Source organism: Vigna radiata, chromosome 9, assembly GCF_000741045.1.
Source record: "Vigna radiata var. radiata cultivar VC1973A chromosome 9, Vradiata_ver6, whole genome shotgun sequence".
Taxonomy (NCBI): domain Eukaryota; kingdom Viridiplantae; phylum Streptophyta; class Magnoliopsida; order Fabales; family Fabaceae; genus Vigna; species Vigna radiata.
In genome coordinates, this window is record NC_028359.1 from 767,053 (window position 1) to 910,397 (window position 143,345).

Sequence of the window (143,345 nt, forward strand, 5' to 3'; positions counted from 1 at the left end):
TAATAAACGCCATAACATAAGCCCAAAACTGAGCCTAAAGCAGAAACGCAGCTCCTTTTGTTTTATGTGTCAACCTAGATAACTTTTTGGCAATTATACCAAATCGTTACAAGTAATACAGTGATGAGTAAAGTATCGTTCTCCCAAGGGACTTGTGCAATACTTGACAATTCTTCCTTTTATAACTCAATTAGACATCAAAATACACAAAACAATACAAGAAACACAGTTGGTGTGCCAGGAATTGGTCTTTGACTAACATTACAGTAACATCCTGGATAAAAAACGCTCTCTGTTCAAGCATTCACATAAGTGTATCTTGATTTAATTCCTTAAAGCAAGTTCTAAAATTATCTATTAAATTATTAATTCCTTAATTAATTCAACAGATAATTTTGCATTAAAATCAGATGTTTAGAATGATCAAAAGTACAGAAGCTATTTCTAGCATCGTTCCTTTTAGTTTCTTTTCTTATGTTTCTGGTTCTAAAAATACTTTCCAGTACAAAAGAACCTTTAAAAAGAATTATACTTCCGTATAATCTAAAGCAAGTCAAGAAAAGAACAACAGAGACATATATTGCACAGGAAATTTACATTAATGTATTGTCATACAACCAATTCCAATGAACTGAAAAACTAGCCTCTCTTAGACATCTAAAACGTAATTCCTTGCAGAAAGTGAAGTCTTGATGTCTTGAAGGGTCTCTTGACGATCTTCCCCAGTTCTCTAGAGCGTTTTTCTATTTTTTTCATGTCCGGCGATTGTTTCTGCCTCTCTGTCACGTCTCTTAAGAGCCACTTAACTTCCTTAATTCACTCAGCGCACAAGAGTGCGTGCGCTGTGCGAATTTATTTTAATTGCTGCATTGTTATTCGCTGAGCGCACAAGTATGTGTGCGCTAAGCGAGTTTCAAAATTTCCTTTTTTTCAACTTCTCTTATTCGCTCAGCACACAGGTCTTGGTGTGCTGTGCGAATCTATTTTTTCTGGCTCTGCGAATTTGGCTTGCGCTCTGCGAGAATTTGTTGACATATTCCCATTTATACATCTTTTCCTGAACAATAATTTACTTAACAATCTACTTCCTATTACAACATTTTACTAAGTAATAACATGAATAATTATAAAATTGAGATCATTTATGAGTGTAAAAATAACTCATTTTCACACTTATCAAACCTATATGTTTGATTGTTTCAAATCGTAATTTAATAATGGTATCTTAATACATATATATATATATTCCTTGTTGCATATAATGTTCAAATCATAGCAATAGAACAGAACAAGAAATGTTTTAATATTATCAACGAGGTTGTTCCATTATATAACACATCTATTATAAATGGCTTCAAACCTCCAATTTTGTAATGAAAACAGTGAAAAAATGGGTTCAGAACACACTCTAAAGCTTCCAGTAATCGATTTCACTGACCTGAAACTGGAAGCCAAAAGTCGTAATTGGGAGACGGTAAAATCACAAGTACACAAGGCACTAGTAGAGTATGGTTGTTTTGAAGCAATTTTTGATAGTGTTCCTTTAGACCTTAGAAAAGCCTTGTTTGGTTCAATTCAAGAACTCTTTGATCTTCCTCTAGAGACAAAGATGCTCAATGTGTCTAAGAAACCTTATCATGGTTATGTTGGGCAATATCCTATGGTTCCACTCTTTGAAAGTATGGGCATTGATGATGCAATTGTTCATGAGAAAGTAGAAAGCATGACCAACATCATGTGGCCTAATGGAAACCCAAGTTTTAGGCATGTACCAATCAAATTTCACAGCATGTTTTGGAACTTGCATTTCATTTTTAACTCTTTTTGTTTGTGTGTTTTGATTTGGCAGCAAAACTATACAATCCTTCTCTGGGCAGCTATCAGAGTTGGATCAGATTGTTAGGAAGATGGTTTTGGAGAGCTTGGGTCTTGAGAAGTACTTGGAGGAGCACATGAACTCAACCAATTATCTCCTCAGGGTTATGAAATACAAAGCCCCTCAAACCACTGACACAAAGCTAGGCCTCACCACACACTCAGATAAGAACACAGTTACCATTTTGTACCAAAATGGAGTGGAGGGTTTAGAGGTTTTGACCAAAGATGGAAAATGGATAAGCTACAAGCCTTCTCCTCACACTTTTGTTGTCATTATTGGTGACTCTCTCCATGTAAATTCTCTTCATCTCTTGCCATTTAAACAACATAAATCATGTTGCTATTTAAATTTTGGAAGTCTCACGATAAACTCTAACCATAACTCTGATACCATGTTAAAAATAGACTTTAAGCCTAACTAAATTTCATAAAACTAATTTGTAAGGTGAAGTTTACACTTATTTATATACTATGAATTGAACTTATCTTTAGTCGATATGGAACTTTCAACACCTATTTTAACGACATATTTTGTTTACCTGCTATCATATTATTATTGGTCAATAGATTACTATTGATGAATTTAGTTTAGAGTATATAAATAAATACAAATCTCAGTTTACTTCTTAACGATTATATTGAAATATTGTTTGCATGAATATTGCAGGCATGGTCAAATGGGAGGTTGCATTCACCCTTTCACAGAGTGATGATGAGTGGAAATGTGGCAAGATATTCTGCAGGGTTGTTCTCTATACCAAAAGGAGGGAGCATAATAAAAGCACCAGAGGAGCTGGTGGATGAGGAACACCCTCTGCTTTTTAAACCCTTTGATCATGTTGAGTTTCTCAAGTATTACTACACTGAACAAGGACAGAGAGACCAGTTTGCACTGCGCACTTACTGTGGTGTCTGACCACCCATTGTTTGTTTTCTACAACTATTGTGTCGTGTGTTATAATGTTTCCTATGCAATTTACCTTAATAAAACCTTTCTGTTATGTGTCTTTGTCTTCAATTGAAACTTCAAAGCCACAGCCTCACACTGGTTTGGTGATTTTAATCAACCTTTGATGGTTACACAAGATTCAAACATATTAGTAGTTATTGATTGACGTAGCATCATTTGCAAGATCAAAAGAAAAATTAAATAAATTGTTTTTATATATTTATTAAAAGATAAAATTTTCCCATTAAAAAAATGTCACTAAACAAAGTTACTCAATGATATATCCTCCTAATGTAATCATATAGATAAAAGGTTAACTACTATTTTTCTTATATTTTGTATTTTGTATTCTTCAACTATTTATTAAGTTTTCTTATTTATGTTTTTATCGATAAGGCAATTTGATTTATTTTCTTTTCATCATTGTTCTTTTTTATATTATTTTAAATATTATAATATTAATAATGATTATTTTTATTAATTCAATATTATACTTCAAGAAATTGGTAATGATATATTTCCTTTTTTTTTCTATTACATTTTTCAATAGTTTTATGTTTAGCAATTTATTTTAACCAATACATATATAACAAAATGACAACATCTACTATAAGTTTACATTGTTTTTACCAATTTTAAACTTGATTAAAATACTTTACTATATAATGTAAGATTAATATATATATATAATATCATATAAATGCATATCTTTTCCATTTTACATTTCCAACTTTTAGATAATTTACCTAGTGATTTAATAGGTTATCTTAACAGCTATACATCTACTTCCATCTAATTTTGTCAAGCGTAGTCTTATTAATGGAATAACCAAGCTATATCAATTTTAGCAACATGAAAAGTAATTTAAAACTATTTAATATTTCAATATATATAAGAAGTTGTAGATATTTTTTATATAAAGTTATTGATAATATATTATAAATAAGTGAGGTAGAGTAATATGAAAGAATAACTTTTGAACTAAAAAGCTAATGCTAACAAGTCAAAATGGAGCTATCTAGATACTATAATGGAATAACATATATGGTCTCTTAAAAAGATTCTATGATAGACTGATAGAATTGTAGATCATTGATGCATTAAAAAGAAGAAGAAGAAGAAGAAGAAGAAAAAGTGACATGATTAAATAATAGACCCACAGATTCGTCTCCATCATCTTGATAAGATCAATCATAAACAATATTCTATGTAGGCCTCAGATATGGAGTATTCATTATTTTAACTTGAAAAGACAGTGATCAAATGAAACATTTCATGCTTCTTATGATGTTTTAATTCTTTTGCCACCCAACAATAATAAATATATACTTCTGAAAATTATCATGTCTAGATTTTCTGCTCCTATATGGTGGGATCACGAAAGAAAAAGGATACACAGAGCCTCCTACTCCTTACAATGTGTTCAGATATGATGATTTCTTCCTTCTAACAATGCCACTTTGGACTTCATATCACACTGATGAAACATCTGCATGTCTTGTTAAAACACTTATTCCACAATATCATGATGCCAAATATTGGCTAACAGACAACCTTAAACGTGGTATTTGACAAAAAACAATATCACACTGATTTTGTTTGAAGTTTTTGCTGTACTTTGCTTTTTGGAACTTCAATCATTTTCATGATGGAATCTTTTAAACTACCTTAGGATTTACTAATCAATCATATATATCTATAATCATAGCACGCCACACTCAAAAACTGAATTCCTTCCTATGCTTCATGCATGGATACTCATATATTATATACAAAACAAACTCAGAAAGTTTGATGCTCTAAAACCTGCATTATTTTGCAGTCTAAAGTGAAATGTATCACTTGTATAATTCAGCATGCATCTCTTTATAACTATGATAATTAGCATTTGACATGGATATCATTTTAGTTAGACTTTTGATTATGAAAATTCATAATATTAATTTTTTTTATGGTGTAATATTACACTAGTTATTGTAATTATTCATCTGCATCTTATTTAGAAAAGTATTAGACTATATTATCATAATTATAGAATCTTAATTGTATATTACTGTTTGTATATCTATTTAAATTATGACATTCAGTACCATTTTCTATTTATTTTTATGTATAATTTGATTTTGAGTATTATCTATAAGTCCATGTGCATAAACGGACAATGGACCATCTTCGACTTTAGTTTTGTATGTCGCATGTAAAACACAGATGTTCAGACACTGGAAAAAATCAAGCTTTTATATATATATATATATATATATATATATATCTTCCTATTAATTATGTCAAATAATTGTGGACCATTTCTTTTAAATCAAGTAACTAATATAGTGCCAATCTAATCTGTTAAGTTCTTTTATTCCTTTTGTCTCTATCAGATGGAATGGTTCGCTGATATTTTGGTGAAACAGTTGACATCAATAATGTATTTTGTTATGAGAAAATTCTACAATGTTTAGAACTCATTATAGTATAACTAATTCATTTTTCACAGCATGATCAATATAGTTTTACGACATTTTCTTCAAGATTAATATATAAATTTTATTCCTCTTTAGATTCTTTACATAAATCCTAAAATATACAAAAAGTTATTTGTGAATTAATGGTTTCTAAGTTTAAAGAATTGGTATAACTAAGTAAATTGAGACTAAATTAAAAATTAAATTTGAAGGAGTTAAAGCACTTATAATCCTTAATTTTGGAGATTAATTCAATAGCTAATTCAGAAACTTATTCAATAATATGTAATTTGAAAAATAGCAATCTTTAGCATTTAAAATAATTTACAAATCAGTAATGTAATAACTAAATATTTGTTGTCTTTGTATTAGTTTCTATTTAATGATTTTCTTTTAGTAAAATAATATAAAATACAAACTCTATTTTTTTTCTGTAGGAACTGAATCCTAGATTTTAATCCTATATGGAAGATAATTGTAAAATATACAATAAAAACGAACCATGCACTAAGATCCACCATACATATACCAAGAACGGTGGAGGGCCTCCGTTATTGAATGTTTCATGATACATGAAATGTATAATTGAGTTTTGTCCATTGCTTTCGACTTTTATTACAAGAAAAAATTGAATTATATATCGTCAAAATGTATATATAAGATCCAAAATTCATATATAATACTTGATTATTTACATATTACATAGAGACAAATATCTGTATATAATATTATCGTAGTTAAGATATATCCGTATATAATGGTTTTAGAAAAGCTAAATAAATACTCTGCTGGTAGCAATTTTTCGAAATATACACAATAAAAACAGACCTCAACATTCACAATTCATGTAAACAGACCTGAACATTATATATTGCACATTGACATATAAAACCAATAAACTTTTCACATATACTCAATCCACAAAAGAAATATTGTACATGAACACATAAATATTATTTACATTAATATAAGTACAAAATTAAACATTAGGTAAGTTCATAAATTCTAAATAAATTCAACCGTAATGGAAATAAGTTCATATATAAAATTCTAAAATGTCAGAATTATGGGAGCGGTTGCACATTCATAGTTTTAAAGTTTTTGTTCGAAAATAACATCAATATGTTATCTAATTCGATTCATATTTAATTGGTGTTTTTTTTCTGTAAATATTTTTTTTCGATAAATCAAACAAAAATATTTAACTTTTTATTTGTATTTTATACGAAACATAAATTAACCTTTGGTATTCAACTTTCTTGTAAATTATACCCTAACCACCAAACCAGATTCCAGTCAAGCAAACTAGGGTTTTTTTGGATTTTTTATTTTATAATATTTTTTCTGATTGCCTTTTAATGGAAGGTACAAGATTTGACCAAGAAGGGTCAAAAAGTTCATGGCTATATGCTACGGGCTATGGGCTATGGGCTATGGGCTGAGGCTATGTATCTAGCCCACGTGAAAGTCGTTGTTCTGAACCTCCTTTACATCAAATAAACCGTTAATAGAGGACGAAATTCTAACAGCAGAGAGAGCCTTATTGAAATGCTTTGCTTTGATACCAAGGTACTCCTTCCAACTCACCGATCGATAAAGACAGGGCCTACCTGGGCCTACCAATTTTTCATTTGGACTAACCTCCACGTTTCTTGGGGGCCCATATAGATAAGCAACCGAGAACCTTTGCCAGCTCCGGTTCACCCGCACCCGGTGCAGTACACTCGGGTACAACCCGTTCGACAAAATGTGGAGCAGATCGCCAATGTTGACCACAAGCCCTCCGGAAAGCGGCGGAACCGCCACCCACCCTTCACCGTCCTTCAGAACCTGAAGCCCACTCACGTTGTTCTGGTGCAGAATCGTGAGCAGTGTGGAGTCCGTGTGGGCCGCCAGACCCATGGCCCGATCAGGATCCGGGCAACTCGGGTAAGAATTCCAATGTAAGGCCGCGCAAGCCCCGTTGAATTCACCTCTGGGCCCGGCCCATTTAACGTCCTCCTTTGAAATACCGAGTGAAGCTAACACAAGGCGCATTAGCTTCGCCGCTAATTCTTTCATGGCTGCTTCATAGTCCTTCACAATCTCACTGCAAATTATTCCAAAAAAGAAGGAAGCTTTAGAAAATGCTAAAGTTATTCATACGACCCATTTCCATAATACAATTCACAACATTATCCCTTTTACGTACGAGTATTTAGCATGGTCTTGGGGCCAGAGTTGGAGAAAAAGGTGGTGAGGGGAATCGAGAATGGTGAAGCACTCAGACCACATGAGTTTGGGGAAGAAGGAGGAGATGGGAGCGCGGCCGTAGCCGGAGACGGCGTCGGGGGAGCGAGCAGCTTTGAGCTTCTGGTGAAGAGGAAGAGAGAACAAGGCAAGGCAAGCTCTCTGAATGTCAGTGAAGAGGGTGAATGGGACTCCATGGTTGACGAGTTGGAAGACGCCCCATCTTCTGCATGCATGTCCTATGAGGTTGGGTGCATTAGGGTCCTTCAAATCGATGACGGGGACAGTGTTGTTATCAGAATTTGTATCAGCGTAAGCATGAGAATCTGGTTGTGTCCATGCGTAAGAATCTGGGAGTTTGTGTTGCAGAGAGTTGAAGTCAGAGTGCTTGTGGTGAAGGTAGACAGGATGAGCTCGAAAGGCTTCGGAGAGTGAAGGCATGTTTTGTGTTATGTTGTGTTGTGTTATGTGAAAGATATACAGAGAAAGTGTTGAGAAAGAATGAAGTTTGAAGTGGGTATATATAGAGAATGATGAAGAAGATGCCGACAGACAATGTTAATGTAAGATAACCAAATGAAAGGCAGACAGACATGCAGTGTAATTTTATTTTCGATTTTCATGTTCTTTTTTGTGCCACTCACTCACTCATGATGCCTCTGTATGTATCCTTCTTTTTCTCTTTTCCTTATGTCATATCTTTCAAATACATATTTTTTTTCAAAATATAAATCACCACCACAATCTTATATTTTGACAAAACTTTACATCGCCACTTTCATACTAATAAATTATCATCACTCTATTAAACATATAGTTTATGCTAATAAGCGTTAAGAGAGTTTTGCAGTGCGTGATTTTTGTGGATTAAACCAATTTATAATGAAAAACTTTGAAAGAACATACATTTTCACTTGAAAAATCATAACAAATATTTTAAAATATAAACACTAGAAAAAATCTTGATGTAAAAAATACTAGTAAATAATCCTATATTTTAAGTAATATAATAAGCTTTTTATTCTGAATTATATATATATATATATATATATATATATATATATATATATATATATATATATATTAGCTTATGTTAGACTTATAAATTAAACTTTTTTCACAAGTATAGAAAGTATAGAAATTAATTAGTTTTTTTTTTCATAATTCAAATGCATAATTGTATTGTATAACTAATTAATTAATCACTAACTCAAATGATCAATCAGTAAGCCGACAACGTATTGTAAGTTTGAATGATTAACTAAACAATTCAAACAATTATCTAACAGACCGAATGATTAACCAAATGATTCGGTCTGAACAAGATCAAAGTAGATTAGCTCCGACAAGTAAAGGTTTTTACACTAGTTATTTTGAAATTTATATTTCGCCTCTTTAATCACAGCATATTTTGACGAGATAAAAAATATATAATTTTAAGTTTCGAAATTCTTTACTTTATGCTTCAATTTTTTTTAATCAAGGTTTGTTCATATATATTTAAAAATAAATATTATTTCAATTTCTTCTACTATAGAACCATCGTGCTTTTCTTTTATCAACAAATAGAGTCATTATTACCTTTCACACTGAATAAAAGAGATTAAAAAAATATATATTTGTACTGAAAAAAAAAAGAATTATGAAACAAAAGAATGTCAAACAAAAGAATGAACCTCTAGTCGCTTTTGAAATTGGAATAAAAGGGATGCTCGTAATGATAATGTGGCGACACACTTCTTTTAGAGGAAGAAAAAGAGGGAGAGTGAAGGAATGACGACGAAAGTGGTTCATGTTTGGCGACAAGAAAAGGAGTGGAATGACTCCTGTAATAGACAAGCAAATGGAACCGAAGCATATACCAACATAGGTCAATCTCAATCAAAAGTCTACTACAAAATTTATAAATAAATATTTGAGATAAAAAGATAAATTACACATTAATTATAACATTCATTACTATCTGAGTATCTTTTACACATATCATCTTTAAATATGTAGAAAGACTTTTCATTAAATAGAACTAAGACCTTAACCCATAATCCAACCAATAATAGAAAAAAAGTACATGCAACCACAAAGTTAAGAGGGGACATGGGAAAACATGGACAAGAGAAAGAACAAAAGAAAAGGCAAGGGAAAGGTTAAACATATTACATAGTTGCTACCAATATGGCTGAAAGAGAAGGCAAAATTAATTAATTAATTATATTCTTTTATGTTATCACATTATATTTTATAAACTTCTTTTTTGTTCTTAATATGATTAGTTATGTATGCATGATTTTCCTTAGGCAAAGGATCTGAATAAAAGAACAGAGCCCTTCTTCTACATGTGCTCGGTCTTGAAATATAAAAAATTATTAATTAAAGAAACAAAATTCTTCCATTTGAACTTGGATTTATGTGATCCTTCCCCATCACCATAGGACAATACATATACAGGGCCATTTGAGGAGTCACCATCATCACTACACACTAATCCTCAATACGGAAAGAACAGTAATATACACTCAACTCATCAACACAAACCTAGTTTTTCTATGTCACATCATACCAACTTATCACAAATTAATCTAATTAATCCTGTGTAACAATATTTCAAATGTGTTGCTAATTTTAAATAAATCATCAACTTTCATTTTCAGTCTTAAAGAATCATCTTTAATAACCTTTATTTCAAAAAATGTTTAAATACTGCCTTAAGCAATCCAATTACATTTAAACAGTGTCTTAAATACTAACATAAACTAATCGCAGAATAACAAGTATATGGTATTAAAATGTTGTCAAAATATCATTATTCATATTTATATACAAAGGGATTCCACTTTTTTTTTAATTTAATTTATTTTCAAATATTTGGTTTGAGAAAGAGTTTGAAAAATAGAAATTGATTGAATGATGTGTTTGTTGAGTTGTATGTATAAGTGATAAGAGTGAAGTTTGATTTGGTATTATGTGGTTGGACTTTTGTTTTCTCTGTCCCATGTTCCTCTTTGGCCTATTGATATTTGACATCAGCAATGGTTTCATAACAGTACAACAATTTTCTCTGTTGTCCCCATATCTTATCACCACTAACTAACACCACTCTTCCTATTAAACCTATATATGCATGCAAATTCATGCGTAAATTTAAAATAATAAACAACATTTATATTTATTATTTTTAAATTTTCTATTACAAATAGTATTATTTTTTTATATGAATTTAAGTTTTACTAATTTTATATATCTTCAAAAAAAACTCATCAATAGTATTGGAATTCATAGGTTTCCTTATATTTTCTTTTATCTTAGTATATTTTTTATTGAGATGAATTTAAATAAATATAAAATGGGATATTATTGTGGATGAAAATGTTACCAAGTTGTTACTAATAATGGACAACGTTGTTGGTGGCACTTCTCCTGTAATTTGTAATTGGTCGTACATAACATGTAATAGTGTATTCACAGCATCACACATGATATTCATATAGTATTGTTCACTTTTTGTGTGCACAAGCACTTCACTGAGGGACCATATATTCAAATATTACTAAATAAAGTATTAAATATTGTGACAATTTTTTACCATTAAAATACGTTATAAATATAAAAGGAGGACTGAAAATATTTCTAATAATTGAAGGAAAATTTGTTGAAAATAAAAAGGTAATGCTTCTGTTCTTTTTAAAGTATAATTATTTATCTTTTTCTTAAATTTGTAAGAAAATCTTCTCTCCCTTTTCTTTATCAATTTATGTCAATTTATTAATATAAAAGTTAACAAATTACACATATACTTCATAAAATATAACGAGAGAGCTATGTAGGGGTCTATTTTGATCTAATGTGATATAAGAATTTAGTTATAAAAATCAAATGTAATACCTTCTTAAAGAAATACCAAACAAAATATATACGATTTAAGATATTATAAATTATAGTATAAAAAGTTTGATATACCAAAAGAGTTATTCAACAAATCTTTATATTCATGACTTAAATCATCAACATTACAAGATTAAAGGATCAAGATGAATTTAATTCAATTGAAAGCTACACCATATTGGTATGAAACGCACAAGAATTTCTCTCTTGTTATAACATATTATGTTTAACTTAAATTATATTAATAAAACATTTTAAGGAATGATTTTTAAATTTAACTTAATCTTAAAAAATTGATTTATAAATTAACATTTGTATTTATTTATATAATGTAAATTGATATCATTATCTCTAGTTGATATAGGATTTCTAACACATTATTTTTACGTCAAAAATACATACATTTTTAGAGTAAAACTAAACATTAATAAATAGTTTTAAATGAAATAATAAAGCTAATAAATAAAAATTTCATCAGGATAGATAACTTTCATAACATGTTTAGTTTTACAACAACAAAACTCATACATTTTTTTTTCATTAAATCATCAATTTAATGTTGGAACAATTTTCCAATAACTTATGGAAACAAGATGAACAAAAATGTAGACTTGATATAATCTTCTAGGCGTGAGTACACACTTTCCTAAAAGCAATATTTCGTCCCTTATAAGAGTGGAGGGGATCACGAAATCCGCTTTTGAGATACAAAGAAGAATAACAACGATGATACTCACTCTTAGTATTACTGTTTAAACAAGAATATGATTCTCAAGAATTGATTTGTGTATTAAGAGAATGACTGAATGAATTCCAGTAGAGCACATGATCCCTTTATATAGATGTTGATCAGGCATCAATTCAAGAGATACCAGATTCTGATTAGTTACATTTCTTCATGAAATATTGTAAGTTTTCATGAATAACAACTCTTCATGAATAATTGTAATTCTTCATGAATGGTAACTCTTTATGAATGCTTGTAACTTTTCATGAATGATAATTCCTCATTAATAATTGTAACTCTTCATGAATGGTAACTTTTCATGAATAATTGTAAGTTTTCAAGAATCTAAACATTGTCTCTAATACTCTTAAATTCCAACATTTAAATACATCATAGAGATTTTATTATTTTAAAATTAACAATAAATAAATGAGTTTGTTACCTTATTACCATTTATATGATATGATAGATTGTGAAGTGAAAAGTAAAAGTTGAAAAGAAGGATTGAAGTACAAAAATAAGAAAAAATGAGGGTTTGAGCCGTTTGTGAGAAAAGTGGTTTTTGATGATTTTTATGTTCTGAAAATATAAAAGTGAATAAATGAGTTTAGATTAATTAATTTATGGTATATTATGTAATGATAGTGAAGATACGTTAGAATGGTGCGCGTGCGTCAAAAAGAAAGTCGGCATGCCCTAGAGGTATAATTGAACACAAGAAATTTTTCATTATACAACGCGACAAAATATAATGCCTTTTCTTTTTTTTTTTTTTATTTAATTCTTCTTAGTTCAAAATAATATCTTATTTATATATTTACTCTTTTATCTAATATTTAATTATATAATTTTAAAAAAATTATAAATATAATTCTTATGTTCTTTAAAAAATATTAAATTTTATTGTGAACGGTTAATACAGTTAATTTTGTTTGTCGAATTAATTAATGTCGAATTTCCTTCACCTAAGAATGTCGGACATGACTTCGTGGCACATCAATCCAATGTGAGAGGAAGATTGAGTTTAATATGTATTTGAAATCTCAGAATTTACTAAATCAAACACTCACATCAATCCAATTTTGGACATTATTGAAAAATAAATTAAAATAACTCAGTAACCAAATTAACTGAAACTGGGGGCAAACATAACCAAAAACAACCGAATTAACTAACCCAATATCGAACTCAAACATTAGAAAAAGGAAAAAAGAAAATAAAAGATTTTCACAGCAAAAAAGCACTTATTTTGGATTGAAAGGTAAAAAGATGAGAAACTATAAGAGAAAAGAGAAAAAATATTTATTTATTTTAAGGTATTTTCGTTCATGATTTGGTAGATATCAATGTTTGTACTGCAAAATTATTTGAATAAAATATATTTAAATAAAATAAAAAATATGATGTTGTATTTCATTAAACTTGATCAATATGATAATTATTTAAGTGGTAATTGGTATCTACTAAGTATATGTTAGTCTTACTAATTTATGTTAGAATACGAATAAAGTTTCATATTAAATAAAACAAAAGATACACATATAAAATATTTTTCAAAGTAATATTAAAAAAAAATTCGTAATCCAAAATAAAAAATTTAACGAAGATCCTTGCATTAATACTTACATAATATTTTGTGAATTATCCTATGACTAATAAGATTTTGATGTTGATTTAAATGTTACCGTATATAACCAACATGCTTAATTACGTGTTTTACATAATATAGTTGAGTAATAATGAGTTTAATTATCATTAGAAATCTAAAGTGAAATTGAGTGTGTAATTGATATACCATCACTCATGTACGTCATCAATCAGTCCAATTAGTCTGACCGATCGTCCGAGCTAACCATCAAACCAATCATTATAGACGATCGTTTATGATTAGATTGCAAATGATAAACGACTCATTAAAGTTCCTAATGGAAAATTAAGGTATGATTGGACAATCATCAGACCCACAAAAGGTAAAAACCCATTACAACCAATATAAATAAAGGTCCCAGATATGATTTTGGGATCACGATAATACATGCACTCCTTGTTATACTAGCCGTTCGGTAATTTTACTGATTTGAGTGTCAGAGTGTCTTTGACAGGTACCCGCCCCCCAGCTTGGAGAAGGATGAGGGAGCACATCCGGTCTCCATCAGTTCGTGGTTTTCACAAGTCATCTGATCTTCATTCAATTCGTGATCTCCACAAGTCGTTCAGCCTCCGTTTAGTTCGTAGTCTTCATTAGACCGTCTAGTCTTCCACATCTTGAAACACATACAATCTTCAACATTCGTCCGACCTTAGAATACAACATGAAGTACTTAGGTCCGTCCAATCATCAAAGTTTGTCCAGTCTTCAAGAACTGTCTAGTCTTCGGCACAACATTATACTCAAAACAACATATTTCATCGACTTTATTTTTATTCAAATTGACGTGACATTTAGAATTTTCTTAAGGCACTTCCTACATTAAACACTATATAGAGTTTAATAAATAGATAATAATTTAATGAATTTAAAAAAGTTTGTGATATTATTTTAAAATATGATATCTGTAATTAAATATATAGCTTAGACGTGGGTGGCATTTCCGTTTGCAGTGTACAGAGAAAGCGCAATAAATAAAATTGTGAACCGTACTGTCTGACTGTAGTGAACTACCACCCCCACTTTCTTTAGCTTTTTCTTTATTTGCAATTGCAGCTAATCATTTTCATTAAGAATATTCAACATAAATATAAACTCCATTTTCATGTCACCTTCTTCTGTCGCATCTTTATCATCACAACTCTTTCTTCTCTCATTCAACTATGCTACTATTAAACATCATCACTAGTTCTTTTTCCTTTCAAAATCATCTTTATCTTTTCCTTTTTAAGTAAACAAAATATATCAAAATATACTGATAATTTTTAAAATTTTGAAAAAATTGACGCTTATAAATTTTTGTTTCAATTTCTTGAAAATCAAGACTAAAAAGATTTGTTAAAATTTCAAAATTTTATTTTCTTTTAACTATTTTATCTTAGAGAAGAGATACAGATTCTGGATGTTAAGAAAACTAAAATATAAAGACTTTTATGTTTTGAAGTTTTGAATAATTGAGATCTAAAACTCACAAAACTTCAAGTTTATTACTAAAGATAGAGTTTTAGATCTCGATTATTTTTAAAACTGAAATCTATTGACTTATATTCTTCGATTTTACTGATAATTAAGGTTTAAAATTCTGTATTGGGTTAATATTCACAAAAGTTGTAAAATGTTCTTCATTTCTTCTTTTTTGTGAAAGCACTACACTTTCTTTTTATGTTTCGGATTTATTTTTCTTCATCTTCTATTTCACGATTTATTCTTCTTCATCATCATTACCTCCATTTTCTTCTTCGTCATTTTTTCTTGTTCTTCATTTTCAAACATCTCTTCTTCTCCTTCACGAAATCATCATCAATCGTTGTCCAACTTCACACATGCACTTTTCACTACGACTCAAGGTTCAATTAGTAAGTGCTTGATTCAATTTTATTTTATTTTTTTGCATTTTTTGTGGAGTTCGTGTGTTCCTTAGGTTCTTTGTTAGTTTAGTAAAGTTCTGGTTTTTTATGTTGTTATTGTTCTTCAAGTACTATTGCATTGTGGTGATATTGATTAGCTTTCCAAAATGCATTTAGGATTGCTTCTCCATTATTGCTTCTACAGGCTCACATGTTCCTATTATTATCTTGAAAATTGAGTTTTAATATAAGCTTATAATTACTTTTGGTAATGAAATCTTTTTGTAAATTAATTTATGCTTAAATATATTGATTTATTTTGTTTTATTTGAAATTGTTGTTATATCGAGTTAACTTTAGTTTTCCGTTTGAAGTTCAATACGAAAATTGTTTACCATATCCAAGTTTTTTTTAAAGAAATTATAATTTCTAAAAAATATTATAAAAGAAAACCGTACTAATAATATATATCTATTTATATCTCCCCCAATGTTATGAATTTTCTTTGTTATATAAGTATATCTTAAAACATTCCATTTTTCATAATTTAATTATTAGACAATGCATGTTAAGAAAATCCACAAAAAAGTGATTGTCTGTTCTTATATTACAACTAGCTAGTTATAAAATGGTAATAATTACATTGAATCTAATACTTTACAACTTTGTATTTTCATATATACTAATTGAAATTATCGTTTTTTTAAAAAATTCAAAAATACTACACCAATCCAATCATTAAGTATTTAATAATAACTTGTGCAAAATACATAATACAAATGTACAATAATATTTAACACATGTGATTTTGGATATTTAGTAAATGTATATTTACACGTGATTTATTTAAAGCTTTACAATATTATTGTATCTGCTTATTTTGGGTATAATTTAAAATATGTGCTGGTTTTGTATGATTTTATATGGTTGTATTTGACTTATTCTAATTTTGTCCATAATTTGATACGTAGGTAGTAGAAACAAAAAAAAAAATATTTAAAAAAAAAACGTCTAGAATAGGTTTCGATTGTTAACAATCTGATACATAAAAGAGATATTAGGTTTCAGTTTAATATAATCAAAACTTAATACGTTTTTTATTTAAAAATATTTAATTTAAAGAATATTAGACTTCACTTATAATAAAATATGAAATCTAATCTTTTTTTTATTTGAATAAGTTATTTTATTTTGAAGATAATAGGTTTTAGTTATCTGAAAAACCGATACATTTTTAAAATTAAACCATTTTTACATAAAAATAAATAAATAAATAGGTTGAGTGGTAAGCACGTAAGAACAAATATTCATTAGTGCATGACAACATTATATAACTCATATTTGAGAAAAGTGAAAGATTAGAATGCATGAATTTGATAAGAAGAAGCAAGTGGCGTCGGCCCTCCCATTTCAAAGGAAAAAACATCTTACGATAATGCTTGCTAGATAATCCACTTCACCAACTTGTACACATTTTTTAGGTTTTCAACACAGACAACTTTTCTCTTCTTTCATTCAACTTCAAAAAATGGGAAACACCACACAATACTAAAACACCAATATGCATACAACTTAACCATACCAAATATTCTCATGTAGTTATAAGAGACTTAATTATATTATAATAAGAAAAATGTATCTTTAACAAATTTTTTTTGACAACTTTTTTACAACTGTTTTTGTTTTTGTAATAATTGTGATTGATCTGTTTTAAATATACAGATCAATAAAATAGTAACACACAATCTATTGTCAAAAAATTGTTCAAATATCATGATCCTTATAATAAATATATTATAATTAACTTTCATTATGTTATAGTAAATATATAAAAAAAAATTAAGAAATTACAAAGAAACTCAACTTACTTATTCCACCATTCATGGTAGATTAAATTAGAATACAAATTTTTTGAATTATTAACGAGTAGATAAAAAAGAAACTTAGATTAATTTATTTTTAATTTAACTTTATATATTAGGAAATAGACTTTAAATCTAACTCAATCTCACAAAATTAGTTTGTAATGTGAAACTTCCAACAATATTATATATGAGCGGAATTAAACACCTAAAAAATAATATCTTGAATAAACCATTCAACATATATAAAAATTATTTTGATTTATTTTAAAGTTTAATTTATTTAATGCCTTATATACTATGTAGTTTATTCTTAATACATAATAATTTACATCATTATTTTAATACATAGGATGATTATTTTTTTATGGAAAGATTTGGATCCGTGAAAATATTATTATATATTTGACTTAAATATCAAAAATCATTTCAACCACAAAATGAAAAAAAAAATATATTATCCTGCAATATACGTGAACTTTATTAATATTCCAAGTTATTGAAAATCACAAGTTACCATGTAATGACACTCGATTTTTACATACATATTGTTTTACGTAGATATGAAAAAAATAAAGATAGTACTTAGAATTACACATATATTACATTAAATATAGCATGTATATCCTTCAAAATAAAATACTAAAAACACATTTTTCTTTATTTTTTTAATAAAACATCTATAACACTTCTGGTTTTTAAAATACACTTTCTCTCTTAAATTTTCCATAAAAAACTTATCTTTTTTATGTTTAACTAGTGAAAATATATGTTGAGCATGTGTATTATTATTTTTATGATAATAAAATTATTATTATATTTATTATTATAATTATAAAATTAAATATAAATAGCTTTTATAATTTCACTGTAAATAATTTTTATTTATTTTGTAGATAGTTTTATAATTAAAAAATGGTTAAGTTTAATGAAATGATTACATTTAAAGAAATGGTTACTTAAAAGTTAAAATTAATACAATAATTATTTCAATTTAAAAAAATTATCTAAAGGGCAAAATTAAAAAATAATTGGGGACATAAGGTGAGCCTCTTTATACATAAATAAATTAATTTATACTCCTATTTTATTTATGAAACTTAAAAATTACAATTCTAAAATTTAAAAATCACACACACACACATATGTGTGTGTGTTTTATATATTTAAATCTGATTTTAATACAAATATATATTGAAAAAATTAAGTATAAATATATATATATATATATATATATATATATATATGAATATTATTTCATTAATAATAAGATACCTGAATGTCTATTTTAAAATTAGAAAAGCCTTGGTATGAAATCTTTTCATAATTAAATCATTCAACTTTATAAAAAATATATATATATTTTTAAATGTTAAAGTTTCAATTTTCATTTTTTTTAATTATAGTTTAGCCTGTGTGCCAGCTTTAAATAAGATAAATGAAGTTAGTAACATTGTTAGAACATGAGAAAAATTAATGCTGTTTTATTAAAAGCATAAAAGGTGAGTGATGTATAAAATCTACAGATATAAATGTTATTTTATTAAAAACATGAATGTATATATTAAAATCAAGAGAATTATAGATGTCCTTTAACACTGTTACTAATTTCTAATTAACTTTAACACAGTTACTAATTTCTAATTAAGTAACCAATTATAGAAATAAACAAAAGACTGTTTTATTTAGAAAAGGGTTTATTTTCTGTATTTCTGCAGTTTCGCCTTCCCTTTTAAATCCATGCTTCAAATATTAATGCTAATAACAACCAAGCTGGCACATGAAGCCCCTTTATGCAACGCAGCGTTTCACCTGACACTGCCAATTTCATTATTATAATTTATTAAAAAAATATAAATTACGGGTTAAATATGTTTTTAGTCCCTGTACGTTGGGGCGATTTAGTTTTAGTCCCTCTTTTAAGAATAAGGTACAATTTAGTCCTTCAACTTTAGAAAACTCTGATTTTAGTCACTTTTACCAAATTTTTTTAACTTTATTTATTGTTTCAGACACGTTTCGTTATAGCATTTGAATAAAGTTAAAAAAACTTGGTAAAAAGGATTAAAACCAGAGCTTTTTAAGGTTGAAGGACTAAATTGTATCTTGAAAGAGAGACTAAAACCAAAATCAGTGCAAGGTATAGGGACAAAAAAGATATTTAACCCATAAATTATTATTCTTTTCACAATAAAAGGAAATATATAATTAAAGTACCTGCCGTCGGAGAAGTCGGAGGAGAGCCACTGGTCCCTGATTTTTCCGGTGGTGGCTGAGTTTCGTTAGGTGATGAGTCAAACCCTAGATTAAATCCCCCACAATCCCCTCCCAAAGTGCCTGGATCATATATATTTAATTTAGTTTGATTAAAATATTTTTGGTTGATAAAAATTGTTTAGAATTAATACATCAGTCTAATTTTCATATTGAATAATTTATAAGAAAATAAAAAATAAATAAAAAAACATATTTTTAGTTCTTGAAAAAGCAATAGATAATAGATAGAAGAAGTAAGCAAAAGGAGATTATTAAGAAAAAAGCAATTTACATTTCTTAATGCAAATGAGCTTTGGATCGCCGAGTAGATTGGCAGAGCCTTCATTGCAATGACACCTAAAATCAGAGCCATTACTCTCACAAGTTCCATCTCCACACAAATTCAACAAACAAGCTGCATACAAAACAGTACATCAAACTCTGCATATTTTGTTCTGCAATTCAACACAAGTATTTATATGAGCTTACGATCCTTAAATGTTGTAGGTGGAGAAGATGGCAGTGAGGAAGAACCATTGCCACAGTTTAGATCAACAGTACCTGCATCTTTCATCTCAGCAAATATATATACCCTTTTCTTCCAATCATGCATAATTTACTTCCTATCATGTATCAACAAGGATAACAACAATGAAGATGATCATGATGATGCATGACTCACAATTGGGAAGAGCACATGGTGGTAATTGGAAAGAACCAATGTTAGGCTTCTTCCAACCAGATTCACAATCGCATGTGAAACCGAGTATATCAGTGGAAGAAAGTTGGCATGTTCCTCTCCCACAGTATACTACATCGCATACATTGAAAAAATCTACACAAACACATTAATCAAATGAACAAAAATATATTTAAGTCTAATTCAACTTCAGAAAATCGATTTATAACGTGAGATTCCCATTCACGTGTATATTATAAACTGACTTTATTTCTACTCGATGTAAGACTTTTAATTAAACGTTCGTAATCAAAATTAATAGAATAAATGGTAAAAATGGAAGAGATGAGAAGGATTTTAAATATATACTTAGTCCTAGGTTGGATATTAACGGTGTGGAAGTAGCAGAGACTTGACATGTGAAGAAGAGGGGATATAAAGAAACAAGGACCAAACTTGTCCAAGTGAATTTTCCCATTTCTTCTTCTTCTTCTTCAATTCCCAAGCTATTTAATGACCATGGTTATGGTAATTTAATGATATGGATTGGTGACCACCAGTATCCTATTTCAAAAGTTTTGAGTGTAAGTTTCTATAAGTACAAAATAGAGTCGACACAGATTCTATATTCAAAAAAAAGTTAAAAAAATTGAAATATTTATATTTTGGATTATGACTCTCTCTTCTTTAATTAATGGTGAAATATACATCTGTTGTAAGATATACCTTATTTCATTGTATTCTAAAAAATCTCTAATTATATTTCCATTTCACTTATTTTAAATTTTTTATTTGTTATTCCGTGAGTATATAAACTTGTAAGTTTTCCTCAATCTTTACTCTCATAAAAATAAGGGTGTTAAAAATTTCTATCACCAAAAAAAAAGGAGTATAATTCATCCTTGTATGCTTAAATTAAGAGACAGATTTTGCAAGTACTATTGTTTTTCGAATGATGAATCAAGAAGTTTTCACTTAATCAAGAAATAGAGTATAATTCATCCTTGTATACTATATAGAAATTTTCACTTAATTTTCAACTTGACCCTTTGTATAAGTACATGGCTTTCAGCTTCATGCCAAGAAATTAAGATTATCATAATTTTTTGAGTGAATAAGACAATGATACTTTCCTGTTACTTTGATTTTCTCACTGAAGAAGGAAGAACGTGATGAGATTGCCGTTTTCATGGCGACATAATCAAGAAATTCAATGCCTCGTCGCAAAGAAAAGACAAAGACGGTTGAAGGCATCTAAAATTCTTGACTTATATCAGGAATTTTCACGGAATGTTTGATACAGAGCGCACAACAACATCATTAGATGCAAAACTGATGTACATTCTAAACTGACAAAGTGATGTATATTAAAGCACAAGAACTGCTTTGGAATAATGTCAGACTAAATTACATTACATCAAAATTCAATGATCTCGCAGATACAAATTAACAATTGAAGATCCCTCCAATACCATAAAACTACAATGAATTTCGTCAGCAAACGAATCAAACATCATCAACAAACAACAGATACAAACCACCCACTAATAGGAAAAAAGAAAAACAACACTACCGTGGTTGATGTTTTTCCCAGTCTTTCATGCTGATCCAAACTCGGTAAACCACTTCTCGTGGCGTTCAATGTCGGCCTGAGAAACACTTCGTTGGACCTTTACCAAAGCTTCTTCAAAATCACACATGGCAACAGGGTCCTTTGAAATCTCATCCTTGGACATGTTCTTGATTTCATCACGAGTCTTTCCTGCTATCTTTCGCCTCATACCATTCAAGGAAGCATCACGACACACATTGGTCAAATCATCTCCACTGTAGCCCTCTGTCCTCCGAGCCACTTCATCTATATTCACATCAGTCGCCACCTGGTGAAAGTGAAATACGACTACCATCAGCATTAACAATAGTAATAATCCAATCATAATTCAATTGCAGCTCCACACAATAAAAATTATAAGGTTAAAATCCTATATGGCCAACACAGAAATTAGCATCACAACTTGCCTCAACAGTCTTCAAATTTATCCGGATCAGCTCTTTACGACTCTCGAAATTTGGAAGAGGAATATATATACGTTTTTCCAGCCTTCTCCTGTGGTGCATTAAAAGCATCAAATTGAATCAGAAAGCGTAAAGAAAATATCTTACCACACACATAACTAATCGTACATTTTTATAACTTACAGCTTAAAATTGTAAAGAAAATAATGCAGAAGAAAAAAATGCAAACCTTAATGCCTCATCTATATCCCATGGGAAGTTAGTTGCCGCCAAAACCATTACTATTTTACGGCTACCATCTTCATTTGTGGCACTATTGCTTACACCATCAACCTGAACAAGAAGTTCAGATTTCACTCTTCTAGACGATTCATGCTCCCCAGATGCCCTGATGAAGTAAATGTGAATTCAATCAGATCTCGATATAACCTCGATAATCAATCCAAAAGAGAGTGAAGCCAACACAGCCTACGAATGTGTACAAGCAATGTAAACAATGGATTGAATGAAACTTCATTTTGGGGAAGCATAAAAAGTTTGAAAGACTACTAATAAAATGGATGTCTTAAAGAACAAGAAAGCCTCACCCCCTTGCATTGCATAGAGAATCAATTTCATCAATAAATATTGTGCTTGGTGCATATGCTCTTGCAAGATCAAACAAACACCGCACCATGCGCTCACTCTCACCACGCCATTTAGAAGCCAAAGTTGCAGAAGATACGTTAAAGAAAGTGGTCCCACATTCAGTAGCAACCGCTTTAGCAAGAAGTGTCTTCCCGGTTCCTGGGGGTCCAAACATGAGAACGCCTTTCCATGGCCTCCTGATTCCCTGAAATAATGAGCACCAAACTTCAATATTCCCCAAAGCACTTAATTCACAGAGATTCAAATGTGCGGATATTATGAGATTTCTTATAGAATAAGCCTAATCAAACAAACAAATTTCTAATTAAAAATTCCAAGAGTCATATGCATGTAACCGGAGAAGCGTGAACTTATTTTCCAATAACAATTTCATAAACAAGGCTTAGTTGGAAATCAAGTTGTATGCAAAAGCAGGTTATCATAATGTCAAACAAATGTCTAAAATAACCACCGTGATAACAATTAGAGTATCATACAAATCACAATTCCAAATTATTAGTTTTAAAATAAACTATGATTATTAAATATAACTGGATTGTAGCATTAAGTAAGCCAGCTTTTTACGAGAATTCAGATAGAAATTTAATCAAAATTACCTGGAAATATTCAGGCATCCACAAGGGAAGCACAACAGCTTCTTCTAGAAGTCTTTTTGCTTCAGTAAGTCCTGCAACATCATCCCATCTAACTCCAGGAGAGGTTTCCAAAACATCCCTTTCAAGCATTGCAGCCAATTCAGGATCGGGACCTTCATATTGACCCTTCTTTGACTTACCATCTTCAGAATCACCATTTTGTCCATTCTATTAGCAAATTCAGGGACAAAACCACGTATCTAAGAAGTTAGACGTTTTTCAAACTGTCCAGACTTAGGGATGCAATATGCAAAGGCCAAATTGATAATCCGAGAAACCACACAACATGAAGAAGAAGAAAAACTTTGCCTTGGATCTAATACAAAATTAACACCTGGATACAAAACTCACTATTTTATATTTTTTTTAATTTATACTTCACTACTGAAAATAATATTGATTGTTCCAATGAGTAAAATAATTTTTATTATTAAGGTTGAGTTGCTTGGAGTTGCTTAGAGAAGCAACTAGAAAACTTATCAAGTAGCTTTAGAATGCCATGTGATGTGAGACCACTACAATGGAAGAACTGTTTTAAGTAACCCAAAAGAACCCCTAAGCATCTTCCACTGGAGATGCTCTAACTTTAGCCATGTTATTTCTTCCACTTATATAGCTTAGACTCGAGTCAATTTGGTAACAACATATCCAAAATCGACTTCGAGAACAAGTTTCCAAAACAGCATTACATGTTGAAACCAAATTTTTAATATGTGTAATCCAAACCAAAAAACACTTCACTAGAAACTCACATTTACTTACAACCAATTCCAGATTACAGAAAAATTAAATATAATCCAAACACAAAGTATGTCACTACATAATAAATTTAAACAAGAATCGATTTCACCAAAATCAAGTTCATTCAATGTCAAAGTTGCAACCACTCATCCAAAGACACCCTATCAATGCTAAGAACAACCTATTCAATAATTAAGGTGCCATAAGATTAAGCAAATAAACCAACAAAATATGGTTGAGTCCACCAACCAAATTGAAAAACTATCCTTAGAAACGACTTCTCCAACCAACAGCATACAGTGAATGCTATCCAACAAACTGCCTCATCAAAGTTGAAACTTACAGTAACAGCTGCAGTATCCGTCTTGGTATTGGTAGACTTTCCAGAAACATTGCCCTTCTTTCCAGCAGCGGGCGCTCGTGTCCCCGAGTTAACCCTACTAGTAGCACCACCTTTAGCACCACCACGCCCAGTTGCACCACTTCTAGCAGTAGAACCTCGCGCCCAGGCCCCATCTTGGGGAGATTTGCGGGTACCCACTTGACCGGCCCTGGCGGGTCTCCTACTGGTATCCCTACTGGGTGGGCGCCATACATCAGGATCATCAAAAGGAGCAGGACCGCTCGATGAAGTGGGGTACTCATCCAACGGCTGAAAAACAAAAGACGAGGACTTGGCAGAAATGGGAGGCGAAACGGCGCGTCTTCCAATTGGGTTTTCTTTGAAAGCCCTTCTCTCCGCATCCAACTGTTTCACAACTTCGGTTTCTTCCGAAAGCGCTTTCTTCACATTCATCCATTTTGCGCGAATCAAAGGGTCCTCGACGGTGCTCAGGTGTCTGAAAGAATCGTAAAAAGCAACGAATCAGTGAAAGTGACAGAAATTACAGGAAATTGAGAAGAGAGAGAAGAGTACTTGTTGATCTGAGCAAGGGCGCCGTCGAAGAAGATGATGGAAGTGTCGTAGAGCCCTTCCACAGCGTAGTCTCTGGCTAACTTGAGGTGCTCTTGCAACCCTCCCAAGGAACCTCCAACCATTATCTTCTTCTTCTTCTTCTTCTTCTTCTTCTTCTGATTCTGCTTCTGTTCCCTACAGTGACACTTCCTCCTTGGAACGAAACGAGATGGTGTTCTTAGATGGGCTTTGAAGTTTTGAATTTGAGTCCAGTGAGATGGGCCCACCAGCCCACAACCACTTTTCTTTTCCTAAATTATGAAGTGGCCCAGTTTCTCCTAACTATTCCTTTTTACTTATATTTCTTCTGTTAAAAATAAAATGTCAACATAACGTTATTATTTTTGCCTTTTTCATTTTGAAAATCTAACCTTTTATTCTCTTCCTCTCCCTTTTCATTTGAATTCTTTCACTGGAATTTGGGGGTAATCATGTCAACTCATTCCGTTCAAAATTCTTTAAAGTTTTGATTTATTTTTAATATATTTTTATATTTTAAATGGGTTAATTTTTATAATATAACCTATTGAAAATCTCACATTATATAGTAATTAAATAAATTTATAATATATAAATGGTTGATATGGCATTGTTTATGATAGAATAATTTGACTGAGTTGTATGAAAAGTAAACGTAGAATCAAAAGCTTTCGTTTTGATCTAAACATTTGAGTAGTATTATTTGAATATGAAAGCCATTAATGGGGTGGAGTAATACTGATACCAATCACATTCAAAAAATATAAAATAACAAGAAAATAGGTTTCAGTGAGGGAGGTTCAATCCATACAAGTTTTTTTTTTTTTAAATCATGTAGAATAAATAATTTATATTCATTTTTTTTATTTTGTTTTGTGAAACAATTGTTGAATAATAAGAAAATAAAGAATAATATGTTTTTGGTTAGAGTTCGAAATGTAGTGTCAGATTCCCAATCTTGAATGTGAACAGTCCCAATCTACTTGAAAGGGGCAGCTCATCCATTTATTTGAATTTAACTTCTCAGTGTGTGTTTTTTAAATAACTTCACCAGCTGGAAAAAAAAAAGTTACCATGAAAGTGAAATAATAAATAATTATTTCTCCTTTTTTATTGCATTAACTATATATATTATAGGATATATTGAATTGTTGCTAACGACAAACAAAAGTAGGAAAACCATGATGTTAAAAGATTTGGGTAGTTTATTCGCGGGTAAATTTTTCAAATTTAACCAAGTGGTTATTTTTTTTTTAATAGATTGAGTATGACGATAGTAGTTATCACTTAAACGCAAAAATACGAGTAATTTAATTCAAACAAATCATTCTCGTTGGATCTATCGATGAAGAGATTAATTGATAGTCACATACACTAATGAGATATGAACTCAACCAATCGACGTCATTCTTTATACAAAATTTTAAAACAGTGAGTTATTGGATTTTTCATCTTCATATAATATTCTACTTTCTAATTTTTATTTAATGTTAAACTCGCATTTGGATTCCCAACAATTCAAAGTTATAATTATTCACATAATATATACATAAAAGTTTGGATAATGATACTTAGACAACATTTTTTTGACAACATCATTTACGTGTCATTTTGTGATTGGTCCAAAATTACCTCACAATCAATAATAATGATATAAATATCACCGTAGACCAATCACAGAATAACACGTAGATGATATTCAAATATTGTCAAAAAAATATTGTCTAAATATCATTATTCTAAAAGTTTTCTTAAAGTGATAAAGTTTCATAAACCATACTTTTAACGAAAGAAATGGCAATGCAAACTGAATTTATAATTTGAATGATACAAAATCAAGTGCTTGTTATTTTAATGAAAAGTCATATATAGATTTATTAGAAACTTGATTATTAATGTCTTTTTTTTACTTTATCAAATTCGAAAGAAACATTATATATCTCTTTTTTTATATTATTGATATTGTCAACGAATGTTCATCAAAATAGTTATAATAATGTACACTTATATTCACACAAATAACTATTTCATAAAAGTAAAGTTTAATTAATAACAACAAAATTCTTATTGAATAAAGTTCTTATTAATTAAAGTACGCTGACTAATTTAAATAAATGTGCCTCTTCACTCATGGTAATTATATGTTATAAAATTTTTTAAAGGATAATGATATTTAGACAACATTTTTTTAACAACATTTGAACATTGATTATGTGTCAATCTGTAATTGGTAAAAAATTACTCCACAATAATGTTTATGATTATTATTATTGATTGTGGAGTAATTTTTGACCAATTACAGATTGACACATAATCAATGTTCAAATGTTGTTAAAAAAATGTTGTCTAAATATCATCATCCTTTTTTAAAATGATAAAGTTGAAATATGTATATTATCATGTTTAATATTTAAGATAAATCTTAATGATCCAATGATATATTTGAATGCGATTAATTAAATATATTGTGTCATTGACTATTAAATTCTATTTATTTTCATACTTAATGATCCAATAATAATAAGTTTAATATTTCATTCTAACGGTAAACATGATGACCAAATTATAATACGAGAAAACAGATATACTCATTTACTCATTAATGATTATGATAATTTAAACAAATAGTATCATATAATAATTTGAATAAATGTCAAATAATTATAAAAAAACAGGAAAAATAATTAAACATGTACCTTAAAAATAATAAGTTACAAAGGAGATAAAAAAAAGTTAATATAATTTTTTAGATTACCTAATAAATTAAATATGTTTTAATTAGAAAATTTCAATTAATTACCAATGATTTTTAAAATTAATTGTATAAGGAAATAATTTATTTTTATCTCGAATTCAAAAGAAAAATGGATGGAAGTGATTTTAGTATAGCAACATATATATTATTCTATTTATCCCAACATGAAAGTATTAATTGTTTTTACATGAATAATGATAAATAAGACGAAAATTTATCTCTCCACTTATTCTTTCCTTCTTTGTCCTTTTGGGTGTATTATTTATTGTTTTAATTTTATAGTACGAAAAAAATTCCAAATACAGTTCTAATAATTATTATTACGAAGTTTCCCTCTCCACCAATGCATTTAAAAGTACGAATCCATGCAACTGCGAAGTTTCAATTATGTTTGTTTTTTCTGCCATTAAAGCTCTGAGGCAATGATCATCGTGCATGTCTTCTTTATGGCTTTTTCTTTCCACATTTTTCTACTTTCATGGTTAATTTTTTTGTTGGTTAACTTCTTCTCTAAAGTTAAATCAATATAATACCAAATATTGGAAACCAAACACGTACTATAATTTTCATGTTCAACACTTTATTGACATGAGTTTAAAGGTTTTTATTTCATGAATCTATCGTTTAACATGTTATTTGATCAATCACATATATCTAATTTTGCATTCGAGATATATTTATTGGATAATGATACTTTGACACTCAGAATGTGACAAATTTTTTACACCGCCACGTGTCACATTCTGGGTGGTCCACATGTTTTAAAAAATAAAATGACAGAACATGGATTGAATGTGTAATGATAGACCTGATATCAATGTACAAATAAGTGGATAGTTTAGGCTAACTTTTAGCACGAGGAGGACATTTTTGAATCTGCGTTATTTTTACATTGATACTTTCTCGTGCTAAATATTAGCCTAAACTAGTAATTTATTTGTACATTGATACCAGGTCTGTCACTACATATTGAATCCATGTTTTATCATTTTATTTTTTAAAACATGTGGACCACCCAGAATGTGACACATGGCGGTGTAAAAAATTTGTCACATTTTGAGTGTCAAAGTATCATTATCCATATTTATTTCAGTATAAAATCTCACATATTAACTAAAAAAAATAAATTTTACAATATATAAATAAATACAAATATAAGTTTTGATTAAATTAAACTTAAAATTATTTTTATTTTTTAAAACATCGGCATTAATAAACTAAAGATTCTAATTTTATTCTAAAAAAAAAAAAAGCAAGCTACTTCACCACGTTTAGTAACTTTGAAGCCAAGATAAAAATTGTTTATGTATTAAAAATTGAAAGACTTCCCTCTTAAAAAAATTTTGTTATCATGGGCATGTTCGTGTATCCTAAAGAACCAATAAGGGTTACCTTTTGACAAGTCAACAAAGAAATTTAAATCTTGAATTTGTCTCCATTGGGAGGGTCCACTCGTTACTATCATGTGATGCATGGTTAACACTTACCAATAAAACTTACTTACAACTATTAATTAACACTAACATTAACCACTAATCTATCCACTCCAATTTTTAACACACAACTATACTATATTGTATATTAATCCTATACCCAAGTCAAAAATATTTAAAACAATAATCATATATATTAGTCCTTAATATTTTCTGTTCAGATTTAAAAATAAATAGTGAATCCAACGACAACTAAAGAAGTTTGAAAAATTATAAAAGTTGTGTAAAAAAAAGAGACAACCTCTTGAAACTGGTCTGAATACAAACTTTTAAAAGAGAGTTTGAACATTTAAAAATGAAAGAATTATCGAGTTTATAACTTAAATACAAAAGGTGAATGTTATTATTATAAAAATATATATTTAACTCCTTAACTTTTAGTTTTAAAATATTAATCCTTAACTTTAGTAGTATGTAAAGTTTAGTTTTTCTAAACTAAATTTTATTAAGTTTATTTAACATTGACACGTTTTCATTTCAATAATAATAATTAAAAACACATGTCAAAAATCAAATATATTTAATAAAACTTAATTAAAATGACAAAATTGACATAGTTTAAAAAAAAAAAAATTAGTCTAAAATTTTAAATAAAAACCAATTCTAATAAGAATTAAAAACATATTTAATTAATACATTTTAAATCTTCTTCGAGAATTTTTTTTTTTTTAACCAACAACCCATGATTAAAGGAATCATTTCCATTAAACCTAAGAAAAAAGCAAGAGGTTAACGAAGTTGGAAAAATGTGGATCCATGTTGACTTACTTACAGACATTGTTTATTTTTATTTGTGATGAAAGTCTTATATGTATGATTAAATATACGAATTTAAAAAATGTGACATTAATATTTGAGAAATACTAGATAACATACTTTAAATGTCGATCTGAAATGTAAGAGACGTTGAAACGGGTGAGTTGGGACATATGACTTATAAACTAAGGGTAGTTTCACTTAAATGTGGGACACAGAGGAGCCACATGCCCCTCACATATGCATATCTGTGTCCCAAAGCTGCTAAGTCACATGCTTATGATATTAAATTATCTTAATTTTATCCCTAACATATGGTTCGAAAATATTCAAAACATTCCAAAGTTTTTAATTAGCTTGTCTAGCTGTTACTCTCTTAACATGGTTCTCTTTTCTTTGTCAGAATCTCAGTCTGTTTATCACCAGAAATTTGAATTTGGATTCGCACAATTGGTACTTGAGCCACACCTTCCTGATTATCGGCATGTGTTTGGTATTGAGTCAAGCTTGTACCAGTTTGTTTTTAGTATCACTTCAAAAAATTTATTATTATTGAAGATATTTATGTGTATATAAACTCATAATCAATCCTTCTTTTATTTTATATGTGACTTTGTTTGCATCTCAACAGTCTTAAAGTTTTAGATGAAGAATAATGTCAATTTCTTATATGATATTATTGATATCTGTATCTCTTCGATGAACCTCCATTTCCATAGTCTCAACAATTTGAATTATATAATTATAATGCTGTTTTGTCGTCTTGTTTATTAATTTTCGTTTACTATTGAGTTTTTATTATCTAACATGTTTGAATGAAAGTAATAAAAATTAATGTCGTTTATATTAATGATAATGTTATTTTATAATAATTTCACAAAGTCATATTTTTCTAAAAAGTAGAGATAAATAAATAAAATAATATTACAAAATAACTCACATTACATTTAAAAAATAAATTAAACGAGACATACTCAAATTAAAAATTGTAAAAATTTTAAATACGAAAGCCCTACAAATTTTAATATACACTCATTTAAAAATACTTAAATTTATCAAGGATTCACACTTAATTAAGAAACTAATTTCTAACAAATTTGAGTGTTTTTTTTAATGTTTTTAGAGNTATATATATATATATATATATATATATATATATATATATATTGATAGTTTTATTTTTATTTGATTTTAAATTTATTACGTAATGTTGTTAGGATAAATTACTTTATATTCCGTTTTAAAATCGTTATGATTTTATCTTGAAAAAATCTCTAGAAGAAGAAAATAATATTTATACTACTTATACTTTTCATATATTTATAAAGTTCAATTCAATTTTAAATGGATGATTCCTGAAAAGTTCATTGAATTCGTTTTTAACGTGTTATACTTTTTTAAAATATTAATCTTCCTAAATATTTTTTAAAGGTAAACGAATATTTTTCTTTTTTCAAGTCATGTAAATCCGCTATTAAACAACTTTTTAGTGTTGAATTAAACTAATTTAAAGTTAGATGTATATTTCAGTATGAATTGTCGATCGGAAAATTAACGAGTGTTCATTACAATTCTGGTATTCTATTATTTATTTATTTTTTTTTACCGTAAATTTAAATCCAGATTATTAAAAATGACAATCAATATATTTCAAATCAAATATTAAAATATTTGCTCACATATCTACGCACCACCCTTACAATTTTAATATTCATTCCCATATCAATTAATGTATACATTTTTAGGTCCTATTTTCTATATTTTAATTAAATAAATCATGTTTTAATTGTAATGTGTTTTCTTTTTAGCATTTTACTGAAACATGGACGACTTTTTAATGTTAATATTAGCCACTAAAAAAATTCATTTAGATTCTATTCGAATAATGATATTATGATAAAAAACATTCATTTAGATTCTCTATTCGAATTCGAATAATGATATCATGATACATTTTTACATTCATTTGACACATAATATAAGAGTAAAATGATCGTAAAAATATAAGTTTTTATATTTTTTCAAGACAAGAAAGAAAGAAGTAAAGAAAGATATTAATATATTATCAAATGAATGTAAAAAAATTTAAGTGTGTCAAATAATCATTTTTCTATTTAAAATATATACAAACAAATAAAAAAACCATTAAAATCCAAAAATAAATAAAACAAGTGATGGCATTAAATAAATAATATATAAACAATATGAAACAAGTAAGACCTTCAAATATATTTTTCAATATTTGTGAAAACATTTACTCTTTTGAGCCATATAACCTACCTAAAATCACATTAACTATGGCTATATTAAAGTAAAAATAACACATACATATACACAAAAGGACCACTATAGCTATTCATTGGTGCAAATTAATGGTAGAAGAAGACAAGTGTCTCTAGTTGTATTGAAAGAGAATGGAGATAAAAGTAAGACCAACATTTATAATAAATATAACTTTGGATCAAAGAATGACCAATGACTAAGATTAAATAAATTACAAGAATAACTAAATCTGCACTGAAGATTAGATTATTAAAAGTAAAAGAATAATTTTGAAAATAAATAAATTAGAAAATACTGTGTTATTTAAATGTTTTTGTCATCTGAATATGTCAATGTATCAGTCTTTAATTTTTTAACTTCGAATATATTTATAGAAAGGGGTAAGAAGTAAAATGTGGTATAAGGAGAATATTATTTAATATTAGATATATCGGGAAAATAAAATAGTATTTATTTGTTAAAAGTCATTCCCAAGCTTTAAAATATCATTAAATCACTTTTAAAAATAGTTAATGACATTTAATAAATTAAATTTAATATCTGTGAACCATTACTCGTAAACTTGAAATGATATGAATTTTAATAAGTTGTTATAACTGTTAACTTTTGAATCAATAACTGCAACTTCTTAATTGTTGTTTCTTTTAAACTAAAAAACTAAAGCCATTAATATTATAGGTTCAAAGTTCACATATCACTAGAAAAGTGCCCTACAAAAATCCACATGCTATTGACAAAGTTGTCAATTACCAAACTACCCTTTCAACTAATTCAAACATCAGTGTCTGTCAACACCCAATTATGGAAAGGACATGAAAGTAATTTACAACACACACGACCAGATCTCAGAAGCTATGTTACCTTAATTAAATCTAAGATTATTATTATAAAGAGTAAATAAATAATTAAACTTGAATTTTTTTTTAAATATAAAATATAAAAATAGTATTTTTATATGTGAAATGCTTGTATATAATAAAAAGATGAAATTTTTAAAGAAATTGTTTAAGTAAAACTTCTGGGATAGCAGTTTAAATGTTTCTATTTCTATAAATAAAACAAAAAGAAAAAGAAAAAAAACATCACTCCCTTGTGATGAACTGGCTTTCACTTTTGAGTCAAAAGTCAACAATGAAATGGCACTGAGCCACATATATTATATTATTATTTCTTCAGAAACAATCTTTATCATCATTAATAAATTTTTAACCTTTCCCTTTTTTCCTGCATAGTTTCACCAAGATTTTAAACAACCACATCCCGCTCAGTCTCTTCCTTTGTCCGAAGCTCCTCCCAAGAAAGGCTTTGGAGCCCTTTCTCTTTCTCTCTCTGTCTGTGAGCTCCTCTCTCTCTCTATCTCTCTTCAATGGAGATGGTGGAGCTTGCAAGATAGACCAGGTCATTCCTCTTGCATTGCTTCTGGAACAGACCATCAATGTTTTTACTTTTTGTCTTGTCTTTTACAATGTCACGTCTTTGAAGATACCCGAGTCTGTTGTGGTGGTAATCTTGCTTTTGGGTTTCTGTTTATCCTTCTGTTGGGTTTGTAAGAGAATGAGTTAAAACAGAATGCAGTGATACAAAGATTGAGTTTTGATTGTTTTTTTTTTTCTTTTCTCTGGAGAATAGAGGGTACGTTTTGTATGATTTTCAAAAGGGGAAATCCCAAGTGAATTAAAAGGAAACAAGGAACATTTTTATTGAAGATTGGTTTGGTTCGTACTAAAACTTCTGAAGTTTTGGAATGTTGATTTACATGAACAAAGATATATTTTTTTTTTGGTAATATCCATTCGCAGAAAGAATATTTCTTTCCCTTTTCTACACCATTTTACTGACAAATTGTTGCTGGGTTTCTTTTTATTCCCTCCTGGCTGTTCAGAACTTTGATGTCCACTTTGCTTCAACTTGCATATCTTCCTTTCTTAAACAATTGTGTCTTTCAGCGGAGTGGATATGCAGTGAGCATTTTGATTTTTCAAAATTTCTTTGTTGACATGATCGTTCTGTTGGCCACTCTAAGAAACTTTAATTGAAGTTTCCCTGCACAAAGAGTTCATGAAAGAAGCCGAGTTAGCGTGATGAAAACATGAATTAGTCCCTGATCTCGTATCTTCACTATTTTCAGTAAAATCTTTTAACATTCTTTCCCCATTTAGAGAGTGAATTTTTTCGTCCCATCAAGACCTTATGCAAACCTGTTCTCCTGCAAAGGGCAAAATGTGATTTGTGGACTTCTTGTTTCCTTTGTTACTAAGCAGTTTTTATGCTAAATTCTCTTTAACTAGATTGAACTTTGAATGTCATTCAAATAGCTTGCTACTTACTCAAGTTGTGCCAATTGTATGCTTGATTTCCAATAACCAACAATATACTAATTTAATCACTCACTCTGCATTTACAAAATGGACTTGGTCCACCATGAAATTACTAAATTCTGAGGAGAGTGCTTGAAAGTTTGAAGCGAAGTTTGTTTTCTTGGTGTGAAGTTGCTGATCCAGTTCAAAATGTTTCGTCTGATGAGAAACAATAGACACTAGTAGTCTAGTATTTTTCGAGATGTTTTGCTTTCGTATGATTCGGTCTTTTTGTTGCAGGATTGAGACACCAAGATTATAGTTCTTCGTGCTGCTGTGAATCTTTGCAGAGATGAAGAAGGAAAGCAGTGTTACACTGAAAACTGGGGAGCTATCTGGTCGAGTGACAAGGGCTCGGGCAGCTGCTCATTGCTCATCAGGAAAGCTACCCCCTTTGAAAGAGAGATCACAGCAAAATCAGAAGCAGTTATCCAGAGTCAACTCAAAAAGAGCAGCTTCTGATAATACATGTGTTCCTCGTAAAAAAAGGACCGTTCTTCAGGATGTTACTAATGTTTGCTGTGAAAATGCGTACACGAGTTGTGTCAACTCAAATAAAATTCAGGTCTTTTCCATGACGAAGCCCCAACCTTTTAGAGCAAGAAAATACTTTATCTCTTGTTGTTCACTGTTTACTTTCTTTCTTGAAATTTGTTGCTGGATTAATGTAACATTCATGGAAAGTTAATCTCATGCCCTCACTTACATTGAGTTTTTGTGATTGATAGGCTAAGAAAAGAAAGCTGTCTAAGGCTGCTCAAGTTAATGTGTCCAAAGTGGTTCCTTCTGTTGCTGTAGACTCAATGCAATTTCAAGCTGACTCCAAAGCAAAAAGTTTACAGGAAACGGCATTGAAATCAGAAGATACTATGTGCTCAATTAATTTGGAACACAAAGAACTTCTGCGGCCAAGTTCCAATGAGTGTAACATGGATGTTCGATTGCCTGAAAGTCAGATGTCTGGAATATCTGGTCAACCTTTGATTTCTCAGAATAAAGGTTTTCCTAACTATGCATTGCTCAAATACTCATAGGACTCATACTTTGTTTGTACTTCAGTTTCTTAAGTCTGAGGTTGTTTATCTTGATGTTCAAGCAAATGTATCATGAAACAATAATGTCATAAAAAAATTATGTTTTGTTGATTAGTAAAATGAGACAGGAATTTGGTTAGTGAACCTGATTTCAAAATTGAATGTAACATTTTTATCTGTTCTGTTATACTCCTTTACTTAAAGTCAGTTCTTATAAGACTGCAAACTGTTGCTACATCGCTGGCCTGTAAAGTTTCGTAAGAATCCAACTCGATGGTGCAGAGAAATTTAAAGATTATCTGTTTCCTCTTAATATCATAATCAATCGTTGCATGGAAGCATTTAACTGACCATAATCTGTCATCATATGTTTTATAAGACTTTTCACTGGCTTTTTGAATTTGTTGAATACCTTAATAAAATAAACCACTATTGACATGTTTATACAATTATTTTGCAGACAAGAAAGGTAACCTTTCGACAGTTTTAACTGCGTTGAAGGATCAAGGCGTCACTGGCATAGACGATGATCTTGAAGATCCTCTATTGTGCAGCCTCTATGCTGCTGATATCTACGACACCATGCGTGTTGCTGAGGTTTGTGCCATAAATACAATGTCATTTGTATGCAGTAGTCATGTCTTGACCATATGATCTTACGTTGTCGTCAACTGTGGTAGTTATGAAAGCAAGCAAATGTCTACCTTTTTCTGCCAACTTTTCCATGTTGATGATTTAAGTATTGATTTCTTTCTGTACACTCTACATAGGTGGAAAAAAGTAGGAGCCTTTAGTATTAGAAAATCAGTGTTCCACTCATCGCATTAATGGTTGGCTGATAAGTAGAAATAGTCACCTCAACTGCTCTGACCCGGAGTATGTCTTCTAGATTTTGAATTTAAATCCATCTAACTCCATGACTAGGACACTGGATCTCTCTATGAAAACACAATTTAAGTTTACAGATCTAAGAATAATAGTGAAATTGGTTTCTTTTGCTTTCTGATTGAAGAGTTTTCATTTGTCATTATCAAATTAATACTAATGGCTATTACTGAGCAGCATCCAACTATTATCACAATGGATGCTGATAAGATGCTGAACTGGGTGGTTGGTTTTAGAATAACTTGATCTGAATAAGAAAAAGGCTGTTATAAATTTTGGAATATACATGTTAGGATTCCTAGTCTCTAATTGTCCTATCAAATGAATTGCAGACTTACCATTACACCATTACCTATCTGTGATCTGCCTCTATTGGATTATGTTTCCTGTCTTAATTTGTTTGTCTGATATTCTGCTTTCCAGCTTGCAAGAAGGCCTTATTCTAATTTTATGGAGATGGTGCAGCGAGACATCACTCAAAGCATGCGTGGAATACTGGTTGATTGGCTTGTAGAGGTTTGTTTCAATTACTTTTCTAATACAATCACCAAACGTTTAGTGGTATATGATATGGCACAAACAATTGAGTGTTACAGATAAGATAAAAATGGATTGGTAATATGGAAAAAAAAATGAGGATCTTTGGTTATAAATAAGAGTTACTGGCATTGAGTGAGGTTACAAATTCAAATGTGGTTGATGATGCCCAAAAATGCTGTAGTTGGACGTAGATGATAAGAAGTTTCACTAGGAAACCTTTTTGTGTTGTTCAGAGAACCAAATTCTATTCTGAACCACTGTTTCTTTTTTAAGGTTTCGGAGGAATACAAATTGGTTACAGACACTCTTTACCTCACTGTGTACCTCATAGATTGGTTCCTCTCCAAAAACTACATTGAAAGACAGAGACTTCAGCTACTTGGTATCACCTGCATGCTAATTGCCTCGTAAGTTCTCAAATTCTGAAACCGTGTCCTCTAAGTATTATTCTTGAACTGAGCATATGTAATTACTTTCATGATACAATGATGTTTGAACTGAAAAAAAATGATGTTTGAACTGGAATATTTAGTTTGATTGGTCTTGGTGTGTGCTTCCATATTCAATTGATGCTTATTGTCGAGAATAAAATGTGCCGTATCCTTGTTTCTATGTTAATGAATGGTCATTGTTTAAACCTTGATAATTCAGCTTAGGCTGAAAAGTGGAATGCAGAGATTAGAAAATTTGTGTCATTGTAAATTGTATTGCGTTTTGAAATGTTTATTTTGTATTATGCTTTCTGTGATTGAAGGAAGTACGAAGAAATTAACGCCCCGCGTATTGAAGATTTCTGCTTCATTACAGACAATACATACACCAAAGCTGAGGTATGTCACTTTTCTTCAATAAATGCTTTAAGCACAATAAATAACTGAAAACTGAAGACTACTTGCATGATGGACAAGAACATAGAACCTCAACCTCAAACATCATATTCTCTGACTTTTCAAACTCATTTGTAAAACTACGGATTCTGTATGTTGGCATAATGATCATGTAAAAGTAAGAAAACAATTTTTTGAACTCTTTGCAATTGTTGAATAATGTGAATGGACAGGTGCTGAAAATGGAGAGTCAAGTGTTGAAGTCGTCTGAATATCAACTGTTTGCTCCCACTATAAAAACATTTCTCAGGTACTTTCTGACATTTTTATCATCAAATCATTAATATATCCATATCAAAAAAATGAAAAGATCATATAAGAAAAATTCAGACCATTGTTGAGAGATCCTTAATGCAATTGCCCTTTTACATTCTTGGTTCTTAGGAGGTTTCTTCGGGCAGCACAAGCTTCATACAAGGTGAAAATATTGTTCTTGGGGCAATGCTGCCAAAATCATTTGGTTGAGTACTGCTAATCACTAACCACTTACCTACCTGCTGAAAAATTATGCAGGATCCAAGCCTTGAATTAGAGTACCTGGCCAATTACCTAGCTGAACTAACACTCATGGACTATGGTTTCTTGAATTTCCTTCCTTCTATCATTGCTGCATCAGCAGTGTTTCTTGCCCGGTGGACACTGGATCAGTCAAACCATCCATGGGTTAGTCCTTTCATTCATAGTTTCCCTTACATATGAAGCTAGCTAGCATGAATCACACTCATTCCTTTTTATTCATATTTACTGCAGAATCCAACTCTTCAACACTATGCCAGTTACAAAGCATCAGATTTGAAAACCACAGTTCTTGCATTGCAAGACCTGCAGCTGAATACTGATGGTTGCCCTCTAACTGCCATTCGCACAAAATATAGACAAGACAAGGTATAGATATTAAAAAACACTTATTTCCCAACATTTATACAAATATAAACTCTTCTGAGCAACACCCTTTTCACTGTTTTCTTGCTTGATGTTGATAATGGATTTGTTTGTACCAGTTCAAGTGTGTAGCAGCTCTGTCTTCACCAAAACTTCTTGAAACTTTGTTCTGAAGCCAATGCAGGGGACTCCTAACTGATATGCATTGTACACAGCAAAAATCTTTCCTAATGTAATCTTCCCTTCAACTACCATTCGTTTATCCCTGAGATATTATGTACATTACATGCTAAGCTGTCTGATATTATGTACACAACAAATATTTTATGTTTCTGTATGTACATTACTTATGAGCGGTCTAATGTAGAACTAGAACCCTTAGATGAGGCTTAATGACTTAGAAACTGTGAAATCATGTTGCAGTGATGAATCACCTTGGACTCACTCAGTCCTTTCACTGTGTATTTCGGATAACTATGAATATTAAATTCTTTCAATGATCGATTATTTGTATAATCGATTATGTTGAAAGTTCATTGGACAAGTTTCTTGAGAAGTTGCATTATTGAGAAGTTGCATTAAGATAACTATTTTTTGGAAGTAGAAAGTAATACACTTTTTTCACAAGAAAAAAATGTTCAAAAGATGATTGAAATTATAGTTTGTTTGTATTCATAAAAACTTGTCTTTTAAATATTTTTTTCAACAAATCAATGTGTTTTCGAAATTGCAAAAATCATTTTACAGCTGAATTCAATAAAAATATATATTTTTTTCAATCATTTTCTGGTTTAGCTTAATTTTTTTTGTTCACCAGTGGTGAAAAGTCATTTTAAAACCTTCTACTGAAAATTTTAAGTTGTATGATAAAATTCCATTTAACATATAGGGTTAAATATGTTTTTAGTCCCTATACTTTGGGACAATTTTGATTTTAGCCCCTCTTTCAATCTAAGGTACAATTTAGTCCTTCAACTTTAGAAAACTCTGGTTTTAGTCCTTTTTACCAAATTTTTTAAACTTTATTTGCTGTTTCAAACGCGTTTCTCAGTTAACGTTGAAGCAAAAATGTGTCAAACAGTGTAAACAATCCAAATGCTATAATGAAACGTGATTGAAACAGCAAATAAAGTTAAAAAAATTTGGTAAAAAGGACTAAAATCAGAGTTTTCTAAAGTTGAAGGACTAAATTGTACCTTAGTTTGAAAGAGGGACTAAAACCAAAATCGTTCCAAAGTATAGGGACTAAAGACATATTTAACCCTTTAACATGATTGACATTGGTTTCTTTTAATGTAATGTTGATTGTGTTAGCTTTATTTGTTCTAAAAATGGAAACCTTTAAATTTAGAGCATTTCTTCTTGCACCTACCTATACATATTTTCTCTGTATTTTCAGAGATTCCAAAAATATCTTTAAGATTATGTTTCTTTAACATATTTCAAAATTTGTTGAATTATTTTTAAAGTTTCAATAAATTTTAAAATTTGTTGAAAAAAAAATCTTTCAATAAATTTTAAAATATTAAAAAAAATATCTTTCAACAGATTTTAAAATGAATTAGAAGATATTTTTAAAAGTTTTAGTAAATTTTGAAATTCGTTGAAAACTTAAAAAATCTTTTATCGAATTTTAAAATATGTTGAAAGAAAAATCTTTCAGTGAATTTTGAAATATGTCGAAATACAAAAATGAGTGTAGAGTTTTTTGAGTTACAGATTATAGTTTTGAAATTTTAAAAAATCGTAGAGGTGCAGGAAAAAAAATGTAAGAGTGTAGAGAGAAACAACCTAAATTTTGCTATGGGCTGTATCATTCTATGCATAGCAGCTTGCTAAGAGATTATAGCAGGCGTTTTTTGTTTTCTGTTTGGAATTTGACAGTGATCATATTTCTTTCTACAACCCAATAATTTCTAACTGCACGAGAATAATTTTCAACAAAAGGACAATTTTGTCCTTTATAATGATTAAATACCACCTCTTCTTAAATGCACCCAACTTTTGTTACTTGCTCTAAGGAAGAAATAAACTTACAAAAATGTTTAGTAAACACCGTTTTGATTAAATAAGACATTGTTTTCATAATAAAATAATTTAGGTATAAAAATATACATCTTTAAGAAATTATATTTTAAACTAATAATAAAAAAAATATTTAAGATAAAATATATATTTTTGAAATTTAAATAATATAAAATAAAATAAAACAATTATTTGTTATATAAACTAATATATATATATATATATATATATATATATATATATATATATATATATACACACACACATATAGTAAGAAAGTAATATTTTTTATCTTTTAAATTATATTATAAAATAAGTGTAGTTGAAATCTAAATTCAAACTCATAAAACGTAGAGTTAGTTAATTAAAAATAACCTAATTTTAATTTAAGTTATATTTTCTTTTGACTCACTTGATTCTTAATATAAAATATCTCTCTCTTTTAATATTCTCCAATTTTGGAGGAAAGTAATTAAACTAATAGAATTATTAACCTTTTCAACCTCTGTAAAAACAAAATTAATAAGACTAACCTTTTTCATTAAATTCTCTTTTCTCTCCTCTTATCTTTTTATCAGACAGGCAAGAACCTTCTAAAGAAGTCTTTTGTTAATGAGATATTAATTAATGTGAAGTATTTATTCACGATGAATAATCTATATCAAATGCTTAATCACTTTAATTTAACAAAACTTTTTATTTTAAATAATTTTTCACAAAGTATTTATACATATTACTTATAGTTAATATTTGATTAGTGAGATGTAATGAAAATGTTTTATTATTTACAATAAGACTGAAACCTCTCACATGCTTGTGGTGTATTATAAATGATGTTGTCTCTTTATTGTCTACAAAAGACTGAAACAAGATTGTAATAGAGTCATCCTTGGTACTTTCTTTTTCCTTTTTTTCTTTCTTTTATTGATAGGAATAAACATTAGTTAAAATAAAACAGTTTTTAAAGTAATTTATAATTTTTTAGTTATTCAATGGATAATGATATTTAGATAACATTTTTTTGACAACATTTGAACATTGATTACGTGTCAATCTGTGATTGGTCAAAAATTACTCCACATTAGTGTTTATGATTATTATTATTAATTGTGGAGTAATTTTTGACCAATCACAGATTCACACATAATCAATGTTCAAATGTTGTCAAAAAAATATTGTCTAAATATCATTATCCTTATTCAATCCTAGTATTAAGACTTGTTAAGGAGAAAATAAATTTATTTGATAAAAAAAATTTAAAATTATTTTTATTACATCCCATCTTACATCACTTATCACTTAAAAGTTAAGACAAATATTATTTTTCTGACATTGGCTTTTTAAAAATAAAATGGTAAAAATTAAGATCAAATATTATTTTCCTTCTACCTTCATTTCTTAAAAATAAAATCGTAAAAATTAAGATTAAATATTTTTTTTTCTACCTTGGAAACTTCTTAAGAAAAATAAAATCGTTACAAATATCTTATTATTATGTTATTTGATCAACTTGAATTGGAAGATTAATAAATTTGAAAAGATTACTTTAATATATCTAAATAACAATTCTTTTAAGTGATTAATTCTTGACACTATTTTGATACTGTAACGTGTCAAAATGTGATTGGACGAGAAAAATCAAAGTTTTTTTTTTTAATTTAAAATCGTCCAACCACATTTTGACACGTGTACAGTGTCAAAATGGTATCAAAAAATTGGTGTTAAAATATCATTTTTCTTTTCAATCTTTTGTTCTATTGGGCAGTAAAAGGTATTATCTAGGATTTAGAAAATTTTGACCAAGGTCTACAATGACTTTAAATTTATTGATATTTTTTTTAATTAAGCATATCTCAATTATTTTAAGATCTGTATAAAAATTGTGAAAATAAAATAATTAATTTTTTATAAATGTTTTAAAAAATGTAATAAGCGAAAACTTTTAACTATTTATCAGCAAATGTTATCATCTTTTTCAGAAATGGTGATGACAGTTTGTAGTAATTAATTAGTGAAGTAATTAACAAATTGGAATCAGTAGCAAAAAGATATAATGATGATACAAATTGAAGAAACAAGAGAAATCATTAATCTAAAAAAAAAGATAAGTTTTCCCTATTGATTGTATGTCATCCATTAACACTTATAACATAAACAAAAGTCTGATTCATATATCAAACTAAAAAGATATGCTTTCTCAAATTAATATAAGAAAACCATAACATAAATTTGGATTCATATCATCATCAAAAGTGCATTAATTAGAACCCTAACTTGTCTTTCACTTTCCCACGCTTTCTATGAATCCCTTTAAGGATCCTTTTGGTTGCAAACCGAACCCCTTTGCATCTGCTCTCTTCATAATCCTCAACCTCTTGCAAGACTCCATGAACATTCTGTTCAAGTTTCATCATCAACACATTCATAAGTTTTCCATCACAAAACACATTACATATATAATTAGAATCATGTCATTGTTAATTAGAAGTTTTAAATAAACTAGAAATAAGATTACTTTAAAATATATTTCAGTGTAAATTTCATTCTATAAATTGATTTTACAGATTAAATTTCATATTCATAAATCATTATTGGAAATGTTGCAAACCAAGAACCCTTTTTTTTTCTACCCTTTATTTTGAGGGTAATGATACATAGACAACATTTTTTGACAATATTTGAACATCAATCATACATGTCATTGTGTGATTGGTCCAAATGACACAATGACACTACCATGAACCAATCACACAATGACACATATGATGATGTTCAAATGTTGTCGAAAAATATTGTCTAAGTATCTTTATCCTTATTTTGATGTATCCAATAACAATAATGGCTTTGCTCTTTTGAGGTAGGTCACATCTTTTCCCCTTCCTAATTTGATGCTCAACATTATAAGGAGGGATTCACGCATGTCGGCTATATGGGGTCCAACATATATCATCAATATCACAGCAAAATAAAATTGTCGATTTTTTCACTTTCCTACATTAACTTTTACGAAATGCTGGTCTCACCGAAAATTACAACTTGGTTTTCTGTATTGTTTAAATCTGTCTGTGGGACAACCTACACAGTAGTTTGAATTTATTTGTATTGTACACCAGTTATATTGCATATATATATATATATATATATATATATATATATATATATATATATATANATATATATATATATATATATATATATATATATATATATATATATATATATATATATATATATATATATATATATATATATATATATGGTAATTAGATCTCAGATTTATTCACAGTATATTGATAAACGAAATTTCCTATAGTTTTCAAAGATCGAATGATGGTTGGCTCAGAAAACACGGAAAAGCTGATCTATGACAGTAAGTATTTCTGGTTTTTCTTCAATAGTATGTTACACATTACATGTTGTTGAACCTTTTTTTTATGTACACAGGAACCATTTTTTCTCATAAAACATAATACATAGATGTTTTAGCACACAGAAAACCAAAACTACTAGTAAATCTTCCATAGTATAATTCTTGAAATCAGTTCTATAATCAACCTTTCTCACTTTAAATTGATGCTTTTGAGCGAAACATGAGTATGTGTTCTTTAACTTAACCTACGTTTGATTAAAAAGTTGTATTCAGTGAAATCATACATATATTTGTTAGATCTGATCTTACAATTTTTATTCAAAATCAACATATAAAAATGCAATCAACTTAAAACGAAAATTATTTTTCTCTGAAAAAAACATATAAAAATGATAAAATAGAAGATGGGTAAAGGCCAAAAGTACTTACTCCCATGGCACATCTCCAACAAGCATCCAGTCACCATCTTTGTCCTCATAAATGGGAACGTGTTCACCATTCTCAGAATTCTTCAATGCTTCCACTGTCAACAAATTCCAGCAAACTAATTGAGTGGTAATCATGATTAATTTATACATAGATTAAGTTTATTCTTCTTGATCAATTTTTGTTATTACATGAAAAGATCAGTTCAACTTTATGTATACACTAGCTGCACGCCATCACATAATAAGGCAGAATGTCTAATTATTATACACTGCTTGGTCTCCCACTTTGTCCTTCTGTCTCTTTGTTCCAAATTATTTTACTCCTGCCCATTCTTTCTAGGACAATTATTAAACTAAAAGATTCCTCATAATCCTTACGTTGTACACCATAATATTCACTGCTTAATTAACTTGTTTAATTTTCAAAATAAGGATAATCTAATATCAGATTGTCCTAATTATCATTAGATTCACCAAGATCATGCCATGTTCAAACATCAAGATCAACATACAAACTCTAAGGATATGTTATGTTGGGGACTTTTAAAAAGTTCATTAGTTTAATACTGAGCTTTTTTTTTTTTCATGTTTCAGCGTGGAAAAGTGGGATATAAAAAAAACTTGTTTCTTTGGAGATCTGAATTCATGTTCTCTTAAAAATTAGGACAGCAACATTTAAAGCAGTATAGAGTTAAGTTCAATGAAAACTAGGTTTTATGATGTTTTCCTACAGCATTTTACACAGTTTTATGCTTTTTGAAAAAGTTCAAAAGACTGGTGTGTTAATATTTCCGTTTTGGTCGTTATTCCTAAGGTTTGGAGGTTGATATATATAGGAAAAAATATGAAGAAAAGATTGAAATATGGTGTGCAAGAGAAACTGACCCATTCCATAGCAACCAAAGAGCTTCTCCAAAGCGAAGGCTAAATCGGAGTATCCTTTGTGCATACCCAGATCCATTTTACGCAAGAAAGGAGCACCATCCATGCTAACCTTAACGTACATTTTCGAAGCTTCGTTCACACTGTTCTTCTTCCTGTAGGAGCACACCGGAGGCCACCCCACCACTTGACTCTTGTTCTCCATTTTCCGGTCGCCACCGCCGCCGGAGGAGCTGTTTTCATCTCCAACATCATCAATCTCCGAGAACACCCTCTTATTCTTCTTTTCAGCGTTCTTGTTAGCCACATTCACCTGCTGAGCATCGGGTAGACCCAATCTCAGCTCCGTGATTTCAAGTCCAAGACCTTCTTTGGCCATATTAGAGTACAAAGTATAATAAGGTTGATTAGTTTCTCTTAGGGTGGGATGAGAATATTAGTGTATGATTTGATGCAGTGAAGGGTTTTTGGAATATGAGAGAAAAGGTTTAGTTAGAATGTGTATATATAGAAAGTGAATGAAAAAGGACGTATAGTGGGAGATAGCAATGACAGACAGGTCAAGTAAGGAGAAGTGGTCGGTCACATGAGAAACAATTGTGGGGACAAGGTTGTCCCCTCGCTAATGAGGGCAGCACCATAATTAGTTAGATATGGGACACATCCTACGACTCTTGCTGCTTTCTCATATCTGATCATGGCCGTTTGATTAGATGACTGCTGGGAACATGCCATGTGACCTGCTTCATTGAGCTGTACATGCAGCTAGCTATAGCTCTTTGCATTAAATTATATGTTCAGAGAGGATTCATTTCATCAAGAAACTATCTGCATGATTATGCAAATTTACCATCCCATGTTTGCTGATATACCTAGGTTTAAATTTTCTCTTGTGTGTCTTGTATGCAAGATTCCACATCCCAATGGAGACATATATATAATGCAAAATCAAAAGGGTGTATGAATTCAATCTTGAAATGAGCATGATTCATTCCATTTGCTCTGTCGGCAGGAATTACCAGTGCTATTATATGTATATGTATATGTATGAGCATCATGTGATATGTATATTGATGATGATGCAAAGAGAAAGGGAGTGAAATGGTGAAGAAGGTGGGACCCTCTATGTAGACAATGTTACTGAAAGAACAAAGTTGATAATGCATTTTAGAAGATAGAAGAGAGAAAGAGAGAAAAAGATCTGTGTAATGTATATTACTTATTGTCTGTGGAATGAGAAGGATCTGAGAAATGATATCAGTCAAAGTGTAGTTAGGAGCAGAAACACTTGGGACCTCTTCATCAAAGTTACAAACACCAGATTTACTATTTCATGTTGCCCTCAAATTCTAATATTGCAGTTATCTGTGTTCAAATTTCATGAAATCACATTATAACAATCGATCTTGATATTCTCACAACTATTTTTAATAATTTTTTGACAACAAAACATATATGTTATCATTTTATCGATATGTTTAAATTTATTTTTAAAAAAATATTTGAAATGAATCAATCACAAACTATCACATAAACTTTTTCAAAAAAATTGTTAAAATATAATTATTAAAAGAGCTTTTTCCTACAATAAAAACAATCCTACTTTTATATATTTTATAAATGAAGTCAATTTAGTTAGAGATATCAAATTTGATATGGTTTTATACAATGACTTATTATATTAATGCAAGAGTTCAGATAGTATGTGATAATTTTAGACTTGAAAATTTGTTTTGGCTATGATTAGTCTAATTTTTTATTGTTTCATTTTATATTTTGTATGGTTTACTTTTTTATAATTAGTTAAATTATAAACGATTATACTTAACACTATATTTATTGTTAATGTCAAATTAAGATTAATATATCGAGTTTTATTTTAAAATTTAGAATTTGTTACAACTGATAACCTTATTTTATCTACTTATTACATTTTTCTACTCTAAATTACAAATCACAAATTATTTTTCTTTTATTTTAGTTTATCATTGTGATCAATAATATTTTATTAGCTGACTATATAAAAGTGAATTTGATTTGATAATTTTAGTTTTTAAAGATAATGAACGGCACGAAAACAAAGCACTGGATTCAATCAAAGAAAAGGTAAAATCTAAAACTCAGAAGAAATAATCCCTATTGAGATGGCAACTATAACAAATATAATAAATAAATAAAAATTGAGAAGCTTATTTTGGAGTGAACATAATATAAAGAGCCAGAAAAAGAGGGAACTAAACCTAAAGAAAGAAAAACAAAGAAAATGGAAATAGAAAAATATGAAGAAAACATAAATAAAAAGAAAAATATGGGTGATAAAGTTTAACTCTTAAATCCTTGAATATATATATATATATATATATATATATATATATATATATATAATTGTAATATTATTTATAATATTGACTTATTTTGGTTATTAAAAGGAATGATATATTAGGGTCACTTGAATAAATGTCTTCCTTAAAAATGTTACCTAAAATATGGATGAAGTTTGCCTCATTAGGTAAGCATTTTACTTTATAGAGAATATATTTTGGGGTATTTTAATAAGATTATTAAAGATATGATGCATGATAAAATAAAATCTCTATATAATTAATTTATGCTATTTGAATCATGATCCATTAAATAGGTTGTAATGTATTTGTCAGCCATTTGGGAGCAGTGAGTATAAGAATTGGGATTCCATGTAGCTGAAGGAGTAGACAGAAAAGTATACAACAAGATAAGTATACATGTATGAAAACTTTAATCTCATAAATATCATATTTTCTTCAATTTTCAAACCTATAACCCTAATTATGGTTCAAACAAAAAACCAAAGATCTTTAATGATTATAAACTTTTCTATTGAGCCCTATTGAAGGATTATATATGTAGCAATTATGCATTCAATACCATTTATATATTAAAGGTTTGGGGTTTTTTTGTTTTTTTAGTTTTGAGAATGAAAATTATTTAAATATCTTTGATTTTAAAATTTAGAATCCATAATATATGAGAGTATTTTTGTCTACTATAACCCAGTATACATTGTTAACATATATCAACTTAAAAACAGAGATATGCACGTTAATAAACCCATATATATATTATAATAATTTTGGATTAGGTTATTTTAATAGATGAATAAGTGCTTGCTAACGGCTCCATTACCATGGAAGACAAATCTAACTTGGTTTTTGGAACGTAACAATCGATATATTCCTTGCATTGCAAATCCCTACTTAATCAATTAATTAGCCTTAATTTTTATTTCAAACATAATAATTTATGGATGATGTTACATGATTGATGTTTCCCCTAGTACAAGCAATAAATCAAGCATATAATAAATATAAATATGCCCACATGACATAATACCTCCATGAGGCAAGTGGATATAATATAGATCTTAATTAATTAATTACCGAATATGCTTAACTGAGCAAATGTGTAAAATATGCATACATGGAATATTTAGTGTTTCATGAATAGAGGATAAATATTAGTGTTTTTTTTTAAATGCATGTTTTTATACTTAATTAATCAGTTTAAAAGAAATGTAATTTTAAATTTTATCTATTTTTTTATCAATGCCACCTTTTTTGGGGAGCTCAACCACCTCTTCATGTTTTGGTTGAAGTGTTGATAACTTCAGTGTGTTAATAACCATAAAGGAAGACTCACTTTCCAAATAAAAAAATGCACATTCGCAACAAGTTTTACACACGATTAAGATATTTTAACAATTTCTTTTAATAATTTTTTGACAATAAGATAAGTGTTATCACTTTATTAGTATGTTTAAATTTACGTTTAAAAATATATTTGAAACGGAACAATCACATACTATCACTTATGCATTGTCAAAAAAATAGTTATTAAAAGAACTTTTTCCTTTATATATATATATATATATATATATTATATGTATATATATATTATATGTATATAGTTACCAGTCAACCTACATGATTTGCATAATCAAACAATGGGATTTGAGAAATTATAGCTTCTTCTTTAGTCAAGTTCACATGGCAATTTGAGTAAAACTAATTATAATAGTCATCGATTGCATGACATTAAACAAAAAGGTAATTGAAAAAAAAAATTAACAAGAAAGTGATATTGAAAATAAGTTTAATTAAGTTTGGGTATTTTTAAATAAGTTTTTTTTTATATGTTAGATACTCATTTTAAAATTTTTAATTTGAGTTTCTAATGTTTAAGTTTTCCATTAATTAGGTGGTAATTAATTTGTATCTTGTTTTATTACTTTATGTATTTTTTTTTTATGTATTAATGGAAAAATATGATTATATCATTATCTAACATTTTTCATAGAGAACAATATAAATCATAATCATTTTATATTAGCGACCTTATATTTCTTATATATGGAAATGTATTCAAAAAAATGACAGCATGAGATAAAATTCAAGTCATCCAGAAAAATTAAATGGCAAAGAGTCAATTAACAAATATATAAATGATGTTACACTTTTTTAATAATTAAAATTTTATATATAATTTTGTTTCAAACAATGCTTTTATTTATTTATCAATAAAGGTAAACCATTTTGTCTAAAGTTAAAACAAATAGCATATTATTAAAATCATGAAAAAAAAAACTAATTTGGATAAATGAGGGGTCGTAAAAAGATATAAAAATTAAAAATTAAGAGAAAAATACACTCTCATGGGTCTTGAAACCTTAGAATATACTATACTAATAATAATTGTATTATTAGTATATAATAATACAATTTGTTCAAAAGTTTGAATGTGAATCTTTAGTTAATTTTAGAAATGTTTTGATCTTGTTCAGTATTCATGGGACAAGTTGAAAAAAAAAATTATCTCACTTATACTTCATTGAAAAGCTCAATATAATTATTTATTTTACTTGCAGTTGACTCAACAATCAATTGGTCCAACTTGTGGATATAATATATATAAACTCAAACTTGATTAATATAGATAAATTATAAATTTGAATATGTGTAGATTAAAATTATATATACTGTACAATTCATATTTTAAAATAATATAATATAATATAATATCATGTAAAAAAATTATCTATTAAATAAAAAATTCTGGTCATCAATGTAATACTGTTCAAAGAGATAACGTTTGTTTTGAAACATAAAACTTAGTACATTCAGAAAATAGAAGATTAATTCTTTTTCTTCCTCCATTATGCTATAAATGTATTTATACATATATAATTTATCATTCTTAATATATGGGATTCATTATAAAAATTTAATATAAATTAATTGATTAAAATTTATATAAATTCTTATAAATGACATCAATTGTCTTGAAGAATAAATAAATTGAGTCACAGTCAAATCGTAATATTTAAAATGTTATGTTCTTTAATAGAAAAAGTTATGTTTTCACTAATAGCTATAGTTTTTACTCAGTGATAAGTGTTTGATGTAATTATTAATATAAGAATCAAGATCATAATTTTGAAATAATAATGAATTTATAGTTTATTTTTTATGAATTATTTAATTTTTATTTATTTACTAACGTAAACTCAGACTTGATATTTTATTAGATATTAAATATAAAATTAATTTATTTTTTGTGCAAGATTAAAAAATTTAGACACATCTTGTTTTCACCACTTTTATTGTTAATTTATATCTAAAACAAAAACCAATTTTGAACAGTAAATTGTTACATTTTCTTGTACTAAAACTTGATAGCAAAAACATGGGTCCACGGAAGTTGTTTGGTGAACATCAGAAGGTATATATATATATATATAGACGATAATATTTTGATAACCGATGTCTCAATAATTAAAACGAACTAATTACAAATTGTTAGTTATTAAAAAAGACTGTTAAAAAATATTTTTTTATATATAATACGGAAAAGAAAATTTAACAACTTTTATAACAACATGATCTGTTTCAAATATACGAATCAATAAAATAGTGACTCTCAAAAAATTGTTAAAATATGATGGTGCATATAACTTGCAACTAAACTATGTAAATCCCACAGTTGTAAAGTGTCTCTTCCCAACCGAGCATATGTTTCCCATACCTTCGACATTGCCATGAGATTCTCACCATAGCCCCCACACGTCATGCCACGTATGCCCTACCATATCACATTACTTCATCTTCTTCTTACACCTTCCTTCTTAATTAAAAAATAATTAACATTTAACTCAAATAAAATATCATATCTAAACCTAACAAATTTTGTAGATGCAGTAGTCTAAAACTTCTTTTAATCTAAAGTTTAAAGAAATCTGTATAATTTGTTTTTTTTTTCAACCTTAAAACGAGAGTGAAAATAATAATTTAACCACGGTATAAAGTGTTGAAAAATTCACATTTATTAAGAATAAAATTAATTTATATTATATAAATAAGTATAAATCTCAATTTACAAAAACAGTATTATAATATTAAATTAAATTTAAAATTTATTTTTTATCATAAAATACTCATAATTAAAGTAAAACACGAAAATAAAATGGAGATAGATAAGTAATTTTATTAAGAAAAGAAAAAAAGACGTCCAAACATAAAACAATAAAAACCCTCTTTTATAAATAAGAAAAACAACTTTAAGAAGAATTTCAAAGGATAAATTATCGTTTGTTGCAAAATTTTGTGAAAAGAAAAGTGCTGCTTTTAAGTTTAAAATCTATTTTAAATTATTGATGTTAACTTTCTTTTATTAACTTCTTATATTTATAATGAAGATGAAAAAAATATTAATGTTTTTTAATTTACACATGGGTTCATGCAAACAGAGAATTATTTTTAATACATCAATAATTTAATTTTCTTACACTAAACAGTTATGAACATCTATATGAGTTAAGCTAATATTAAGTCAGTTCAATTTAATTTTCTTTTTTAGTGAAGAAAAAATTTATAACCTGATTCCACGAATTAATAGATTAAGTAACTTGAAAATATTTTTTCTTTCAATTTATTTTATATATTTATTGTAGTTCAATCAAAAGATTGATTTCCTTTCATTTTTTTATAGCAATTTAATCAAAGTAATTATCTATTTCATAAAGCATTATTTTAAAGATAATATTTGATATTTAAAGTCTCAACCCATATAATATGACAAAAAAAATTAAACATTTAGATTATTCAAATATTATTTAACATATTTTTAAAAAATCAAATTAATAGTATCGAATAATTTTAATAAAAAAATTGAAAAATAGTAAAATATTAATAAATAGTTGTTGAAGGTGGGTTACGAATTAATCCACATTCATTTTGACTTTATTCTTTTAACCCATAGATCAATTTAAATAATATTTAAAAAAAGATGATTTTTGTTTTCAATGTTAAATCCTTTGTAAGCAGAATTGTAACCATTTTGACATTTTTTCTTCAATGATTCAGCTTATTAAATTATTTAACCGATATAATTCTTTTTTAATGAACAAAGTAATCGCCCACACTACACAACAAAATAAAGAAAAATCCTTCTTTACACACCAAAAGAAATTCTTTAAAAAATAGAGTTTTCTCCTTTTTAATTGTGTTTAAAAATTGACAGATTTCAAATTTAATTGAAAAAAGTGTAAATTGATGATATTGTCTTACATAAGGACTTTAGTCACGGATATGAAAATTAATTAAGGTGAGGGTGTTGATAGCACTCTTAAAAAATAGTACTTTTGACTTTCTTAATCAGTACTGTAATAATAACTGGTAGTATTCTCTCTCTTTTTCATAATGATAATTTTGCTTTTGTTAAAGTTTTTATGATTTTATGATTATAAATAAAAAGGCTTTAGTAAATTCAAAATTGATGAAAGAATTCTTTTTTTTAAGGTTAGAGGTATAGATGCATACGTGTAGCAACATATTGACTAGCAATGCATTTTTTTTTTCTTTTGTGATCTGCTTTGAAAAGAAACGTGCATGATTTTCAATTCATTGACACCAGATATTATAAGTTATTATATTTATAATTAGAATTTGTCTAATTTAAGTATCGTATTTATAAATTAATTATTTACTGTGTTTATTTTTAATAATGAGAGGAAATTTTAATTAATTTTAGGTGAAAGGATATTATCAATGAAAATATTATATTTTTGTCAAAAATCGAAAATTGATACATTGTTCAGTTAGAAACAACCAGTATAATATCATAGGTATGTAAAATTTAATGTGAACACTACAATTGATATATTCAAAGTTAGATTAATAGAATACACTCAAATATATATTATTGTTATGAAATCTTAATGAAGGGTTTTTTTTATAATTATTTGACATTTATATAATTGATATTTGATACCCTATTTTATGACAACAATAAATATATAGCATGTGAAGTATTAGCATTGCTTTTGCATGTCCTCAGTTACTAATGGACAATTGACATGAGATAATGAGTACAAAGTAGCATACAAAGTAAAGAGGTTCTTCGAATTCATCATGAGTTTGCATAATAAGATTCGATTATCGCAATAAAACATTAGATATGGTTCGAAAACCAAAACACAAAATGTTTCCTTCTCCATGGTCAAAACTTAATTCCTATATAGCAGTTTCTAGGAAATGCTGTTCACATACAACAGTTCTACCAACCGAAATTTTTTACTGAATTCATCATCCAAAATTACGTCATTTTGGCATCCAGTTGCAAAACTTTGACATAATTTAATGGTTATACATGAATAGACCAATTAAATAGGAAAGATACAACATGCTCTCCCTATATGTATGTTGGCTGGATGCAGGACCGAAACCTAAATCATTCTGTAGCTCTCCCAACGACCAAAATGAAAATCCAAGACGATGGTAAAGGCCTATGGAGCCCCGTGTACCACCTCTCAGAAGAAAAAAAAAAAGTGAACAAACTGAAAAAGGCAATCCTAAGGCATAATAATTGAGGTGAAATTATACACATTTGCAAACCAAATAAACATCACAGATGGGAGGGAGAAATGATGCAAAGAAAATACATGGAGTGTAGAGTTTGCCATAACCCGCACCAAAACTGTGACCTTTGTTGCTGCAAACTGCAACGCGGTCGTTTCTGGGAGTGTCAAATGTCGTTTGGTTCTAAGCATCCAAACTGGGTAACACGCATGTCTCTAAGCCTCATCTTATGGATGCATTCCACTTTATCAGATAGTAAGATCTTTAAATGCCTCTAGTTTCCCGTTTGATGTGATGTGGTTAACACTCTCATTTTCAGCGTTCTTACGTAACTGGTTGAAGGCCGAGTTGGGAGAGGCAGAGCTGTGCTTTCCCTCAAAGTACGTAGAATATGGAAAGTAATCCGCACATCGCACCTTCCATCCTGCAAGAGTACATACAGTTAATATCTCCATGCTTTATTGCAATGTTAAAAATATAAATAAGAAAATGGAATTAAATATAAACAGATAACAACATTAAATTTGAGTAGAAAAAGGATTGAAATGACTAAATGTTTTAGCAAACAATCCTCGTCTCCTTTTGCCCCTTTTTCCTTAAGAATAGAAAACCATGCCTGCTTCAAAGCAATTAGTGATTTTAATCTTCAGGAGGGAAAAATCCCAGTGCAGGAAAAGGAATTCGGAACAGATTATTTTTGTAGAAATAATAAATATAATCTGCAGCGAATATCACGTGCTAAAATTACCATACGCACTGCTCCTTATGTCCAAGCCAACCGACAGAAAAATTAGTCAGGCGATCTAAAAGTCTAAGTTATACTTACTCAATGCAGCATCCTGATCAGCAAGAACTGTTTCTAGAAGATTGTGAACTGCAATACAGTCTTTAAGTTTCCATTCCCTGATTGGTCCAAGTGCACCATTTCTAGCATAAGATATGTATTGAAAGATTCATTAGTTTGATACCATTACTAAGATTTGATAGCTAAAAACGAATCTAGAAAAGAAACAGAGATTAAGCTCATAAATCATATACGGAAAACAAGCATGAACAGTGACAAGTCAGAGGCCATAAATCATAGGACAAAATACATAGATAAGCCTATTCATGCGATATATTTTAAAAGAAAAACCAATGTCACTTTATTTTAAAATCCTCATTTTAAAAAGTTCCAGTATTGCTTTGTTCGTAATCTGCTACACTTTATCTTATGTATTTAACCTGGGCACCTCTTGACCTTTTTTCCATCTCTGGAATAAAGAAAAGGACTTGACTACCTTTCAAAAACTAAATTAGAAACAAGACACGGGACTGTCTTGTACAGAAATACCGTTTGGCATTTCTTAATGCATTCATCTTCATCCAAAAAAAGCAGGATGCTTGTACTTGTATGTTAACCACTCACAATCTCAACTCTACGTGTGGGTGGCTTGTCCCCAAACCTTAATATCCTTTCCCTCTTCTCACTATGCCATTGATTACTCTCAAAACCAATCAGCTTACGTCCTCTCAATTAATCAGGTCAGCAGGACCACAAGCAACCCCCCACCGCGAAAAACACTGGGGGTGAGATTATGAATTCCAATAAGCTTTCTCAAATCAAACTATGTGCGCTGCGTGATCTATATGATAAAGAAAATGATATCTAACCCAACACACGACAGCAAATGCATGTGTCAGAAACACATTAGTTTTGGCACAGCCTCATGGGGTCTCTCTTCTTAAAAGGAAATAATGTTTTAAACAAGTTTTATTAAAATTCTTAAAAAAATAAAGGCATAAATATGATTTTGGTTCTTGATAAATTTCCAAATTTTGTTTTTGGTCTCTAATAAAAAATATGAAATCTTTCGGCCCCTAATAAATCGTATATTTTGTTTTTCATCCTAAATTTGTTTAGATAACTTTGAACAGTAAAATAAAACGATTTAGACTTTTGACTATATTATGGACAAAAAAGTTGAAAAACATATTAGAAACCAGAACAAAATTTGAATTTAATAGGAAAATAACAACTATATTTTATTTATAAATAAAAGGAAAAAGGGAACTTTAAAAACTAGGTCGAGGAGGTTTTGGGGAAAAAAAGAAAGAAAATACTAACGCCACTCACAGTTTCCAAATCCATCTGTCTCTCTCCCAACCCACCATTTTTTAAAATGTTGTAAAGCGTTACCTGGGCACAGTGTTATTTGTTGTTTCTTCAATGAACTTAACAGCCTCGGATTTTCTGTTTGAATCCAAAATGTGCAAGATTTCTACAAAAGCTGCTCTATGCATCAAAGAATCTGCAAACAGAAAGAAATTAAGAAATCTTCATAAAGAAGCTATGAACTGCCGTGTTGATGATAAAGTTCACTATGACCTTTATGTTTGTCAAGGACAGAGTTGTTTGCCTCAAACAGGGATTTCTCATGCACCTGGCTGCAAAAAAGAAAACAGATAAAGTTATAATCAAATGCTAATCATAAATGAATAAGAGAATTGTAGATACGAGTCCCAAAGAAAACAAAAGGAGGAAAATTTTCAATTAAGAACCTAATATTTGGTCGCTCAGCCTCTAAGACACTCCAAATCAGTTTCTCACTGTCAGTCACAGGAGCATTCATGGATCCCACTTTATGGAAGAATTTAATCTGCAACATATGGACCAAATAAATCCAAGTAGAAAGAGGTTTATCCCCCTTTTGTGTGTTTGAAGGAGAAAATAACAAAGAGGAAAATGAGAAAAAAGAAACTGAAAAACAGACTAGGATTAGCCAGTACCAAATCCTATGGTACATTTTTTCTTTTTTCTTTCGGTTACGTAGGTGCCATATATGCGTTACATGCAATTCTTGATAAAGGCAAAAGGACTAAAGTAAAACAATTATAAAAACTGCTTTTTATTACTATTATTATTATTATTATTATTATTATTATTATTATTATTATTATTATTATTATGTTATTATTCCTGCTACAGTCACATAAAAACATGGGTTAATGTGCGATTATGAGATTAAATTGTATTATTATTTAGCTTAATATGAAAATATTACAATAGTAAATTTTCTAATTCCAGTGACATGGAACTAATGTATTCCTCAATAGAGACACCATACCAGGCAACGATGAGAATCAGGGTGTTCAGGGTCCAATCTCAGTAACTGCTTCACAGCCTACAATCCCAAGGAGAAAGAATTGTAATTACTTAAATATGAAGAAAGTGAAGCAAGATAAATTAAGTTGCTGGACTACTCCTACCTGAAAGGCAAGCAAAGTCTTTTGCTTCCTTGTATACAATTCAAAAGAGAGTAAGTGTGTCTCCAATGAATCAGGGGAATTCTTCTGCAGCAACTTCAAGTATTTAGTAGCTTCTGACAGTGGATCTTCAACCTATGTAGGGAAAAACACAAGAAAAGGGTGAATTTCTAAAATGAATATGTACAGAAACATTCTGACGTTGAAATCAGTATTTTTCATCCTGACACAATTATGCTTTATTTATACAAATTTTAAATGTTCTTTAAACACGTAATGGGCATACTTTTTTAACATCAGAAGTGTGTGCTGTAGCTTTAACTTGTCAAACTCCATATAATTTTTTATTCTTACAAGAAATTTTACTTGTAAAAAAATATAATAACCCTATATAACCATCCACGCTATGCAAGTATGTTTGCAACTCCATCCTGCTGAATCCTAATTAGCATAGTAGAAAAAAACTATTTGTATTATCTATTTCTAAAACCCTTTCATTTTGAATAACTCATGGTCTCCCACTACGCACATATTGTAACATACATTGATGATCAGACATTTACAGTTTTTCAACCAAGACCTAAAATGCAAAAATGCATGTTGACAATCAACCAATGAGTAACATATAGCAAGTCATCTACATTAAGTCATGGAGAAAAATTTTATTCTGAGCGCTAAATGAAATTTCAAAACTGTCAAATAACAATCTAAGATATAATTTTAATATACTCAACATTACTCAAAGATATACTCAAGATATAATTAGATATTTTCATGTATTCTAATAGACATTGAATGCATTAAATTTAAACCTTTAACAACTTCTCCCCGTTTGGATCAGGATCAACAGGTTTTACATGCCGCTTCCCAGACTTCGATATCCCACTTGCACTCAACTCTTCATTCTTTTCTTCTGCCTCCTAAAAACAAGTGTAAACAACAGGATAAGTGCCTTTCCCACAGGCAGTTTAACAGAAACTATAAAAATCGATTACAATACTTTTTTGGCTCTTGCTTCTGCCTTTCTCTGCTTTTGCCTCATTTTCTTCTTCTGAGAAGGAAGTAACTTCGCCATATCATCATCTTCCTCTGCTGTAGACTTTGGGGGAGAATCATGCAACTTAATATAGCATCTGAAATTCAGTGTTATGTTTATGAGATCATAAAAAAATAAGAACTCAGAAGTACATTGCTTTACTAGTATTACTTAAGCCGGAACAGATAACAGTCCTTAAATTACCACCAAAGTTGAAGAATGTAAAATGTGTGTGTGTGTGTGTGTGTGTGTGTGTATATATATATATATATATATATATATATCTTCTTGCTCTTGCATATAACTATAAAGAAACTTAAAAACAAGAACAAAAGTTTAGTTTCCCATATGCATATGCAGAGTACCTCAGCTTTTAAGTCCCATGATATGACAACCCCGTCAATCAAATTACCACTCAATACTAGTAGATATAACTCATTAATTTAGAACAATACCAACAAAAGACAGCAAGGTATTCACCTGATAGCCCCAGCGGCTGCTTTGTGAAAATATGAATGTGAGTGCAATTGGTCTTGAAATTTAAGCATTTCCACGTAAGATCGCAATGTCATTTTCCGCAAGCAGTAAGAATGAAAATCAAATTGGTCCTCCGTGATATCAGCATAATGCTTCTCCACGGCTAAAAATTTTTTGAGTGCCCGTCCAAGATCACCCTGGCGGAAATAGCTTTCGCCCGATGCAAGCTCATACCTTCCAAAGTTAGATGTGACACATTAAGTAATTTAAACTCGGTACTTTTTAGATAGTGCAGAATATTAAAACATCATGATATACCAACCACATGCACTGCATGTCATGAAGGTTATTGTGTTGATCCCCATCCTTTGTGAACAATACAGCAGTTTTTTCAGCCAAAGACACCTTTGTATCAAATGAACATAAATGAATAAAGATCAGAAAATGAAAATGGCAATGCCTGTGTACTTAAAATCCAAATATAACCAAAAAAAAGACAGACAAAAACCTGATCAGCCTGCAGCATCCGTTTAACACACTCACTATTAACATAACGATCAGCAAGATCCATACACCTAGCTTCATCTGCAAATGCAGCAGCAGCAACCAAATCACCAGCATGCTTCAGTATCCGACTCTGTTTTACAAGGAGAAACAACAATCTTTCAATTTGGGTATATATTGAATTATGTATCATAATTTGTATGAATCATACAATTTAGAGAAAATTAACTATATGTAATAATTGAAGTAAAACTATATTAGTTTTTACTCCACTATGAACATAGAAATAGATAAAACATCTTAACCATAAGTCTTATAAAACAATTATTAGTTATCCGTGTCTCTGTGCTATTGTAAAGCCTATGTTTTAGAGAATGGAAACAAGTCAATAAATTAACCAAATAGTGCATGCATTGAATGAGTGGGTGACAAATAAAACAGTGGAATAATCAAAGAGGATACGTTCATAAATGCTCCTTTAAATCCATTTCATCTAACAATTTAAGTATAATATGTTTTTAATTTTTTCACAAAAATTGGCAAAATTAAAGTTAAAAATTAAAAAAATAATAGCAATTTACTAAATCATGTGATTTATATTGATATAAAATTGCACAAATTCATTCAATTATCATAATACAAAAGTCATTTAAGATCCATCTTAACGTTCAAATCAAACAGGTAACGGAATTGTATTGAAGGATAGGATTTGAATAGTGAAAGGTTTACCATACTACAAAAGAACTAGAAAGAAATGAGAAGAGTTTATAACTCCAACACACCTTGACAGAATATAGATCAATGACTGTGGGTGTATGTTCTATAGCTTCATCAATTTTAGAAAGAGCAATTTCAAATTGACCCCGCCTGTCATAATGCTGCACTAGTACAAATTTTCTTAGTAAAAATGTGATAATTAATATAAAAATCAAATAACAGCCACCAACCTGAGCCAATAAAAACAAAGTCCACATAAGAGTTGAAGGGGGTTCTTTGTTCGTCCTGTAAAAGAGAAACATCAGTTAGCTATAAACACAAGAAACAAATGTTTCTAGGGTTTCATTTTGGTGATTTGCTTATGGTTGTTCCAAGGAAATTTTAAGTGAATGTTTTTGTCTTGAAGTTCTCTTCATGCAAAAGCTAACCAAGAAAAAGTTCTCTTCATGCACTGTATGAACATTTTACTCCATTCATGTGTTACACAAAAAAGTTAACAAATATTTTACCCTCCGGGATATTGGCCTGTCATCCTAATTGACTGCTCTAACTCAAGAATAAGTTGTTCCAAAATGTCTGCCTGTACAAAAAGGAAACATTCAAAACCCACAAAATCAACAATCTTCAACCACATAAATAAAAGGCACAAAAATAAGCATACGAAATCTCAAACGCCCAATAGTATGAATATATGTGACAAGACTAACCTTCCCAGGGTGATTGTACAAAGAGGATAGATCAGAGAACAGAGAGGGAACGCCCTAGAAACAACACCAAAAGAAATCCCAATCAACTTTTAGACAACTAAGCTAGACATAATACAATATGAAAAGGAATTTTGTAAACCTTGGTTAAGAGAGGCCTAATATAATTGTCTGCTGCTTCTCGAAATTTGTCACCTTGTAGAAAATCTAGCGGTATTCTCTGGCAAATAAAAAGATAAAAAGGAATGTTTTTCATTAAATAAACCACACTCCAATAATAACACTCATGTTGCTAAGAAATATACAAGTGGAGCACCAAAACAAGGATTCCTTGATCGGCATATATCTTCCTAAATTGTTATACAAGAGAAAAAAAGAACCAAACACTATGCTCACACACTTATTATTCTAATAGATAATAAATCCAAGTTTTCTCAATATATAACATAAAGCAAGAAAAATTGAAAATCCCATCTCAATAAATTAAATATCAATGAAGCAATATTTGAATGGCTAACCTATTTTCAGAGAAAGGATGCAATGAATACATACAACTCATTGTGATACAAACACACAGACATATATTTTACACGGATAACATGGCAGAAATATTAGTTAAGTGATAACTGTAATACATGAGGCAGATGTTAAATAACAGGTAAAAACAACTGCAATAACAATACAAAGCATTACCTTAACAGCAGAAGACCACTTGTATTGTTGTACAAGTGTTTTGTACAAGGAATCTAACTGGTCTATTTGATCAGGCGAGTACTGTCCATCTTCTAAATAAAGTCCAACACACTTTTGAAGTCCTTCATAGTATCTGAATAGTAACAGGAATCACGAACTAAAATTCAGTTTCAACAAGCATAATAGACAAATAAGCAATATAACATACACAAATACAGTAGTGTACACAACTGTAAATAACATATCAAACCGACCAGAACCAAATTTAAAAGAAAAAACAAAGTTAAACCAATTATGCAACTGAATCAAAATCATCCCTCATCCATTTAATGGAGTGTATTCAAAAACATTTTAATTTCTATTAAAATTAGGACACGACATGCACTGCTTATCATATAAAAAAGTACAGTGTAGACAACGTATCAAACTGAATAGAACCAAGTTCAAAAGAAAAAACAAATTTAAAACTATTCTGCAACTGAATTAGAATCATCCCCTTGGCCATTCATAATTTCTCTTAAAATTAGGACAAGACAACCACTGGTTATCCTAGTCTAATTTCACAGAAAACCCACCTTAAGACATCATGTAAACGACAGTTTCCAGTACCAATTTTTAAAAATCAACAAAAACTGTGCCGTAAGTTTTTTGATTAAAAACATTTGGAACTTTTATAACGTGAAAGACAAATTGCATCCCAACAACATAATATAATAATGGAAGAAATATATTTTTAAGAAAAAAGTATTTACAGCATATATGCAATAAAGATAAAAACCTGTGAAAAGTTAAATAAAATATTATACATCGTTTACATGCCTCGGGGTTAATGGTGGGGAAGTAAAAGTCAGTCGTACTAAAAGTATAACTGAGCCATCACAGAAAACATGCAGTACTCTCAGTCTCACCGTTCGAAACATAATGAATAATTAAAATGGAGATTCTGTGTATAGAACAATTCTATTGAGAACTAAGAAGGGTGCAAAAATACTATTACGGACATAAACACAAGAAAAACCTCAAAAGGACTAATCAACCGATACACTCAAACCTAAAGTATATGTGGCAACAAAGATCACCTATAATTATCAGGATTCATGGAAAGTAATGCCTGGTACAAAGCTTCGCCTTCTTGTAAGTGACCAAGTTTTACTAAAAGTGACACCTCCTGTTCTTTGTATGCAAGCTTATCAACCTAGGAAGGCATAATCAGAAGCAAGTTAGATGTCATATAGTAGTTACATTTATCAAATTACCCAGGTTAATTAAACTAAAACATACATACAATTTTAAATTCTTTTTTGTGCAACTCCTCAAGAGCTCTCTCGAGAAACCCACATTCCTCTAACAACGAGATCTGGACAAAATGATTTGGTGCACAGAAACACCACAGGGAAAAATAATATCAGTAGTCAAGCCATATAAAGATTCCTATTCTTGAACATTCAACAATAGGTTGACAGCAAAAATATTCATATTCAATACAATGTAATTTGACTAGAGTCATATCAAAATCTTTAATTTTAGTTTCAGCAAAAATAATTCATAAGACTTGTAAAGCCGTAGTGAATACCAGTCATCACTAACATATAAAAACACATCACATAAGGCCAAAACACACCAGCCCTACTAAGGGTCTGATGATTATCTAATTGACAGAAGCTTCAGTGTATAATGAACACCACCAAGGAAACAACCTTGGAATTTACAATGAGTATTATGATTTCTCCACCTGTTGTCAGGCTAAGCGAATGAAATAACTGGAAGACAACCATTTTCCAGTCATAATGCTTGGTATAAGTCACCAATACCAAGACTTACAACAATGACTACCATATCTGTTGGACTCGATTTTAAATAGGCCCTGTTTTGGACGAAGGGTTGACCAAATCAGGTGGCCAGTTCACTATATAGCCAATCTGGCAATACAATAAGACAAGGCAAAAATTCATAAATCCAGATCACTGAATTTGACAGAGAAAATTACATCAAGCACTAAATATCTAAATAGTCATTGTGCATAAAAAAGAAACAACTGAAAACCTTGTACAAAAGCATTTCCCCATGCTCACACCGTTCATTTTCTGGAGGATAATCCTCTTCCAAAGTCCCTTCATACGCTTCCAAAATTTCAACTGCTTTGGATGCACTGGCACACATTCAAAAAGGTCAGTGTTACAAACAACCATAAGAACAAAATTATGATATTTCGACAGCAACCGTTTACAAAAGTAAGGCTTGATCCTAATGTTCAGATTATAAAGATCAGAAACCAAAGGAAATGAAAGACCCTTGGGGTAAATATACCATGTAATTGGTCCCTAAAAAATCTGTTGAAATATAATGTTCCTTATTATTATTATTTATGTAGGGAAACCCAACTATTATGCAACAATAACTTAAGAGAAAATAAACTACTTCTAAGCTCTTCAAGTAAATCAAATATTCTCTAACAAAGTCTTCAAACCAAAGTCAACAACATTTTTTTTGCATGTTTCTACTATAATAAATTAGCCAACTCATTATTCATTGCCGTTACTTATAAAAAATGGCATCACAGGAAAAATGATCACCACATTTCAATGCCAGATTTAGAGAAATGCCAACAAATACAATTAGTGACAGATAAGAATGTCAAAACTAATACTTGAGAATAATAAAAGCTTCAATATTTACATATCCACTAAGCACCAAGTTGAGAACTCAATAATAAAATATTTGTGTATCTCTCTCTATGGATCCTGCTAATAATAAAATATTAGCAACTGACAACAAGCTAATTGCTCACACGGAACTAGTCCTAGTCTTTCAAGATCATCGTATGCTTGATATTGAGTTTCATATCCCCATCTTATGGCCTTAGAGCCATCCATAAAACCTAAATATAACTTAAAAGAAAAAAAAAACACATCAAGCCACAAGGAGCCAGATAACACAACTGCCAATTACAAATAACAGAAAGGAGGAAAAGGAAAGTAAAATACGGATAAAATTATAAAACACGTGCATTAATTATTTATATCAAAAACATAAGCCTGCAAAAGAAGCGCCTGGAAAATATAGATTTGAGGCCAATGACTATTATCACCATTTCGGAAAAAATAATTCAATACAAATCCAAATCATACTTAGAGTTCAAATGATGGGCTACGGAAAATCCAATCCAATTCATGCGATGATTTGGCTTCAAAGTCAAAAGTTGTTGTCTTGTCTCAACAAAGCCTGATAAATCTCGCATTTGTGCCTGTGAGAAGTGTAAAAAAACATCATAATGAAATCATAAAAAAAAGACACTGAAGATATATTCACATGCATATATTTAATGAAAAGTAATAGATACAGAGTAAAATAGTACAGCAGAGAAATATTTATCTCCAGTAGTTCATGCCAAGGGAATATGATATTGTACCAATCTTAAGCACACGCCACCATAAAGACTTATATCCAAGTTAAACTTATTGATATGTAGAAAAAAAAAAGGAAATGGATTTAAGATGCTACCTGTAGGAGTGATAGGTCACGAAGAATTTCAATATTGTCAGGATCTATTTTCAGTGCATTTCGATAGCACTTGATCGCTTCCCTGTATTCTCTGTCTGATCGATAAAGGAGACCATAAACATGCCAGCAAACATGACTTTTAAGGTCATTCTGTACCAAAATAAAATTTAAAGTTTGATCATCCGAGGAATAGCTATTGTATGATAGACAACTGGAGCAAAACCAAAGACAACAAACAAACCTTTAATCCTTGACGAACAAGTTCATATGCTTCAGACTTACGATCCATGCAATTTAGTGTCAAACCCTTCATCGATAAAGTTTCTATCATCAAGGAACAGGAACGGACACATAAATAAAATTATGACCAAAGAAGCAAAACATGCCACAAATAAGAAATAATAGATAGAAAAGGGGATGGAGATAAAATCGCATGACTTAAACAGTTAAGGGGGGAGATAAAATGAACCTTGGCAAAAAAAGTAAAGCTCGGAAAATAATCACCAAAAAAAGTGAAGTATACCTCCATGGTCTGGAAATTTTTTCAAAATGGTATCAGCAGCTTTGAGGCCCTTTTTATACTGTTTGGTTTCATACGATTTCTGCAGAAAAAAAAACAGTCACTCGTAACCTTCACATCAAATTTACCCACCACCTCAAAAACAATAATATTTCACTCGCATAAATATCCTAATGATAAGAAAAACCAAATTTTAATTGCAAGAGCTAGTGAACGACCAATGAACTTTTTTCCCGTAGAGTAAAACCAACTACAAAGAACAAGAACAAAGCCAAACATATTCAAAGCATGGGAATCCCCTTCAACTACTGGCGTCCTTTTTCAATTTAATTCCTTAAAGATGCAATAACTTTTTCCAAATTTTACTGTACTTATTATTCACCAGCATAGTTAAATGATTATTTAAGTAGCCTGCACACACACATTGATAAAAAAAAATGGTGATACATGGACGCAAATATTTTACAAACAATCTATCATTTTTCCTTATCAATCCCCCCCCCCCACCCCGCGCGTTCTTATCACACCTATAATCCCTACACTTCTATCTCTTTGTCTCCCTGAGTGTAGTATAGCATGCAGCGGACCATGCAACATTTTCTTCTATAAGAACAACCATATTCAGTCATTTTAATATCAGTTCGAACTTCTAACAACCCATGAGCGGGAGATAAAGAGAAAAAAAAAACTCAAACCCCGGAGTACCTAATTTCCAACTTGTCCCAATCCCACGAAAACCCGATACGCACCACTAAGAACTTACAGATTAAAACAACTACAAAAAACACACATAATTTAACTGAATATCCCAAATTCCCTTCATTAAACTTAAGTCCCCAGATTTGCAGCACCGAAAGAAACTACTTCGTACAGAAAACAAAGAGCACAGTGAAGCCAGGCAACAAGCTCAAAGTCCAAAGTACGAAATGAGCAATTCGAAAGACATAAGAAAACAGAAGAAGGAAATTCAGGCAAAGATCCCTAACTATCCTTCTATTCCTAGCGATTGTAAACGAGGGAATATAGCGTGAGAAGAGAATCTAGGGTTTTAAGATGGAGAAGAAACACAGTGAGTAAAGCTGCGGGGAGCTTCGATGAGCAAGCAGAAAAGCAAAATGGAAAGAGCGAGAATGGAGAGGGAATCGAAACTTACGACGATGAGCTTGAAGAGGTTGGCCTCCTTGTTCGGCAGAGAAGCGCCCATTGTTGCAGAGAGTGTTGCAGTGAGAGAGAAATTCGATGGAATTGGGAATAGAATGAAAATAAATGATAGGGTCACGAGAGAAGGAAGAGAGAGAGAGAGAGAGAGAAGGGTGGCGTTTTGTGAGCTGCAAAGCAAAGGAAAACGAGGCTAAGCAACCCTACTGTAAACACGAACGAAGCAACCAAAGTCTATGATGTGTGTGCGTATATATATGTCTCTCTCACTCTCTCGCCTTATACCATCAATTTACCATTTACTTTCTTCAATAAACCCACCGAATATCTTTTTTTATTTATTTTAGGATTTCTAATTCCTTACTTATAGAGAAAATTTAAAAATAAAAATAAAAAATTTTGTTCAATAATTAAGTCTCTCAATTATTGACATATTTTAAAAATAGCATCTGAATTATTTATCTCATTTAATACATTTTTAATATTAACTAATTATGTATTTCTACTTTAATATTAAAAAACTCGTTTCAAATATTAAATAAATCTAATAAATTTAATTTAAGAAATTAAATTCCTATAATTCTAAAAATATGAGATTGAATTAGTCGAAAATTTAAAAAAAAAATCAAATTTTTACTATAAATATTGAATTTATTTAAATTTCAAACATATTTTAAAAAAAAAACATGTAATACATTTTTAAATATTAACTAATTATATACTTCTTCTTTAATATTGAAAAACGTGTTTCAGACAATGAATAAATCTAATAAAATTTAATTTAAAAAATTAAATCCACGCAAATTTAAAAATATGAGATTAAAATAGTCAAAAATTTAAAAAAAAAAAACTAATTTTATTAAAAATTAAAACAAACACTAAAAATAAAGTTATGTTTTTAAACTTAAATATAAAATTAATAATAATTTTACTTTGATATATTTTACGTCAGATTTAAAAAATAAATGAATAAATAAAAGTGTGAGACATAATGGTTAAAAAGTAATTCTTATCAAGATTTATATGTAATTTAAAATTAGTTATTTCGAAAAATTAAAGTTTAAAACTAAAGTGAGTGATGGTATATTTAACTTTTTGGGTGTCCTTAGATAGGACGATGGGCTCAACACGGAGCTATAAGGAGGGACTTGTGACCCATGTGAGTGAACACGGATACCAATGGGTCAGGACCAACTAGGATAGTAATTATATGTTATAGGTCAGGTATCTCTTTCAGAAATATTTGTTAGTATCCGTCGATGTTTTTTAATTTTAAATAGTATTATTTAAATTATTTTTAAAAAAAATATATTTTATTGTTAAAATATTTTAAATAGAAATTTATCAATTAATATAAATAAAATCATTTTTCTAAATAATTAAAGAAATCACAATAAATGTGAGTTTAAATAAAATTCATCTCTTTACAAATAACTTTAATTATATGAATATAAGACAAGAATGTAAATATATATTAATGATAATTCAAATAAAAAATGATTCACGTGAAATAATCAATAATCTTAATTCAATCTACATAAAATATTAATATTATTTTTAATTTAAGACCTTGAGATAATAAATTTATACATTTTTATTATTATATGATATTCAACTTTTTCAATTTTATTTAATTTGAGACTTAGATTGATATTTCAATTTTAATAATTTTTTTTTTATGGTTTCCACATTATGGTGGTATTATAACTCTTGATTTGAAACTATGTTTACTTGATTAAATGTTGGAGGGATGCAATTATAAAAGAGTTCAAATGAATTCAGAAGAACAATACATGGAGGTTAATAAACCTTCCACCTGGGAAGTGGTGTATTGGTGTTAAATGGGTTTACAAGAAGAAGTTGAATTTATATGGCACCATTTCAAAATATAATGTGAGACTCATGGCTAGAGGTTTTTTTACAGAAGAAAGGAATTGATTATGATGAGGTCTTCGCCCCTGTGGAACGATTGGAAACTATTTGCCTAGTCGTTATTGTTGCGTGTGCTAGGAGATGGAAGATGTTTCATGTGGACGTGAAATCAGCGTTTCTGCACATAACATTGGAAGAAGAGGTATATGTTCATCAGCCTCCTGGTTTTAAAGAAAGGGATAAGGAGGACAATGTATATAAGCTACGAAAAGCTCTCTATGGACTATGACAAGCTCACAGAGCCTGGAATAAACAAATTGACTCATCCCTTCTCAATCACAGGTTTGAAAGGTGCAAGGTTGAACATGGAGTTTAAGTGAAAGCGAACTCGGATGGAAATGTTATAATCATCTTCCTCTTTGTGGATGACCTTTTGGTGACTGGTTCAAGCCTGAATAATATATAAGAGTTAAAGGAGTTGATGAAGAGTGAGTTTGAGATGACAGACGTGGGAGAGTTTAGTTATTTCTTAGGTATGGAATTCATCCATACTGATTTGGAAGTTGTCATGCACCAGCGAAAGTATACGAGAGAACTGCTTGAAAGATTCAACATGAATCATTGCAATTCTGTTAAAAGCCCATTGGAAGTAAATGTTAAACTGAAAATAGATGAAGCAAAAGCGGCAGTGAATGAGACCGTGTACAAATAGATGGTGGGTTCATTACATTCCTGTGTAACAGCAGACCAGAGCTGATGTTTTGTGTTGGCTTGGTAAGCAGTTTCATGAATCAACCCGGGAAGAGTCACGTGGTTGCTGCAAAACGAATATTGAAGTACGTTAAAGGTACAACAGATGTGAGAATTTTGTTTCCTTTTGGTACGAAGAAAGACGAATTAGAGTTGATGGGCTACTATGATTTTGATTACGGGGGAGATGCGATTGAACGGAAAAGCACTTATGGATATGTTTTCTTCTTAAACAGAGCACCTATTTCGTGGTGCTCGAAGAAGCAAACCATAGTAGCATTGCCTAAGTTGTGAGGCAGAGTATATAGAAGGTTGTTATGCTGCTTGTCAAGGCATCTGGCTCAAGGAGTTGCTAGCCGAATTGAAAGTAGTGAGTGAAAGCTCTGTGAAGCTGATGATGGATAATACATCTGCCATCAATAACCATACTCCTTGTATAAAACACTGCCTTTATTCATTCACGGTAATGCAAGTACTATTCACTCATTATGTTTCGCGTTATTCTCCCACTCTACCTTCTATTCTTTGTTCTATTATCTCGTTCACGGAGACACTGCCTTGGTCACATTTCGTTGGCTTCTCCAGAAGCTCGATGGAGGTGCTGCCAAGGTGAGGTGGTGATGATTTATGAAACTCATACAACCTGTGATATGAATTTGGCATTTGAACTATTTTTTAGGATGCATAATATATGATTTTTGTCATGTTGCTCGTTTAATTCCTTGGTTGATCGAACTAGGAGATCATTTGTAGAGAGTATTTCGATGTCAAAGTCAATAAAAATTTAACTATTCAAGTATTAATAATTTTTAAACAAATCACCTACTTAATTTAACAAACTTTTGATTAACAATATTCTAATTATTATTAAATTAGTAATAATCGCACTTTATTTTAAATTTTTAATTTAGAACTAATTTTTTATGAATTGACCGTTCAATTTTCTTTAGTTCTTAACAGGACCGACGCCATACGATACAGTTTTCGAAAATTGAATCCGTAATAATAGATTTGAATGTCTTTAATCTGTACATTACGACACCATAAGGTCAGTTTTAGAATTTCACATAACTAATTGGTTGCAGAACGAAACTCGAAGGGATGCAGAAAGCAATTCGCCATTTCAACTTGAACACAGCATTTTTTGAAAACATGGCTTTAGCTTGTTGGACCTCAATCGGGTCACTAGCCGTGGACTTCTCGGCCCAAAATTAGGGTCTGATGTCTTGAAACTATTTCAATTGATTTCAATATTTGATCATTTCATCACCTATTAAAATGTTTAGTTAGAAAATAATAGAAAGTGAGGTGATTTTTTAAATTATATACACGAACATTAAATGAAAATATAGTCCCAATAAAAAATAAAAATATGAGAAAATAAAAATAATTATTACATCAGAAGGACTGCACTTCCTTCTATTTTTCACCCATACCAAATGAAGGAAACTAAATCATTAGCCTCACCTTCTGGTTCCACCTTCCTTTATTAATAGTAATGAAAATATATTTCTCATGATGTAAGCCCATTTTTTAATTAATGTTGTTATAGAGGATATTTTTAATTAATATTGTTTGAATTATTTATTATAATTATTTTATTTTTTTATATATAATTTTCTTAATCACGTGGGATTAATTCTGGGTTAAATATATTTTTAGGCGATTTTGGTTTTAGTGCATTTTCAGTACAATTTAGTCTTTCAACTTTAGAAAACTCTGGTTTTAGTCATTTTTATCAAATTTTTTTAACTTTATTTGTTGTTTCAAGCACGTCTTGAATTGTTTACACTGTTTGACACATTTTTACCTCAATGTTAACTGAGAAACGCGTTTGAAACAACAAATAAAGTTAAAAAAAATTGGTAAAATGGATTGAAGGACTAAATTGTACCATAGTTTGAAAATGGACTAAAACCAAAATCGCCTCAAAGTATAGAGACTAAAAACATATTTAACCCGATTAATTTTTAATGAATGTCAATAAAAATAATTAGTTGAAGTAATTTTAAATTTGACACTTAACTTCTCGCACTCTACATAATACAACTGATTAAGAAAAATAACTAATATTAGGTTAGACAGTATATTTAGTCACAACCTAACAAAGATTCACATTAGTGTGTATTGGTTGTTAGATCGAAGTTCAAACGGATGCTGACAAAATTATAATTTCTTTGTTTAGATATTTTAAATAATAGTGGATATAATGTTTTTAATTCAATAATATTAATTTTTTAGTTTATGAGAAGGTGTTTCATATTAATGGTTAAATATCAACATCTCAAACTATATAAATACTTAAACGTTAGAATGAAATGTATTTTATATGAAAATCATGAGAATCCAGTATGAAACTAAATTCATATACAATATTTGGATCGAAATAAAGATTTGAGTGAGAGTGAGTAGATTAATTTAAAGAGATATAAAATAGAGATAAATAAACTCGTTTGGATTAAATAATTTCAAAGACTTGAAGGACAGTTTGAATATAATGTAATGAGTAGTAGATTTTAAAAAATGTTTTAATAAATAGAATTAAATAATAATTATTTGAATCTTAAAAACAAACATGGTATAAAATTATATATATATATATATATATATATATATATATATATATATATATATATATATATATATATATATATATATATATATATATATATATAAGGAAAAAAGTATTTTTTTATAAACTTAAAAAATATTATTATAATAATTAAAATAAGAATGAAATATATTTTAAAAATTAGAATTAATTCATCTCTGAAAATTTAATCTAATTTAATAATTTTAATCAATTTTATTAAATTTATTTAATGTTTAAAATTTGAATTTGAATTATTTTAAAAAATGTATTTAAAACGTTAAATAAATTTAATAAAATTTAATTAATAAAAACAAATTATGATATTCTAAAATTTAAAGATTAAATTAGATAAATTTTTAAGAGGAGACTAGTTTTAATTTTAACTAAAATAAAAAATTAAGAAATAAAAAACATATTGAATTTTTGAAACAATAATAATTTTTAATATGGTGATAGTGACATAATTTTTTGTATTTTATTTAATTTATTTAATCGATTCTAACTCCAATATAACAAATTCAGGATATTACCAAAATCAATTATAATTTTATTTATTTATTGAAGATCAAATCTAAAGCCTTCCATGCACGAAACTCGTAAATACCATCAAATTGAAATGAAGTAATTAATTTTTATATTTATTGGATATTCAAAATTACATCCTCACGTACTTTTACTCAGTATAATGGTACTAATATACTATAATTTTACATTCGATATAAAAATTATAAAAATATAAATTTTTGTATTTTAAAAAAATAATATGAAATGAATATAAAAATTTATTTGTGAGAAATAATTAATTTTCTTTCAGAATGGATAAATGATATGAAAAGATAAAGATACTTAGACAATATTTTTTTATAAGATTTAAACATCATCATACGTGTCATTGTGTAATTGGTTTATGATAATGTGATTGTGCCATTTAGACCAATTATACAATGATACGTATGATGATGTTCAAATGTTGTCAAAAAATATTGTCCGATGTGAAGTGACCGTAACCAAACAATACGCGAACTCCAAGAAAGAAACCGTACAATCCCTAAAACCAAATGGAGCCGTAATGGTGAACTTTTCCCAAAAAGGAAAATGTAAACTTTTGCAGTGTTCTTGACAGACTATTCTTCCAGCTGTATTTGACAGTGCAGCAGCGTTGGCATCTTTTTCCATTATTTTGTTTGGTATGTTGTAATACGATGATGTCTTATGTGTGTCCATTAATGCATTTTTTTTCTATAATTGAACTCATTCTGTTCAAACTAAAATAATTTCTGTCCACTTCTTCCATCATACCTATATTTTTTTTTTCATCACTTCTTTCATTTCACAACTATTTCTAAACTTCTTATTGAATCATGCAAACACTCAAAAATTTAAGAAAAAAAAAGGTAAAATTATAATACGTGTAAAGTTTTACTTTTTAATAAATATTTGAAATTTTTTCTAACATAGTGTATATATATTTTTAATTTCTTAATGTTGTAGTAAATATTTATTTGGATAATATGTTTTTTTTTGGATAGGTTATAATTTAGTTTTTGTACAACCGAATTTTAAGTTGAATTTTTGTGAATTTAAGTTTAAAATTTGGATTCCGAAAAATTTAAAGTTATTAAATGAGTTGAATAATTTATTTAGGGTTTCTAGAAGCAGAGGAATAAGAATATCTGAGTGGAGCATGATGTTGAGTTTTTTGAGTGGGTCTGCTTTCACGTGCTCTTCTCACTTCCCAATATCCTCTTTTCACGTTACAATACTGTTAATCTTTCATCACTCTTTCTCGTATCATTCTTACTCCTACACGACAATGCTTTATGTTGGACCATCTCCTACGCAATGAAGTGTTATATACATATATATATATATATATATATATATATATATATATNTATATATATATATATATATATATATATATATATATATATATATATATATATATATATATATATATATATATATATATATATATAAAAGTGGAGGTTTTTAAACTTAATTTAAGTTTACAAAATTGGTTTGTAAATTAGATTTACACTTAGACATATGCGTGATAGTAAAAATGAAATGGTTCATGACATTCTAACAATGGGTGAAATAAAAGTGTTCAAGAAACAAGAAATATTGTTAGGATAAACTTTAACCATAGCTCTGATATCATATTAAAAGTAGAGGTTTTTTAAACCTAACTCAATCCTACAAAACCGACCGACTTCTAAGATGAGATTTACACTTCACTTATATTATAATTTGATCTTATTTCTAGTCTACGTAAGATTGTGAACAAAATATATATATATATATATATATATATATATATATATATATATATATATATATATATATATATATATATGAGTTTTTTTTTCAACCCAATTAATCCATTTTGTCATACATGAGATTAGGTGAAAAATGACCAGAAAGAGTTTAAATTTGCTAGACTGGATTATTGATAAAATTAACTCATAAATGAATGTAAAATGCAAAATGTATACATTTAAATATAGTTTTATATAAAGTATATTTTGAAGTCTTTATGACTTGATTATATTAATCATAAATAAATTACATTAACTGTGTTATGTAGTTTTAATCATTGTCGTAAAGTAGGTTTTAAAGTATAACTAAATAAATAATATGCTTTCATTAATTTTATTGATTTATGTAAGTTATAATCAAATTTACTTTATTTAAAAAGGTGAAATATACATATTTTTAATTTTTATTTTATTTTTACCGAGATATATTGCAAAGATTAGTTATTTGTGAGATATAAAGTTGTTTATATAGGAAATCTAACATAATTTTTCTATATAAAACCTTAATATATCGTGGTTTCAATTTTTTATGTATCACTTAATTTTCTTATTTTTATTCAATTTCAACTTGAAATCTTATTAAACATACTAATATTAAATACGTACCATGCATTAGATTAGGAAAGTCTTTTACAAATAATTTTTTTTACAATCTGGCTAAAATGTTGTGTTCTGTATAATATTTATCTAATATGTATTATATTTCAGTTTTATAATTAAAATATATTTAGACAAAATAAAAAAAGGAAATTTAGATTGCTGTTCCTAATCAAGCCTATATTTTAGAAATAAATTTCTATTGATAAAATAACTAAAACATAAATTGATTAAAACTGAAAAAAATAAAAAAACAATAGGTTTTCATCAAACTTGAGAAAAACGAGAGAGATCAAAACCAATAAACCAATAATCAACACAACAACAATTTTGTGACGTCCCAAATACAATAAATTTAAAATCAAATTTGTAATTTTGTGAAGTTCCAATACGAGAAGATGAGAATGACTATCAAAATACAATCGTAACACCAAAACAAGAAGAAAAACATTATTAAGAGAAGAAAAAGAAAACAAGAATGAAATGAAGAAATAAACGAGAATAAAGAACGAAGATAAACAATAAAAAAAACAAAAATAAACCTCAATAAAATTATGTTAGAGAAAAACGCAAAATTGCAGTAACATAGAAAAATTATACAATAACACTATTTGATATTTTACAAGTCTATCTTTAATATGGATAAGCTTCAATTATAGGTTAAACTGAAACTTATACTTGAATGCATTTAGTTTTTAAAAAATTGAAACCTATATTTATGCAAGTTAGGCATAAAATTCAACTTAATATAGAATTGAAATATATACTTTGACACGTAAAATAAAGCAAAATATTTCAAAAACACAATTGTATTTCAAAATTATTTACAATTTTGGTTCTAAAATATATCATTGTATTTTGAAAGATTTTGTATATTTTGAAACCACAACCTATTAGACAAAGTTAAATCATCGTTTTCTGCTCACGATGTGAAAAAAACTAAGTCTAAAACCTTAAATATGTCGATGCTTTGTTCGGTGTATGATAACTGAAAACTATAAACCATATTTTTTTAAGTTATCTTTGGTAAACAAATCATTATTAAAAATACAATTTGTCTTTTTTCATAAACAGAAGAAGTTAAACTCCCATATTTCATGTTGGTTTGTCCTCGAAAAAGGTATTAAAAAATGTTACATATTAAAGTGCAAGTGGCACTATTATATTCTTTAATGTAAACTTTAATCAAAGTCTCATTTTTTGAAAGAAAATGAAAGGTAGAAAGTAGGAGAATGTATCTGATTGACCAATGGTTTAGCTTTAACGACAAATTCTAACAAGTCAAAACGCGATTATAGCAATGTCAACTTCACTTTATGTTTCTTATTCACATGGAAAAAGTCACACTTTGATTTTCATTTAAGTTAAATAATTCTTCACACTTCAAACAATTCAAACAAGACGTACCAATCAACTGATTTCAACTATATAAATCTAAATCCGTACGTAGGGTTTTATCATATAATAAAAAATTAATCAAACTTAATGATATGAGAAATGTTCTTTGTTCAAAAAGCTTGAACTCCATAAAGGGTTGTGTACAATTCTGAATTTATCAAGTCAATGAATAATATTTCGAAAGGAATGATGAAAGCATAAATTATACGTCATGCATGGTGCAAATTCATTGAAATCAATATTTTAGGAACCAAGAAAATGAATTTTCATGTCTATAGCACAAGGATTGAATTCTGACTCCACTTTAAATCAGAAGCTTCTATCGATGATAAAAAAAAAAATTCTTACGTAAAATATATTATATTAAATTAATTCAAGTGGTAAAAATTGTTATGTTCATGTTTAAAACATTATCATTTTAAATAAAGAACAATTATATTTTTTACTTTAATTTATTGTTTTAGGTGATTCTCTTTAGGATTTGGAGATATTAAATGAGTTATTTGGATAAATTTAGAGTATATATAGAATTATTAATTGAACACACTTATATATATTTATGCGACAAAGCACGTAAAATATTTTTGTACGAATTTTTCAATAAATGAATATATAATTCTACTGTTAAATTTTAGTTTAAATCAAACGTGCCATGATGATTATAAGGTTGTATGAAATATAAAAATTAGCATTTAAATTCACAACTAAGAGATAATATACAGTAAGAGAAAAATAAAGAGTGACAACTAAGAAATAATATAGAATGAAATAAAAATTACATGGTAAACTTTTTCTTTAATGTGTCGAATGCGACATAACAGTTGACATTTATTTTATTATTTTGGTGTATGTTCGAAGAACTTGATATAGAAAGTCAACTTTTTTTTTATTAGACAAGACTTCCACCGTTTTCTGAACTGTGCCTTATTGGGTGTTATTTGCTGTAATTTTGATGTATATTGACTTCAGTTTCTTAAGAATCTTAGCAGAAAATATATCTGATTAATTATAATTTAAAAAAAAAAATACTTCAATCCAATATATCCAAATTTTTTTATAAAATAATGACAATTTATAATCATATCAAAATTGAAACTCTCCATTCAACCAATAATATCAACATATCATGTTATTAGAATATATATAGATGTATATAAATTCATGTTAAATATCTTCTCGTGATACATGTTTATTATCATATGTACTTACTTTTTGAATTAAGTAAAAGATGAGATTGACTGTGTTACTTAAATGTAAAAGAAAATATACCGTGTCAAAATATAATTTTTATAAGAAATTAATAGTCATACTAAACAAATAATTTTTCTTTTATCTAATTTAAAATACATTCTATTATATATATAATTTTTTATAAATAATAAATATTCTAATAATATGATATGTAGCCTACCTATTTATAAATAAATATTAAAATATCTATTCCTACAAATATTCCTGTTCACTATAAATTTTATTTATAAATACTCATGCATAGATATTTTTCCATCTCTATTTATAACATATAATAGAGAAGGTAGAATATAAGATAGTTCTAATTTTGAAATTTTAGGACTACCAATTTATTTGTTCATTTAATAAATTATGAACTGAACCAGAAACATTTATTAAGGTTTAGATAAAATCGAAAAAAACATTCATTAATGTCTTGTTGAAAACACGATAAGATTGACGGACTCAGAACTTATGGTCCCAAAGCTCATTCGAACCGCAATAGGGTACTGGTGGGACCCATTCACCGTGCTGCTGTCACATCGTTGTTAAAATCTTTGCACTCCATGCCTAAACTTCAACACCTTGTGTCTTTCATGAATAAGAATAATATTTAGATAATTCTTTTTATAACATTTGAACATCGTTTATGTATTAATACATGATTAATTTAAAATTATTTTATAATTAATAAAAATAATTATAAATTTGAAATAATTTTGGACCAATCATCGATATATAAATAATGTTTAAATATTATAAAAAAATATTATTTAAATATTATTATTTTTTAAATAATAATAATATTTAAATATTATTTATGTGTCTATTATTAATCCAAAAGTTAGTAAAAGAATGATTTAAATACAATCTTCTTATTCAATTTTCTAAAATATTAAATATATCATGTAATAGTTTTTACAATAGCAATGAGAATATTAAATATATGAATCAGAAAATGGAAATATTAGGTTGAAGTCTATTATTTTGAAATGTATAGAATCCCATAATACAGTTGTCGTTGTTGTAGAGAGAGACGTGTTCTAGAAGATGAGAATGAGGGGTCCTTACTGGTTGAAAACATGTTTATGAAAAAAGACAGATTTTAAATTCTATTTCTAATTAGGCTTGGATCTTCTTTCTAGAATATTCTTTTGTGTCTCTGTTTTTTTTCCATTTTACATTAGTAATAAATAGTAATCAGGCAACAATCACTTTACTATTTATTATTATGTTTTTCACATGCATTATTATTACAATTTATAACCTGAAAATGAAAAATAAAATAATAAAGAAAAAAAATTAACATTGCTTCCTTTTCGTGTCATAAAACAGCATGTAAGAACAAGCCAAAGAGGATGAAAACATGTCTATGTAAAAAAAGAATTAAATTCAAATGTTTTTGTTTGTTTAAAAACCTTGAAATGTGGAAAACAAGAACACAGTCACTTTAAATTTGTTTTCAAATGTATTTTGTATTCTTCTGTGTAATATTTTGACTATTCTTCTCTCTTCATATATACTATATTGTATGAAATATACTATAAAATAAATAGATATACTTTTTAAAAATAATCTGTAATTAAATTATTTTATTTTTTAAGTAATTAAAAGAATTTTATTATGTATGATCATATAAACAAGATAATTCACTTTTTTTTGTTAAATTATTTCTGTATTATTTTTATATGATCTATGATTTAAAAGTAAGTATTTTATTATCTAACACCCAGAAACTGACAAGAGTGGAGATGGTCGTCGATGCAAAAGGTATGGAGTGCAAGAGGCACATACAAGAAGTGGTTCGTGGTAGACTTTCAGTGAAAAGGACACATGACGAATCGAACATATACCAAAATGAGAGGGACCTAAAGACTGTATAGGTCCGGGACTATACGGTTGAATGATAGCTTAAAGAAATTAATTTGACTACTCGTATCAACAAATACATTTGTTTTTCGGTAGCCTAACCCATAAAAATTTCATGTTTAAGCCTGCTTAACCTAGAGTAATTTAGGGATTAATAACTTTCTGAAAAGTTTTTCCAGAAAATGTGCGAGTTGAGGACAAAACACATTGAAATATTAATGTGGGGACTTAGAAAAAAAATAAAAAAAATAAAAAAAAAATATATATATATATATATGTATGTATAATTTTTAATTTAGTTCTTAATCATTAAATATTTTTTTATAAAATGTTTATTGAATTTATAATAAAACTATTATTAGTATAAGGTTTTATACACATTTCTTTATTTGTTATAATGATTAATTATTCCCTCTGTATTACCTAAAGGTTTATTTATACATATTTAATTTTTGTATTTGGTGGATTGATAAAGTTTTGTCTTTTTAATTTTACTTTTAATGTAGTCTTCGTATTTTTTAAAATAATATAATTTGATATTTTCATTAAACTACATTAATATCGTGATATTATGGTGTCAAACTATAAGACTTTTAATTTTTTAATTTAGAATAAAAACATAAATTGTAATGTGTTAAGTTAGTTGTGTTACGTAACTATAATAATAGTACGTGTTACTGTCATTGACACAGTGTTATTGACATATGACTGTTAAATTTAATTTCATATTAAAAATTCAATTTAGATATCATTATTATTTTAAATGAAGTGATTTAGTTCTTTTTCCATTTTAGATTAAATTGGTAATTAAGTTTAATTATAAATTTTATATACAAATTAAAATAGTTTTGTTGAATTATACATCACATAATTTTATCTAAATATTCAAATTATTTTATTTTTACAAATATAAATAAAAAATATAAAAATAGATGAAATGATTTAATATATGAATTATATTTTTCAATATATATATTTATATTGTAATTTTAAATTGAAAAGAGAATAAATTATGCATTTAAAAAAATTAAATTGAATTAAAATTCTAAATATAAAAACTAAATTGAAAAATACTTTCAAGTGATAATATTTTTTTTAAAATATAACACAGTCCTTATCTTTACAATTTTTTTTTAAACGGAAAAAATTATTATTATTATTTTTACGAATTTACTAGTAGTTTTGCTTATCTGAATTTCATTTCATGTATTAAGTGTGACACATGGATGTGTCTCACCGTTCAACCATTAGAAAGTGATACACTAAATTAAAATTCCTAGTTTTTTAATTAATAACTTTGACACGACGTGACAAACACAATTCATATTTTAATATATTTTAAAAGTATCTACATCGGTTGTAATTTTATATATTCATTGGAATTATTTACTTCTATGCAAAATTAAAATAAATGAAAACGAAACTATTAGAATCCATACTTATTTATGTTTTTAATTTTATAAACATATAAATTAGTATAAACGAAAAAGAAAATGATATTTTAACACAAATTTTTTGACATCATTTTAACAATGCACACGTATCAAAATATGGTTGGATGATTACAAATTAAAAAAAAAAACTTTGGTTTTTCTCTTTCAAATATGTCCTTCTTCATCTTTTTCAATTTTAAATTGTCCAACACATTTTGACAGGTGTGCAGTATCAAAATGATGTTAAAATTTGGTGTTAAAATATCATTTTCGAAAACGAAAAATAGTTAATGATTTTAAAAAGTAAATTATTTATTTTCTATATTTGAAACGGTATTTTGAAAACAATTCTCATAGAAGATGTGAATGATTAAATTGATAGATATACTTTAAAAAAAAAATCGAGATTCCTGTTAGTTTATTGCTTCAAACTAATTCACACCTTATTTAATAAACTTTACGTCAGAATATAATCTTCTCTTGATTTTTTTAAAAAATAATTATATTTCATTTTACACCTCATAATAATAAAGAAAAAGAAAGCATTAATAAAACAAAAGTTTCTAGATGCATTGCTATAAAGTCAACGAGGAAACATTGACAGAGAAACATTAATTATTGCATAGAGAAGAAAATGAGATAAAATATATAAATATTGTTTGTATGCAGGTTTCATGGGAAACGAACTTAATGGAAGTAGTATTTTAACAAACACATGTAAAATACATATATACTTCCTCAAATTTTCATTAGATTCTTTTAAATTTTCTAAATTAAAAAATATTTTGTTGTATGTATTGCGCATGGTTAAAAGTCATCAATAAAATAATTTATTTCAATTTTATATTATTTTCATAAAATATTCAACTGTATGATTAATTTTATTTTAATCGATTTGCTTAATAGTGTTTGTGGATGAGCCGCGTAGATTGATTAACGAAGTGTTTTCGAAATGAAATATTCTAAAATGAATTTCAAATTTAAAAATCAAAGTAAAACTTAAACAGATTTGAAAGACTAATTTTTTAAACTTGAATACTTATAATAAATTAAGTTTTCAAATATATAAATTGTATAATAATTGAAATATTTAAAATTAATAAATATTTTATAGTGAATTAGGGAGACAGTGTGCAAGAAGAAACTATAGCTAATTTATTTATATAACTTAGAATGTGGAGATAGATATTTGAAAAGATAAAGTAAAGAAGGTATGATATCATTTTAATAACTAACTAAAAAGCAACAGCTATTGAGCTAGCCAACGGCCATCATTCACCAAATTAAAAAAATAAATAAAAAAGCATAGGATAGACCGTTACTTAATTTTCGATTAAAATAAGAAAAAATAATAAAAAAAGAAAGTCATAATCAAATCCTTCTAGAACATCATCATCCTATTCACTCACATTATACCCAAAACTATGTGTGCACACTAATTTCTCCTCTTTATAAATCCCAAACCCTCAAACTTTCAAACCCACAACACAATCTAAATCCAAAGCAAAACAACACAAACTCATTTCTCTCTATCTCTCAAAATTCCGCATACCCTCTTTCTCTTTTCTTCGCAAGATCCTTTCTTTATGCGATTCCGGTGTATGGGTCTTCGTTAATTCACTGATACACTGCAAAAACCATTCTTTTCAATTTTACTGATTTCCGTTACCATGGAGTTGATTTCGGGTCTACCACAGGACGTAGCACGGGACTGTCTCATTCGGGTTTCGTACCAGCAGTTCCCCACGGTGGCGTCCGTGTGCAAGCTCTGGAAATCGGAGATTCTTTCGCCGGAGTACCACCGTCAACGGCGAAGCACGAAAAACGCGCAGAAGCTCATAGCGATGGTTCAGGCTCGAGACCAACCGGGAACTGGATCGATCAAACGAGTGACGAACCCGGTTTACCGTCTCAGCGTGTTCGAACCGGAAACGGGTCACTGGAACGAGCTGCTACCACCGCCCGAGTTTTATTCCGGGTTACCTATGTTCTGTCAGTTAGTTAGTGTCGGGTACGATCTTGTCTTGTTGGGCGGGTTGGACCCGAATTCGTGGAAAGCTTCGAATTCTGTGTTTGTGTACAATTTCTTGTCGGCGGAGTGGCGCCGCGCAGCGGACATGCCGGGTGGGCCCCGCACGTTTTTCGCTTGCGCGTCGGATTCTAAGGGGACGGTTTTCGTTGCCGGTGGACACGACAACGAGAAGAACGCGCTGCGTTCGGCGCTGGTCTATGAGGTTACCTCGGACCGGTGGGTTTCGCTTCCAGACATGGCGGCGGAGCGGGACGAGTGCAAGGGCGTTTTCCGTCGCGGGAAGTTCTTCGTCGTCGGGGGCTACCCGACGGAGAAGCAAGGAAGGTTCGAGAGGAGCGCGGAGGCGTTCGATCCTGCTACATGGCGGTGGGACGAAGTGAAAGAGGACTTCCTGGATTGCGCCACGTGTCCGAGGACGTTAGTGGACGGTGGTGATGACGAGGCGGTGTTTCTTTGCAGCGCCGGGGACTTGATCTCGCTTCGCGGCAACACGTGGCAGAAGATATCGACGGTGCCGGGGGAGATACGCAACGTAGCGTACATTGGGGCGTTGGATGGGACGCTGGTTTTGATCGGATCTAGCGGCTATGGTGAAGTCCACGTGGCTTTTGCTTTCGATCTTGAGAGTTGCAACTGGAGGAAGCTGGATTGCCCAGAAGGGTTCATGGGCCATATCCAAAACGGTTGCGTTTTGGAGATTTAGAATTTTCCCTTTTCTATTTTTCCATATAAAAGTTATACAAATTAAGAATTTACAACATAAACCAATACAGGGTTGGTTTTGTAAATAGCTTCATTAGACCTTAATTTAGACCTTAATTGATCTTTCACACTTAAAAAAATCCTTTTTGTTCACTCTATTAGGTGGTCGAAATATGCATGTAAAGTGTTTGTTTTAATGTCTGCACATAGAATTCATTTCTACTCTTTCCAATTTTCAATATAGCAAACATGAGAAGAATCGCATCGTGGTGAAATATAGATGAGTGATATTTTCAAAAGAGAATTAGTGTAACTGTCTGTGGGAGCATGCATGATTAAATTGAAAAGTAATGTATAAATTTGGAAAGTTTTGTGCATTTAATCTGTTTGCGATAAGGCCTCAATGAATTGCAAGGGACCCCACAGAGCAACAAGTTTCAAGTTTTGTTCTAGAAGCCCTCTTCCTTATTATTCCATTCTATGTGACACTTTCTTTATCCAAACCTGCACTTGTCAAATTCTAATCATTCTTTTTATCTACGTAGCGTATACGCATCTTTCTTAAAAGGTTTTGAGCTTATAGCTTAAATTAGATAAGCAAAAACATTTTATCATAAGTAATTAAATGGCAGAAACTAGAAAACATTAATGAATTTAACTGAAATGACAAAAATTGAAGAACCACCGGAAAGTGCATGCATGAATTTTAAATGAAAATAACGAATGTATGAGTAATAAGTTAATGAAACGTTAACAACAGTGCATTAATTTAAATGGATCAAAAAATTAGATTATGAGAAAAGCAAGTGAATACAGTCAAACAACTTTGAACGCAAAGTACTTGAATAAATGAAAAATTGGAAGCCAATGGTTGAAAAATAAATATTTTTACAATTCCTATTTATTGTTGAAGTTTTCCTATAATTTTAATTTTTACTAAAATTTTTATCAAACTCTTGGTAAACTAAATTCAATCAAATTCTCACCTTTCAACACATTCAACATATCAAATGACAGTTAAAAATAGATCAATTGAAAATCTTAATCCTACTACCTTTATAATTTATCCTGATTTTATATCAACTTCTTACAAACCTGAAGATAGAAGAAAATGGATGCTCTGCAACTGCAAGCCACTGAAGTCACTATTACTTTTTTTTACCATACATAGAATAGGAATTAGAAATGGAAACCTTTGTCTCAGAATAAGTTGGTAGCATCTTGAAACATTTTGAAAATAGTAACATAGGATAAGATATCTTTACATTCATTTCACACTTTATTAAAACAAAATCATTATAAAAGAATAAACTTTTATATTTAAAAGAAGGGTTAAATATGTTTTTAGTTCCTATATTTTAGGGTGATTTTAGTTTTAGTCCCTCTTTCAAACTAAAGTAGAATTTAGTCCTTCAACTTTAGAAAACTCTAGTTTTAGTTTTTTTTACCAAATTCTTTTAACTTTAGTTGGTGTTTCAAGCACGTTTCATTATAGCATTTCGATTATTTATACTGTTTGACACATTTTTGCTTCAATGTTAACTGAGAAACGTTTTTGAAACAACAAATAAAGTTAAAAAAATTTGGTAAAAAAGACTTGAAGGACTAAATTGTACCTTAGTTTAAAAGAGAGACTAAAACCAAAATCGCCCCAAAGTATAGAAACTAAAGAGATGTTTAACCCTTAAAAGAAAAAGATAATAATATGCTAATATAGATTTTTTGATATTATTTTGACAAAACACCCGTGTCATAAGATAATAATATGTTAATATAGATTTTTTGAAATTATTTTAACAAGAAATATGATTTTGAGTGACAACCATGTATGTGATTGAATCCAATGAAAGAAAGTAAGCAGTTATTTGGGTGTGATGCACATGTCAAGAATCTCTGCAAATTTCTCATACATGTTCTGTTTCAAGAACATCCTCTGCATCTTTTTTCTTCCTTCTATCCCCATTTTCTCTCTTACAAAGCTGTTTTCAAGTAAAAACCGGAGATGCTCTGCAAGAACATGGTTCCCTGTGCGACCAATAGGATGAAGGAGACCTGTCACATTATGTTCAACAATTTCTTGCGTTCCTCCAGCATCTGTTCCAAGCACCTACTCCATATTTTTAAGTGAAAACGATAAATCTCAACATTCATTTCTACTATTCAATAAACTTTCCACATAGATAGAGACATCAAACCTAGAGATCATCAAATATTTTTCATGTCGAGTTGGTCCATACGGTTAAGAATTCAAGTGTGAGTCAAAGTTTCATATTGGATAAAAATGAGAAAGTAGAGCAATATATAAAGTGAAAGATCCATTAACACACTGTTTTAAGGTTTTGAGTAAAGAGTGATGTCAATCTTTTATATAGCTGGTCTGATATCTCATTGGTGTTTCTATCCTAAAGATAAGGTATTAGAGTCAATGGTTTGTCTTGGTGACAATAGAACTCTTTCTAAAAGGTTGCTCTTTGACAGCAACAATGTAAGGATATCTAATTTTCCATTTCTAAACTCTATTAATGAGCAATGTTTCAAAGGATAACAAAACTACCATAGTATGTGATTACAAGACAAGGGAAAGCAAATTGGAAGCCATACCGGAAGACCAAATGCCATTGCTTCTATAGTCACCCTTCCAAATGTTTCTCCCAATCCCTTTTCAGCATTTTGAAAAAGAAAACAACTTAGTATGTTTTTCAAGCAATGTAATAAAAATAGATGCTATGCAGATAATATTTTATACAAATGAAACATGATTTACCTGAGAGTTTATGACATAAACATCTGCAGCAGAGTAAAGTGATGCAACACGTGTGGTGGCTGAGGTCCACAGAACTGACTTTGACAAGTTTGAATGGTGTGCTAAAAATCTTAGCAGACCCTTAACATAATCCACTTTGTTGCTCTTAGATCCCACAGAACCAATGAGAATTTTGAGAGATTGTGCCGTTGTTGCATTGTTGTTGGAAACTACTTGCTTGCTGTGAACACAAAAACATGCATCAATAGTGCAATCAATAAATATACTACATACAGCACCCTATAGTTTTGAGATTCATGTACCTTTTTATGAATGTGCTTGAGATATTGTTGAAGGCTACTACACTACTATTATCATGGTGTTGTCCATCATCAGATGACACTGGCATTTTCTTATTATCATGGTGCAATGGTTCATCTTCTACAATTGTTCTTGCTGATTCAAGAAGAAATAGCTGACCCTTCCCACGGTTGATGCTACTCAGAGTCATAACAAGCATATCATTATCACTCAATCCCATTTCTCTTCGAACTGAATCTCTCAACAACTTTCTTCTCTCATCCATTATTGCAGCACTGAAGGATGCAGTATTGTGTGTAGAGGGAATGCCTGCTACAAAAGCTAGTTCATCATTGACAGACAATGGAACAAGTGCTGGCTGTAATCTCAATTTTATGCTTTCTTCTTCACACCACTTTTGCCATTGCTTAGATTGTGCTTCAGAGAGAAAAATCAATATTTTCACTCTCTGCAACATATCCTTTGCACGATCAAAATACTCTCGTCTGTTTTCCATAATCCACCAAGCAACTTTACTTGCTCCAACGGGAAAATGTTCAATGTATTGTTCTGGAAACATGTAACGGTGTTCAAGTAAGAGAAGATGTATACAACAAGCACAGAGTAACAAACAATTGTTCATATTATTATGAACCACCTCATGATATTTAATTGAAGTTTTCAAAATAGGTATACTCAACCACTTTTCCTATCTCTCAATGTCAGAAGCCCTATGCCATTAGTTTTAGAATTAATATGAGGATTTTCAACCAAGGCTCTGATATTTTGGAAACTTTTATGCTGGTTCTGCATTATTTTCAGACACTGCATAAGGAAAAACTTAAGCAATGTGTTCATACCAATCCATGATGCACAGACAGCTGATCCAGCAATGACAAGATCTGCCTTGGCTGCAGTTTTGAAGCTGTGATATGCTTTGTCATCAAGCACCTTGATTTGTCTTCTAGCAAGTTCTTGCATCAAACCACCCTTCCTGCTAAGCACCACAGCATGAACAGAAGCCCCACAACTCAAGAGTTCAGTTGCCAACTCCATCATTGAAAGTGGAGCTCCAGTCATGGAAAGCTCATGAAATATCAGAACAAAGCTTCTTGACCAAACAAGGCGCTCAAAGTCCCCTTTCGTGTTACAGGTTTCATAACGCCCCTGAGGACTCCACTGCAGAATTCTATCCTCTAACGAACCAAATGGACCAACAAGGAATCCAGAGGTGGAATTCCTTGGGGGAATCTCTGGCTCCAGCTCCTCCAAACCACCACTCTCAAGTTTATGTTTTCGCCTCCTCTTACCTCTCAAAACATGCATTGGTCGCCTTCTTCTTTTCCTTGTGCTAGCTTTAACCTCAGGTAGAACACCATATTCTTTCTTGGCCAAAGCCACATCTATTGGTTTGTTCATACCTTGTTCGATGTTAACAGATAAGGAAATGTTTCTGGCAATCAAATCATGATGCTGATTCTGTTCAACATAGGAGTTTGTTGCAACACTTTGTCTGCTTTTAAAGCCTGAAAATTCATCCTCCTTTTCATCATGTGCCCACCTAGACTGTACAAAAAATCCAAGATAAGCCCAAAGGGTTATCAGAAGCAGCCATAACAGTATCCGGTTGCTGCCGTAGCACTGTGCAACACCCTTGCCTTCTCTTCTTGGTGTTAAGGTAGAATGTGGTCGCTGAAATGAAGGAGAATTTTGTGGAGTTGACCTTCCAGATGACGAAGATTTCAAACAGATACCTGATCTTGCTGAAGAGTTCTTCTGCTGTGTAAAATTTGCATGAACTTCTCCTTTGCTGTTGTTGCAGTCCTCCATTACCAGTATCGTTAACTATATCATTAAAGAAGCTTGAGACCCACTTGTAAATTCACTTCCTTTTCAGGATCAGTTCTTTCAGCATTGTTGCTTCTACCATATATAGGAAGTTCAAGTTTTTACAAAGAAAAAGTGAAAGGAAGAATGGTAAAGAAAAGGTGTGTTACAGTTCTTGATGCATTTTTCGTGTTCTTCAATGGTTTAAAGATGAGATGGTACTCCAAGATTTCTGCTTTCAGGGTCAACGACTATTCTTGAATTGCTCCTTCATCCGAAAACGAGAATTCAACAACTGAAGAAACAAAAAGCTGAAGAAAAGAGACAGGGGTATGAGTTTCACAGAGAACGAGTGCACGTGCGTTGCACATGTATGGGGTTGGTCAACCATAACAAACTCAATTCTCTTCCTGACTAAAGAATAAATAATCAATATATAACTTATAATTCTTTTTATATATCTCTAACTTTTATTTTATTTTATCTTTTCCTTATGAAGAATATTTAAAAAAACTTGTATTGTCTCATTGAGATTTAAGAATAATTTTTCATAAATCATTGAATTAATTATTACTGGGCTCGCAGGTCGCAACAACTTTCATGTGCAAGTTCGGAGGTCACATCAGAGAGAAAATGATGATGAAAGGTTCTCTCAATTTCTATTATAAAGTAATTTAATTATTATTCGGTGAATATTTTCATTGAATAATTAACAAAGAGTAAAACTGTTCCAACTGGTTTGAATAGAATTGTTTTAAAAATGATATATAAACAGCTAAATAGCGAATATTCACGCGCCTAGTTTGGCATAATAGTTGACCAACTTTATCTGTATCATACCTATAAATTCTTGTAATTATTGTAATGAAGCTAATTTTCTTTAGTTAATTTGGAAAAATAAGAATTTAATCAAACATTCGACAGACATTGTATCAGTTTTCATGTTACTGATTTGCTTGGTGTAAATGGGATATATTCTTTTTACTATTCTGTTAAGGAGAAAATAAAAACAAATTCCAAGACAATAATAGTATCAAAATTTGAAACTTTATGATATAATAGAAATATTGGAATTGGAGGAAAAGACTACATTTTATTTGTTCTTTAATAAATTAAAACCTTAAAAAGAAAACTGAATAATATAGTTACAACATTAAATTGAAAAATATTTACAACTTATTTAAAAGAAGAATAAAAGTTTCTTATCAAAAGTCATAGATACTGTAGGAAACAAGCAAAACTGCATATTGAAGTAACTAAAACATCAACCCTATGATAACAAACAATTGAATTTTGTTTAGAAAAGGAACAAAACATTAAAATGTGATGTCTGATAAGCTTATATAGATGATATAAGCAGATGGTGTCAAAACCAGATGAATACAAAAACCTTTACATGAGAAAATTTTCACCCACAATGTAATCAGCTGCTGCAAAATGATACCTATAGCCTTTCCTCTATTCTTATAGTTCTAGAGAAGCCTGCGTGTGTTTCACCAAGAAACCAAACTGCGAGAAGAACCTGGAAAGAACCCAGGAATTGTCAGTATTTTCTTGATCAAAAGGGTATAGAGATTTGACTCCTCAAATATGAGAGACTGACTCACTTTAGAAGGGTCAAATCCACCAACATCTAAACTAGTAATTATTAATCCATACCTTCCAATTTAACAAGTACTTCTGCGATGGGAACATCAAGAGCAGGTGTTATATAGCTGGAGTGTGGAGAATAGGGAAGGGGTAGAAAAATTAAACAGATAAGTATTCGAAAATACCAACAAAAAAGTTGAATGATGAAAATTCAACTTATGGTAGCTACAAGTTTACCTGAAAATTCTGAAACTTATGGTAGCCCAAAGTGCTCCAGATGAAAAGCTAGAGAACTAAGGGCCAGGAGGAGAAAGGCCTGTCAAATAACAAAATTACCAAAACTCAGAATTTGAAGCAATAATGGTAATAACAACAACGAAGATCTGTTTACTTCAAACCTTTATCTGTTTACTTCAAACAAAGTGCACCATATTCACTGACCAAAATTCATCTCTGAGTATCTGCATTAGATCATAACCAACATTCATTATTAAATATCTAGTACACAAACAGAATGAACATTTTCCAGCTTCCCTACAAAGCGACTACACAGCACTTAAAGTAAAAATCAAGTAAAAGAAGCGGTAGTTGTGCAATTCCATGCACATGTCCGCAATAATAATCATTAAAAATACTAAAGATGGTTTCACAATTCAACTTGCCTTCGGGGTTTATTCTGCCTCTGTCCAAACTCTTCACTTGCAAGCTCTACATAAAACGAATAAAAAATTATAATGTTAGTAACCAAGGGCAATTGATAGCGTATAAGAGGAAATGGAACATGAATATTTACCAGATTTCTGAGGTGGCTTCAATTCATTATTAGCTTTGTTAACACTATGGTCCTTGCTGCAGAGGTTTGATAACAAAAGAAAATAATAAATCAAGCCTCTGGCGATAGGATTTAGGAACATTGAAAAGGAAATGGTGGTAAGCACTAAGTGATATGAAAATATATCCCAATGCTACAAAACTTGGCCAACCTTGAGGTACCCATTGCAGAGGCCTGTCCAGATTGGTGACTGCTTGCACCATCAACAGCAAGGTATGGGTATGTAGCCCCTAAAGCTCCTGCAGTACCAGCCAAGACTGGTAGCCTAAACCAAAGGAGGATGGAAATATTATTATGGGTTCCAATAGAGAGGGAACAAAAAGGAATCAGAAAGTTTATCCATTTTAAGTAAAAAAGGAACTATTTAACATAAATGAGCGAGATGTTCTTGTGTGATCCTCTTCTAAAATATCTGCTATCATGATTTGTTGTCATTGGTATAGACTGTTCTTATAGCAATGTAGAGAGATTAAGACCATGACAAAAGGCACTAAAACATGTGAATTGCCAACTCCTAAAAACATTACTCAACACATTAAAATTGGAGATTTACCCATACCATGTCATTTCTGATTTTCCCAGTTGAGGCTGAGCAACATATCCAGGGAATGCCATGCCAACAGCAGGAACTCCTATACCCCCAGGATGCTGGCCCCCAAATTGCATGACTGCATTCCATCAAAATCTAGTGAAAATCAGAAAATCCATAACAAACAAATTAACAGAAAATGATAATTGATGAGTCTTGTTCAGAAAAGACTACAAGCAAACTAAAAGAAACATGGGTGTTAAGACCAGAGCCTTTGTGGTAATGTTTCCCTTTTAACAATAAATAGAAGAATTACTTGGTTTTCTACACAGCATAGCTCTATAACTTACAACTAATTACATTCCAACATCAGATGTTTTAATAACAAATAATAGGTAGATTGAATATAAAGTTTCCACAAGGTCAGTAATGTAGGTACAAACCTGGCAAGAAAGCAGGGAAGTTTGGATCTCCATGGCTAACACCCACATTTCCAGCGGTGCCTATTACTTGTGCCCCACCATAAACAAAAGCTCCCTGTCCTGCGCCATGGGAACCCCCCCTCCCCTTCCCAACCAAAGCCCCTTTGCCTTTACCAGATTCTGACCCTGAATCCAATTCTCCAGAATCATGTGAATTAATTGGCGTGGCTGTTTTGGAGGGTAATGACAATGGAGACCCACTGCCAGGTCTTTGGCCCAACCGTGGGGCAGTAGCTTCCACAGAAGTTGAATTCCTACCTGGAGTAGAACTTGTCTGAATAGCCTGGAATTCTGATGGAGAAACTTTATTATGTGAGGGAGAACGCTGAAAATTTGTCTGTACTGGGATTGATACTCCCCTCCCACTCCCAGAAGTCCTTGGGTGAGGAGATTGAGAAGCATTGACTACAGCAGAACCAGATCGTGCCATACGCACATTGTTCAAAGGCTTTCCAACAGATCGAGGGGTGGATTCATTTATATACAACTTTGACATGCTGACGGAATCAACAACATTCTTTCCCTGAATCAGAGCATTCTTTTGTTGAACTGGAAAACCCTCACCCACAGCAACATGACCAACATTCCTGCTACCGCCACCAGTTTGCACCTCCCTTTTTTGTGCCAAATTAATATCATTGCTGGAAGAGCCTGAGGGGTAATATGGTGGGGAAGCTGAATTCAAATTTGAAGCCAGCACTTGATTTTTAGAAGGCACAGGGTCAGATTCTGCATGGGAAGAAGGTGTTGAAGTCCTCTCCAAACTAACATTTGAATTTTTCTCACGAGATTTCCCAGATCTAGGAAAACAAAATAATTCGTATCAGAATGTCACTTGAGGCTATAGGTCTCCAGTTTCCAGCAAATTTTATAAAATGAAGCTTGTACTTACTGTTTATTTTGCACTTGGGCAGATGGACCATTGATTTTGTTGCTACGTTCATACTTTTGGGGGCCTCTCCCTCTCACAACACTCTTAGGCATCTGATTTTGATTGCTACTGCTATTATATCCTTTCTTACTTCCTCGTACGTACCCTCTATAATCAGTGCCTCGACCATTACCACGGACATGATAATTACCCTTAGAAGGTCTCCTCTAAATTTTAGACAGAAAGCATTAGAAAAGGAGCTCTAAAAAAATGACGATAGAACTAACAGATACGATTGACCATGAAGCAATTTAAAGATCATTACCTCCTCATAATGCTTTTCATGCAAAATTTGCTCAAATTTATCATGACCCCATTTCTTGTCATCTTTGGATTCCCACAGTCTCCTTCCTCCACCATGTATCCGTCTAAAGGGGAGATAAAAAAACAAGACATCAATTAAAATACAAGGACAATATTTACATTGCCATCCAATCATATCATAAATTGCCAAGACAGTAAAATTGTTGAATTTTCTAAGAACTATTTTAAAAATAACATCTTAGGTGATACCAATCTGGTTGAGACTAGAGAGTATTCACCATCAGTGTATCAAAATTAAACTCGAGAAAAGACAGTGCATTCTGACTAAGTCGAGAACATTTTCTTTAACATAGATCACAAGAAACAGTACTGCACAATGAAAAGAATTAGAAGTAAACATCACATACCTGTTGCGGGTACCAGCATTGTCCCCAAATCGGTCGTCGTGCATGTAAAAAGCTCCGGCTGTGGGAACCGCGAATGGATCAGACTCCTTTTTCTCCTCGGAATGATCCTCGGCAGAATCTTCCAAAGGGGGTCTGACATCATCATCAGATTCCTTAGCCACAATCACTGGACCCTCAACCTCAACCCCCACACTTGCACCCTTCTCCTCGTACACTTCTTCAACCTCCTCCTCCTCTTCTTCTCCTTCTTCTTGCAATTCATCTTCTTGCAATTCTTCTTCTCCTTCTTCAACATCATCACCATCATTAGCATAATCTTCAACACCTCCTTCATCATCTAAGTTATCAGAACGAACCTCTACTCTACCAACTTCCCTCTTATCAGTGACCTCTTCCCCTTCGGCTTCTTCGTCATCGCTGGCTTCGCGCCTCCGCATTGTTAACAGTCTCTTTGCATCTTCGGGATCACAATCATACTCAACATTGTTTTCTTCAACCACGGTAGCCATCAGCACGGAAAGAGCAACACCCGATAAACCCTGACCAAAACCTAGAAATTTCCGAACAGAAGTCTCCCACAAAGTGGAAACCTTACAAAAACACAAATTTCAACAAATACCAAACAGAGGTAAAATAAGTAATCAAATTCGGAATTTTCCCCTCAATATGGAAACCCTACATGAGAAGTTTCTTCAGTGAAATCGGAAAAGCCCAAAAGTTGAGAGATTATGAGAAGAGATAAACGGCAAAGGCAAGTGTGAATTTTGAATCTAAGAAAGTTAAAGCAGAAAAAAGAGTGAATTTTGACGGGTTGGGCTGCGTTGTGTTAAGAAAAGGTAGAAGGATTTGAGTGTGAGAAAAAAAGAATTGTAAAGAGAAGAGAGGAGTTAAGAACATAAAATAGGTGACACTGTTGGGAAGAATGAATTATCTGATAATTTTTTTCAGATTTGGAATCTCGTGAACTTCTAACACTGAGATCATCAAAATATAAAATAAGATCATCGTTGAAAAAATTGGAGTAATCCAAGTGCTGAACAATAAAGAAGAAAAGACCCATTACAATTCATCACTTGTTTTATGATTTAAAAAACATTATATTAGATAGGTTATTCCTACATGTTAATTTGATCGGATTTTATTTTTACTTGTAACTAAAAATATTGTATTTTTTTTTCTAATGATTTCAAGCTGCTTTAGTTAAATTTCAATTGTATTTTCGTCTTTATGTATGAAAGCAATAAGATCCTTTAAGTACGTGGGTTAAGATTCATGATCATATGTATGAAAAACGAACTTGTGAATGTATCATTGGACAATAATAATAAAATGGCACGTTATTAAAAAAATTGAACAAAGATAAAGAAAGAATTATTTATCCAGTTTGGTTATAATCTATTTTAGTTGCACTTGTCAAAGGTTCACTCTCTCGTCGGTTACCTTCATAAATATAAAAATAGGAAAATAAAAGAAGAGAAACCATTAAATAAAAGAAGAGAAACCATGATTACTACGACGAAGTAGTAACGACACAGTGAAGTACAAAGGAAAGCAGCTAATAAGATTTGGGTCCTCAATTTCTTTATTCGGTTCTTCTTTTGATTATGTATTTTGATTGTTTTTACTTTTAAATTAGTGTATTTAATTTATATATTATGGGTTAAATATCTAGTAGCACAAATTAATGTTTTGTACATGAAAAGTGATATCATTGATTGCATGTTTTATTTTTTATTTAAATAAGTTAATCTTAGAGTATTATTATAAAATAATATATCGTTAGGATTTCTATTTATTTTTTAATTAATAAAAAAAAGCGTTCTATTAGGTAAAGAAAGAAGCGAAAAAAATATGGATACTGGATAATTATAAACCTTAATCTTATCTATGGAATTATCTAATTTTTATACAAATACAAGATTTTACAAATTATTTAATTAAAAATATGACCCTTTAAAGTTATCCAATTTAAACAGCAAACTTCTGCAGAGAGTAAAAGATTAAGGTGAACGCGAATATTCTAATACAAAAATTAAAATAGAAAATAGACATCCGAAAGAGATATTCATAATTGTGTCTAACGCATTAGTAGACAAACTTGTGTAGTATAAGTTTGTACTGAATATTGAAGGTAGACCTCTAGCATGAGATAAAACAGTGTTATTGTTTCTTGAAAAGTTTAAGATGGAAAATAAAATATACCTAGCATTCGTTGTTATCTTGACCTCATCATCCCTTACACAACAAAAAGTTTACAGGAAAAGTTTAGCATGGATTATACCATGATTGCTCAAGCAACAAAATCCCAAGCCAAATTGCCGTACAAAATTATGGAAAAATTGGTGAAGTGTTCTGAGATTTGGTCACCGTCTACTGAAAATGGACATAATTTTATAATTTCCTCTCTATTTCCCAAAATATACAGCCTAATTGTAATAAAGTGTATGATACATTAAAAAGAACAAAAATAGAATTGCAGGTACTCAGGTGATAGTAATGATGGTAAATGCAGCTAGTTGTCAAAATGGGAGTTAGGAATGGAACTTGAGAAGCAATCACCCGAGATAAAGCTTCAATTTTCGCACAGCTCCAACCCAATGCTTTTAGACTGTCGGGTTCCATTATTTTTACCTTACTCTTCGTCCGCCTCATTACCGTTGATGAGGATTGCACCATCCGTAGAATCGGCATCCACTACAACTGCTTCCTCTTGGCTTCCTTCCTCTCCATTTTGTTCCTCATGCTCATCTGGATAGTGCTCTTCCCCGTTATGTTCAGTCAACTGGGACAAAAGAACATAAAAACAACATAAACACACTTTATACCACTGACAATCCAATTGGGGTTATAGGTTATCCTTTCTGTAGCAGCAAAAGGACACTATCACTTTAGGAGAAAATGTTGAGAACTTATGTACGGTGTTAGCTACACTATTTATTTTACCTCGTGGACGGAGTCCCCATTCTCAAGAGGTTGATCCCCTTCTTCTACCTGCATGTTTCTGAAAGCTTCCACAAGGGTGATATATGATTTATCAGCCTGGTTCACGTACTCTGATGCAGGAGGGTAAACACCTCTATAATAAAAGAAATAATTAGTACAAAACATCTGTTAGAAGTTTAGCACACCATACAGAGTAATACAAAAATGACCAAAGTTGTAAGATACTTGTAAAAAAAAGTACGCATTTCCCCACTGACCTTGTTTCTGCAGCTTTAGATTCAACAGCAAGCGCAACTTGCCAATCATCAAACAAATTAGGATACTCCTCAGGATCAGCCAATGATTCTGCGGCTTTTGAATTAACCTGTGCATGCACATTAACGAATAGATATAAGAATTTGTATTTCTAATACACATTAAACCTGCCAATATCCAGAACAGGGAAATGGACTGTGAACATTTCCTACCTAATATCACGAGAACAGCATAAATTTCAGACTGTTCAGTTATAACTAAATCTGATATATAACAAATTACCTTACTGAGATCTTTTCTCCAAATTGCCACTATCTCTGGGACCTTGCTCGGGAGATAGGATCGAGCCATTAAAGCAGCCTCTGGAATCCGATTGCTGTCAAAAGTATAACACAGCTACATCAAACTGCAGTCTAACTTAACCCTTTCTCTCTCAGTACAGTAATATCATAAACAAGAGATTACAACCACAAAATATTACCTTTCCACCAACAACTGAAGGCAGTCCTCAAGTTTACCCAACGTGAATAAGCAAAGGAATGCAACATTATTTTTCCCTTGCTCTTTAGCAAGAGTTGCAAGTTTTGATATTCCTTCAGCATCCCCTAAAGAAGAATATAGCAGTAATAATCCACTCAAATCCATAGCGAATTTTAAACACTCTTCAGCCATTTCTAACTGCAAGAACAAATAATACAGTGATCTGCATAAGACCAAGAACGATACCCAATACCAATCAACATCAAGTGTCCGGAATCATTACCAATTACAATAAGAATAAAATAAATAATCAACTTCCTAATCATGCATCAGAATCAGCACTGAGCTCTTGTACAATTGGAACTTTTGATGGAGATGGAATGGAGTGTTCATAATGGATTGCTTTTGGATTGAGCAATAAATTAATGATGCTTTACTTTGTGGAAATTTTAATGAAGAAATGGAAGACTGCACATTATTAATTGGGATCCTATTGTAATGTTTGATAATTTGATAATTTCCTTCTTTTATCCCATTGTAATGTTTTCCATCACTGAAGCATCATATCTAACAAATATTAGATGATGAAAAACTCATAAAACAGGCATTTCTGATTTCTATTCAACCACATATGAATAGTTTCACTATTTTGACTTAGTGGTTGCTGAATTTTCCCACAAGTGGACTATAAAAGCTTGGTTGATTCCTCTTACCACAGTCACTGTAAAATGCAAGAGGAAGATAACTCTTTAATCGGGGTGAGGAGGATAAGCAAAACCAGAGCCAGGTCTGATTTGTTTTCAATGGTTAGTGAAGATGAGACTTTAATTTTGACTAAAGAGGATGTGCAAGACTTGGAACCTTGTTAGACAAAGAACAGACGCAAGTCAAGCAACATGGTAAGAGACCCGAAAAGTAAACCTAGCCTTATCCCCTTTTGCTGAGATAGTGCTGTGTGTGAACCATTTGGGGTCAAATTGAAACACGACCACTTGCATTAAAAAATATTAATGAAGCGGCTTTGTTCAGCTCGATCTGAACAGCATCACAAACAAATCAATCAATACTTTTTTGCTAAGAAAACGGGTGCACACTCCCGCATATCCATCTAAGCACATAGTACAAGACTCTACAAGTATTGGTGTAATGTAAAATAACATACTATAACAACGCTGTTAATTCTGGAGAATTTGGACTTCATAGTTTGGCACTAATCAAATCTCCGAATCCTCTTAAGCATGGTCTTATTGAGAACTATATTTAGGAATATAATTCAGCCAAACGTTAAATAAATCATAGAAACTCATTTGATAGAGAAAAACACCTTTCCAGTAGACATAGCTAATTCTCCCAATTGCTTCCATTTAGACTCACTCTGCACTTCAGTGGCTATACCCTGCAAAAGAATAATGAAAATATAACCCCACAAGTTAGACTGATGCATATGAGAAATGTAAAAAACTCGAAACCCAAGTTTTCAATTTTCAGAAGTCAAATGATATATGCTCGTGGGAAAATATGTACTTGTGCATTTACCTTAGCAACCTCTAATCTTCCAAGCTGAATGGCTAGATCAAACCTGTAGTCAGGGTCAGTAGCTACTTCAAGAGCATCCTCTATCATTCCTCGTGATTCCAGGAAACGAGCCACACTAGTGAAGGAAACAAATAAACAATTGCAATTACGGTGGATGTCACATCTGAACATCAAACATTGAAACTGTAGTCCAAGTGAACACCATACACAGAAAATTATTCTAAGTCAAACACCAGGAAAAAAATGCAGCATATATTCATTTCTTAAAGAAAGCAACCAATGATAAATAACGAACAAGCACGGAGACTAGTGAGTCCAGAATATATCAAAGTAAGGTATCATCATTAACAAGCACACAAAAAACTTGAACACGAGAGTGTCAGATTATTGGAATTGTTAATTGTTTTTGGTAAGTATATTTCCATAATTTTATAACACAATGCAATACAAAAAGAAAAGCTTTTCACAAAACATATCAAACATAATTTCTAAATAATGAAAGTAAAAGTCATTTTGTAACGAAGTAACAAAAAATATCTACTACCTGTTATGATGTTCTTTAGGAATTGATGGTAGAATTTCATTGGCTCTTTCTAAGTCACCACGCATGACAAGTGTCTTGTACTCAATCAAGCTTAAAAGTAGCGTGTATCCCATAACACTGAGTAAAATAGACAAAAGAAGAAAAAATCAGGATTACCGCATTGAGTAGTTTTGAATGATGCATACCGTTGACTCACTTACTTGAACTCCTTGTCTATCAAATAGACCCTACTTTGGCTGGCAAGATATCCCAACAAGTACATAGGACGGTCCAAATGAAACATTGTAGTTACCTAAATTCATAATGAAATGCATCATCAGGAATTGTAGGATCCTTGTTGTTCAATAAATGCACATACGATAAAAGAGATTCATCAAGACAAAGCAAAAAATATTACAGCAAGTTCAAAAAATAAGTATGCATTTTTTAATCTAAAAGGGAAAAGAGATAATACCTCACCACCAACACAATAGTTAAGCCTCCAAGAAGAATTGTTGTAGATAAAGCAATCCCCAACCCAGATCCCTGTCCTGATGCGTTCACTCGTTTCATGTAGGAGCTCAAAGGCATCTTCAACACCTTGCTCATCTGCAGGGCTTCCACTATCTAAATATGATGCTACAACATCACGCTGCAACAATGGAAGTTAAAATGTTTATATAACACTTCACCAGTAAAGTGCCATTAGATATTTGTTTAACCAAATCATAAAGGTAAAAACAACGCCTTCTCATAGAAAGTCAATTGTAAAAAATGGATCAAGTTTGTAGAATCCTCACATTGTACTTCAAGATGTAGAATGATGTATCACTAGCAATTGTCACTAGATCACCACTGTCAGCCCAGTAGAGGTTCTGACACAAGAAAATTTAACAAAATTAACAAGACAGAGAAAGAAATAAAAGCAGAATGCTGATGCCACCTCATGGAAGCACTTACTTTAACATTAACATCAATACGACGAATCAACCTGCATTCAGCCCAATCGTAAAAGCAGATGAAATCATTTGAGCACATTGCCAATACAGTGCCACCAAATATTCTTTCAGCTGAAAAAGTTGGTCGGATACTCTTCTTTTCCTGAAATATACAAATTTTGTTCCCAATTAAAACTTTCTTAGACAACTAATTTCATTCGGAAGACATCCTAAATGATGGTAATTTTTTGTGTGAACCAAGTTAGGCGACAAAAATAGAAATCAATGATCTCTTATTACTAGCAGCAATGGAAAATGTTAGTCAGATGCAATGGTCAAGGAAAATTAACTGATACCATAGTTTTATTACATGGTCCCTTTTATAACAGTAAATCATTGGCAGGAACCAGTTTGGCCATCCTTTTAACAAAATTATTTAGTTTGGTGGTCATCACTTTTGTGTTTTCAGACAAAGAATAAAAAGAAAGAGTAACTAAAAGTGAAGCACAACCTGGAAATTTTTGCTGAATATTTTGACTTTCGATGTGCTTTCTCTTACAGCGTATTCCCCATCTGAAGACCAAGCAAACTCCAAGGCAGAACCAAATGATCTGTTTCTCCATGCCAAAGCAGTGTATATAATGTATTCCCCATCTCCACAAACAACAACAAACCTCCCATTTGGATTGTGCCTTAGACTCTGAAAATAAAAGTAAACTAAGTGTCAGACACCAATCAAGATGCATGAAAAATTAAATTTCTAGTCATAATTAAACCTAAGGGGCAGACTATTAGTTTGAAGCTCACTTTTTTGAAAAGGGATTGAATATAAGAAAATAATAGTCTGAGATACCAACTAGTTCTGTCATTAACATCTGAATTTGAATGCCTAACATTACACAGTAAAACCTATATTTATTTAAATAAATACTCATCTATACACAGATTACATAAAACAATGGCATATTTTATGCATACAAATACAATATAGAGGCAAAAAGAATCAATCAGAATTAAAGAAATGTCAGAAAAAAAGGCACGAATCACCATAATACAAAAGTCAGAACCAGAATTGAAATATCAAAATGTCAGAATTGCTAAATAATGTAATACGCTTGCTTCTTGTATCCTTTAAAAGTTGCTTAATATGAGCATAATCGATAAAAGTAGAGAAGTAATGCAAAAAAAAATGAGACTTAATATCAAAGAAAAGGGATGCTCACTCACTTGGGGATAGAGATCACAGGTGCCCAACTCCTTAACAGCCAATGGTAACCTTTCTCCATCAGCAATCTAAAATACATAGTACTTGTGTCACTAAAGCAAGTTTCAACTTTTTTCTCATGTATTATATGGACAAAAAAGGTTAAAAAGAGCCCATACCTCCACATCTGCTCCTATACTCCTTATATTGACGGTTTGAATTTCATTGTGCTTAGCCCAAATTATTTTTCCACTGTTATCCATGCTGGCTACAGGTTCTTCTCGACCAAGTTTGACCATAATAGTACCTTCATCATAGCCTATCACAACCCTTCAGAGAAAGATTTTTGTAATTTAGATAATGTCACGATCACGAGAAGAAAAAAGTAAGAAAAATGTTCTGCTTTCAGTTAAAGCAAACAAGATCCCATGACACAAGGAGAAAAAAACTTTGCTAATCAGTAATCTAATCAGGAGCGAGTATTTCATTACCAAGTCTCATATCCTACACCTCCACCCAACATGATTCAGAGGGACTGCAGATATGAGACTTGGTAATTACTTTCACAATTTAATCCAAAAAAACTCACCGACGTGAACCCTTCAGGTATCCAACAGCCCAAACTCTTTCAAGGCCATAGTTCAATGTGTTCTCCAGCCTGCAGGCAGATTATAGCACCATCTTACTTTAAAAATAACTGGAGTATATCCATAATCTCGATAAAAACTTCAAACTAATCTTGGTATAAAATCTTTAAACAGTGTAACATGGAGCAAGGCCACAATATCTAATATATAAGAATCTAGCACCACTATCCACTCTTCCTGACCAAATTTCAGCAATATCTAAATTCTCAACTGAACATCAATTTTAGGCATACATGTCAAAAAAATGGGTTAAGTAACAGGTGGAAAGCAATATCATATATTTTGAAAAAACAAGTCATGATTTCATTGTGATAAAAAATTTAAACTAAAATCAAATTATTCAAGTTCCTATGATAGAGTGACGATGACAAAAATGGCAAGAACAACACACCAAATTAAATAACAAAACATAAGACTCTCAACTCAGTAATATGTAAACAACATAAAATTACCTATAAGTTGTTGAATGCCAAATGCGCACTGTGCCATCCTCAGATCCAGTAATGATTATAGGTAGTTCAGGATGAAAACATACAGCAGATACATTGTGTGTGTGACCCTCTAGAGTCTGGACACAACTTTTGGTTTGATAATCCCATACCTGTTTTAAAGGTTTTATTGCCATGATAATTCCTATCCATATATACATATTGGAAAACAAATTAAACGGAAGATGACAAAGAAGAAACAGAAAATAGAAAACAAACCTTGGCAGTGTGATCATCAGAACCAGTAATTAGATAAGGTTTGTCACCACCAGTAAAGTAATCAACACAATTCACTCCCTTTTGATGGGCATCCAATGTAAAATTGGGGTCAGGGGAGCCAAGATTCCAAATCTGCAAGTGAAGATAGCAGTATTAATACATTAATTTTTAATATTTACCATAGGAGTATGGAAATAAAACAAAGAAAATGGACGAAACAACTAGCAAGAAAAACACGTGTTTACCTTTATGGTGCGATCAAGAGATGCACTGGCAAAGGTGTTTGTGTCTTTAGGATTAAATGTCACTTGCATGACATAATGAGAATGCCCCTCAAATATCTGGGTACAGATCCAGCCCTTTTCCCAATCCCAAAGCTTTATGAGCATATCATCAGATGATGACAACACATAAGGAAGGGTAGGATGAACTGCAACACATCTAATGTAATCTGTATGTGCCTCAAATACTTTAACTTTATCCATTGTGTTGTAATTATATACACGAATAAACATATCATCTGCCCCTGCCACAACCCACTGTCTGCGAGCAATAAACTTAGCTGACCTAACTGCAAAACCAAGCTGTATATGAGAGACCCACAAAATATATAGAGAATGAAATAAAATGAATCAAGAGGAAGATATACAAGCAAAATATATAGAGAATGAAATAAAATGAATCAAGAGGAAGATATACAAACAACGAAACAGACTGAAAAATGCACACACCTGGTAACTCAGTAACCTCAAAAGACTTGGCCATGGTCTGAAATAAAATGATAAAAAATTAAACTAATTGCACAGACAAATATCCAAAGAAATTACTGAGGAATATCCATTTGAATAAAGTCTGGCAAAAAATTCCAAATATATGAACAGGTGGTAGAGGTCGTCTTTTAATACCAACCTAAAATCTATAAATACAGTGCATATAGAATGTTCAGTCTTATGAAATTTTAAGTGATTGCAGAAAGGCCATGAAGTCATTATAGAACACGCAAGAAGGATATCTCTCATTCAATATCACCAGAACACAAACAAAATACACCATACAGAATGTACAAAACTAAGTACAGGAGCACTTTTCTTCTTGGTTTTTCCCCGTATTTGACAAAAAAAAAAAGGCTATAATTCTTCAAAAACATTGATGATATATTTTTTTGTGTAAAGAGGAGGAAAAAAAGCCATAGACAATGCTGATAATAAATCTACAAAAGCCCAAAATTGTCAGATAGCTTGACTATCAAGAGTGAAAGGACATAAAAAATATCCAAAAGGAAGGAAATACACCAAAAATAGACTTCCCATATATGGGATATCTAAACTATAATTTTCTGTAGAGTTGGAGTGGCTACTAGCATTTTATCAACATTTTTCTTATTACAAAAGATGACTGTGACCTCGTGCAGATAAGCAAACAATAGGCTAAAGTGGAAGCAACTCAACCTGGTTGGGGTTTGAAAGCTAAACTGCTAAAGTTTAATTTTTCTATGGTCGGTTTGGGTAAAACACCTTATTTAAACAATTTTCAATAAGCTCTTGTCGCACAAAAATTGTCATGAATTAGACCATACAATTATTTGAAACAAACAATCAAAAACTTCATTTAAGAAGCTTCGCCAAAAAGTAATGAAAATTATAGAAACCCAAAACTGTTCCAAGCGGCCCCATGCATGCTAGCTTAAGATATATAATCCTAATATTTCAGTAGAACACCAACATTTTCTGAACATCGCTGTCAACTAATATATAATCATAAAGTAGATTTTTAACAAAAGGAATAAATTATGCATATGCTTTCAATTTTGAAGAAGACATAATATATAGACCCTTTATTTGTGCATCAGCACATTACTATACATAAGCACCATGCAAAAGATGGTGTGTCCGACTCAGGTCCCAACATGCAAGAATTCAACATTACATTTTCAATTCGATATAAAAACCAAATAGAAAAATCTACAAACCTGAGATTGGTAGTTCCAGATACAGACAGTTCCAGAGTATAAACTTGCCAGAATCCTGTATTAATTAACATCACACATTCAGTGAAACATCCAAGTATCCACTATCCCCAACTCCTTGTAGAGATCATGCTTGAGAAAAACTAAATGATGGAGTCACATCCAGTAATTCGTGATGAGTAACATATTACAATGCTGTTACCAATTTAGCTACATATCCTAAAATAATTCCAGAGTAAAATCACAACAGCACAACCAAGGACAAGGCATTACCATGGTTCTGTAGGATGTAGATCCACAGACTTCACTCTCTCTGATCTTTGTGCAAGCTTTCGCTGTTCAAATATATCAAAAATACACAAGTTTAAGCAGTAGGAAAGTAATACACTGCGCTACCCCCGGTTGCAGAGAAGTCCAAATCACAGAAATACTATATACCAAACTTATCAGACATTCCTCCGAAAATAAACCTCAATAGGAAAGACAAAAAAGAAGAGTACCTTAATTTCGAGTCGGAGAGGCTGCAAAAGCAAGCAAAAAACAAAGAGACAAACAAAAAGTAGTCAATGCACAATTCCACAATAGATCCCGTGGTAACTGAAATCTGAAAATTAATTTAGGAGGCTAGCGTTTGAAGTCACGGATACACAATCAATTGAAATTCAAATAGGAGGGAGCGTAATAAGAAAACATCAAATCGAAGCGAGTCCGCTCCAGATCTAGGATTGCTGAGAACCGTGAAGTGTTAGGGATAAGAGAGGAAGCTCACCATTTTCGAAGATTGCAGAAACTAACAAGCTTTTATCGCGAGCACTCGTCGAAGATCCAGCCAGATTCGAAGAGACCACTAGATCGAGCTCGAAGATGGAAAGGGATAGAGAAAGCGGAGCGCCTCGAGTGGTTTGCTTCGCAGTGCAGAGTTTTGCAGTTATTACGATCGATGAGGAACAAAGGGGAACGGAACGCTGTTTTGCAGTTAAGGCAAGGATTTACGAGAATGCCACTGGGCTCTGTAGTGTCGAATGACAAATACGTCGTCGTTCTGTGTGCTGGTAGGGTGTAGATATCTACCTATATACTAAGATGGTTCTACCTATATACTAAGATGGTGCTGGTAGGGCGTAGATATCTACCTATATACTTCTGCAATAAAATTATGGGAAATTCTTGCAAATTAGTCCCTGTGATATTTTAGTCCTTGCAATTTATTTAATTCGTTTAAGGACAGTTTTGATATTGTAGGTTGTTTCCAAACAATAATTTCTGTCTCCGGAGTAAGTATTTGGAAAGTCAATTTGTAAATTTCAAAAGATTCAAACACGTTAAATTTGAATTTTATTTTTTAATTTTAGATATTTTATTGAAATAAAATAATTCAATTTTTTTCGTTTTATTTTTTTCCAGTAAAGGATTTTAATTATTAGCAATATAACATTTAGGTTAATATCATACAGCGTTTTATAATTTTAAAGTATTAGTTGATAATACTTTTCAATTGATGTCAACGTCGATTTTTTTTCTTATCACTGACAAGATTAAAATTATTTTCAACTGATGTAAATAATTATTTTAACTTGTGTCACTTTGATTAGATTTTTTAGCCAATTTGTTTTTCTTTTTAGCTAATGTCGATTGAAAAATTTCACAAATTGATTTTTAGCTAAAAATAATAAGTTGGTAGAAAGTTTTCTTAAATATATACAGGGAGAAAGGGCAAAATAATAATAAACCAAAATATTTCTCTCCATGTCTTCAACTAATTAGAAAAAACATGGTGAGCTGTAATGAGATAAAATTAATTTTGGCTCTAACTCAAATTGACCACAAGTAATAAAAAATCTTACATTAGATTAACAAAATTACACTTAATATCAATTTCACTTTGCATATTTAGAAATTTGTGTAAAAGGAATTGAAAGAGTAACATGCAATATGTGGCAAGAATGATGGCTGAAGGATAATCTACAATGTTATTCCAAAGAAAATTCTGCCCAAATTGACCACTCCCATCCATAATCCTCAAAGAAAAAATGCTCAAACAGTTAAAATGATGCTGAGTAACAAAACTTGGAAATCTTGAATCACGCCAAGAGTATATAGAGATTTAATACCCTTAATCGATACCGTCATATCAATCTCCCATTTCACAGTAATTTTGTCGACTAAACAGGTTCATGCGTATGCTTAAATTGCTATCTTACACAAGGACCAACTATCTAGAAGATAGTGTGCATTTGTAATAGAAATAGACTGAAGAGAATGTCAGAGGGAAGAGGAAAAGAGAGGGATTAAACCCCTGAGACTACATATAAAGTCAATACAAATACGTAGGAAATCTCATACATTTTTTTTTTCACAAAAATAATCACTAACAGACTACTTGTTCTTCAATGTTGTTCAAGAAAAAACTCTGATACAACAAAAAAGTGATATAGAAGGGTAAACTTCTTTACATATATTCCTTGTTAATCATATGGAATTTGGATATATGCTGCATCACAGATGAAAGGAATGTCAGCATACATACCAACAAGAGCACACCTTATGCACTCCAAAACAGTAAAGAGATAAGCAAATGATACGGCAGTCCAAAAATGCATTCCCATTTTGCCCCAGTAGAGTGATAGTGGCATCCAGCGGCTAACAGTTCCTATAACCTGCAGGGCAATCTCCAATAACATTCCCATCACGACATGAAATCTGAAGAAATGAGGCCATTCTTTTCTCCTCACAATTCCAAGATATGCAACAAAGAAGTATGCCATGAGAAACCAGCTAGGCAAGCTCCCAATTGCCATAAGAAAAGGGTACGTGTAGAATTCAAAGCATTCCAAGAATGGATGAAGATTATATGCTGTCTCAGCATACATCCATGTCTCATGGAGAGGCATAAGGTAAGGTAGGCATGCTAATGATCTCCACCACCATTGTGGTTTTTTGGTCATTGGAGGGTAACGGAAGCTAGTTGGGACATCCTTTGATGCTCTAGGGACCATATTGGACTTGGCTAATTTGGGTAACCCAGGGAAAGAGCGAAAGAGAAGATTTTGACCCTCACTTAAACGTAAGCTTGATGCAGCAAACACGTTTGAAAATGCCATTCCTACCACAGAGATTATATGAACATTTTAATTAGAAAATAGAATGATCAAACCTAACTAACAAATTTCTAAACATTACGTCCGTACCCCTAACAAAGGGTTACTTAAAAGTACAACATTTAATAATGATAATGATCCACGAAGGCCATATAGAAACCCTTTTTTCTACCAAATATATTATAAACTTACAGTCTCTGCATTGACATTACACAGATTTTACATTGTCATTTAATCTCAAACTGCTATGCAAGACAAGTTTCTTACCTTTCACTCTAACCACCTTGAAATAATCTCAAAAAGAGTTCCGAGTAAGAAAATTCTAAACATAATATTTACACCCTCAATCAGCTGTTATCTAAAAAAACCACATTCAATCATAATACACCATTGAAGCCCTTTTCCTACAGAACAGAATATACTTCTAGAGTAAATAGTGCACATACTAACTGCGTCAGGAGATTTTACGCCGTTATCCAATCACAAAATTTTATGTGTAGTAATTTCGCATTTAGCTAAATTATTGCAATAAATACCTTGAAAAGCATCCCTATGATGAATTTTGATTGGCTGACAGTGTAAAAGCCATTTATACTGTCCGTGCACAGATTTTAAGCTCATACTTTTAAATGTTTTGTCATTCACAGAGAAGGCGGGTCAAATAATATTCTCACAAGTCATAAGCTCAAAAATTCAAATCATAACCAATGGAAAAGTCAACGAGTTAACAGATAAGTACAGCATGCACGAACCTCTTGGAAACGAGGATTTACATTCTAAATTATGTCGCGAAAAGCTCCGGATGTTTGAGGCGGCAACCTTAGCAGACATTCGAGAAGCGCATCGAACCACGGAGCTGCCGGGTACGACATGATTGCGTGACCTAGAATTCACAGGGGCACACCCTTGGGATATAATGCAACCATTTTGTATCATGGTTGCTCAACTGATTGAAGAAGGAAAACCACGAAAAAATCAAATTACGATTAAATTAAAAATTTACAGCTGAAAAATGACTACCGAATCAGATAATACACAACTAATTAAAAAAAAAAAAAAACATAAACATTATAATCACATCACGTAACATTATAGAAAGCTAACCTGAGTCCCAGAATCAATTTCCAGCGACTCCTACTTAGCGACTCCAGTGTTGAGGGAATTTTCGAGGTTCGTGTGTTAGGTTTATCTGCTAGCGTCTCTGCACATCAATTTTCACAGAACAAAGAGATAAAGAAATTGTGTGCCTCGATTGGGCTGGAGAAAATTTCTAGAGTTCGAAATGCGCCAAGCCCAAGACCAAGACCAAGATAAATTATTTTCTTTTACCTAGATGGCTTTTTCTTTCTACACCCAACTATTACTAACTACACATCTCTATTAATTAAAAGACTGAAATACCCTTACTTTTGTACTTTCCCCCTGCTGTCATTACCGCTGCACTTCGTTCTTCGCTACAAAGAAAAAAGAAGAGAGAGATCTTGTTTTAAGACACATTTTGTGTGTTTAAGAAAACTTTTTCTAAAAAATTGGTTTAAGAAAATATCATTTATATTTTAAAACACGTATGAATTTTCTTTTGTTCCGAAAATATTATTCGAAAAAGGCAATTATATTAGAAATATTGGTTTAGGCTTAAAACCCTAATATCTAGGTTTATTGAATAATATAATAAAAATATTGTGATGATTCAAAGAAGATCAATGTCATATGTGGATTTATTGAATAATATAATAAAAATATTGAGATAATTTTCAGATGGTTAACCTAATTAATCATCGTTAATGCGAAAGTGATAAAGTAGAAGTGATTATGTATTAGAAGCATAAGGCATATATCCAAGAATAAACTTCTCCACTTTCCAATTTTCTCAAAGCTTCTCTATCCCTTCACCAAGTAAACACCCTAACCAGTTTCCTATATCATGATATTTTTTTAATTGGGTGCTCAGCATTAGTCTGACTTTAATTTATATATACAATACAAAAATCTTCAACAGGTATTCCTCAAACTGAAATAACTAGGGCTAAAATCCTTTGTTGTCTCAATAAATTTTAAAAGATATTTATTTTAAATTATAATTTTTTTAAAATATTAAAAATGTAGATGTAAAGTGATATTTTCAATTTTTACATTTTAATATTTACAATCATTTGAAAATTTGTATTTTACTTTGTTAGTTTATTTCTATATTTAAATAATTTTTTTTAAACTAACAAAAGAAAATATATTTTTTAAATTATTTGAAATATAAAAATTACAAGTGTCATTTTGATTTATATTTAATATTTTAAAAAACTATAAATTTAAAATAGGTATTTTTTAAATTTAAATTATTTCTCTTGAAGTGATTTGATGTTTAAACTCTGAAGAATTATTTTAATATATATAAGTTATAATTATGTTTAGTTACTATTTTGGTCTAAATACAAAACACTACGTGATTTGCAGAATAATGTCAAGGTTACGAGCCTTGATACAAAACACTACGTGACCTTGAAAATAATTAATATTTCAATAAATTTGATATTCGTATAATCATTATTAGATTGGCTTTATATGATTTTTTTGCATTAAACCGTATTTTATTTGGAAGATGAGATGTGGTTGATGGGAAGCCATAAAATTATTTATTTATTTTTATTAGTAAGAGGAGAACCTTTGAACATGGGTTGAACAGAAAGGTTGAGTGTTTCTGGTTCACCATGTTCTTCTTCCTTTCAATTTCCAACTTATCATCTCATGTATCAATAATGGAGATTTTACATGTTAGACTATTAAAAAATAAATGTATTTGTTGATATGAGTAGTAAAAATCATTTTTTATATATGCTTTTTATATTAATGATCACTCTCCATCCTCGTCAGTGCTTCCTACCCTCATCAGTGTTGAATATGACACAAAAAGCCAACAAACAACTTGGATAATGGAAGTCAGGAAGCTCATCCAGCCTTCACAACAACACTTATAAATCTTCCTTAACAAATTTTCCTTATATTCTACAATTTATTTTCTAAGAAGCAATCAAACATTGCTCCCTGTCGCCGCGTATATAACCTTGTCTCTTTTCTCAAAGATTTTAATTTCAGTCACCAAAACAAACAGAATCTGTTCCATTTCGCTCGATACTGTCCATCCAATGTCAAAATATCTACTTTGTTTGCTTATTTGTTTATTAATTAGACAACATGATTGAACTTCGATTTGACTTCTCGTTTAACGAACTTAGACAAGTGTTAATAAATCTTTTCCAAATATTTGTTCTACCAAAAGCAAATTATGCTGTGGGTTAGGAATTATTTTAGTAAAAGATAAATTATTTTTATTACAAATTTTACTTCAATTAAAAATTTTATATATAAAATAAGTGTAAATCTTTTATATATTGATTTTATAAGATTGAGACTAAAATTTACTACTTAATATAACATTATAATGTTTGAATTTATTTTAGTATTTTTTTTTTATTTGTTGCATCTACTGTTTTATTTATTGGATTACTGTAAATCCTAAATATGATATTTGTATTAGAATCTATTTTTGCAGAGTTTTATTATGTTTTATTTATTGGATTACTCTAAATCCTAAATATGATATCAAAGTTGTATTAGAATTTATTATTGCAAAGTTTTATTATATATTGTTTTACTTATTATTGGATTATTATTATTGGATTACTGTTGGATTAATATATTTAATCTCATACTTGTTATGCTCTGATGTAAAGAGGATGTTAAAGAGTATATATCGATTAAAAATCAGATAAATTTTTTAATATATATATATATATATATATATATATATATATATATAATTAAGCTATTAAATAGATTTGGTAAGATTAAGTTAAAATTAAAATTAATCTTTTAATATTTTTTGTTTTTTCTTTTGAAAGTCACTTGATTATGAGGAATGATTTTCGCAGAAAATGATTTCGAATTTAAGCATCTAATAATTTAGACTAGAAAAAAATGGTACCATCCAAATATAAAATTCAGCTCATTCATGGAATCAATTTAATGAATAATCTAAATAATTTTTTGCCTAATTATGGTGGAATGAAAATAATAACTTTTATTGTTACCTTTATTGGTAGTAACAAGTGGGGAATATAGGTGGGCCCTCACCCTCCCATTATTGCATATAATACCATTATTTTAATGCGAAATAACTTTATTTTTCTTTTCCATGTGAATTTATTTCTAAATGTTACTTTTTGTTTGTAATATAAGAAACCTTTCAATACAATACACCTACTAATAAAAATATTTAATTTAGTCAATTTTGTAAATATTATCAATGTATTATATATTTTTTTTATGGGTGATTTTTTTTCATATTAATACAACATAAATATTCATAATATTTAATAAAGAGAAACAAGAATTTTTTTTTAAAGCCATATAAAAATCGTAAAATACTTTTTAAATAAAAGAAACAAACAATTTATTCTAAAATGTATCGTATACCAAAAACAAAACGCAAATATAACATAATATAACTTAACACGTAAAATCAATTAATTACATTAAAATTTTTACTTATTTTTCAATGTTATTTTTAAAACATCTTTCTCTTAGAAAAAATTATGATGGCGTAATTAAATGTCAAACATTATAGTTAATGTCGGGTATTTTAAGAAAAATATCATTTGATGAATTAAAAGTAATTAAAATTTATTCCGTTTGAGGACAAATTTACTCATCTTTAATGAAGTAAAAATAGCTTTTATTTTTCTCCATTTTGGCATAATAACATGTTTCATCAATAATAATTTAAAATATTATTGTTTTGGGATTTGCATTTCCGATGATATTTGTGATAAAGAAAAAAAAAATGAATAAAAATTGAGACAAAATAGAAAAACAATACAAATAGTCCAAATTTGAAACGCGTTATAAGTGGATTTTGATAGGTTATTATGATAATGTGATAAGTAAATCTTAAGAAGTGATTATATGCGTAAATGATATGATTAGTTTTAATAATTATTCAGACAAATCTTTATATTGAAAATCTTCTATTAAACAAGTGTGTCTCTATGATGAAACAAGAAGTTCTTATAATTTGAATATATTCTAAACTTTAAATTCTAATTGAATATCTTAAAATGTATAATCTATATATGTTCAAAATGTTTATACTAAATTTGAAAATAAACTTAAGTCAAAAGCATTCAACGTGTGTCTCTTTATTGATAGTCTAAATATTATTAATAAATTTGTATATTTTATTAAATCAAATTTAAATCCATCGAAACTCACGTAATAAAATTAATTCAGTCCGAGAACATAATATAAAAAAAATACGTAATTTTTTTACATTCATTTTATATACTCTTTCTTACTTTTCTTTAAAAAAGTATTATAAAAATTTATTCTTTTAAAACCATTTTATCCTTGTTAAGTATGTCAAATAAATGTTAATGTATGTTATATTACTCTTACCGTAAAACCAGAAATGAGACAATTAATTATTATATTTAAACAATATATATATATATATATATATATGTTGGATGTGAATCTCAATAAAAAAAATAACAGAACCCTCTCTTGAATCTTAAATAACATCCGTAGAATTTGGAGAATTTGTTCTTGGTTTGAATATAGCCACATAATTGGATCCTAAAGTAACGTTGTGGCTACATTAGTGTGCAAGTTCTTTACATGCACTTTGTCTTATTATGAGAGCCAAAAGGAAACTGGTTTTGACGTTAGTTGCTTCTTCAGTGCATTCAAGGGTTCACCATTAATTAAAAACCTTATATGTGTGTCAAGTTTAAACCCTAATTACCAAAAAAAAAAAAATTAAAGTTCTTCATCTAGAAAAAAATATAACAGTATAAATATCAAAATGAGTTAAAATTCGTGAGTTAACTCTCAACTTATTACAGGTTTGAATCAGATTAAGTTAAAAATAAATAAATTTCGACACAGACAAAAAATTGAATACCATTCATTAAGAACTCGACTTATCCAAGTTAAAATTGTAGAAAGTAGGTTGACTTATCAATCCATCTATAAATTTTAAATATTAAATTATATTAAAAAAAACTAAAAATGATTTGTTATCTTTAAAGCGTTGTTCTTATGCGATGATTTGAGAAGATATAAATCAGCTGATTTGCTAGAATTCAATGTTGAACTCATCTCACTAATCTGCACTTCTATTCTCTCGTAAACAGTATTATCAGCTCAAACGAACATAGCGTAAATGTTTTTAGATTGTATTATGTTTTTTTGATTTTATATTGTATTTGAAATTTAATATTATTTTAAATTGTATTTTGATTAAACTTTATTTATATTTTAATTAGAAAAAATTTGTAATGTTTTTCGAGATTGAAGAAAAAAAATTATAATTAAGTGAAACAAGTTATTTAACTCAAAATCTCTTATTAAACTTTTTTTTTTTTGTTGATTTCTAATTTATCAAAAGATTAATTTGTTAAACATTATATTACCTAATTGTGCACGAACGGAAGGAAGAAAAGATAATTATTCGTTTCTTTATTTTTTTTTTCGTATTAGTTTTCTTAATTTTAATTTTGTCCTCGTATTTCTCTTTATTTATATTTTATTGTACTATAAAATTGTGTAAATAAAATTTAGGATGAATGAGTTCCGTGATAAATAGTGAATTAAAGAGTAATTTACACTAATACCTTTTCATTTTTTTTTTCAAATTATATTGAAGTTTTGATTTTTTTTTCTTCTTAAAATTAATGCATATCGAGGATTGAACAAGTAGTCAAAGAACGTGTTTGGTTATGTTTTTTCTTTTTATAGAAATAATTTTAAAATGATTTTTTAAAAACTGTTTCTTAAGTTGGGAGAGATAACGGAATAGTTGCTTATAAAAGAAAAAAAAAAGATTAAGGCATAGTTAACTTGAAACTAAAATGATTAGAAAACAAAAACAGCATATTTTTTGTTTCCCTGTTTTCTATATTTAAACAAAGTAAAACTAAAATATTATTGTTTTAGTTATAGAAATTATTTCCTTTAAAATCTTTTTAAACTTGGAAAGTGGGAAGAAAAATGAATATTTAAACTGTATACTTGACATTGACTTGTAACGAAATTCTCTAACAATAATTACCTCATTTTGTTATTATTATTTTTTTCTATTGTTTATGTATGATTTATCATATAAAATTGTTGTATTTTAAATGTCTGTATTTTTTTTATACAAGTTATAGGGATTTTGGTAGATGAATGTAAGTTAAAACATAAATTTTTAGAAATGTCAAATAACCAAAAGTAATTAAATAAAAAAACACTTAATATCATAACAATTTTTTCTAAGCTTTGTAATGTAACGTGTATTATTAACACATAATATACTTTGAAAAATAGACATTTGAGAATAATCAAAGATGTAATATTTGTCAAAGGACATATTTTTATATTCATTTGAGACATATACAAAATAATAAAGTAGATATAAAAATATAAATATTTATATTTTTTTCAAGAAAAAGTAAATAAAAATAACATCATGCAAGTTGAAAAAGAAAAAAAATGAAAATCATTATTATATGTAAGATAGGTATGAATGTGTCATAATATGAGATTTAATATAAAAAATCAACAATACATTGATTTATGCAAGAAAACCGTAAAGATTGTTTTTGTAACTAATAAAGAAAATAAATATTAAATTACTTTATTATATTTTCGACATATATAACTATAAATATAAGTAAAAAGGAATTCTAGTATCTATAAACTTTTTATTGGGAATAATTTTAATATTTTTTCATAAATCAATAAACTACATTAACGTTTTTACTAGTTATAGTGTTCAAAATCTTGTATCGATTGACTAAAGATAAATTATTTTATGATATATAAGTACTGACGATTCTTATATTATAAATTCATTTTATAAGATTAAATTGTTAAATTTTAATCTATCTTTTAATATATTATATCAAAGTTTATTCAAATTTATTAGACCCATTAATACTACATACAAATATTTAATCTCATACACAAAATATACATATTTAAACATAATGCAATTATTTACAAAAATATGTTTTATATAATTGAAATAATCTCTAAAATATTTTAAATTTGTGTATATAACAGAGTTATGTTATTAAAAGTTATTTTAAAAAGAGTAAAAATTATTTTATACAATTAAAACTAATCTAAGTATAAGTATAAATATTATATTAATTAAAAGTGACAAAATTAAACATCATATATATATATATATATATATATATATATATATATATATATATATATATATATAAAAAAAAAACACATAAACCTAATACATTATGATTCTTTTTATTAAAAGTAGTGTTAATTTGAGATTTTTTTTTATTAAAAATAATGTTAATTTCTATATCTAGGGTTCTTTATCTTCTTTACTTGGAAATGTGTCTTTCTTCTATTTCTTATTTGTCTTTAGTCTATTTAAGTTAATTTAAGTGTTTTCTCACTATGACAATAATATTTTAATAATTTTTTTTAACAATTTTTTAATAACAGATACGTGTCATTATTTTATTGATCTGTTTAAATTTATTGTAAAAAAATATTTAAAACGAATCAATTACAAACTGTCACGTTATCAAAAAATTGTCAAAAAAAGTTGTTAAAAAGACATTTTCGTTTTCAAAACACCAAAAAAGCTTCTTTAACCTCGTTTTTCACTCCAGCTATGTTTGCCCATCTCACCAACCAACTTGCCAACACCATTGCTTTTTAAGAATTTCCAAACATGGTTAAACCACCATTTTCGTAGGTAAGTTGATTGTTCCAGTCCATCAAAGGTGGTCATCATGATAATGATGAGTGACCATTTCAAATTTTTATATTTCAAGTATTAAACACTTGATAGTCTCACTTCCTCATTTTAGTATATTTTATTTTCATTTTGTATACAAGTTTGGCTCTTTGGTTATGTTATATCACTACTAATAAATATTTTTATTTTAAAAACTATACGAGATTAATTTGTATATATGCATTTTTACAGTCATCTAAAATTTTTTATAAACAGCTTAAATGGTTTAGCTGAAATTTGATGACTTGATTAACAAAATTAATTTTGGTACTCCATTTTTTTTTTAAAATAAAGAAAAATAACATCAATGAACCATACATATATTCAACATTAAATATTATATCACTAAGTTTACTAAATATAAATCTGCAGTTAACCAAATTTGATAAATAAGTTGAAGTTATGGTCACAAATTAATTTATTTTTGAAAAACAAATATAATTGGTATCTAAATTTGGAGCAGGAATCGAGAGAATATTAATTAGGCTAACATTTTTCATTCTTTGTCTATATTTATTTGGTATGCTAAACTGGTAGATTCTTTAAAGTCTATTCAGGGTAATAAAAGATTACATTTTTATAATTTTTATTCGCACTTCAATTTTTTACATTATCAACTTTTTTAGTTATTAAGCATTGTTTTTAAAACTTAAGATCTTATATAAAATCAAATTATTAATTTTAATGTTTTTATAAGACTTAGGTTAAAGTTAAGATCTTTATTAAGATTTTTGACTTTCAAGATGTTGTTACAAGATTTAAATTATAAAAAAATAAACAAAAATTTTTCTTTCTCAAAAATATAGAAGAGTGGAAATTATTAGTTTTGTTTGGATAATAAAACCAACATCCTTATATTTCATCGCATTTCGTCTATAAATTAAAAAGAAATGGAAATATTATTGGTGTGAAAGTTAAGAGACTAGTTACACACCAATTTCAAAATTTATGAATGGATAATGATATTTAGACAACATTTGAACACTGATTACGTGTTAATCTGTGATTGGTCCAAAATTACTCCACAATCAATAATAATAATCATAAACATTATTATGGAATAATTTTGGACTAATCACATATTGACACATAATCAATATTAAAATATTATAAAAAAGAAATTGTCTAAATATCATTATCCTGAATGATAATCGTAATTGGTAAGTGGCCTGAATTTAAAAGAACGTTTACATTAGACACTAAAATAAAATTTTAAAATAAACAATATCTCATATATAATAATGAAACTAACAATGTTATCTCAACTAACTTAAAATCAAAGTAAAAAGAGATAAAAAAATAAACTCTCATTTTCTCTATTTATTCTATTAAGTATACTAGAACAATTACAATATTTTGATGTAAAATCATCGTAATTAGATGTATTTTGTACTAACACTTATATAGAAAACACTAAAACATTTTAAAATATTTTTAAATTACTATACAACATTGTCATATTCATTAAATACAAAAAATTTAATACATTAATATTTTAAAAGTGTTGACTTTGTCGATAACATATAAACAATTAATTTCTATTCAATACTTTTATAAAATACGCAATTAAAATTATAGTAATTTCAGAGTTTATAGTATAATCTCACATGTATAAATGAATGAAAACAATTTTTTTAATAACTTTTTAACCAGTTGATAACTTGTGATTGGTCTGTTTTAGATATTTTTTTAAAAATAAATTCAAATAGACCAATAAAGCGGTGACACATGTCTTATTATAAAAAAAATGTTAAAAAAGTTATTAACAAATCATAAATGAATTAATTAGTGCTTTAAATATAGAAAAATATATCTTTAGTAACTTTTTTTTGGATAATAATATTTAGACAACATTTTTTTGACAACATTTAAACATTGATTACTTCTCAGTATGTGATTGGTCAAAATTCACTCCACAATCAATAATAATAATAATCATATTGTGGAGTAATTTTTGACCAATCACAAATGTTGTAAAAAAAATGTTGTCTAAATATAATTATCCCTTTTTTTTATAACTTTTTTACAATAACTTACTTATGATAGTTCATGATTAGTCACTTTTAAATATACTAACCAATAAAACAATGACACATAATTTGTTGGTAAAAAATGGTTAAAAAAAGTTGTTAAAATATCTTATCCTTAAATTTATGCACCAAGTACGTAAATTATAAGAAAAATATTATTTGACACACCTAAATTTCTTATATTCATTTGACACTATTGTTATTCACTTTTTACTCTTTTCTTTATTGAAAAACTACAAAAATTTACACTTTTTGAACCATTCTACCCTTATATCCTGTGTCAAGAATGTAAAAGTATTTCATGATATTATTACTCAAATTCTAAATGCATGTTTGAAGTCTACATATACACATGCTTTCTGCATAACGAAAAAAAACATTGAAACACCAACATTTTTCCTTATGAATTTCCAGAGAGAATATATATAAAACAAACATTGCCTCCATAATGATTTACCTCACTAAGCATTTAATGGAAGAATAATGCAGAATTTTTTATGTGATTGGAGTGTGATTATATTTAACAGAAGATAAAAAAGTGTATCACTGGTTATTCTATGTTGTATGAGAAGTGGTTGAAGAAGAGAAATCGGAATATTCCAATAGCAGGAATTTGGATAACGACAGATACCCTATGCTGAGTTGATGCCATTGTTTCTCTGCCTCTATAAATTCGTAGCTTCTCTGTGTTTTTTGCTAAGAGAAAACTGAGCAATAATGGGTGTAAACTTTAACAGAGTCGAGGACTTAGCATGCAACAATGGCTGCAGCATGAAGATCCAAAGTGATACAGAAATGGCAATGCCAGTGCCAGCCATGGAAATCCATAAGGTTCAGTTGCCACCAGAACGAACCACCTTGCAAAAACTTAGACATAGACTCTCTGAGATATTCTTCCCAGATGATCCTCTTCACAGGTTCAAGAACCAAACTTGCTTCATGAAACTTCTCCTTGCTCTCCAATACATCTTCCCCATTTTCCAATGGGCCCCTCTCTACAACCTTTCCCTTCTCCGCTCTGACATCATCTCGGGTCTCACCATTGCAAGCCTCGCCATTCCTCAGGTCTCACCTTTTTTCTTTCTAGCAGTATTCATACATGATCAAAAACCACCAGAAAGTTAAACAGGGTTGGACAAGTTTTCTGAATTGAAAACTTTGTTTCATGTCAGAGTTTAGACAGACCATGTAGTCTGGAACTGAATTACCTGACAAACAATCTTCACGTAACATGTAACCGAGTTTTATTAAATTTTGTCTTGAAAATTGAAAAGCTCTGTGAAGTGTCATGTGAAAAGTTTCTGAGATCATGGATAAGGGGCTATTTTGGATTTTGTAATGATTCATAATGCTTGGTGCATGTCTCATAGAAGTATGTTTAAGTTTGAATTTTTTGTGTGCAGGGTATCAGCTATGCTAAGCTAGCAAACTTGCCACCCATTCTTGGATTATGTCAGTACCCTTTTGTTTGTGCATGTGATTGAGTTCTTGTGGTAGATGTGTATATGATCAATGACGATGTGTGAGTAATGTTTCAAGTGGTGTGAATATTATGCAGATTCCAGCTTTGTGCCTCCATTGATATATTCCCTGCTTGGGAGTTCTAGACATCTGGGTGTTGGTCCAGTTTCAATTGCATCTTTGGTCATGGGATCAATGTTAACTGAGACGATTTCTTATACTCAAGATCCTATTCTCTATCTCAAAATGGCTTTCACTGCCACTTTTTTTGCTGGTTTGTTCCAATCTTCTCTGGGTATATTAAGGTATTAAATCATGGTTTAGTTTTATATAGTAGATTTTTTCACTTAAATTTAAATATAGAAACTTGAAAAAAAATATGGCCTATGATGAATGATATTTGGCTAGCAGTATTCTATGACTGATAAAAGCCTTTGATGATCCTTACAGGTTAGGCTTTGTGATTGACTTTCTCTCAAAGGCAACTCTGGTAGGTTTCATGGCTGGTGCAGCCATTATTGTGTCACTACAGCAGCTGAAAGGGTTGCTTGGAATAGTCCATTTCACCAACAAGATGCAAATAACGCCTGTGCTTATCTCTGTTTTCAAGCAAAGAGAAGAGGTAAAGTTGGATACTGATACTTTATTCTAGTTTTACTCAGATTTTGTAATAATATAAGTTCAAATGGAAATAATATTTTTTAAAAGGACGGCCACAACATTTTTTTAGATATATATTGCAGCTACTGTTTTGCATATTGTAAATAGTTGGCAAAGTAAAGCAGCTTTAAAACAAAAAATAAAATCCCCACCGTAAAGCATTCTGATAGCACTGATTCTGTTTTAAGAAATAAGCATTGACACTATCATTGAATTGAGATTGGTAATTGAAAACCAGTTATTCGTGTGTGTGTGTGTGTGTATATTCTATGACTTTTATATTAAGGGATTAGATTCCAACTATTGATCAAACTAAGACTTTCTTCCTTCTAATCATATCATGAAAGGAAAAGCTAGGAAATTAAGGGTCAATTTCTAAATGAAGATTAAATTTCAGATTTGTCCCAGTAAGTGTAATTACGTATATGCAGACTAAATTTTTTGAGCAACTTGTGCAGTGGTCATGGCAAAACCTTCTGCTGGGATTCAGTTTCTTGCTATTCCTGTTGACAACAAGGCACATTGTAAGATTCTATATCTCGAATACACATATACATTGTAAGATTCTAAGACAATTCAGCTACTTCTTGAGATCTGAAAATTCATAATGATTGCAACAGAGCTTGAGGAAGCCAAAATTATTCTGGGTTTCAGCAGCTGCCCCGTTGATATCAGTCATTCTGTCAACCATTTTAGTATTTTTTCTCAGAAATAAGACCCATAAAATTGCAATTGTAAGAAAGGATACTTCCCCTTCTAATTTTTTGAACAAACATGCTGAAATGTTATTTTCGTTCCTAATAATGTTTATCCTTTTCTCTGTCAGATCGGTGAATTACCAAAAGGACTGAATCCACCATCATCAAACATGTTATACTTCAATGGTCCTTATTTGGCTCTTGCTCTCAAAACAGGACTTGTCACTGGGATTTTGTCTCTCACTGTAAGTTACCCCAAACTGAGAAATATAATGGCTACAGAAAATATTAAGGAAATTGCAAATTGCATGTTGTAAATAACATGGTCCTCTCCTTACACACAAACAATACACCATATAACTCAACTGCTATTATCTTCTGTTTCAGGAAGGAATTGCAGTGGGAAGAACATTCGCTGCACTAAAGAACTACCAGGTGGATGGAAACAAAGAAATGATGGCCATTGGTCTTATGAACATAGCTGGTTCTTGTTCTTCATGCTATGTCACATCAGGTAATGATTCTTCTGTCATTTGACCACGTCACTGACAACTTACTAGTAGTTAAGTTATTGAAGAGGTGGAATTTTTTGAGAAAACGTCCATTCTGACATTAAAATAAATTTGCAGGGTCATTTTCTCGATCAGCTGTTAACTTCAATGCTGGGGCACAGACAGCAGTATCAAATATAATCATGGCATCGGCAGTTCTTGTGACCCTTTTGTTTCTGATGCCGCTGTTCTATTACACACCGAATGTAGTCTTAGGAGCCATTATAATCACTGCTGTTGTAGGGCTAATAGATTATCAAGCTGCATATAAATTGTGGAAGGTTGACAAGCTTGACTTCTTGGCCTGCTTGTGCTCCTTTTTCGGTGTTCTGTTCATTTCAGTGCCTCTTGGCCTTGGAATAGCGGTAAGCTAGGAATAATTTAATCTGTTTCTTGTTATTAGAAACCTAAAATAAATGGTGTGTTGATGCTATGTGATTAATATAACTGGTTTGCCAAAATCTTTAGGTGGGAATATCAGTCTTCAAGATCTTGCTTCATGTCTCTAGGCCAAACACACTGGTTTTGGGGAATATACCGGGGACGCCAATATTCCACAACCTAAACCAATATAGAGAAGCTTTGAGGATTCCTTCATTTATCATTTTGGCAGTTGAGTCTCCCATCTACTTTGCTAATTCAACGTACCTGCAAGAAAGGTTAGATAAAGCGACTTATAGATTGTCAGATTTTTTTTAGAGGCAATTTCTGAGTGATTCTGAGATTCCAACCACTTGAGTGATTTTCCTGCTATAGGATACTGAGATGGGTTCGAGAAGAGGAAGAGCGAGTAAAAGCAAACAATGAAAGTACATTGAAGTGTATAATTTTGGACATGACGGGTATGCATTTCATCTGACTTGAAGTTTTTTTATTCAAGTTTTGAGATACTTTTGACTGAAAACAATAATTTCTTACTTTCTTTCTTTCCCCAGCTGTTACAGCCATAGACACAAGTGGAACCGATACTCTATGTGAACTTAGGAAGGTGCTGGACAAAAGATCACTTCAGGTATAGATACTGATAGCACCATATTACAAGGCCATTAAGACTCCATCACTTTTATTTTAAATACTTATTTTCATAATTCGTGGTGCAGCTTGTGTTGGCAAATCCTGTTGGGAATGTGATGGAAAAGTTGCATCAGTCAAATATTTTGGATTCCTTTGGGTTGAAAGCTGTCTATCTCACTGTTGGAGAAGCTGTGGCTGACATTTCATCTTCATGGAAAGCTCAGCCTTGAATTCCATAGATTAATTTCAGTCACAAAAGGAAAAAAAAAATGAGGCTTCTAACTTCTTTCAGAAACTCTCTTAACATCAAATGTTATTTTGCCTCCAAAATGGTTTACTTGGTTTTAGCACAAACCTTGACAAACCGAGGCTTTTTGTTGTTTCAGAAGAGCATCCAAGCAAAATATAGAGATGACTTTATTCCGTAGACATTGATAAATATGATAGATATTTTGAAATGAAAGAAAGAATAAAGCACGAGCATTCCAGTCTTCTCCTTTTTCCTGATATGACTATTTTTCTTTTTCCTTTTTCTTAACACGAATGTTAAGTTTACCCAATTTGAAAGAAAAGACCTCGCACTAACAAAAGAGAAAGCGATTTTTAACGGAGCCAGTGCTTCCAATGCCAACGTATAAACAAAGTAATCCGTTTTTTAACAAGCTTCACTGCCACGACAAGGATGATTACAAATGGTTTACATCTCTTTCCTTTAATAAGGAACTACATGGACAATGTAACATTAGCAATCAAACTACGTGGAGGAAGATTGAACAAAACTGTGGTTCAAATTTATCAATCAATAAAGAATTAAAAAAAAACTGACGAAGAGGTTCAATCTGCTAACTGATATAACAACCTCAAAGTAGCGGGACAGAAAGAAGTAACATAATTCCATGACTGTAAAAAGAACCGAAAACTCACAAAAAGGGTAAAAAGAAGAGAAATTCTATCAACTAATGCATCACCTTAACCAACAACACCAAAGGGTTGGAAAATCAAAATAGAATATAAATAAATTACATTAAGACTTCCAGTAATTCCTGAAAATTATGTACCTAAACTCGTCTGGTTATATATGTTTCATTTCTATTGCAACTAAAGAATTAAATGGAAATGTAGGTCTTTCAACGGCAGAATAGAACTATTCACTTCTTGGGCTGTATCTCGTAAATGGTCCAATATATAGAAGCAAAAGTGGTTACCATCCTGCCGAACTTCTTTCTTGAAAAATGTATTCAGCCAATCAAACATCTGCAAGGAAGTAAGACAGTATTAAGCAACAGGTATAGTCAACCATCTTTTAGACAGTATACAAAACGGACTGCTCTCTAACACGCCATTATCTATAAACGACAATCTATATCTATACTAAATATAAAATGATTACAAGGTGTCGGAGTACACATTTTTGTGCCTTGTTATACCCCCGAAAAACCACTTTGGTAAACCACTATTTATTTCACACTATTCTATTCTTTATCTCTGTCTTGTTTTATTTCCACTCTTTAAAAATATAGAAGGTATGAAGGGCCTCTCATTCTCTAGTCTATAATAAATTAATAATCTTCTTCTATAATCTATAATAAAGAGAATACCCTCATTTGGTATGCATATTTTGTTAGACTACTGTACCCTTCAACTGCACCCAAAACATCTACCACCACTCTTTTTGAGACTCCCACATCAAACTAAACATATTAAACTGATAAAAGAAATTAAATTTGATAATTTATGCAAAAAATAAAAAACGGGCAGATAGGCAAAACATTCTGTCTTTCGCTAGTGTCTACATAATGAAAATTCCTAGTTCCAGAGGGGTGTTTACTCAGAAAGACTGCAAATTTTAAAAGTGTGCAATAGGATACCCCCCACACTCCAACCTACAATTAGAGTATGAATCTATTTCTTTCTAGTAAAATATAAATAAATAAATTTTAAAAGATTTACAAGTTAACAACTTTCAGAAAAAAGTCTACGTAAACAGACCTTATATTTACTAAATATTAAAATATATCGGCTCCTCTTTACCCAAAAGAGGTCATAGGATATACGTAGCTCACCTTGCGTTAAAAGGATGAAACATTTCTTATTGTTGCATGGGCTAATCTTCACGTGTATGTCTCTTTTCCAGTTATTCCCTCTGCATGGGAACCCACAAATTAGATCTCTTTCTTTGCCCTCTACTACCTCACTGCCAGTGTCATGTCCAACCCCACCTCTGCCCACCCTTATTGATCAATTTTGGTGAAAATTTGCACAAACCATTCATTATTATAATTATTATTTATTGAATTAGAATTAAATGTGTGATTTTGATCATACACATTTGTTGTTTTGTTAACTTGAGTTCAGATTTTAGATAAAGCTGTGTTTTTCGGTTTATTCTTGCTGGATTTTAGATTTGCAACGGTGTGGGGTTTACTTGCTTTTCTCTGCCTTCACTGTTTGCCGCTGAGCTGGGTAGATGGCTGGGTTTCAATTTGGAAGTTTGATGCTTGAGGAGGTGACATGGTAGTCAACAAGGTCAGGTGGTGGCTCCATGGTGTTGGCCAGAATTGGAGGTGTTGGTTTAGAGCACGATCTGGAGGCCTGGTGCAAACAAAGAGGCACTTGTTTGGTTTTGACCTACCTACCTCAGAAACTCCAACGGCCTGAAGGGAGACAGTGAAAGGGGGAGGTGGAGAAGTTGCAGGCGAATTTCAGAGGGCGATTTGGGCGAAGGATCTTTCAATAATTTCAAAAATAGTTCAGTTGTGACCGTTTTCAAGTAAGGGGAAGCTCCCAAAACGATTAAGGTTTCTTCTCCCCCTTCTTTCACTACTAAAAGTACTATCTATGGCAACAGGGAATTCTTACACCTGTGGTGGATCATGAGCCAAGAGGCTGTCACATTGCCCATTACAAAACAGGATGAAAAGGGAATGTAACAACAAAATATAAATTGGCAGTATGCTAATAGAATAGAAATATTCTAGAATTTGACATGTGTCATATGGTGGTGACTCAGAAACAATAGAGTTTTATTGAATTGTCATTTGGTAATATGTACCATACTATTCATCAAGGCTCTTTCATCAATTTAAAATTCTATCACCAGATTTTCACAACTTTTTATCTCAGCCTTAAATCAGATAGGAGAATAGATGCTCTAATTCAAATTGGTATTGAAGAGAGCTCTGATTACTTTGGGAGGGAGAATGGGTTTGACAGGGATCTTCCATCGGAGGCAATCCTCCTCAAACAACGGTCAGCTACTAAATGTAAAAGACTAACCTCTTACACTATAGCCAACTCCTATTGTTTTTCAGAAGACAGGGAGCATACTGCTATTAATGAAACTCCACTGCTCTCCTAGGTTTCCCCAGCTCTAGATCATGTGAGCTACCCACAAAGAGCATAGCATAAAACCTAAAACTAATGCAATATGATTACGCAAACAGAAATGAGAACATAAAACCTAATGCATAGATTAAGGTTTTGCCTTCCAAACATAATTTTCCAAAGGACAAAAGGTAAGAAGAGAAAGAAAATAAGAACTTCCTAAACAACATACATATAGAATTTAAATGCTCACCTAACACAAATTCAGTTTGACAGCCTCAACATACATTCAGGTTTCTAAAACTAATTAAACACAAAATAGAAGAAAGTACGGCGCAACATACAAAATATAACATAAGAAAACAAATCTTTAAACAATACATGTCCAGTTAGCCAGCTAAGCATTGCAGGAAGAAATTCTTACTTGAACGGAATCGTGTTAATGATATCTCTTGGAGTTCCCGCTTCATGCACAGACGTTCACCAAGCAAGGCCATCACTGCAATTCCAGAACCATTGACAATCCACCACGTTATAGAGGAGGGCCAACCACCATACACAATGCATATAAAGAGATGGACAATGTAGAGAGTGGCCGAAAAATCCAAACACTTTCGTGATCTTTCAATCAAATAAAACATATATATCGACCTGCATAAAAAAACAGTGGGATAAGTACAATGGCTACAACATTATTGCAGCAAATAATACATTGAAGCCGTAACCAAACAGCTAAGAATGCCTCCTTTGTTCAATCCTTCCACTAAAAATAATAAACAGAAACACAATATTGGACAGAATTTCTAAATATAAAACAGTTAACTCACTAGAATTAGAAAAAACAAATTATTTCTTATTTTGTAACATTCCAAACAGGCTCTAATTTACAAATCAATCTCGCTTTTTAACATTCTAAAAGCATTGAAAGAAAAAGAACTTAAAATTTCAAATTAAAGACACATCAATCTCAAAGGTCCCAACCTTAATTTTGTTTCTTTCCCTACTCTAGAATACAGCACAACCAGTTCAACACAAGGAGAACAAACATTAGAGCAGCTTTAAGAATGAACATTCATTTATAAACTTAGAGGCATAACAGAAAATAATGAAAGAAAGAGGAATATATGCTAAATGCATGGCTACAAAATGCTAAAGGTTCATTCAGAAACTTCAAAGAAGCAATCAAATGAATGAATACAATCTTGTAACCAGTAAGTTAAAAGATACGATACACTACTGAGAAGTAGAGTCACGACTCACAATCAGTAATCAATTATAGGCCAAGGTGAAAAAGAACAATTACCCTGCAACTGAACTTAGCAGAAATGAAGCAATAACACACCAACCAGTAACGGTAGAGGTGGTAATCGCAACATAGTCAAAGAAATACACGAGACTCATCCGAGACACACGCGTGCCAACAAGTATCGACAAGAGCAACCCCAGGGTGATATAGTACAAACATTGAAGACACACAATTTGAGCAACAATAAGCCAAGGGTCCCATACCACCGCACCATAGAACATGACGCCGACCCGACAAAGTCCTTCACGAAAACCTAGTCCTCCCAGAAAACTTCCTCAAACAAATCGAAACCAATTCTCAAACTTCCTCCACTACAGCAGCAACCCAGTCATCCAAATCTCCGCAATAGAAGCCACACCAGTCGTCATTCGACAAAAGGTACAGATTTTAGGAACCCCAGTTTCCTTACAGCACTTCAAAACCCAAATCAATGTTATCCAAATGCAAACGATGGTTCCTGCACACTCAGATCTGGATTCTTGAAGTGGTAACTTTTGACGGGAAAATCGACTGAAAAATAAAATCAGCGTGAGAAAAACAAATCAATATAAGTACGTGATCGATGTATCTTACGAGAAATTGAAGAGAAAGGAGATTCCAACTTTCTAGTAACAGTGAGATGAATAGAGAGAGTGAAGGGAATTTACAGATTGGGAGCACACACCCAAAATTGAGAAGGGTAAGAACAACTTGTTGTTGGAGAGAAAATTAGAATGTTCTCCAACGACGATGGCGTTGGCGAGAGACGAAGATTTTGGGAGAAGAATTGCACGCAAATTCACTAAGCATGAAGTTGAAACTCCCAAGTGTCGTTTTTGCTTTCTGATTTGTCGTTTTCGTATCTTTGGCGTTGTTTGATGCTAAATTACCAATCATACATATTTATTAAAAGATAAAAATAAATTATTATATATATAATTTATTTTTATCTTTGAGCAAAAATCATTAAATAAAAAAATATTGAAAAAAATTGATTTGAAACAACATATTAAATTAAAACCAATGACAAGCAGTAAATAAAGTGGTATAATCATATTTTCCAACACTTTATTTTATTACACTCTTATTAATTAAATTTCATTTAAAATTATGACAGAATGTTGTTGAATAGTAGTTGATATTCAATCAAATTTGCTTTTTTCAAGCAAATAATAAAGACAGTGTTGGAAAGTTCATTGTTAACATTTATTGATACAAAATAAGAAAATATATCAATTTCAAACTTACATTTTTTATTAAGAACTCACAGATAAATAAAAAAATCTTATAAATAAAACATGAAAAATTCAAAATCGTTTTAAAAAAGTTTATTAAGTTTATTGTTAAACAAAATAAAAAAAAAATCAAACTTATATCTTTTTATAAGTTTGATTAAGAACTCAAAAATAAATAAAAAGTCTTATAAATAAAATATGAAAAATTCCAAATCGTGTTAAAAATCATTACAAAATAAGGAAATATATCAATTTCAAACTTACATTCTTATATAAGTTTGGATTGAGAACTCACAAATAAATAAAAAAAAGTCTTATAAATAAAATATGAAAAGTTCAAGATCGTGTTAAAAAAGTTTATTGTTAAACAAAATGAGAAAATATACCGAACTTACATTTTTTTTACAAGTTTGGATCAAGAACTCACAAATAAATAAAAAGCCTTATAAATAAAATATGAAAGATTTCAAATCGTATTAAAAAGTTATTTTTAATATTTATTATTACAAGAAAATATATCAATTTCAAACTTACATCTTTTTATAAGTTTGGATTAAGAACTCACAAATAAATAAAGTCTTATAAATAAAATATGAAAGGTTCCAAATCGTGTTAAAAAAACATTTTTAATATTTATTATTACAAAATAAAAAAATATATCAATTTCAAACTTACATTCTTATATAAGTTAGGATTAACAACTCACAAATAAATAAATAAAGTCTTATAAATAAAATATGAAAAGTTGAATTGTCATTTATAAATTATAAACATATATGCTTTCTACTTAGGCTAGTCCCTAATTTAATAGCTTTATTATTTAGGTTTAAACCTATTTTTGTCCCTAAGTGATTAGTCAATGTTCAGTTTAGTTCCCGTTTTTAAAAATGTAAATCTTTGGTTCCTAAGTTATAAAAAATGTATCAAATGAGTCATTGTTCTTTGTACTTTAACCATGAACATAAAAAAAGGACTCATTTGATACATTTTTTATAACTTAGGAACCAAAGATTTACATTTTTAAAAGCAGGGAATAAACTGAACATTTGCTCATAACTTAGGGACCAAAAAGAAGTCTAAACCTATTATTTATTGTGCTTTTGGTGCAACTTATGAAACATATTTAATAGATTTAAAATTATGTTCAGTGATTTAAATGTAATTGACCGCATAGCGCAGTGGATTAGCGCGTTTGACTTCGGATCAAAAGGTCGTGGGTTCGACTCCCACTGTGGTCGAACTTTTCTTTTTTCATCAATAGGAAAAAAAATAACATTTTTTTTATATATATTTATAAATATGATAAGAAAAATCAAATCCATTCTTATACATAAAAATGAAAATTTTAATCATTTTGATTCTTTTATTAATTTATGGACATTAATATTTTATGTATATATATTTTTAAAATTAAAATAGTTATCTTATTGTTTATATTTTTAATAGTTATTTAAATTGAATCTAAAATTTAAAAAGTAGATTAATTTTAATTTGACTAAAATCATATTTAACTTTTTATTTAATAAAAAAAGTCAAATAAAAAGAAAACAAAATATGGATGATGCATGTTAATGGCTAAGTCTGCACAGTTCAATCTCTCACCTCTTCCATTTCAGAAGCACTGCAAAACACCCAATTTCAGCTTTAGGTAATTTCTTCTTCTTTCTCTTCAATTTCGGTTTTTTCCTCTTACTTTTTCTGGGGTTTGTCTTTCACGTTGTTGTGTGTGCAGTGGGACCAATATCCTACATAATAAGAGACCCAATTGGCCAAAGCCTTTGTCACTGCGCTCAAAATCTGCACTTGCTCGAGCTCACTCTTTGGAAACAATGGCAGATGATTCCAATCGCTCGGCCCTTCTCGTGATCGACATGCAGGTACTTACTTGTTTACTTTCCGATGTTGTTCCTGGTCAGAAAGTGTTCTGAGAAATTAAGGTTTCTATCTGTGTCTGTAGAAAGATTTTATAGAAGGTGTGGGTCCCTTTCTTGTCAAAGGAGGGAAAGAAATTGTCCCTAATGTGATTAAAGCTGTGGATGTTGCTAGGCAGCGTGGAATTCTCATTATCTGGGTAATTACATTCTTTCTCTGTTTTCCTCCTGGATAATTAAAGGTGGGAATAATGTTTCAAATGTAAATCAATGTTTTTCTTTCAATGAATTGAAATAAATGTTAGTATGAAAGGTTGTAATTTGTAAAAGTAGAGTTTAATGATCATTTAGCATTGTTATCCATCAATGAAGAACCATTTTCATTATGACTTTTAAGATATTGTGTTGTTGTCCACTGTGATTGCATATATTATTTATTTATTCATAGAAGCATTGTTCATTATTAGGGAAAGAATATGAAAATGTACACAAGTGTAAGTGTTTTTTTATTTTTATGTTTCGTTTAGTAGACGAAGGAAGTTGAGGGAATGGAAGAGAAGAAAAAAGAAAAGAGTGAAAAAATAAAATGCTTTTACTCATTAGTTTTTATATTATTTTTTAATTATTTATTACTATTTTATTAAGAAAACAAAGAAAAAATAACAATTGATTCCGGGTGTCTTAGAATCAATTATATATACCAAATACACTTAAAACAAGTTATTGCACCATGTTTCTTCTTTTATATTAAGTGACTGACAAGTACACTAATATCAGGTTTTTCAAAGAAGAATTCAAATGAAGTTATATCAAGCAATTATGCAATACTTTGTTCATAATCTCCTGTACAGTATAAAGACATTCATGCTACAATTGTCATATCATAGGAAGTCTACTTAAGAGGAGGAAGAACACAAAAGAAAAACTAGCACAAGTTCCTACAAGCCTATCATTCTTATTCATTTTCTAAACCTTGAGTTACCAGAACTAGATTGCCAATGAAGTCTTTGAAGTATCTTTCTTTGATTTTGGTACTACTCCAAAAGACCTTGTAACAGTAAAGGCATCTTATGTGTATATAAACTCATGTCCATCTCTCATTTTTTCTGATATAGGACTTTGTTTTGTACCTAACAAAATGAATATAAATGTGTCATCCTACCATTATTTGGAGAAGAGTGATAATATTTGTAAACTTTAGATTCAGGAGAAAAGATAGGACAACTAAGAGTTGTTTTATGTGTCAGAAGTGATTTGGTGTACTTGTTTTGAAATCGTTATTATCACTGGTGGAATCCTTTAAGTTTATCTTGAAGGAGTACTGAACCTAATCCAAAGTTTAGGATTAACCAGAATAAAACACGTTTCCTTCTTAAACATATGGAAGATCAAGCACCAGATGGACTATTGTTTGTATGAAAAGTGTTGGACTCTATTCAACCCATGTTCTAGAGCTAAAGTGTTACTTCAGTACAATCATTCTATATTGGTTTAATAGGTTCGGAGGTCTCTATATTTGGAGGTTTGTTTCAATTGGGTCCTCCAATTTTTGAAGTGATCAATTAGGTCCCTAATTTTGTCAATTTGAATCAATAAAAGCCTTTATGTTAAATGCAGTTAACGCTGTGAAGTTTTTGAACATGTGACACGCTGACGCTTCTAGGTGGCATCATTTCAACTGCATAGATAGATTATAAAAGGGTGAAATCCCTTTTAATTTAGGGATTTCAATTTCAAACACATGTTCAAAAACTTCACGGCGTTAACTGTATTCAACGAAAAGACTTTTATTGATTTAAATTGACAAAATTAGGGACCTAATTGATCACTTTCAAAATTGGAGGACCCAATTGAAACAAACCCCCAAATATAGGGACCTCCGAACCTATTAAACCTTCTATATTCACTATCCAGAGATCTTGAACTGTTGGTATCAAGAAATAGCAATCTAACTGTTGAATTATATTTCTAAACATGTTTCCAGGTACTACGAGAACATGATCCCTTAGGAAGAGATGTTGAACTCTTTCGTCGCCATCTATATGGTGCAGGGAAAGTTGGTCCAGTCAGTAAAGGAAGTGAAGGTGTAGAATTAGTTGATGGACTGGTTATTAAAGAAGGGGATTATAAAGTTGTGAAAACCCGTTTTAGTGCATTCTTTGATACACACCTTCATTCAGTCCTTCAAGGAGCAGGAATTAACAGTCTGGTGATCACTGGTGAGTAATAGTTTTTGTAATACACAATGTCAACTTACTAGGAGTTATATGTTTGTGTATTGACTCATGTAGGTGTTCAAACTCCAAACTGTATTAGGCAAACTGTCTATGATGCTGTAGCATTGGACTATCAACCAGTCACTGTTCTTGTTGATGCTACAGCAGCGGCCACACCTGATATTCATCTCGGTAATGGTCTTCACCTTTGCAATGTCTTTGTCCTTTTAATTTTTCTTTGTTCTCCCTGGAATTATATATGTTTATGTTTCTACCACATTCAATAGTTTCACTTCGTTTAGAAATCAAAATGTGATGCAATTTAAATATTTCATTCTCTTTACACTCTCTTAAAAGTTTTTTAAAAAGACGAAATCATAACGAAGTTTCATATTCCAAAACGGACAATACGTCAAATAATATATAAAACTGAGTGGCAATTAGTTAAGTTGGTCTATGAGTCTGCTCAATTCACAAGTTGCACAATTATCAGAGATTACAAGTTATCTGACTGTTCAAAGTCCCAATGAAGTGAACAACACTTTTGAATACATCCTTATTGATTTTCTGGAGAGGATTCCTTATGAAACTGTATTTCTTTAGATGCAATTTATCAATTTAGATGCAATTTATCAATTTCTGAGAGGACATGTTTCAGGAGTCAAACATATAGAATTGCAAAACTAAGCTTCTCTTGTTTTTTCAAAATCTTATTAAAGTTAAATTGATGGAAATGATGCATTGACGAGCAATGTTTGGGTGGTTTCAGCTAATTTGTTTGACATGAAAAATATTGGAGTTGCAACTCCAACATTAGAAGAATGGAGCAAGCCCAAAGCTTGATCTACACGAACCATGCTACTTCTGCAACCTGTGCTGTTCAATTCCAAGACACAAGATTTTGATGTCTTTGGCGGTGTATAGTTAAGCGAACCTTTGTGTGCTGCATAATAAATTAATTTACATGACCATGTTTATTTTAGTATTTACTTTGTCCAATATAAATATAACTATAATAATAGTAATTATTATTATTATTATTATTATTAATCATGATCCAGTAATTCGATTTTAAATACCAGACAAGATAACTTGTTAACATTATGCTATGTGCATTAAATTAAATATAAAACTTATCCGGATAGAATTTTCTTTAAATGCTTATAGAAAAACAAATATAAAATAGGCTTAATAGCACTAATGGTCCCTATTTTGGTTGCCAATATTCGATTTGGTCTCCATTTTTTTTTTTGTTCAATTTAGTCTTAAAGTTTGATAATTTTGTTCAATTTGGTCCTTTTCACAGACGGCGTTTAAATTGGTAACAGAAGATCTTCCAACAGTGCCAAACAGTGTGGTGATGTGGCATTTGTCAACCCATGTGGAGTCTGTTTAGTGAATTTGAAATTGTAATTTGAAAAATAATTAGAATTAGGGATTGCGTTTCTTAAAAAATAATTTAAGGATTCTAGAGTACCCCAATTTATGAGCAGAGAATGAAATTAGGTTTAGGGTTCTTCTTTTTGCAATAGCTCCCAATCTTCATAGCTCCCAACCTAAAAATTTTGTGATGGCTTCCGCTATGGTGAATCGAGGTGGTTGTCGGATCATGAAATCAATGTCTGCAGTTCTTGGTACGAAGTTTTACGCCAAGATTGCAACTGGGACTGACATCGCCTCTGCCGCACCCAATGTTTCTCTCCAGAAAGCTCGTACCTGGGACGAGGGACTTGCTTCGAAATTCCACTCCTCTCAAAGACATCTTCAAGGTCCCTACTCTCTTCTGTTTTTCTTATGCCATTCCATTTTTCAAACCTCCCTTTTCACTATATTGCTAATGTCTTTTTTTTTTTTTCCTTTTAATGTCCAGGACAAGAAAGTTGTCATCTTTGGGCTCCCCATAAGTTAACGTGCAATTTTTCTGACTAATTGATGTGTGTCTGGATGCCAACATTGTGAACGAGACATGATTCATATGAAGATTGGGAGTTATTGTAAAATGAAGAAGAACCCTAAACCTAATTTCACTCTCTGCTCATAAATTGGGGTACCTTAGAATCCCTAAATTATTTTTTAAGAAATGCAATCCCTAATTCTAATTATTTTTCAAATTATAATTTCAAATTCACTAAACAGACTCCACATAGGCTGATAAATGCCACATCACCACACTGTTTGGCACTGTTGGAAGGTCTTCCGTTACCAATTTAAACACCGTGTGAAAAGGACCAAATTGAACAAAATTATCAAACTTTAGGACTAAATTGAACAAAAAAAAAATGGGACCAAATCGAATATTGGCAACCAAAATAGGGACCATTAGCGCTATTAAGCCTATAAAATAATTTTCCAGGCTAAAAAAGTTTAAACACAATAAATATAAAAATAAATTAAACTGTATAGAATTTTTTTTTACAAATTAACTTATAAATAAACTAATTTTAACTTATAGAAAAATCATTTAAACAAGAAATACTAAAATTTTGTACATTTTATCGTATGACTTCCTTAGTTATTCTTATAACTTAATATATTCATACCACAAACCTTGAATTTACCTTCATACATAGTCATAACGAACAAATTAAGCAATACTTATAAGCCAAAATACACCATATGACGAAACTAAATTAATAAAACAACAATCAAACTCTAAAACTTAATCAAGGTAGTGTGTTTGAGTGTCAAATTAAATAAATAAGACAATCATCAGACTAGAGATGACAACAGGTTGAGTCATGACAACAGATTGAGTCGGATAATATCTATTTGTAATCCGACCTATCAAATAAAATTGTATCTGCTATTCAATCTGTTATCTGCACAGATACACATTTAGAAAACATTCATGAGTATTTTAAAATATTCAAGTATCCGTAGATACTGAAAAAAAAATATTTTATACATTTTTTAAAAAAAAATTATATTATACACACACAACTCTCCACTCAACTCGACCATTTGTCCACTCCACGCACAATCATCTCCTACATTTCCATGTAGTGCCCCCTCCCCAACTCTTCATCCTTTTACTTATTATACAATCTAGAATATGTATATTTATTTTATATTATATAATTTGAAATGTATTTTTTATTTTTGTATTTTGAATTATATAATTCAAAATACAATATGAAATTATAGAATTATTTTAAATTTTATAATTCAAAATATAAATTTATATTTCAAATTTTGGAAAAAAAAGTATATTTTACATTTTTAATTGTATAATCCAAAATACAATAAAATTAGCAAATTAATGTGTATGGAAATGCAAAAAAAAATTCTGGAAGTCCAGGAAGAAACTCTTCATCATCATGCATGCGGGCAATTGCCTTTGCCGATGATAGACTTAAAGAATAAAGAATACCAAAGGTTAAGTGGTAAGGGTTAAGAAATGAAGTTTAAACTTAAGGGTTAAATATGTTTTTAGTCCCTGTACTTTGGGGCGATTTTGGTTTTAGTCCATTTTCAAACTATGGTACAATTTAGTCCTTCAACTTTATAAAACTGTGGTTTTAGTCTTTTTTACCAATTTTTTTTAACTTTATTTGTTGTTTCAAACACGTTTCATTATAGCATTTGAATTGTTTGCACTGTTTAACACATTTTTGCTTCAATGTTAACTAAGAAACGTGCTTGAAACAACAAATAAAGTTAAAAAAAATTGATAAAAAAGACTAAAACTAGAGTTTTCTAAAGTTGAAGGACGTACCATAGTTTGAAAATAGACTAAAACCAAAATCATCCCAAAATATAGGGACTAAAAACATATTTAACCCTAAAGTTAATACCATTCTATAAAATCAATTTGGAAAGTGAAATTTAATCAAATTATATACTCTAAATTTATGTTTAGAAAAGAGGATCCACGCGATATCAAATTAATACCCGTGAGAAAATCGAACTCCATTGTGACATTGTTAAAACGACAAGAAAAAGCCGAATAAAGGCCATGAAACATAACAACAGTTATGAAGTTAACTAAAAGAACTTACTTATTAAACGGTAAACAACATTATAAATAACTATTCATCTTCTAAAAAACTAATACAAATAATCTATAAATCTAGAGAAAGTAACTTTACCATGTTGTCGTATTTTCTTTAAAACTCTTTTAGTGAAAAAAGTATGTATTCTGAAATAACACCATAATATTAATTAAAACTTACGATACCAACCAGTCGAGAGGGTTATACTTACTCCAAACGTTAGGAGTCATTCACAGTCAACCTTTCAAAGTTCATCTTTCCCAGGCCCAATGCTTACTCAAATGCTTGCACAAAGGTATAGAGACTATTAGTCTGAGCATGAACTTGAGTGCAAACCAACAACAAAAATTATGCAGAGTCTCCGTTCTCAGAGTTATCAGTCTCCATTGGTTCAGGAGAAGCTGATGCAGCCTGGCTACTTCTATCCCCAGTATTTTCGTTACTGCTGGCATTTGCATTCCCTCTAGGGTGTTGCGTCTCATCACCGTGCGAATATGGGGCTCCTGATCCAGTGGAAGTAGTTGGCCTTGGTTTTGTCATAATTGGCTTGCAGAACCTATTACAAGAATAAATAATTTTTCAATAGAAAGTAAAATGAACAATTAACATAGAGAAAAGAAATATTGATAACTCTAAAAGGTCAAAAGTGATAACTAATCCTTTCCCAACTCTCAACTAAGTACAGAAAGCAATGGCACGATAATGGACAAGCAACAATGTATAAGATAAAGTTTTTTGAATCCCTATAAAAATAATTAATAATTTAATATGACTGGATGCAATACCCGTTGGCAGAAAATGGTTATAAGAACGAATTTAAAAAATTAAAGTTTAAGTGAATCAAAACCAATAAAAAAAAGGGTGCAAAGATTACTAAAATCAAATTAAGTGACACAGAGAATAAAAAAAATACTAAAGCCAAATGATTTCTAAATAACCCAAATACTACATAAGATTCTAAACAGATACCTATCAACAATCTCAGCTTTCTTTCTAATTTCAGCTGACAAGAGTACAGGGTTGATATATTTTGGAAGTGAGCTTTGTAGTTGTTGCTTCTCAATAAACCATTTCTCAGCTTCAACACATTCATTTATGACCTATACAACATTAAAAAGAAATCAACTTCAAATTTATTCAAAACCATTCAAAGAAGCGAGAGAAAGAAAGTTTGAGAAGACATTACCTTCTGTTTCTCGTTAATGTCAATGTGATCAAATTTGGGGTCCTTCGACTTTGCAGCTTCTCTATAACTATTTATACAATACATGAATTGCTCAATCATATTACCCCTCTCCATGTATTCTTTGTAACGTCCTTCAATTGGATCACCTTGCTGCAATCACATAAATAACCACCCATTAAGATTCCTTATGTTAAAAACTAACATTATGTTTGTCCATAAATAACGTAGGGTAACAATAGCAGGGGCTGCAATCCCTTTTCTTTGTACAACTTTTTAGTTAGACGGAGGGATGGGAAGAAGGGAAGGAATCACCCAGCTTTATACCTTTTTTAGTGTTTCAAGCTTAGCAATATATACACCTTTAGTTTCATCTTCACCCTCATCATAAAGCCAATCTTCCACTTCCTGGAGTTTGGCAGTAAAATCTTCTCTCTCTGAAGCAATGACAAACTCTTGGTATTTGTCATTAAGCTGAAATGATGATGGACAAAAACAATTTGATGATAGGCAATTTTAGTTTACATCATACCATGAATAAGAGAGGAAAGAATTGACACACACCTTGTTTCTCATGTCATAAACATAAGCCTCAACTGCATTTTTCTTGTCCTTCGTTTCCTCCATCACACGATCTTGCAAAGCCATTTCAAACTCCTTCTCTATTGCCTTTTGGACATGCAAAGAGCCCATTGCTCCATAAACTAACTCTGATACATAAATACTTGTTTTTTTAACCTTTTTCTTTGGAGCCTGAACCCATAACATTGAAAAGTTCAGTCAGCCAAAGTGAAAATATCACCAACCATGTTGAACAACTCTAGTTGAGATACACAAACCTACAAGCATAGAACATAATACATATGCCTTACTGTACATGACTGTAGAAACAGACGAGGTCTTTACATTAAGGAAAAATTATTTTTATTTGTCGATTTTACAAATAATTACATAAATTGCAATGTCCTCACTTTGTTTTCAGTTTTCAAATTTTTGTATGGTAAAAAAATGTTTTCCCTATCTCTTTACAAATCTTTATAAACTAAATAACAAAACAAAAAAGTATTTATTTTAATTAAAAATAAAAACAAAAAAACGGAAAATGATTTCTCAAGTCAGCCATCACTAAGATTTACATTTAATCTGAAGTGAAAAATCAAGCAAGTTAAATAAACTATAGGATGATTCAAACACTTGAAATTCCACATTAAACTCAACAAGTGTCATATTGTGAAATTCTTCTAAAAACTTTTCTTCTAAAGGGTTTAAACAACTTAAACTAAAGCACTATCATATTACTTACCATAACACCGTAAAATAAAAAATGAAAAAATAAATAAAAGGATAAAAGAATCCAAATAAAATAATACAAATATTGCTACCAAATCGATATTGACATAAAGAAATGAAAAGAAAATGGCGAACAACTGCTTAAATATTTTTTTCAACATTACTCGCCTTGGTATCAATATTTGTTTGCAGAGGCTTATCTTCATTCTGAGGAACACCATTTTCACCCTCCGAAGCATCAGTACTAACTTTTGCATCTTGCACATTTGCACTAGTGTCATCGGAGGCTGGAGGTGTAGCAGCCTCAATTGGGGCTTCGTTGATATTTGGCTTAGTATTTTTCCCTGTTGATTCTTTGGTAATCGGAACCTCAACTTCGTTTTCTTCCAGGAGCTAAAAAAAAACAACTAAAAGTTGTTAGATCACAAGAACAAATGCTCTCTATTAACTACCATAAGCTCAACGGTGGTTATTGTAGTTGAGGAGAGAAGGACCTCTAAAGCCAAAAAACCTTACCATGGCGGACTCCAGAGATACAATTCCATGAATATTCAAACGAACTTTCACTTTCACTTTTGTCCTTTCACTATTTGCAGTTTGGAACGGACCAATCTGCTTACACTCAAAGAGTAACAACACTGCCAAAAGAAATGTAACATAGAAAGAAGAAAGCTGGACATTGGCTTACAGTATATGTGCTAATCTTGGTAGGTGTTTGCAGCTCACTTACATCGCCATAATGTACATCAATAGAAAATGTTCCTGACCTGTAGAATGTTAGAGCTTTGATACTTGGTATGGGATTACCCTTGGGAAAAACAAGAGAACTCTGCTGATTTTGTGGTGCATTCTCCTGTGCATCTGGACCAGTACCTTTCCATGCAAGGGAAATCGAGAAAGGAAGGCTTTCATTGACCTTCACGTTATGAAAAGGAAAAAAAAAATAGTAACATCATACCACATGCAAAGCTCAATATATCAACAGTTCACAGGACCGACAATTTTGAAAATCAATGTAAAAATAAAAATAGAAACCGATGAGGGAATTTCTAAGGGTCTAAACATAGGTAGACATCATAGACATGTAATTAAAATAATGTCATAAATCATAATTCCCAAAGATCTGTACAATTTTGCAACAAGTAAAAGATAACAACACAAACAAGCTTAAAAAACCAACAATGGCACAAAGGGTCCTTCTGAATTGAAAAGAAACAGAAAATAATCCAACATAAGAAACTTTACCTGAAATTCTCGTACTTTAAACGTGGGACTAAGAATTGCACATTTCAAAGCACAACCCTTGGCAACACACTCACTAGCATTCATTGTTCGCCTAGGCTCTTTCTTGAAAAACTCTGTCAATATTCTGGTTATGGCGGGTACACGAGAACCTGAACCAACCACCTCAACCATATGCACATTTTCAATGGTAAGATTTGCTTCAGCAAGTGCCTTATCCAAAGGTCCCCTGACGCGTTCCAAAATTGGAAGACTTAATTGCTCAAAATCATCTCGCTTCATGAAGCCACGAACATCCTTCTCGTCCATCAAACACTCAATGTTGAGAGGTGCCTCACTATTTGCACTAAGCATCTTCTTCATCTTCTCACAGGCAGCCCTCAACCTTAAGCAAGCCCTAGCATTCTGGAAAACATCAATCTTATACTCCTCCTTGAACTTAGTAGCAAAGTGATGGAACAAAACCTCGTCAAAATCCTTACCACCTAAAGACCTATCATACGAATGAGCCAACACTTTCAACTGCCCCTTCTTGAATCCAGCAATACAGACTTGCATGCTAGCATGCCCAACATCGACAAAAGCAACATTCAGTTGATCGTTTTCTGGAAGGTCCGTTTTATAAATCCCATACGCCAAAGCAGTGGCAGTCATTTCATGAATCAATTGAAGCGGGTGTAGACCAACAATCGTGGCCGCGTCCAACACCGCCCGCCTCTGCAAATCAGTAAAATAAACTGGAATTCCAATGCAACAATCAACAACAGCCGTAGTGAGATTCTTCTCTGCAATTTCCTTAAGATTCGACAACATCATACCAAACACTTGTGTAGGTGTAAATTTCTTAGCCTCACCCAAGTATTGCACGTGAATCAACGGATACCCATCATTCCCCTCGGTAACAAGAAATGGCAATGACTTAAGATCCCGTTGCAATTCAGGATCAGAGAATTTTCTGCCAATGAGTCTCTTAAACTCTGATATTGAATTCTTAGGGTTCATCAGACTGCAGGCAGCACCAGCAGTGCCAATGAAACGTTGCTTCTCACCAAAGCACACAATAGCAGGCGTTTCACGTTTGGACTCATCATTAAGCACAACGTCAATCCCTCTTTGCCTCGCAACTGCAACAACGCAGCTCTCATTACCGAAATCAAAACCCACCACACTCATCTTCCTCAACAAAAACTCAGCTCAAAACAGAATAAAATCAAATCTGAAAAAAAAAAAAAAAAAAAACTCTCGTCGTTACACTGTTCATTTACACATTAAACATAAACACTACAAACTAATCAACTTGCACGAACAATAACTTAATAACTTGGATAATAGATTAAGCAAATTCAACATTTAAAAAACGATAATTAGCAAAGGAAGCAGCGTTCCATCATCCATGAATAAAAGATAAGCAGCGGAAATTGAATGAAACGAATTGGATCAAAATTGAAAGAGAGAACAAAGAATTTTGTTAGCAATCGTAGGAGTCTAAGGAGTTTGTAATTTGTACCCAAAACACAGAAAGGGAGAAGAGAAGAGATTGTGTCGAATTTTGGAGTTTTGATTTTAAATTTCAGTGACGACCTTTTCCATTTCCAATTGTTGTTAAACTTCTAAAACAGGCTTTTTACCCGCGCAACGCACGGAAACATTGTAATTAACATTGTAATTAGCATTGTAATTAACATTGTAATTAATTAATCTACGTATATGTATGTTCTTATTAACCCTATGATAATTGAGTTCTAATGTTAATGTTGTGTATATAATATGCAAACCACTTTTCATAAAAACTATTAAATATAAAAGATTGTTAAATACAAAAGATTTTTTTTTTCTTTTTTTAGTTGGATTTGACGAATAATTTTATGTACATTTTACAGATAAATTTATTCACATATTTAAAAAAATAAAACATTTATCAGATGGATTTACTCACTTGTTTTTAAAATCACAATGAATTTTATCCTAAATTCTAAAAAATTCATTTAGCAACAATTTACTTTTAAAAAAAAAAACAATTAGTAATGGACTCAATAATGAATTTTACGAAAAATAATTGAATTTTAAAATATAT

At 30.3% G+C, this 143,345-nt stretch overlaps 15 protein-coding genes, 2 long non-coding RNA genes and 1 other non-coding gene across 25 annotated transcripts; 6 read left to right on the forward strand and 12 right to left on the reverse strand.

Annotated features, from left to right (window-relative positions):
• The first annotated feature begins 1,390 nt into the window (after positions 1-1,390).
• Positions 1,391-2,827, forward strand: LOC106773966 (probable 2-oxoglutarate-dependent dioxygenase AOP1). The gene is made up of 3 exons (XM_014660738.1): positions 1,391-1,764; positions 1,850-2,171; positions 2,546-2,827. Exons 1-3 carry the CDS (start codon positions 1,391-1,393, stop codon positions 2,792-2,794), a joined length of 945 nt encoding a protein of 314 aa, XP_014516224.1. The 3' UTR covers positions 2,795-2,827.
• Positions 2,828-6,616: 3,789 nt separating this feature from the next.
• Positions 6,617-7,987, reverse strand: LOC106773889 (gibberellin 3-beta-dioxygenase 1-like). The gene is made up of 2 exons (XM_014660651.2): positions 7,481-7,987; positions 6,617-7,378 (listed from the first exon to the last, which is right to left on the reverse strand). Exons 1-2 carry the CDS (start codon positions 7,957-7,959, stop codon positions 6,742-6,744), a joined length of 1,116 nt encoding a protein of 371 aa, XP_014516137.1. The 5' UTR covers positions 7,960-7,987; the 3' UTR covers positions 6,617-6,741.
• An 11,087-nt stretch (positions 7,988-19,074) lies between these two features.
• Positions 19,075-20,298, reverse strand: LOC111242574. Its single transcript, XR_002669768.1, has 4 exons — positions 20,227-20,298; positions 20,030-20,152; positions 19,699-19,818; positions 19,075-19,299 (listed from the first exon to the last, which is right to left on the reverse strand). It is a non-coding gene; the product is annotated as an uncharacterized LOC111242574 (long non-coding RNA).
• A 1,456-nt stretch (positions 20,299-21,754) lies between these two features.
• Positions 21,755-25,576, reverse strand: LOC106772885 (katanin p60 ATPase-containing subunit A1). Its single transcript, XM_014659506.2, has 7 exons — positions 25,373-25,576; positions 24,800-25,295; positions 23,677-23,883; positions 23,020-23,264; positions 22,662-22,820; positions 22,436-22,523; positions 21,755-22,296 (listed from the first exon to the last, which is right to left on the reverse strand). Exons 1-7 carry the CDS (start codon positions 25,492-25,494, stop codon positions 22,015-22,017), a joined length of 1,599 nt encoding a protein of 532 aa, XP_014514992.1. The 5' UTR covers positions 25,495-25,576; the 3' UTR covers positions 21,755-22,014.
• An 8,335-nt stretch (positions 25,577-33,911) lies between these two features.
• Positions 33,912-39,827, forward strand: LOC106772935 (cyclin-A2-4). Of its 2 annotated transcripts, none has more exons than XM_014659580.2 (12): positions 33,912-34,075; positions 35,275-35,599; positions 35,763-36,033; positions 36,529-36,665; positions 37,377-37,469; positions 37,767-37,900; positions 38,248-38,323; positions 38,554-38,630; positions 38,765-38,798; positions 38,894-39,043; positions 39,131-39,265; positions 39,382-39,827. In XM_014659580.2, exons 2-12 carry the CDS (start codon positions 35,327-35,329, stop codon positions 39,433-39,435), a joined length of 1,434 nt encoding a protein of 477 aa, XP_014515066.1. In that variant the 5' UTR covers positions 33,912-34,075; positions 35,275-35,326; the 3' UTR covers positions 39,436-39,827. The 2 variants fall into 2 exon arrangements, with proteins under 2 accessions (XP_014515066.1, XP_014515067.1); XM_014659581.2 differs by lacking the exon at positions 33,912-34,075 and adding an exon at positions 34,082-34,180.
• Positions 39,828-43,380: 3,553 nt separating this feature from the next.
• On the reverse strand, positions 43,381-46,460 carry LOC106773543 (auxin-induced protein 22A). Its single transcript, XM_014660229.2, has 3 exons — positions 45,971-46,460; positions 45,087-45,180; positions 43,381-43,683 (listed from the first exon to the last, which is right to left on the reverse strand). Exons 1-3 carry the CDS (start codon positions 46,344-46,346, stop codon positions 43,569-43,571), a joined length of 585 nt encoding a protein of 194 aa, XP_014515715.1. The 5' UTR covers positions 46,347-46,460; the 3' UTR covers positions 43,381-43,568.
• An 8,081-nt stretch (positions 46,461-54,541) lies between these two features.
• On the reverse strand, positions 54,542-67,647 carry LOC106774130 (N-terminal acetyltransferase A complex auxiliary subunit NAA15). Its single transcript, XM_014660993.2, has 26 exons — positions 67,407-67,647; positions 66,257-66,335; positions 65,975-66,057; positions 65,734-65,883; positions 65,361-65,476; positions 64,276-64,381; positions 63,518-63,589; positions 63,312-63,427; positions 62,233-62,365; positions 61,682-61,759; positions 61,543-61,596; positions 61,345-61,415; positions 61,066-61,120; positions 60,901-60,996; positions 60,123-60,251; positions 59,937-60,019; positions 59,618-59,848; positions 59,102-59,234; positions 58,914-59,021; positions 58,105-58,236; positions 57,963-58,019; positions 57,397-57,494; positions 57,224-57,282; positions 57,035-57,146; positions 55,682-55,782; positions 54,542-55,279 (listed from the first exon to the last, which is right to left on the reverse strand). The coding sequence occupies exons 1-26, from the start codon at positions 67,455-67,457 to the stop codon at positions 55,104-55,106; spliced, it is 2,679 nt and encodes an 892-aa protein (XP_014516479.1). The 5' UTR covers positions 67,458-67,647; the 3' UTR covers positions 54,542-55,103.
• A 15,219-nt stretch (positions 67,648-82,866) lies between these two features.
• LOC106773560 (F-box/kelch-repeat protein At1g80440) lies at positions 82,867-84,433 on the forward strand. The gene has a single exon (XM_014660254.2). It carries the CDS (start codon positions 83,145-83,147, stop codon positions 84,207-84,209), a length of 1,065 nt encoding a protein of 354 aa, XP_014515740.1. The 5' UTR covers positions 82,867-83,144; the 3' UTR covers positions 84,210-84,433.
• A 1,502-nt stretch (positions 84,434-85,935) lies between these two features.
• On the reverse strand, positions 85,936-89,963 carry LOC106773827. Of its 3 annotated transcripts, none has more exons than XM_022786397.1 (6): positions 89,249-89,963; positions 88,112-89,096; positions 87,275-87,821; positions 86,973-87,192; positions 86,810-86,866; positions 85,936-86,315 (listed from the first exon to the last, which is right to left on the reverse strand). In XM_022786397.1, exons 2-6 carry the CDS (start codon positions 89,079-89,081, stop codon positions 86,070-86,072), a joined length of 2,040 nt encoding a protein of 679 aa, XP_022642118.1. In that variant the 5' UTR covers positions 89,082-89,096; positions 89,249-89,963; the 3' UTR covers positions 85,936-86,069. The 3 variants fall into 3 exon arrangements, with proteins under 3 accessions (XP_022642118.1, XP_022642117.1, XP_014516069.1); XM_022786396.1 differs by having other exon boundaries at positions 88,112-89,174; XM_014660583.2 differs by having other exon boundaries at positions 86,140-86,302; positions 88,112-89,963.
• Positions 89,964-90,325: 362 nt separating this feature from the next.
• On the reverse strand, positions 90,326-95,120 carry LOC106772880 (protein MLN51 homolog). Of its 2 annotated transcripts, none has more exons than XM_014659501.2 (12): positions 94,114-95,120; positions 93,708-93,810; positions 93,404-93,609; positions 92,473-93,311; positions 92,060-92,168; positions 91,652-91,765; positions 91,462-91,517; positions 91,331-91,376; positions 91,067-91,129; positions 90,906-90,984; positions 90,738-90,758; positions 90,326-90,600 (listed from the first exon to the last, which is right to left on the reverse strand). In XM_014659501.2, exons 1-9 carry the CDS (start codon positions 94,620-94,622, stop codon positions 91,102-91,104), a joined length of 2,010 nt encoding a protein of 669 aa, XP_014514987.1. In that variant the 5' UTR covers positions 94,623-95,120; the 3' UTR covers positions 90,326-90,600; positions 90,738-90,758; positions 90,906-90,984; positions 91,067-91,101. The 2 variants fall into 2 exon arrangements, with proteins under 2 accessions (XP_014514987.1, XP_014514986.1); XM_014659500.2 differs by having other exon boundaries at positions 90,738-90,793; positions 94,114-95,119.
• Positions 95,121-96,291: 1,171 nt separating this feature from the next.
• Positions 96,292-106,384, reverse strand: LOC106773970 (coatomer subunit beta'-2). The gene is made up of 24 exons (XM_014660743.2): positions 106,082-106,384; positions 105,813-105,833; positions 105,586-105,647; positions 105,316-105,370; positions 104,078-104,114; positions 103,592-103,917; positions 103,347-103,478; positions 103,092-103,240; positions 102,582-102,650; positions 102,172-102,322; positions 102,016-102,081; positions 101,300-101,488; positions 100,811-100,951; positions 100,651-100,725; positions 100,326-100,502; positions 100,072-100,163; positions 99,872-99,988; positions 99,328-99,442; positions 99,116-99,187; positions 97,793-97,989; positions 97,594-97,687; positions 97,314-97,420; positions 97,057-97,189; positions 96,292-96,895 (listed from the first exon to the last, which is right to left on the reverse strand). The coding sequence occupies exons 1-24, from the start codon at positions 106,082-106,084 to the stop codon at positions 96,746-96,748; spliced, it is 2,730 nt and encodes a 909-aa protein (XP_014516229.1). The 5' UTR covers positions 106,085-106,384; the 3' UTR covers positions 96,292-96,745.
• A 1,190-nt stretch (positions 106,385-107,574) lies between these two features.
• On the reverse strand, positions 107,575-109,670 carry LOC106773972 (protein TIC 20, chloroplastic). The gene is made up of 3 exons (XM_014660745.2): positions 109,515-109,670; positions 109,163-109,356; positions 107,575-108,415 (listed from the first exon to the last, which is right to left on the reverse strand). Exons 2-3 carry the CDS (start codon positions 109,344-109,346, stop codon positions 107,778-107,780), a joined length of 822 nt encoding a protein of 273 aa, XP_014516231.1. The 5' UTR covers positions 109,347-109,356; positions 109,515-109,670; the 3' UTR covers positions 107,575-107,777.
• Positions 109,671-119,644: 9,974 nt separating this feature from the next.
• LOC111242564 lies at positions 119,645-121,933 on the reverse strand. Its single transcript, XR_002669738.1, has 3 exons — positions 121,792-121,933; positions 121,159-121,309; positions 119,645-120,332 (listed from the first exon to the last, which is right to left on the reverse strand). It is a non-coding gene; the product is annotated as an uncharacterized LOC111242564 (long non-coding RNA).
• LOC106773971 (probable sulfate transporter 3.4) lies at positions 119,967-123,903 on the forward strand. The gene is made up of 13 exons (XM_014660744.1): positions 119,967-120,314; positions 120,653-120,701; positions 120,808-121,015; positions 121,161-121,332; positions 121,829-121,894; positions 121,991-122,104; positions 122,197-122,313; positions 122,456-122,582; positions 122,698-122,984; positions 123,088-123,278; positions 123,376-123,461; positions 123,555-123,631; positions 123,720-123,903. Exons 1-13 carry the CDS (start codon positions 119,967-119,969, stop codon positions 123,861-123,863), a joined length of 1,986 nt encoding a protein of 661 aa, XP_014516230.1. The 3' UTR covers positions 123,864-123,903.
• Positions 123,904-124,499: 596 nt separating this feature from the next.
• LOC106773973 (protein SYS1 homolog) lies at positions 124,500-129,110 on the reverse strand. 3 transcript variants are annotated; one of them, XM_014660746.2, is made up of 4 exons: positions 128,928-129,109; positions 128,261-128,773; positions 127,382-127,608; positions 124,500-124,887 (listed from the first exon to the last, which is right to left on the reverse strand). In XM_014660746.2, the coding sequence occupies exons 2-4, from the start codon at positions 128,482-128,484 to the stop codon at positions 124,880-124,882; spliced, it is 459 nt and encodes a 152-aa protein (XP_014516232.1). In that variant the 5' UTR covers positions 128,485-128,773; positions 128,928-129,109; the 3' UTR covers positions 124,500-124,879. The 3 variants fall into 3 exon arrangements, with proteins under 3 accessions (XP_014516232.1, XP_022642129.1, XP_022642130.1); XM_022786408.1 differs by lacking the exon at positions 124,500-124,887 and adding an exon at positions 125,687-125,776 and having other exon boundaries at positions 128,928-129,110; XM_022786409.1 differs by lacking the exon at positions 124,500-124,887 and adding an exon at positions 125,687-125,776 and having other exon boundaries at positions 128,911-129,110.
• A 1,531-nt stretch (positions 129,111-130,641) lies between these two features.
• On the forward strand, positions 130,642-130,715 carry TRNAR-UCG. The gene has a single exon. It is a non-coding gene; the product is annotated as a tRNA-Arg (tRNA).
• Positions 130,716-131,032: 317 nt separating this feature from the next.
• Positions 131,033-134,534, forward strand: LOC106773755 (probable inactive nicotinamidase At3g16190). The gene is made up of 6 exons (XM_014660501.2): positions 131,033-131,125; positions 131,210-131,354; positions 131,435-131,548; positions 133,333-133,567; positions 133,640-133,756; positions 134,334-134,534. Exons 1-6 carry the CDS (start codon positions 131,043-131,045, stop codon positions 134,405-134,407), a joined length of 768 nt encoding a protein of 255 aa, XP_014515987.2. The 5' UTR covers positions 131,033-131,042; the 3' UTR covers positions 134,408-134,534.
• Positions 134,535-137,634: 3,100 nt separating this feature from the next.
• LOC106773626 (heat shock 70 kDa protein 14) lies at positions 137,635-142,879 on the reverse strand. Of its 2 annotated transcripts, none has more exons than XM_014660348.2 (10): positions 142,779-142,879; positions 141,275-142,487; positions 140,718-140,945; positions 140,546-140,641; positions 140,198-140,422; positions 139,304-139,492; positions 139,067-139,213; positions 138,743-138,892; positions 138,526-138,656; positions 137,635-138,112 (listed from the first exon to the last, which is right to left on the reverse strand). In XM_014660348.2, exons 2-10 carry the CDS (start codon positions 142,442-142,444, stop codon positions 137,905-137,907), a joined length of 2,544 nt encoding a protein of 847 aa, XP_014515834.1. In that variant the 5' UTR covers positions 142,445-142,487; positions 142,779-142,879; the 3' UTR covers positions 137,635-137,904. The 2 variants fall into 2 exon arrangements, with proteins under 2 accessions (XP_014515834.1, XP_014515835.1); XM_014660349.2 differs by having other exon boundaries at positions 141,275-142,395; positions 142,779-142,878.
• Positions 142,880-143,345: the final 466 nt, after the last annotated feature.

Bases quoted from the DNA above. Each gene is read 5' to 3' on its own strand.
- LOC106773966 (XM_014660738.1), top strand. From the start codon at position 1,391: ATGGGTTCAGAACACACTCTAAAGCTTCCAGTAATCGATTTCACTGAC. The intron at 1,765-1,849 runs GCATGTACCAAT...TTGATTTGGCAG, and splicing joins AATGGAAACCCAAGTTTTAG to CAAAACTATACAATCCTTCT. The intron at 2,172-2,545 runs GTAAATTCTCTT...TGAATATTGCAG, and splicing joins TTATTGGTGACTCTCTCCAT to GCATGGTCAAATGGGAGGTT.
- LOC106773889 (XM_014660651.2), bottom strand. From the start codon at position 7,959: ATGCCTTCACTCTCCGAAGCCTTTCGAGCTCATCCTGTCTACCTTCAC. The intron at 7,379-7,480 runs GTACGTAAAAGG...AATAATTTGCAG, and splicing joins CAAGACCATGCTAAATACTC to TGAGATTGTGAAGGACTATG.
- LOC106772885 (XM_014659506.2), bottom strand. From the start codon at position 25,494: ATGGTTGGAGGTTCCTTGGGAGGGTTGCAAGAGCACCTCAAGTTAGCC. The intron at 23,265-23,676 runs GTAATTTTGATT...TCATTATTTCAG, and splicing joins GGATGCCTGAATATTTCCAG to GGAATCAGGAGGCCATGGAA. The intron at 22,297-22,435 runs GCAAGTTGTGAT...CACTTTCACCAG, and splicing joins TAAATTTGAAGACTGTTGAG to GTGGCGACTGATGTGAATAT.
- LOC106772935 (XM_014659580.2), top strand. From the start codon at position 35,327: ATGAAGAAGGAAAGCAGTGTTACACTGAAAACTGGGGAGCTATCTGGT. The intron at 35,600-35,762 runs GTCTTTTCCATG...TGTGATTGATAG, and splicing joins TCAACTCAAATAAAATTCAG to GCTAAGAAAAGAAAGCTGTC. The intron at 36,034-36,528 runs GTTTTCCTAACT...ATTATTTTGCAG, and splicing joins TTTGATTTCTCAGAATAAAG to ACAAGAAAGGTAACCTTTCG.
- LOC106773543 (XM_014660229.2), bottom strand. From the start codon at position 46,346: ATGGCCAAAGAAGGTCTTGGACTTGAAATCACGGAGCTGAGATTGGGT. The intron at 45,181-45,970 runs GTCAGTTTCTCT...ATTTGTTGACAG, and splicing joins CTTTGGTTGCTATGGAATGG to TGGAAGCATTGAAGAATTCT. The intron at 43,684-45,086 runs GTAAGTACTTTT...AAACTTGAACAG, and splicing joins GTTGGAGATGTGCCATGGGA to AATGTTCATGGAGTCTTGCA.
- LOC106774130 (XM_014660993.2), bottom strand. From the start codon at position 67,457: ATGGGCGCTTCTCTGCCGAACAAGGAGGCCAACCTCTTCAAGCTCATC. The intron at 62,366-63,311 runs GTGATCTTTGTT...GTTACTATTCAG, and splicing joins ATGAATCCTGATAATTATAG to ATACTATGAAGGACTTCAAA. The intron at 58,237-58,913 runs GTTTAAATTTAA...TTCCCTACATAG, and splicing joins ACGGGGAGAAGTTGTTAAAG to GTTGAAGATCCACTGTCAGA.
- LOC106773560 (XM_014660254.2), top strand. From the start codon at position 83,145: ATGGAGTTGATTTCGGGTCTACCACAGGACGTAGCACGGGACTGTCTC.
- LOC106773827 (XM_022786397.1), bottom strand. From the start codon at position 89,081: ATGGAGGACTGCAACAACAGCAAAGGAGAAGTTCATGCAAATTTTACA. The intron at 87,193-87,274 runs GTACATGAATCT...TTGTGTTCACAG, and splicing joins TCAAGCACATTCATAAAAAG to CAAGCAAGTAGTTTCCAACA. The intron at 86,867-86,972 runs GTAAATCATGTT...AATGCTGAAAAG, and splicing joins TTTATGTCATAAACTCTCAG to GGATTGGGAGAAACATTTGG.
- LOC106772880 (XM_014659501.2), bottom strand. From the start codon at position 94,622: ATGGCTACCGTGGTTGAAGAAAACAATGTTGAGTATGATTGTGATCCC. The intron at 91,766-92,059 runs GTATGGGTAAAT...CCTTTGGTTTAG, and splicing joins GGAAAATCAGAAATGACATG to GCTACCAGTCTTGGCTGGTA. The intron at 91,518-91,651 runs GTTGGCCAAGTT...AAACCTCTGCAG, and splicing joins TCTGCAATGGGTACCTCAAG to CAAGGACCATAGTGTTAACA.
- LOC106773970 (XM_014660743.2), bottom strand. The intron at 103,918-104,077 runs GTGTGTGCATTT...TTGGTTTTGCAG, and splicing joins TGAGGTTACTGAGTTACCAG to TTAGGTCAGCTAAGTTTATT. The intron at 102,323-102,581 runs GTGAGTTTTTTT...CTTTCTCTGAAG, and splicing joins TACCTGAAGGGTTCACGTCG to GGTTGTGATAGGCTATGATG.
- LOC106773972 (XM_014660745.2), bottom strand. From the start codon at position 109,346: ATGATACAAAATGGTTGCATTATATCCCAAGGGTGTGCCCCTGTGAAT. The intron at 108,416-109,162 runs GTTCGTGCATGC...TCTCTGTGGTAG, and splicing joins TAAATCCTCGTTTCCAAGAG to GAATGGCATTTTCAAACGTG.
- LOC106773971 (XM_014660744.1), top strand. From the start codon at position 119,967: ATGGGTGTAAACTTTAACAGAGTCGAGGACTTAGCATGCAACAATGGC. The intron at 121,016-121,160 runs GTATTAAATCAT...TGATCCTTACAG, and splicing joins TCTTCTCTGGGTATATTAAG to GTTAGGCTTTGTGATTGACT. The intron at 122,105-122,196 runs GTAAGAAAGGAT...TTTCTCTGTCAG, and splicing joins AGACCCATAAAATTGCAATT to ATCGGTGAATTACCAAAAGG.
- LOC106773973 (XM_022786408.1), bottom strand. From the start codon at position 128,484: ATGTTCTATGGTGCGGTGGTATGGGACCCTTGGCTTATTGTTGCTCAA. The intron at 127,609-128,260 runs GTAATTGTTCTT...TTTTTTATGCAG, and splicing joins CTGCTAAGTTCAGTTGCAGG to GTCGATATATATGTTTTATT. The intron at 125,777-127,381 runs GTAAGAATTTCT...GTTCCCATGCAG, and splicing joins ATTAACACGATTCCGTTCAA to AGGGAATAACTGGAAAAGAG.
- LOC106773755 (XM_014660501.2), top strand. From the start codon at position 131,043: ATGTTAATGGCTAAGTCTGCACAGTTCAATCTCTCACCTCTTCCATTT. The intron at 131,126-131,209 runs GTAATTTCTTCT...TTGTGTGTGCAG, and splicing joins ACACCCAATTTCAGCTTTAG to TGGGACCAATATCCTACATA. The intron at 133,568-133,639 runs GTGAGTAATAGT...TGACTCATGTAG, and splicing joins TAACAGTCTGGTGATCACTG to GTGTTCAAACTCCAAACTGT.
- LOC106773626 (XM_014660348.2), bottom strand. From the start codon at position 142,444: ATGAGTGTGGTGGGTTTTGATTTCGGTAATGAGAGCTGCGTTGTTGCA. The intron at 140,946-141,274 runs GTAAAGTTTCTT...CATAACGTGAAG, and splicing joins TTAAAGTACGAGAATTTCAG to GTCAATGAAAGCCTTCCTTT. The intron at 139,214-139,303 runs GTGTGTGTCAAT...TCATCATTTCAG, and splicing joins TTTATGACATGAGAAACAAG to CTTAATGACAAATACCAAGA.